Below are 144,179 nucleotides of genomic sequence, written 5' to 3'. Positions count from 1 at the left end.
CTTTAAACCAACAGAACTAAAAGCATCAAACAACCGTTAGTCATGTGAATACGGGAATAAAGAGCATCCGAGGAGTATTCAAACAAGCAAGATACAAACCGGCAAAGGCAATAAGAGACATATATGAAGCATCCAACCATTTATCATGTAAGGAAGCAAGAATTTCATTTGTCATTCAAAAGAAATCTGATCCTTATGGATGTGGCAGACTTCAAATGTTGAGTAGGATTAATATATACCTTTCGTGCTCCGCTCAAATTTCCTATTGTCTTGTCCAACAAAGTGTTAACTGCCATTCCATAAGGTAATGATCTAGTTTGCCCAGTAAAGGCTCTAATCATACGATTAACAATGAGCAAACACATGTTCGATCTTCTATTGGATATAATGCAGTGCATCAGCTAAAAATCCTCTTTAGTGATTTGAGTGTAGTTGCCACTCCTTGGGACCAACACTTGTGTGTAAATAATATGCAATAACCTATTGTGTAAACTCATTCTAGTGGTGTCGAAAATGAATTTAGTAATGGAATCATCCTCAAACACCAAACGACAGGCTCCTACAAAGTTACAAGTCTACAATGTATAGTTTTTTCCTCCTTTTGGTATTCCAAACATGTTATGGATCATATTCACATTAACCTCAAAAGACGTTGATCCAATGTTTGTTCTAAACCTTTTGTTCGACTTTCTCCCATTAAAAAGATTGTTTTCATTTGAATATAATGCTTTAACTACATATACTAGGATATCCATGTGAATTGTTATGAATTCCCACCAACTGAATTCTTTAAAGGTGGTTGTGTAAGGAAATTTAATTGATTCCAAGAACTGAGTGTCAAAATAGTGACCGAGTAATACCTCACAAGAGTCGAACCCATGTATGTATCTCTCATTTTCGCATGGATTAAAAAATAGCTGAATGACGGGATTTGACAAAGGAGGTTGGCTATTACTTGAGAGTTCTTTTCCTTTATCGAGGTTCTTGGTCTATGCCATTTGGGATAAGATCAAATAGGGTAAAAGCGGTTAAGCCAAATAGAGATAGATACAATCAATTGAAAGATCGACAAAACTTAGTTGAATGAAACGAGAGAAAGAAGATGTTGGGTTTGAAATACTATGGCACGCACCCAAGAAGAGGGTGAATTAGGAGATTTAAAACTTGATGATAGAACTTGAGATCTTTTTGTTCCAAATGAGGTTTTAATGATTTAAAACATAAAACATACAAAATAACAAATGCAAAGCTTAAAGAATATATAAAGCAAGAAAGATAAAAGGTACAGAGGATTTATAGTGGTTTGGCTTAAGCAAGCCTAATCCATTACTTTAGCTCCCACTAAGGATTTTAAACCAATTCACTAAAACCTCATGCTTGATCCAAGTAGGCCCTTTAGTCCAAAACTAGGAAATTACAAACCTCCTACTTATACACAAGTAGGTCCTCTAGTTTACAAGCTAAGAAATATAAGAAGTAATACAGAAAATAGATTCTAAGAGATGAAACTCTTAGATTACTAGATCTCTCAAAAATCACAAGGCTTGTAAAACAAGTGATACAAAATGAATGTAAAGCCTTTGAGAGAAAAATGAATAAAACAATGAAGCTCTTGAAGAATAAACACTTGTATGCTTGTAATGAACTCTCTTGCATTGCTTGAGTCATCCATCTATCTTTAATTTATTTATAATGCATCTCTAGCCCATTCAAAAGTATAGTCGTTGGAGAAGATAAACTAGCCGTTGGAAGCTATTAGAGACACAAACTATCGACAGAAGAAAATGGTTAGTTGACAAATTCAAGCCAATTACAAGATTTAGTTGATAGAATAAATGAGTTAGTCGATAGAATCACAATACAATATAAGACTTAGTCGACAAATTGAAGCATTTTTGTCGATAGAACCAATACATTTATTCTATTAGTCGACAAAATGAAGGCATTTAGTCGACATATCATGGCCACTTAGTCGACAAATGCTACAAATTTTCCTTTAACTTCATTTTTCAATATTTTGAGATTTAATTAAAATTTAATACTTTATTTTTCCAATCTCCTAAATCATAAACAACACATATATATTGGAAAATACTTGGACCAAACATCTTTGAAACTTGAGAACTAATATGAAAAACTCTGGGGAAATAATATGAGTTCATTTAATTTGGTGCATTAAGATAATAATCGTTAATAATTTTATCATCAAAATACAATTGTTTTTCATCATCAAAACTATATCAAAGGCAAAACATCATAAGAGAGTTCAAGAGCGAGAGGAAAAAAAAGGAAATGACGAGTGAGGCAACCTGACAGTCGCCCGTTCCTTTTAAGGCTGATAGAAACGATTGATAGCTTGTTTAGAGCAGTTGATAGATTGGGCTAAAACAATTGACTGTAAGCACCCCCACCTGGATATCCCAACCACCCGGTCTATCTGAATGAAAGCACTTACATAAGGGAAGAGAAATAAACACAAGATAAAAATACCCTGGCATGCATACATAAGAAAAATACAACAGCGGAAGCAAAACGATATACATGCATGCCCACAAGTACCCCGCTGGAACAGTGGTTAAGGAGTATATAAAAATATACAGACACCTGTGCCAACAAATAAAAGATACAAGGAACAACCCGGCACAGTCAAAAAATGAGAGACAGAACTCCTAACAAAACATCAGAGACAACGGGGGCAAGCTAAATGTACACCTACCGACACGGCTGGCTGCTAAGTGGAACGATCATCGCCCTCGGCCTTTGCTTTACCCTTACCTAGAATGATGGAAAGCAAGGTGAGTCACAAGACTCAGCAAGTTATAAGAAAAGGAAGGTTGTAAATTAAACAAAAGAGGAGATCACCCCCAACACAGTCCCGCACATACACACGAGTTATGTGACGCAACAATACAGTAATGCAGCATAATAAAAGCACATACCGGTCCTTGGGGCCCACATAAAACACCTGACACCTAAGTCCCATACCAACATGCCGCTGCCCTGAAAGGCAACATAGATCTCTAACAAACCTGTGCGCACTGTCCCGGGTTGGTACTCCCGTCACCTGTATCAATGTCAGTACTCCCGACACCCGAGCCATAGGCTCCCTCGGAACGGTACTCCCGTCCGAGAACTAAATAGTACCAGTAACCATGCAATGCACATAACAATGCAATGGCGTAGTGAGTATCAACGTGATACATGGCGCCCATACATCCAGGCATCAAGCCATGCTCTGCCCATATAGTAAACCACACGCGATGCATGTGCCCGTGCTGGATGCATCATAACCAAGCTAGGATGTCCGTGACCAAGCATAACCAAATCATGAAAACCCTAACATGCAGCCCGTACCAATGTGCACACCAAAACATGCAACAATAAATAAATGATACCAGTCATGCTATAATCACGTAACGGAAGAGCTAGTCAACAGTGTCTAGCACCGGTCAACGGTTAGTGACTAGAAGAAACCAGCCGATGGCCTAAGATAGACCGTACAACAGTCACTCCGTCACCGAACAGCCGATCCTAGCCCCCACTGCACAACCGCTCTAGCCTATAAACAACCAAAATCCATAATAATACCCGAACAGCTAAGAATCTAGCCCTGGGTGAGTACGGCATCATTCCCACAGGCATGGGGGTGGCACAAACCCCCGTAGGCAGCCAACGAATAAAATCTTCGAGACCAGTTTAATAAATTAAATTTTAAAACAAACCGTTTAAAATTTCATAATTTATTAACAGGAGAAACAAACGAAGAGAGGTCAAATAAATTGACAACGAAAGAATCGACGAGGAGGGTATAAAGAACTTGCCTTTACGAAGATATCCTTAGACTCGATTTGACCCAACACGGTAAAATTTATACAAACTGCATCATCCAAATTATTTGCCAAAATTAACAAATTTGGACTCTAAACGAAATTTCAACCGCACAAAATATTAATTACTAGCTTTTCTACATACCTGGAAAATTAATTCCTTGATTAAACTTGATTTAATCCTGAACTTCCTTCAAAATCTTCCAATTTTTCTCTTGCGTGCACACTTCTTTTCTTCCAAAATTTGTTGCTGATTCTGCTGCATTAAAAACGCCCGATTTGGGCTTTAAATTCGTGCAAAAAAGAGCGGAGGAGAAGGGGCCATGTGGCAGCGCGCGGGCTAGCCGCTGGGAGGCCACCACCTCAATCGAAACGACGTCGTTTCGACGCCCAGTGGCTGAAATAAATCAGCCAAAATTCTAGCCTCGCGCGCCTGCCCACCCGTGGAATCGAACCTGCGTCCGCCACCTAGCCACCTCGCGTGCGACCGCTCGCCACCTTCAACATATATATGCCTTGCGTTATATTTAAGGTGACATTTCACCCTTTTCTGGAATTCGCACCAGCACCCTCCAACTTCCATTATTCACACACACACCCCCTATAATATTTACACTAACGCCCAAAACTTCTAAAAATCCCACAATTTAATTTATTTCAATTTTTTTTCTTATTCCAAAGTTTTTCTAAAATAACATAATTAATTATCCTAATTTCTTATTTCCTTAAAATCACATAATTTATTTTTATTTATAACAACAAGTTATTTTAATATTTCTTTTAAATTAAATTACCCCGATAATAAGTAATTAAATTAAATTACAATTTACGGGTCGCTACATTGACAGTATAAGGGAATTGGTCACAATTTACCTTAGGTTCACAATATCAATTTAAGCCATGTTAAACGGACGACAGTCTCAAGAGATCGGTCGAACATTTTTTAGAAATAGTTGACAACATGATAATAACTGATCGATTGACTCTTCTTGGATTTTTGAAAAATTACAACATAGATCATCCAAAATTTTCAAACAAATACATGGGATACTAAATTTTTGCGACAAGGACCTATTAATAACAAATATCACACAAATATTATGTTAAAACACAATCATTCCAAGTTCACTTCTAAAATATTCAAATTTGACCTTATTTAGGGGTTTTGTGAATATATCGGCTATTTGATTATTTGTGTCAACAAATTCCAATTTGATGTCTCCTTTTTGTACATGATCTCAAATGAAATGATGTTTAACCTCAATGTGTTTGGTCTTTCCATGAAACACTAAATTTTTTTATTAAAGCAATTGCATTTGTATTGTCACATTTTATTAGAATATTTTGAAGTTTTATGTTATAGTCCTCTAGTTAATGTTTCATCCATAGGATTTGAGCACAACAACTTCTAGCTACTACATATTCAACCTTAGTTGAAGAGAGTGCAATGGTGTTTTGCTTCCTACTACACCATTACACTAGAGAATTTCCTAAAAATTGACACAAGCCACTAGTACTCTTCCTTTCCATTTTGCACCTATCATAATCAGCATTAAGTATAAGCCACAAGATCAAATTCATTTGATTTAGGATAGAACAATTCTAGATTAGATGATCATTTTAAATACCTAAAAATCCTCTTAATGGCCTTTAGATGAGATTCCTTAGGATTGGATTGAAATCTAGCACATAGGCAAATACTAAACATAATGTCCAGCCTACTAGCTGTCAAATATAGCAATGATCCACCATTTGGCTTATTTTCGTCCTTATCTATGTATGACAAGTTACTCATAGGAGTGGCTAATGATTTGCTATCTTGGATATTGAATTTCTTAAGATCATTTCAAACTCTCATTGCATTAGATTTGCAAATTCATCACATAAAGATTTATTTGTAAAACCAAATATAATATCATCTATATAGATTTGAACTAATAGAATATCCTTACCATGAGTCTTAATAAATAATGTTGTATCTATTTATCCTCTTTTAAATCCTTTTTCTAGAAGAAACTTGCTAAGTCTCTCATACCATGCCCTAAGGACTTGTTTTAGACCATATAATGTCTTAGTGAGTTTAAACACATGATCCTCATATTGAGGATTCTCAAAATTGGGAGGTTGTTCCACATATACCTCATCATTTATATAATCATTCCAAAAGACACTCCTTACATCTATTTGATAAAGCTTGACATTTTTATGACATGCAAATGTCAATAGTATTCTTATGGTTTTTAATCTAGCAACGGGAGCATAAGTTTCATCGTAGTCTATCCCCTCTTCTTGACTATACCGTTAAGCCATTAATCTAGTTTTGTTTCTTATAACAATCCCATTTTCATCCATTTTGTTTCGAAATACCTATTTGGTTCCTATGATTGGGTGTTCTTTAGGCCTTCACTACAAGAATTTCGAATTTTAGCGACAGAATATTTTCGTCGCTAAATCCAAATATCCGTCGCTAAATCAATTTAGCAACGGATTAGCGACGAACTTTTTTCGTCGCTGAAACAATTGGCGCTATATTTTTTTGCGACGGATCCGTCGCCAATTTAGAGACGGATTAGTGACAGAAAATTTCCTCTCACTAAATGTATTTTTTTTTAAATTTAGCGACATAAATTTTCGTGGCTATTTTTTTAAAAAATATTATTAAAAAAATTAAAATTTATTTTAGCGATGAAATATTTTTAAATTTTTTTTATAAAATATGTTTTTTTATTTTTAAAATATAAAATTAAAAATTAAAAAAATGTTAGCGATGGATATTCCGTCGCTAAAGCATATTTATAAATAAAAAATAATAATAATAATTAAAAAATAAAAAAATATTTACACTACAATATGACAAACATAAAATTATTAACAAAGAAGATAATTAATTAATACTTAAATATTTAAACTTTAAATATAATCAAAAATAGAATAAAATTAGAATAATAACAAATATTTCTAATAATTGACTGAAAATAAATAAAATATATAAATAAATAAAATAACACACAAAAAAAAAAAGAAAGAAGCATACAAAATATATGAACAGCAAAAAACATAATAAAATTTTTTTTAATGAAATAACATAAACAAAAACATATAAAAGAAATAAAAGAACATTTCTTTCACTGAAAAAACATATAAAAGAAATAAATAATTTCTTTCTTTTTTGCTTGGAAAGAAAGAAAAATAAAAAAAAATAAACTAATACTGAAAACACTTCAAATTTACTTAAATTTAACTGAGCTACAAACAAATTTTAAAAATAAAAATTAAAATAAATATCTAAAAAATAAAAATTAAAAATTAACCTGGGCGATGGCGAGGGGCAGCGAGCGAGGGCGACAGAGAGAGCAAGCGAGAGACGAGGGCAAGCAGCGAGAGGCGAGGGCGATGCAGCAAGAGAGAGCGATGGCGAGACAGCGAGGATGAGGGCGAGGCCGCGAGCGAGAACGAGATAGCGAGCGAGAGGGAGATCAAGCGAGGGCGAAGCAACGACAGAGAGTGAGAGCGAGAGAGTGATGGAGAGACAGCGAGGGCGAGGCGAGACCGAGCGAGGCAGTGAGCGAAAGCGAGGACGAGGGCAAGATGAGAGGGCGAGGGCGAGAAGCTAGAGAGACGAAGAGGGTTAGAGATTTGGGGAAGGGGGGACTTAGGGTTTTTGGGGGGGGAAGGGATGGGGAGAGGGGATTTGGTTAAGAAAGAGACGCGCAGTTTCCCGCTTCTTGGATTTTTTTTAATATTTATTAATTAAATAAAAAATAATATAATTTATAAAAATAATAGAAATAATTATTTAATTGATAAAAATAATGTAATTTAAATAAAATTTTATTATTAAATAATTTAAATAAAATCTTATTGTAATTATCTAAAAATTTAATTATATTATAAATCAAATAATTATAATAAATTAATTTGATATATTAAATTATTTATTAATAGTTTGTTATCTTAAAAAATTAATTTTTTTCTATAAATAAAAATTATATTAAACGAATTTCAAATTGTTGAATTTCATCTATAACTCAGAGACAAAATTAAAGAGTACAAATAATAAAGAGATATATTTATTTTTTTCTTAGTCAACATTAATGTTTTATACATAACACTTAAACTTTAAAAATAAAAATTAACCCCTATAATTTTTTTTATAATATAAGTATTAAGGGGGAAAACCATTCCATATTTTTTTCTGAAAATCATTCCGAACTTATCTTGATACTCTGTTATCCTTATCAACACATTTCACTTCCCTAGTTGTTTATTATGAATGACTTAATTGTATATTTAATTGTGTTACAATGTCTATATATTAGATAGTGACATATGATATTGTTATAAATATAAAACACAATGTCATCCATATATTATGGTTTTAAACTTTTTAGTTTAGCAAAAAATTCTCTTATTTATAAAGAAAAAGAAATTGACAAATAGCTCCTAGATACCTTCTTATATAATGTAATCCCTCAATATTGTTTTATTTTTATGATTTCTAAAATTTAAAATAAAGAAAATTTCAATAATATTATGATTTTTAAACTTTTTATTTATTTTTCAAATGTAGTGTTTGTTTAAATTTTGTACATATTTAATAAATATTATAAATAATTAATTATTATACATTTAATATATTTTGTATTTTATACACATGAAATATATTAATTGATAGAGTTAGAATTTAGCCATATTATGATTTTTAATATTAATATATTTATTTAAATTTTATAAATTAATTTTTTATATTCATCTCATGTTTAAATATATATTTAATTTTTTATAAAATTTAAATATTTATATATTTAAATATTCATCCCAAATTTAAATATTTATAAATTAATTGAATAAAAAATTTAAAAATTAAAGCGACGAATTTGGACGATCCGTCGCTAACTTTAATTTTTTTAATTTTTTTATTTAAATTAATTTTAATTTTAAATTTTATTTTAATTATTTAAATTAATATTAAAATTAATTTTTATTTTTAAATTTTGAGACGCAATTTATTTTCCGTCACTAAAATTAGTGACAGAAATAAATTTCATCTCTATATAATTTTTTTGTTTGTTTTTTTATTATTATTAAAATTTAGCGATGAAAAATTATTTCCATCTCTAAAATTCGCGACGAATTATTTTTTTCGTTAAAAAAATATTTTTTTTATTTTTTAGCGACAGAATTTTTTTCCGTCGCTAAAATCCGTTGCTAATTCTAAAAAAAAAAAAAATTAATTCATCGCAATTCCATAGCAAAATAGAGACGAAAATGTCTGTTGCTAAATCTCGTTTTTCTTGTAGTATATATTTGTACCCTTCAACCTTCCTCACAAAACACTAGCCATTGGAGATCAAAATGGCAAAAAGACAGAATATAGAAAAGTAGTCGTTAGTAATTTTTTGAACAGGAACTCTCAACAGTTTCTATAGGTAGTCTGATAGTTTATTTAGAATTTTTTAAGAACTAGCTGATAGTTTTAAAGAGACAGTCAACAATTTACTATTTTGATATTCAAAAACACTTAGCATTTTTTTTTAAGCTATTTTAAAATTTTGACCTAACACTTTGACAGCCATGAAAATTAGAAATTATTCAAAATAGTTTAAGTTGTCTAATCCCAAGATTCAAGTAATATTTATTAAAGTTTTGTGAAAATACTCACTATCAAAACATCATCTAAATCAAGCCAATAATATGGTCATATTATTGCGTACTACAACTTGGTAGATAAATATGAATGATACATTGTGTTATCAAGGGAGTGATTAACGTTTCACCTAAACCAAACAATGTAAGGTCGCTTGATCAACAATAAACAACAATCATCAACCTGTTTATCTTAATTGGATAAATGCATATCATGTATTATTTTTAAGGTGTCACTAAGTGATTCATTACCTAATTAGGCATATTCAAACATGCCAACAAGTGATCCAAGTGCTTCAAGGGAAAAAGAGAAGATAGATAATAAAAGATGAGTTTTATTTTCTAATTTTGTAATTAGAATATTATTTTCCTTGTAAAGTTTAGTTTTATTAATTTATTTGAATATTAAAGTAGGAGATGTGAGGATTTGGATTATTAATTCAATATTTAATTTTTTATATTACATTGTGACAAGGTTCAATATAGATCGAATATTATGCCAAACTTTGATTTAATCATTTTAATTGTAGTTAAGGGGGTAAAAGGAAAAATTCATAAAATAACGTTGGTGTAAATATAAAAAATTCTGAATTTCCAGGATATTAACATACCCACATAAGCGGAGACATTACAAAAGAGAGGATAGTTATGGTGAAAGGATTGTATTTGCACTAATTGAGCCCGTCTACACCCATTAATGCAATAACCCTTCTTTTTTATTCAATTTTCAAGGCTTTTTTTTTTTTTTCTATTGGGTTTACACTATAGGTTTTTTGTAACACCCCAATAATTTGGGGATAGTTAATAATTATTAATTTTGCATTTGGAGTAATTTTTTGATTTATTGGGATTGAATAATTTAGTGGATAGTTGATAATTATTAATTATTGTGTTTGTGGAGATTATTAAATAGTTGTGAATTTAAAGAAAATATTAAATTATTTGGAGATTTAAGGTTAATTAATTATTTTATTTAGGAGTATTTATGGAAATGGTAAAATAAATTAATTTAGTGAATTTCTGAAAATTATAAAGTGAAAGTGTAATAAAGGGTAAAGGAAGTTTGGGTGTGTGTAATTAATGGAAGTTAAGGGTGCTAAAATGTAAAAATTCAGAAGTGACTGAGAGTCGCTTTATATTTAATGTAATGCATTACATCTAAGATGGGGCAGTTGGATCAAGCGGTCGCGTGCGCGTATGCGAGGGATGTGGTCACGGGTTCGATCTGCGGGGGCGTACGAGCGCTGGGGGAAATTTTGCTGAATTTTGTCAAGCCACAAACGCCCGAAATGGCGTCGTTTCAGAAAAGCGGCGGGCAGCCAATTGCGCGGTGACGTGGCGCGCACTGGTGCGCCCGTGCTGCTGCTCCCATGCCTTCCGTTTTGCACAAATTTTAAGGCCAAATTGGCCATGTTTTTAGCCGATTTTTCTGTGGGAATGGGCTGCTATTTAAAGCTTCAATTGAAGCTTAATTGAAGATTAAAACAGGGAGCAGAATGGAGAGGAAATAGGCGCGAAGCAGCGAGGAAAAGGGAGAAAATAGAGGAGAAATTCAGGAAAATTGATTTTTTTCCGTGCAAGTGAAGATCTGAAGAGTGAGGTAGGTTAATCAGCTAGCATTAAGCATTTTCTACGGATTAAATTTTGTTTTAGGGTTGTATTTTATTTTATTTTAGTATTATTATTATTTTACAGTGCGTGGGCATTTAAGGTAAAAAATCTACAAAATAAGGCAAGCTCTCTTAACTTTCAAATTTTTAGTGATCTCGTATACCCGTAATAGTCTTGATTTTATATGGCTAAGTTATTTACATTACGCAGTTAGATTTAATTAATGTGAGTCACGATTTTATTAATCGCTATTAAACGTTTTACTTCGCAGTGGGAGTACGAGAAAGGCAAGAATCAATCGTGTAAAGGCAAGCTCCTAACCCTCTTCTCATGTTCTTTAATTCCCATCAGAGACTCCGTGGTTTGTTGTATTTTATCCCCTCCCTTACTCTAATTCGACACCTAACATTATTTATTGAGTTAGTATTCATTTATTTTAATTTAAATTAAATCACGAATTTCTAGAACTTTATTTGTTGTGAGTTTACGGGGATTTGTACCGCCCTCACTCCTTTCGGAATGATGCCGAACCTAGCTTGGGGACTAGGTTCCTAGATGTGCGAGTTAATTTATGGATTTCTCGAGTTTATTTATGGTTTGGTTAGGGCTATCGAGCAATAGGGCAATGGTCGGCTGTCAGGTGACGTTGGGGTAAACTATCGTACAGCCCTAATGTGGACCGTCGGGCTAACACTCCTAGTCACTGACCGTTGACCGATGCTGGACACTGTTGGTTAACTCTGTCAGTATGTGATTTATTGCATGATTTGATATGTTGTACTACCGTTCATGGTTTGATATGCACATGGGTACGGGTTGCATATGGGAATATTCATTTACTGAGTATGCTGGATATGGGCATTCTAACGTGGTTAGGTTGCATTTGGCACGGGCATATGCATCGCATGTGGTTTACTATGTCGGCGGAGCATGGCCTGATGCCTGGATGTATGGGCGTCAGTGTATTACGTTGATGCTCACTACGCCATTGCATTTTTATGTCAATTACATGGTTACCGACAGTTTACAGGTCTCAGACGTAAGGACCGTTCCGAGAGAGCCTATGGCTCAATTTTTCTACAGCTCGAGTGTCAGGAGGACCGACGCGAGCATTCGGGTGGCGGGAGCACCGACCCGGGACGGCGCGCACAAGTCTACTGGAGGTATTTGTTGCCTTCTAGGGCAGCAACATGTTGGTATCGGACTTGGGTGCTGTGTGTCTTATGCTTGCTGAGTCTCTCGACTCACTTTGCTTTCCATCATTCCAGGTAGTGGCAACGTGGGTCCGGGCAAGGGAGTCAGCGTCTAGCGGCAGAGTCGGTAAAGTGTACAAGCAGTTTCGTCAGTCCCCGTCAACTTTGATGTTTGAGTAGGATTTACTCTATTAGTTTTGACTATGCCAGGTCATTCCTCGTGTCTCATGTGTGTTGGCACATGAGTCTGTATTTATTTATGTATCTTGTGACCGCTGTGCTGGCGGTGTTCTTGTAGTGCATGCATGTATATAGCTTCGCTTTCGTTGTTTCAATTCTTGTGTATGTATGCTAGGGTAGTTCTTGTCTTGTGTTTCATTTTTTCTTCTTCCATAGGTGCTCCCGTTCGGGTAGTTTGGGATATCCAGGCGGGGGTGCTTACATTTTTACTTAATGAAAAATCTTGTGGTTTCCTAGATGGTCATTGTTGGAATACACGTATGACGGCGTAGGTAAATTTAAAAGTTTTACATACATCAGAGATGCATAGCAAAATATATAAATACAAACACCATACACAGTTTGGATATTTAAACATCACGATATTTCATCTCATGAAATACAATAAATGAATAGCATAAAAAAATATGAAGGATCAATATTATGGATCACAAGTGGACGATGACGAATCAGATGAAGGAAGTTGAGCAATAAGAGATGAAACAAGAGGAATATATCAGCTATTTGATTATTTGAGTCTACAAAATCCAACTTGATGTCTCCTTTTTGTACATGATCTCTAATGAAACAATGTTTAACCTCAATGTGTTTAGTTCTTGCATAAAATACTAGGGCTGTGTTCTCTTTGCTTTTCAATTTTCAATTTTGAGTTTTGAATTCATTTTCAGTTTTCTGTTTTGGTAGTCTGTTTTTAGAAAATTAAAAACGCGTTCTCTTTGTTATTTTGAAAAACAATTTTTCAAAATAGAAAATTAGAAAATACGTTCTTTTTAAAATTTTGAAAATATTTTTTAATAATATTTTATTCAATAAATTTGATTATTATATAAATTATAAATATTTAATGTTAGTATATTATTAAAAAAATATATACATTTTAAAGTTAATGAATTTTGTAATATTTTTTCCCATTACAATAATAAAATATGAATAAATAAATAAATAAATATGTTTTGAGTTTTACGTTTGTTTTAGATGAAAACACTCAAAACAATTTTTTATTGTTTTGAGTTTTCTTTACAATTTTTTGTTTGTTTTCAAAAATACATTTTTAAAAACAACAAAGAGAACGCGTTTTCATTATTTTAGAAAATTGAAAACTAAAAATGACTTGAAAACAGTAAAGAGAACGCAACCTAGATTTTTTGTTAGAGTTATTGCACTTATATTGTCACATTTTATTGGAATATTTTAAAGTCTTATGCCATAATCCTCTAGTTGGTGTTTCATCCATAAGAATTGTGCCCAACAACTTCCAGCTACAACATATTCAACTTCAATGGAAGAGAGTGAAACTGTGTTTTGCTTCTTACTAGACCATAACACTAAAGACTTTCCTAAAAATTGGGATGAACCATTAATACTCTTCCTAACTATTTTGTAACCATCATAATCGGCATTGATATAAGTAATAAGATCAAATTCATTTGATTTAGGATTGAATAATTCTAAATTTGATGATCCTTTTAGATATCTAAAAATTCACTTTACAGTCATAAGATGAGATTCCTTAGGATTAGATTGAAATCTAGCACATAGGCAAACACTAAACATAATGTTTGGCCTATTAGCTGTCAAATATAACAATGATCCAATCATACTTCTATATAACTTATTATCTATCATTTGGAGTGGCTAATGGTTTACTATCTTAAAATGTTGAATTTCTTAAGAAGATGTCTAATGTATTTTTGTTGAGATATATAGATTTCTTCATCCTTTTGCCTAATTTGTAATCCTAGAAAATATTTTAATTCTCTCATCATACTGATTTCAAATTTTCCTTGCATTAGATTTGTAAATTCATCACATAGGGCTTTATTTGTTGAACCAAATACAATGTCATCTACATAAATTTGAACTAATAGAATTTCCTTGCCATGAGATTTAATAAACAATGTTGTATCTATTTAACCTCTTTTGAATTCTTTTTCTACAAGAAATTTGCTAAGTCTTTCATACCTTGCTCTATGGACTTACTTTAAACCATACAAGGCCTTAGTAAGATTGAACACGTGGTCCTCGTATTGAGGATTTTCAAAACCAGGAGGTTGTTCTACTTATACCTCCTCATTTATATAACCATTCAAAAAGGCACTCTTTATATTCAATTGATAAAGCTTAAAATTCTTATGGCATGCAAATGTCAATAACATTCTTTTGCTTCTAGTTTTGCAATGGGGCTATAGGTTTCATTATATTCTATTCCTTTTTCTTAACTATACCATTAAGCTACTAATCTAGCCTTATTTCTTATAACAATTCCATTTTCATCCAGTTTTGTTCCTAAATACCCATTTGGTTCCTATGGTTGGGTGTTCTTTAGGTCTTGGAACTAATTGCCACACACCATTTCTTTCAAATTGATTTAGTTCTTCTTGCATAACAATAATCTATTTTTCATCACTTAAGGTTTCCTTCATGTTTTTAGGCTCTATTTGAGATAAGAAGGCAGCATATTGACATTCATTTCAAAGAGATAATCTTGTCATATTTCCTATAAAAGGATTTCCTATGATCTCATAATTTTCCAGATATTTTGTAACGGCCCGCCTCCCGGAGCCTCCTCGTGCACAAAGAGGATCCATGAGAGGGTCATTACTAAAATGATATTGAACAATAACACAACTACAACTCACACACAACCCTTATTAAAATCATAATCTTTCTTTAATATCACATCTCATAATCATCATTACATAGCTGATCACCGTGTGCCCATTTGGCTTACATAACATTTATCTAACTCAAAATTATAAAACATTACACAATGACACTCAGGACCTAGGTTCGGGAGAGCTCTGCACTTGCTATCGTGACTCAACGATCTGGACCCAATTTTGTCGAGCGCACCTACAAACTTAGGGCTCTCTTACTTGGAATGATGGAAAACAAATGTGAGTCACAAGACTCAGCAAGCTCATGAAAGAAAGGCTGAAGGGTACAGACAAGACTCTTCCCATAATACCCCATGCAATTCGTGCCAATGCAACGTCATGTCATGCCATGCCCAATACCTGCCTTATTTTCAAATACATAAACATATAATAAACTTCACATAAACGGTCATTGGGGCCCACATTAAACACACATTGGCACCCAAGTCCCACATACATACTTGTTGGCAGCCTTTTATAGGTTATCATTCAATTTCCCTTACACATCCATTTCCCTGTCACTATCATCTTATCTTGCCGTTGTCGTGGGACTCTAACCCCCGATCTTATCGTGGACCACGCCGTCGTGGGTCTCACCCCAAGGTCTTACTATGGCCACGTCCACCACCCATACTCAACACTTAAAATCGCACATTCTCACCATGCAGTGCAACAAATAAGAAATGCAACGGCTTTTGTAGCATCAACGTGATGACAAGGCCCCCATAAACTAAGCATCAGGCCATGCTACGCTCACATAGGAATTCACACATGCGATATGCTTTAAATGCATCGGCTCACCTAGAGTACCCAAGTTGGTTCTTAGACCAACCAGGTCATGCAAATGCTCACACATCCCGACACACATAAAGCATGTCCCCCAACTGAATGCAACCCAATCCCCTGCAGCACACACATCATGCTATGCACAAGTCAATGCGAGAATCTGGCAGTACTAGCTTTTCTGGCCCGTCTAGCGCTTATCGTAACTGCCGATGACTGGCGCCCATACATCCAGCCATCAACTGCCACAACCCACGATCGATAGTCAATGGCTTTATACCCTATACCCTTAGACACCCAAAGACGACATTAAACTTAATCACTTAAACTTATCATTTTGCACACTTAACCCATGTCAACATAGACTCCATTATGACATTCACGTTCTCATCACATTAAGCCATCTCCACATTCATAATAAATTATTAATATAACCCTATTAAACCATAATCAACTCTTCTAAGAACCTAATCCATCGGGTACGGCATCATTCCCAAAGAAAGTAGAGCGACACAAAGCTCCGTAATGATCGAAATGAACGACATCAAGATATCATTGCTTAACTCGATCCATTAACAATAACCTCATTAATAAAATATAAATCATATGGTGGTTGCCACGCAGATTATTATTATTAATACATAGAACCAAGTCACGGTGAGGGAGTGAATAAAATACTAGTAACTACGGAGACTTTTATGGGAAATAAAGAACACGAAGAGAGGGTTAGGAGCTTGCCTTTACTTAGCTGATTCTTAATCTTTTCGCACTCCCGCTGCAAAGTAAAACGTCTCACTGCGTATAATAATATCATAGCTTATATTAATTAAATCTAACTATTTTAAATTTATAATTTAAACATATAACGCTTCTACTAATTTTTACCCACGTATCTGATCACTTTCCATTCCGAAATAATTTCAAAATCCCTTTATTTTTCATTTATTTTTTTTATTTTCTTTCTTTTTCTTTTCTTTCTTTCATTCTCTTCTCTTTTCTTCTTCTTCTTCTCCCCCGCCTCTACTCCTGCGCGCCATGCTTCCTCTTTTCTTTTCCTTTCCTTTTTTTTCTCTTTTTCTTTTCTTTCTTCTTTCTTCTTCTTCTTCTTCCCACATCTTCTTCCCTGCGCACCAGCAGCCACCTACCGCGGCCAAGCTCCACCAGCCATCGCCGCTGCTTCCAACGCCGCCATTGTCGGCCACCCTAGACCGCACTGCACCACCCCGACCGCCGCGAGCCCGCTGCCCTGCTTTACTGCCGCTACTGCTTGCTCGCCTGCCATGGCTGAGCTTTACTCGGCTAACTTCCATGGCTACCGCTGTGCACGTCTCTCTCTCTCTCTCTTTCCCTTCCTCTCTCTCTCGGCTGAGCTTTCTCCCGAGCCCTCCCCTACTTCACCCATTTTTTATTTCAATTTACTATTTCAAACTTGGCTTCCAAGCCATTCACACGCACCACATATATATGTGCATATATATAATTAATTTTATTTTGTTTAAGTTAATTTGATTTACTCTATTATTATTATGATTATATTATTATCTCTATTATCATTGGCAATATATATATATATATGTATTTATATATTAATTCATTAATTTAAGTTAAGTTAACATATTTTACACATTTATTATTATTATCATCATCCTTATCTCTTTTATTAGCATTATTCTTACTATTATTATGATTTCTATTATTATTAGTATTATTTTTACTATTATTTGGTTACCTTAAATCCTCAAATATTCAATACGGACCCCAAATACCGAAATTTAATAATTATTATCATCTCCAAAATTTTGGGTATTACATATTTTCTTTCTCTTGGAAATGATGGTTCTCTCTCTTCATGAGCTACATTTTTTTCATTAAGCATATTATCATTTGATGGATTGGTTTCCTTGTGATCTAATGAGAGTTTTTCAAAAATTTTCCCTAATTGATATCACAATCTTTATTAGGTTTTGGAACTTCAACACTTACATCATCAATTATAACTTGAATTGATTCCTCTACTACAAGAGTTCTTTTGTTAAATACTCTATATGCTTTACTTTGAGTGGAATAACCTAAGAAAATTCCTTCATCACTCTTAACATCAACTTCACCTAGAGAATCTTTACCATTGTTAAGGAAAAAACATGCACTACCAAAAACATGAAAATATGAAATATTTGGTTTCCTTTATTTATATAACTCATAGGGGGTTTTCTTCAAGATGGGTCTTATGGAAACACTATTCAAGATATAATATGAAGTATTCATGGCTTCTTCCCAAAAATATTTTGGAAGATTTTTGTCACATAACATGGTCCTAGCCATTTCTTGTAAAGACCTATTCTTCCTTTCAACTACCCCATTTTGTTAACTTATTCTAGCACTAGAAAAATTATGTTCAATACCATTTTTCTCACAATAATGTTTGAATTGTTCATTTTCAAACTCTCCCCCATGATCACTTCTAATTTTTAAATGCATATGCCTTTTATCTTTTTGTACTCTTTTACAAAAGATTTCGAAAAATTTGAAAGTTTCACTTTTTGATGCAAGGAAAATTACCCAAGTGAACCTAGAATAGTCATCTACAATGACTAGCACATATTGTTTTCCACCTAGGCTTAGAGTCTTCATAGGTCTAAAGATATCTAAATGAAGTAGAGTTAGAGGCCTATAGGTTGATACTTCATTTTTTGGCTTAAATGAAACACTTATTTGTTTGTTTATCTTTCATACATGCACCACAAATGTCTCTTTCAAATTTTAGCATAGGAAATCCTTTAACTAGATCATGTTTGCATAATTTATTAATGACATTCATACTAGCATGTCCTAGTCTATTATGCCATAGCCAAGTGTTTTGAGTGATAATAGCTACTACGCAATTTTCAACACTTGACAAAGAAAAGTCCAAGTGTATGATATAGATATCTCCTATCCTATTACCTACTAATTTCATTTCATTTCATTTGAGACAAGACACTTGACATGAATTAGAATCAAAGCATACTTTATATCCTTTATCACACAATTTATTTATGCTAATTAGGTTGTGTTTTAAGACCTTCTATCAAGAAAACATTTTCTAACACAAAATTTGGAAAGCAAATACATCCAATGCCAAGAATCTTACCTTTAGAGTTGTCACCATAGACAATATTACCTCATTGCTTGTAAGTGATGTTATTGAAGAGCTGCTCATCCCTGGTTCTGTGCTTGGAGGACCTATTTTTGAAGAACCATTTGCTCCTTACATCATTTAAAACAAGAGAAACCTACCACAAAAGCAATCAAATTGCTCCCTTTAGTATCCAAACCTTCTTGGGTCCATTCTCGTTAGCATAAAGCACATCCTTAGGCACCTAAATTTGTTTAAACTTATGTGAATTATTCCTTATAAAACATTTGTTGATTGAATGTTCATGCCTTCCACAATAATGACATGTAATCTTATTTCTTGAAAATTTTGGTTTATGAAATGATTTCTTCAAATAAGAATTTTGGTGGGAAGCTTTTACAAAAATTGTTTTGTTTTGTTTGAATTGGAATGGATCAAAACCAATTTCTTATTTATCTCCAAAATTCTTTTGAACTCCTAAAATCATTTCTAACTTCTTTTTCCCTCTAACAAGCTTCCCTAAAGATTCTTTTAGGTCCAAATTTTAGATTTTCTTTATCATCTATCAAGTCATTTTTCTCATTAATCCAATATTTTTTTTCTTCTTTTATTGTACTTACTTCTTCCTTTAAAGATTTTAATTTTCTCTTTAAAACATTATTTTTCAAAATCACTCATCAAATCATTAAACGCAACATGTAATTCATCAAAAGTAAAATTTGAAATTGAAAGATTGGAATGGGAAGATACCTCATCTTTTTCTTTAGCCATGAGACATAGATTTTCCACTTGTGACTCATTACTTAAGGATAGATCATCCTCACTCCATGCGACCAGAGTTTTCTTATTTCCTTTTATTTCCTTCTTTTTCAACAATAAACACTCGATTCTTATGTGACCTAATTTCTTACATTCAAAATATCAAATTTTATTAGTAATGTTAGCTTCTTTTTTATCCTTATCTTTCCTGAGGTTCCTTCTTTGACTAAACCTACCCTTTTTCATAAACCTACTAAATCTCCTAACTAGTATTGCAAAATCATTATCATCACTATTTTGAGTTTCTTTTTCTTCTTTTTCAACTTTGAAAGCTATACCTCTCATTTTCTTTGAGTCATCTACATTATTCCTTTTCATCATGATTCCATGAGCCATAAGTGACCCTAACAAGTTGTCAAATGATAAGTTATCTAAATCTTTAGTTTGGGTTATAGTAGTGACTTTAGAATCCCAAACTCTAAGAAGACTTCTTAGAACCTTTCTTACTCTTTCACCATTTGTGTAGGTTTTTGATTAGTGGTTAATTTTGTAAAATTTTGTTATAATTATAACCCTCGTTTTGATTTTAAATTGATTTAATTGAATAAGTTATGTGTAATATATATATATAATATAATATATTTTAATAAACATGTAAATATAATATATATATATTATAACATAATATATATACTCAATGGAGTGCATTCATGGAGCATTTATATAATATATAAGTATATAATATACCATATAATATATCATATAAATATATACATAATATATGATTTAATAACACTTAATTGTTTGTTTGTAGGCATGAAGAATGTGGGCTTGGAGACTCAAATTGAATTAAATAATGAAGAATTAAAGTTCATGAAGAATTAAAGCCTATGAAGAATTAAAATCCATGAAGAATTAAGACTCAACTTGAGTAACCCATGGAAGATATCATTTGAAGAAAGCCCAAGCATTATTTTTAATCCTAATAAAGATCAAAAATACAATTATAGAAATTTATTTATTTTTATTTTTAAATATTTGTTTTGTGAGTGCTTTATTAGGTATGTTTTTTAGCTAAAATTCATTTAACTATTAGGTGGGTATTATAACTAAAATTCATTTAACTTTATGAGTGCTTTATTAGGTGTGTATTTTAGTTAAAATCCATTTAATATTAGGTGTGTATTATAGTTAAAATCCATTTAACTTTAAGTGTGTGAGTGTCCATTAGATATAATTATGTTTAGTTGGATAATTGAAATTGTGTGGTTTGTATTGCATCTTGTGGGTTATAAATAGCTTACTTGATTGCATTTGTAAGGGTGATTATTATTCTTGAATCAAAGTTTAATTGTTTTCTTAGAATTCTCTCTTCGAGAATTGTTTTTATTCTTTCTTATTTTCTCTATTATTTTCTCTTGTGATCTTATTTTCTTTCTTTATTCTCTTGAACTCTTATGTCATTTATTGTTACTTTATTATTCACCGCCTAAATGGCCGGTTAATTTTTGCTATTTTAATTCTTGTAATTTAAATTCTGTTATTTAAATTACGCCATTAAAATTTCTGTCAATTAACTTTCAAATGGAGATGAGTAGCTAAATTCAATCTTGGGTTAAAGCAAGAACATTATCCAATGCCAATGATTCCCAAAGAAAACTATGCTAAAAATGAGTGATATTAATTTAAATTTCAATATGGATGTGTAGTAATTATTGAGAAATCACTAGGTTTGGATTAGAGCGTAAGCCTAACTTAAAGCTTTCATGCCATGTATGGAAGTTACTAGAACTGGAAACGTTATCATACACAAACTTGGATGATTGATTTAGTTATTTTGTGTATTAATTGTAATTGAACTTATGGTAGTTGCTTAAATTAGAATCCCGCATATCATGTATGGGGATTGCTTAAACTAGAACTATCATTATCTCTAATTACATTTAATAACAAACTCTCATATCTGAAATTAAATTAATGTTGCTAATCTTTACTACTTAAATTTGGGAATCAACGGGTTGGCGCTGAAATTGTCTTAATCCAAGTACTATCTTATTTTATATTTTCATGTTCAGTATTTATTTCAATTTCTGCCTTATTTTATTTCATAGTATATATTGTCTAAAAAACCATAAAAAAAAACCTTGTTGCTAATTTGTCCAAATGCGTGTGCGTGTGTGTGACATTCTTTTTCTTTTGCCATAAATAAATTTCTCAGTGGACGACTTGTACTCATCCAGAAAATATAAATTTAAATTTAGACTACAACTGCACTTGTACACTGACGAGTATAAACCTCTCACCAAAATAAAGGAAAAAAATAAAAAAAAATTATTATGCTTTGTTTTGTATTTTAATTGCAGGGTGAGTGCAGCTAGTTTTACCAATGACAATATCATTAAACCTAGTGAACATCTCATTTATAGATTCATTTTCTTTCATGAAAAACAACTTATAGTCATGAATAAGTAAATTGATTTTTGTTTCTTTTACCTACTTGCTACCTTCATGAATTACCTCTAGTTTGTCCCAAATTTCTTTTTTCGTCTTGCATGTTGAGATTCGATTGAACTCCTTGGGACAAAGAGCACAGAATAAGATATTTACAGCTCTTGCATTTGTTTCCACATTCCTCTTGTCAGCTTCTGTCTGTTCTTCTATTTTCTCCATGTTGGGCAACTTTATCTCCTTCTTGACAAATTGCAAAAGATTAATATCCTACATAAGAAAACAAGACCTTTAAAAATAGTGGGAATTTAGCTCTGATACCAATTGATATAATAGTATAGCAATGACACCAACCCAAGAGGGGGTGCATTGGGTTATTTTATAATTTTATTTGAGATTGAAATCCTTTTCCTAAAAAATGAGAATTTAGAGAAAATAATGACAATTTGATAAAATGCTTGGCATAAAGATGAAACAAGAAAATAAAGCAATAGAAGAACACAAACGATATATAGTGGTTCAGCCAAATGGCCTAATCCACTCCCTTAACTCCTTACTAAAGAATTTGAAACTTCATTATTTCCTCTTACTTGATCACAAGTAGGCCCTTTAATCCCCAAGACTAGGAATTACAATCATCTTACAATTAATGTAGGTCCTCTAGCACTTTAACTAGGAATTACAAAAATATAATTGAATGAGATGATCTAAGAGGTAACCTCTTAGTTACAACTTCTCCTAAAAACAAATACAAGGCTTGAGAAAATAAATATAATGAAGCAACAAAGCCTTAATAAGAGAGAATACAAATTGATCACTTGAGCACTTGGACATTTTGTAATAAATTCTCTAACTCAATGAATGTTGCATCAAGTCTGAATTTATAGAGGAAGACACATGCATCCAAAAATATGGTCGGTGGTAGTTAGGGTGCATTAAATGTGCTCCAAAACTAGCTGTTGGACATTTTTACGACAAAAACGATCGACAAATTCAAAGAATCAGTCGACAGGTTAGTTTAAAAATTCAAAGAATGATCGACACTATACCAAAAATGGTTAACATTATGTGAAAAATAGTCGACACTTCCAGATACAGGAATTGTCGACAGCAAACTTTTGGGAAAATCTTTTTAACCAATCGAAAACCTTAGAAGGACGATCGACAGAAAGAGCAAGAGCATTTGACAAGTTATTAGAACCGGTCGACAGCCTCCTTTTGCATTTTGCTCCCACTTTCTCAAGCACTCAAAAACTAATTTGAAAAACATTTTTGGATAATTGAGACAAAATACTTTATTTTTCCAATCTCCATCAAACCTAATTTGACATCAATGATTTACATTTTGGCCAGGAGTTTGAAATTGATTTCCATTAAGACTTTAAAACCTAAAACATTTTCATAATTTGAATTAAGTTATAAATACAAAACCCATTGTTTTTCATCATCAAAATCAAACACAAAAGTGAAATATCAATCTCAGATATCATTATTGATGGTTCTTAGATTTGGCTTGGGATGACTTCATCACCCTCATTGGCCCTTATCCAGGACCATATGTTCAGTTTTCCCAGAGTTGGGCGACGTGATGAGTTAAAATGGTTGCCAACCCCGGATGGGATTTTTTCTTGCAAGGTTTATTAACATAGCACCCTTATGTCCCCTGGAATCAATTTGTATGGCACAGATCTGGTATTCCTTCACATTCATTTATTTTTTAGTTAGCGATTAGAAAGCGTATTTCTACTCTTAATCGTATTAACCTATATTTGCCTTTTTGAATTGATGTTTTCTTTATAGGGAGGCAGTGGAATGACATAGTCACCTTTCTTTGATTTCTCCTATTCTCGTTAAGTGATATCATTTTCTCTTCGTTTTAAGAAATTTGGATGGTCGTGGTGTAGATGGGAGACTAGTGGTTTATGGGTAGTGGCAATGTAGAGTGGTAAAGGTCCTTGGTAAGTTGGCAACTGTCTTGTTTTGTAGGCAATGGTGTACTTTTTATGAAGGGAGTGCAATAATCAATGCTTCCTAAAGCAAGAGAGATCCATGACCTAGTTTTCCCATTAGATTCTATGTGTTTTCTAGACACAATTATCCACCATTTCCTTTCTTCTTACATTATAGACCCAAGCTCTACAGCATTATTGGCAGCTTCTAGCTAGACAACTAATTTTATCCTTACTCCTCTATTTTGAACTGCTTAGTAACTAGGGGTTGGCATCACAAATGTTAGCTTTCACGTAAAACATTAGTTTGAAATACGAGTATGTTTTTGCACTCTAAGTTATATATCATTTGGTGAGAAATTAGGCATCTTCATCACAAATGCCAACATTTGCATCAAAATGCTTAGGGATATTTATGAGTTGAGGCTGCATAAAGTGTTCATTATCTTCTCAAAATATTTTTTTTTAGGCAAATAACTAGGTGTCTTCATCACAAATGTCAATATTCAGGTCAAAAGTCTTAAAATGTTTAGGGAGATGAGACATATGAAGTTGATAGTTGTCCTCTCTAAGTCTTTTTTTGGTGAGTAACTGGGTATTTTTATCATGAATGTCGACATTCGTTTCAAAAGTTTTATAAAGCATAGGGAGGTCAAACCTATGATGATGGGGAGTTTCAAATCAAAAGTAAAGCTTTATGAAGATTCCTTGGACATTTGTATATTATTTTTGTTAATAAGAATGTAAATATATTAGTAGTTTAGAATTTTTTTTATTTTTCATTGTGAGGCTCGGGGCTTGCCCTAGCATAAACTGTTGACACTTTGTGGTTTTTTTCAATAAAATACTTATTTATAGAAAAAAAATAAAACTTAATGGGTCACTATTACCTTTGATAAGTCTAATTTGATGTATTTTTTAGGCTTAAGTTATTTTCCAAATTTATTCAATTATTTTTAAAATAGGAGATAAAATTATGTGTTGTTACAATCAAGATTAGCGATGGTTTGCATCAATGCATTGCTTTTGGCAATGAGGAAGAAAGAGGGGGAATGATAAAAAGAATAAAGAGAAAAGAAAGTTCGTCATCGATGCTTGATTAGAAATGAGAGAATCTATTGTCGATGTTTTATCTAAAATACGAGAAAAGAAGAAGACTGGCATTGACGTCAACTGAAAACAACAAAGAAAAAAAGAGAGATTGAGGGGGAAAGACGAAAGAAGAGAAAAAAATAAGCATTCTCTATTGATGAGGATATCTTGATCATTACAAAATATTTAATTGTAGTTGACTAACTATTTTGTTATAGGTAAAAGCCCATTAAAAGATCAAAAAAGCCCAAAATAACTTTTTAAACTATAAGATGTAAACTTCCTTGTACGTCGAGGGGTCCCATGCAATGCGTGAATTAGATAACTCTGACATCCAAAAAAAAATTTGAGAGGATAAACGTCATTTATAAGAGATATACGTTATTTGAAAGAATCCTGATCTAATAGGGTTACGAAAAGTCAAGAACGACATTATTTGTGAGAATCCTAATACTAGCAATGTTAGGAAAAGTCAACATAGACGTTATCTGAAAGAATCATACTCCTAGCAAGGTTAAGAAAAGTCAAGATAGACGTTATCTATAAGAATTATAATCCTAGTAGGGTTAGGAAATCCTAGTAGGATTAGGAAAAGTCAAGATAGATGTTATCTGTAAGAATCCTAATCTTGGACTATTCCATCCTGTCGATCATTTTAGGCTAAGTTGTCAATTGACTTTTTAAGACAGTTAACCGGTTCGAATGCAGTTCTCGGTTGTGTGTTGTTGACCACCTCTACATCAAAACCTGTCGACCATTTTTTGTCACATGTCTCTTTAACGACTAGTTATGCAGGTTCCAACAACTCTATAATGGTTAGTTTCTTTTGATGGATTGGGACACACCTATAAATACAACCAAATGAAACTCTTGAGCAAACTAAGGAACTAGAAGAAAAATTATCTTGAGCATACATTTTTATTCATATTTGTGCTTTCATTTTTTTCTCAAAAAGGGTTTGATTATCATTTGTTTCAATTTATTCAAGCCTTGGTATTTTTGTTGAGAGACAGTTGTAAATGAGAAATTATCTCTCAGATTCTCTCCAATTGTAAATTTCTTATATTTCCTAGTAAGGTTACTAGAAGAGCTACTTGATAGTAAATGGTTGTAAATTCCTAGCAGTTTATACTAAAGAGCTTACTGGGTGTGGTATGAGATTTTAGTGAATTATTTCTGTTATACCCTACCTCTTGGAGAGAGAGCTCTCTCAGAGAGGAAGCCGTGAAGGCCAGTCGGTAGCTGTCGAGAGGCCCTCTCAGAGAGATCCTAGGAGGAGTCTCTTCGAAAGGATACTCTCTTGGACATGCCTCTCGGAGAAGCCTCTTGAAGAGGCGAATGAGATCGTTGCACACGTGTCCCAGTCAATCATCGAGACATGAACTTCTATAAAAGGCAAGAAACAACACAATTGGCGGGATTCAAACATCTGGTAACCTATCTCCATTCTCTCAAATTTTCCTTTCCGAAGTACTCACGTTTCTTTCCATGGCTTTTCCTCTTCCTGCATACTGACTTGATAGTCGGAAGGTCTTTACGGGAGATCGTTCTTGCAAGCCTTCTAACCCTTATCTCATGTTGTAGCTCTTCTGGAAGTCAAGATCAAGTCAGTTGTGTCTTTTCGAGAGAGCATATGTTATCTCCAAGGTCCTCGAAGCACCTTCTTGAAAGAGGCATCTTTCATTTCCTGAAGCCAATCCATTCCTTTTCAAGAGGTGTACCAGACTCTTTCTGAGAGCAATCCACAGAATCGGGCACCAAGCCAATCGATTCTCTCCAAGTGACCCAGCTCTCTTTGAGAGACTAGTCTCTTCGTGAGCCATCCTTCTTTCCGAGAGACTAGCTCTCTCCGAGAGGCCCCCTCTCTCCGAGAAACCCCTTGTCTACCAGGCTTTATCCGCCTTTTGCTAAATCCTTTCTCTTAGGAAGCCCTCTCTCTGAGAGAGCTCCTTCAGCGGCTATACTTTCGGACATCAATATCTCACACGGCTTCAGACAATAGTTTTCATCACCCTACGGAAGCTTCTATTATTGTATTTTTGAAAACAACAGTTTTAAATTCTTACTGAGGAGTTAAAGTAGTAGATTATGCTTGATTTAGCCGAATAACTATAAATTTTTTGTGTCGTTTATCTTTCTAGCTTTCTATTTCTTCAATCATTTGTTTTGACATTTCATATTTTTCATTTTATCTCATTAAAACCTCGTTCAAACAATAGTTTTTTTAAAATTTAAATTATTTTTTAAAATAACTCAATTCACCCGTTGTGTCATTACTCTTAAGTTGTAGGGTCATTACTATACTATTATTTCAATTCTTTATAAGAAAACAGCGACTACAATAAGTCTTTTTTAGTAGGGCATGACTTAGTCAATTTATAATTTTATATCTTCTTAAATTAAATCGGGGAAAATTCGGAGCGCCCCCTCAAAGTTCTAGAATACTAATATTTTTCAGAGGCCGAACGTTCTTGTTCATTCCCTTACCTTTGTCGCAGTGTGCATTTTGGAATTGCGACTTTAACTTGATCTTGGTCTTCTTTGATGACAAGTTTGTAGTCCATCAAACATGAACTCAGCCGACATTTACATAAAAGCCACTGCCCATTGGTTCGTTTGAGATAGGTTTGATTATATAAATTAATTTATTAAATTAACTTATTATTATTAAAATTTAGTAAATATTTTATTTAAGAATGATATATAACTAATTAAGAGTAATTTATTATATTATTTAGGCAAATGTTCCCTTTTTCTAAAGTTATGTTAAATTTTTTAGATTTCAATATATATATTTTCAATGCTTTATTTAAAAAACTGAAAATTCGTCATGAAAATAAGATTTAAACTTCAATTCTTTTTTATTTCTAATGGTCAAATATAGATAAAGCTGTGTCCAATTAAACTTCAATTCTTTTCATTTCAAATGGTCAAATGTACATAAAATTCAGTTAGAATTTTTTTATTATTTTTTTATTTTTAATGGTCACGTGTAGATAAAATTCAATTTCATTTCAAATGGTCAACGGGGAATAAAATTTAATTCTCTTGTTTCTAACGGTCAATTGGGATCAGCTGAATTAAGAATCAAGTAAAGTTCTGCAAGAACGTTAGTGGAATTGAAGACTTTCAAACACAACAACCTAGTATCCTATGTTACACAGAAATAAAAATGAAAACGGGACTGAAAACGGAAACGAACATTTTTTTAAAAAATAAGCAAAAATAGGGTCCGAAACAGAAATAAAAAATATTTTTAAAACGTTTCGAAAATGAAAAAATGACACCTATGAGATATTTCCGTGCAACATAGCTCGTATCTATTGAAGACTTATTGAGGCTACCCATCAACTATTATATAAAAATTATGTTTTTTATGTCATTTTTAATGATTTAATATTTTAATTTAATTAAACTTTATTATTTCACTAAAAATTTATAATTGAAACTCATTATCAGTTTAATAAATTCATCGTAGTCAAGCTCATTGCACTTCATCTCTCACCTCACTCGTCTCGCCTCTCATCAATCCCAAACGGGACCCAGATTGATTTTGTTGAACATAATATCTTGGATGTTTGGTAAAAATTATTAATACATAGCTACAATTTGTCACATATACGATAAAAAAGGTGATCATCATATATATGTGCGGATAGACCCCATAAAATTGGTCCAGAATTTTGCTTTTTTAAACTTGATTTGGTTTTATTTTTATTTTTTAGATCGAATTGATATCAGGTTAAGTTAGAATATATTATTGGGTTTAGCGATATAATCCAATCGGACTAGTGTAATATACATTTTGCTAAATTTAACTTTTCTATTTCTATTTTGATTAAATTTTTGGGGTATACGGTTGCTTCTTTTCAGAACTTATACTCAAATGAATTTTATAAATTTCATCATCTTGATGGGTTACAAATTCTAGATTACAAAATTTTGATATAATTTTATGGGTTTTAGAACTAAAATCCATTCTAAATTTAATTAAGTTGAATTGGTTTAATTTTATTTTACAACTAACTCAATATTAAGTTAAAAACTCTAAGACCTAAACATAATTAAATCTAATCTCAATTTATATAAAGTTTGTATTAGTGTGATGGTGTTTTGAGATGCTAAATGTTACTATTATGATAATTTTTTATATTTGTGATACTTTCTTATTTTTGAAAGTAAGATTGACTTAGTGGCCTATGCTTAGAGCCCCCAAAAAGAGGCCAAAAAATGGGAACACCATAGAAGCATCACACAAAAGATGTTGGAGAGAGAAAGAGTCGTCGTTGGAGACGCTAGAGAGAGAAAGAAGAGAGTCAAGAGACGACGACGAACGCCGATGGGAGTCGAGAGTGAGATGTGGTCGTTGGACAACATACAAGAGAGGGAGGGAGAGGGAGTAATATTTTTTTTCAAATGTATAGATATTTTATAAAATATTATTAATTGTTCTTGAATTTGATTTAATTATCAAAGATTATATTAGAGGATCGAGCCCTATCTTTACAAGTAGAGCAAGTTTAGATAAGTTGGAAATTGAAGACAATTATCAAATACACTCCACCTTAAACATAACTGAAAGTGATCGGCTCTTAACTTTCATTGCCCACATTCAATGTGTGTATACACACTCATCTTTAGACATAACTGATAGTGGATTCTAACTACCATTACCCACATTCAATGTGTATACACACTCAACTTCAGACACATTTGATTGTTATGGACTACTCCAAGTACCATCACTCACATTCTATGTGTGTATATTATTGGGATGTAAAAGCCAAATGAAATTTCACCTCAATTGGTCAACTGTTCACCTGAATTTTAGATATATATATATATATATATAAAAGAAAGAAGAAGACATTTATCCTTTCTGAAACTGTAAGTCTGTAACCATTTAGAAAATAGGACTTCAACAATATATATATACTCTTATTATTTTGAATTTATTATACAAATAAACAGAGGAATGCTGGTTGGGTTAGATGCGGGATGACCCCAAAACGAATCTCATGCACACTTCCAGAACCTGAGACAGAGATGGATCGGAACACGGCCCCCAAAGCCATGCATAGAGACACACGACATTAACTAACATTCAGCCTCTTCTCTTGCAGGAAAAAATATATATATATTTATATATTTATTCCATTATTATTAAGAGTTACAAATTTTTTATAAGATTCAATGAATATTCCAATAAATTTAAAATTTTGTTGAAGACAGAGAAAACACACTTGCACATGTATCCACAAGGTGTCCTTTATTTTGTTTAACATTTTGATGGTACATTAGACATACATACGAGATTATAAATCAAAATGACTTATTTAAGTTAATATTAATTGGTTGTGTTTCCCATTAGCTAGGCCTACACAACAACATTCACCGTAATACTAAAATTTGGTTAAAATTTAATGAGAGTGGATTAATATAATTATTAAACTATTTACATTAATTAAATTTAATGACATAAATAACAACACATACTGGATTGGAACAGTTAGCAAAGTGACTTTATGAAGATTTCTAGATTTAAGTAAATCAATCAGCAAGGAGCAACTCCATCATTGTGTACAAAAAAATTCTAACGTCTTGTTATATTTTTCTAACATTTCCCAATGCAAAGCTTCAAGAACCAAGCAAGCCTCATCTCATCTCATCTCATCATTGGCTTCAACACCACCACCGAACTTTTCTACCGGGTCGGACCAGTTCAGACATGAAGAAAGGCGGTGAGACCCGGACCGTATCGGCATCGGTGCATACAGTTGTGTATGCGTGTAACATATCATCAAAATAGAGACCTTTTCTGTTTTCTATGTTTATATATCTCTACCCTTCTAAAGGCAAAGCAATCTAAGGAGTTTACAAACCGGGAATTGAATTAATGTCGGAGAAATAATCCAGTGCGCCGGTGGCAGCCCAGAGCCGTTGATTGAACTCGTCCTGCAAATCGTGTGGCACAAAGGGGGCCCTGCAAAGCGGGCACGTCTTCTGATCGTGGTCCATCCAACGGTCCACGCAGCCCCGGTGGAAAATGTGCCGGCAGTTCCTCAACCACCGGATCTCTTCCCCGGCCTCGAACTCGTACAGGCAGACGGCGCAGCTTTCTGGCGGTTCTCCGCCGAGCTCCTCGAACTTCACCACCGGCAGGAGCTCCCGGATCAGGACGGCCGACACAGGCGGCTGCTCCGGCGCTCGGGTCGGACCTTCGTGGAACGAAACATCGGGTTCGAGGAAATCCGAGAGGCCAAGGAGGCGGAAGAGAGAGGAAATTAGGTTGCGGATGAAGCCCAGGAGAGAGAGCGTCTGGATGAAGAACTTAGGGAGGAAAACCTCTGAGTAACCCATCGGAAAACCCATAGAGAGAGAGAGAGAGAGAGAGAGAGGGGAATTCTAGACACACACACACATACAAGCTAGGCTCCTGAGAGGCCAGAGAAGGGACAGAAGGTGTTATATAATAGAATGGAAACTTGCCAAGTACGAAGTACAGTAGACTGCTAGAATAACCGCCTGTGACTTTAAGCTCATCAATCTACCAATGACAGAACATATATGGTCTTCATTTATTTATCTTTGTATCAATACGACTGAATTTTTTTTCCATAGTTTTCGCAAAATGTATTTCAATTCAAACTACAAAGTATGTTCTTAATTATTGAATATTCAAATGACTTATTTAATTTTATTACGTATTACATTACCCAAAAATTATAATAATAGTACAGGTTGTTAGATGGCCAGTTGGTTTGAAGCTTCAAACATGGTTCAGAGTTTTTCTAGAACATGACGGTGATTCACGTGCTTTTATCTCTTATTATAAATTCTTTCTTTATTATAGCATTGTTTAATAATGCGTATCAAGAATTTACTTTGCAATACAAAGTAGAACAAAGACAATGCATGCATCTGCATTACTTAATTAATTCTAAAACCGCAACAGCCAGCCACAGTGCCAGAAAATCCTCTGCACCTACTCATTCCAATCCACACAGATATATCTTAAATATGAAAAAGAATAAAAACGCATCATTTTTTTGTGTCTGTTTTTAATCCAAAAAAAAGATCTTGCTTTAAATGGTTCTTTTTAATTTGCTTAAATCATTGGCATGTAGGCATGCTTTGTTTAGAAATGTTGGAGAACGAGTTTGGACCCACCTGCAAATCCAAATTTAATCGAATCTTATCTGAGATCTGATAATTGATTACGCATTTGACCTAAATCTGGATCCTAACAAAGATGGCCCAAATTCTTTCCAAATCTGTATCTTTGTTCAACAAAATGTTTGGTTAAACCAACTTTCCATTATGCTTTATTAATTATGTTCTTTCAACGTTAGCTCCTCCAACTTGGTAGCTCTCTATATATATGTTTGCTGAGTGGGTACCTAAATGTTTTATTCAAGCAAAACGAAATTCTCCGCTTGGCATTGGCACTTTCAATTATGTATTGTTACTGTTGACGATTTGTAGGTTTCTCATGTGCTTATTACAGTTCAGTAATTACGCATTTGAAAACCACGCAAAAATATATTATATCGTTATAATCTCGAGTTATATATGTAAGAAAGATTTTATATATTGGGCGTGAAAAGGAAGGGAAAAGAGAAGGAAAATACAAAATAAAAAAAAGGAGAGAGAGAGAGAGAGAGAGAATGTGGAAGAAGAAAGGTAATAAGGTAGTGAAGCGTAGGACCCAAGTCCCCAGCACAACGAAAGGCCATGAGTGGAAAGAGGAGGGACAAGGAGAATCCTAAGGTGGGCATGGGAGTGGAAATGGGGGAGTGGAAGAGACAGGACAAACAAAGCGAGGGCGTCGGCGAATGCGAGCCCCTTGCCAACCAACAACCCATCATGGGCTCGGCTGTGGATCAAATGAGCATCAACCCCTCCCCCTCACCCTCCTCTCCCATTGCTCGCCCAACCCTAGACAGCCCATGCCCCCGTTGTCCCCCCCCCCTCCCGATCCATCCCGTCCTCTCTCCAAAAATATCACTAGATTTGTTTAAAATTCAGTTCGCTTGATCCGCCGAATTTTATTTATTAGCCCTACACCCCTCTCCTCTTTTTATTTGAGCATAGTCTAGATATATTAATTCCGAGTCCGTGACACCACTACTATTAATTGACAGTGGCTGTTATTTACTCTAAGCACTGAATCGCTTTGCCTGGACCCTACTGATTAAGGTAGGTTTGGTGGCCACACCTAATTCTTAATCCGTGAAGGCATCAGCTATTATGGTATGTGTTTGTTGAAAAATGAATGTGGGAGGGGTCCCTCCCAATTCCCGAATGCTTAACGCATACAAAGCGTTAAATCGCTGTCCTCTCACTCTCACGCATCGGCGCGCGGCACCCACAAAACTCCAAGGCATCACCTTATCTTCTCCCTGTGGCTTTCTGGTGGGTGCTTTGACTGTTGCTTTGGATTTCCATTTCAATCGGCTTTTACTCCTTTTGGGTGGTATTCATTTTCCCCTTTTGCTTCCAACATCTTCCCACTTTTTCAATCAATTATTTTTGATGCAACATCTACCTAAATTTTTCAATTTTCTTTTATCCAGATTTCTTAGACTGAATGAGAGCCTATTTGTCCCTAGGGTGAAAACTGAAAAGCGAAACGACAAGGTTTGTTATCAATAAAAGTCCTGCTTTATATATATATATATATATATATATTATTTGACTAAAATTAGAAAATAAAATAGATAAAAGTATCCCAATAAAAATATTTACAAATATAAACATTACACTTACCAAATAGATTAACTACATAAACAATTTTATTAGTGTTATCACTTGTACACAACAATATATTTATTTGCTAGAGAAAGTCGTTTTCAAACTCCAAAAATTTTGCAAGAAATAAAACAATCAGAGGGCATAGGCAATTCTCTGTGTAAACACTCTAATGTCTAAGTCAAATTTTATTAAAGTCACAAAAGAGATTGCAAAATTCCTATAAGTTAAAAGTGGCATACCACAAGAAATAAGACTTAACTATTAATTTATACATGAGTCGAGGGGTTAAATATTAGGAATGTTAATTTTCTGATTTTGTGGGATTGACATTAATCTTCAATTACACAATCATTGGAGGGAATTGTGGAGATATGTTTGTACATCTCTTTTGTAGCCTTGCAAGAGAATCTCTAAGAGACCCTAAGGACTCCCCTAGAGACCTAGACCTCATTCGCAGAGGTGTCTTACTTTTCTCGCTGAAGCCTTTTGAAAAGGTTTCCAAAAGATCTCGAAAGCGTTTTCTAGAGCCCATTGCACAAGGTTTTTTTCTTTTTGGGTTTCATGCCTTCTCTTTAGCAGGATGACTCTTTGGACTTTAGCATCTTTAATGGGCTTGGGCCTTATTGCTCATAAATGGCTCCCTACTCCTTTCTCAAGGTCTCTTAGAGGAAAGGGTATTCATGGTGATCCAACTTGTTTTTATTCAACTAACTGTTGTGAGGAGTAATTTGCTTAGGGTCAAAACTATCACACATGTTTTGTCTCTCTTTCTTCTGATGATTCGATAGCTCCAGTCTTCTAGAGGCTTCTTATTAAAGTCTAGATGGCTTTCACGACTTTTTGGTGCTTTATCTTCCGGGGCTTCCTGGTTCAAAAGGTGAAATCGCTCACCCGAGCGCCCCTCACACCCGGTCCAACAGAACATGGGATGAGATTAATTATGGTGATCCAGCCAGACGCAGTGGCTAGACCCGGGCTCACCGCGCACAAGGAGCCCCCTCTCACTTTGAAGAGAGGTACCCCACACTGCCGCTTGCAAGACTCGATCCTTAGTCTTGGTCCAAAATTCACCACGGAAGGCACTTTGTGTCGCCCTTCTTGACCAACTGGGCTGCCCATGTGGGCTTCTAGGGCCTTCCTCTACATAAAGGACCTTGCTACATTGTCCAAACGTGGATGACCGATTGGGAAATAATAAAAGAATTTAGGAAAACAAAGGGATGGATAAACATGACTTATGAGAAAATATAAAAGGAAGAGTTTATGAAAAATTAATATCACTTGAACATAGCTCTTTCGTACATGTCCCTATAACTTCTCAAACCCTCTTTTTCTCTTCAAAATAGAGCCAAACCCTACTATTCAAGGAGTCTCTAGCCGTGATTAAGCGTTGAAGAAGGTTTAAGAAGGCAAATTCCTCTCTACTCTTTCTTCTTCTTATAATATTTCTTGTTCTTAAGTTTAAATACGAGTTGAGGGTTTTACTATGTTTTATTATCTGAATTTGGGGATGTTTTTAACAGCCATGTGGGGTTTGTTCTTCCCCACTATTTCTAAAAAATGGTCACTACAAAAAAAATTATTTTTTAAGGTAGTTTTAAAAATCACCGCAAAATACGTTTTTTTGTGGCGATTTCTTTAACTTTTTGCGATGGTTTTTTAAAACTGTCGCTAAATTTATAAAATAATTTAATAATTAAAAATTAAAATTAAATTTTTCAAAACTGCTGCTACATTCAAAAAATAATTAAATAATAAAAAATAAAATTAAATAACATTTGCTATAGTTTTGAAAAATCGTTGCAAAATTCATTATAAAATTAAATTTTGCGACGGTTCTTAAGAAATCACGACTAAATTTAGAAAATAATTAAATAATAAAAAATAAAATTAAATAACATTTGCAGTGATTTTGAAAAACTGTCACAAAATTTATTAAAAAATTTAATTTTGCGACAGTTTTTGAGAAATTGTCGCTAAATTTAGAAAATAATTAAAAATTAAAATTAAATAACATTTGCAACGATTTTGAAAAATCGCTGCAAAATTCATTAAAAAATTAATTTAAAAAAATAAAAAGAAATTTAACAAAATTTTAATATATAAAATTTTAATAATTTTTAAAAAATATATAAAATCTTCTTTTTGTTTTTTAATCAATTGATTTATTTTTAATTTATTTCATTATTCTTTTAAAAAATAATCAATTAATTTATATTTTTTAATTTATATTAAAAATATAAAATATAATTCTAAAAAATAGTGGTTGGATTAGTATATAATTCATCTATGCGAATATATAGTAAGGAGGCATCGCAGGTCAAGTGGTTTTGCACACGTACGGGCATAAGGGAGGTCCCGAGTTTGAAATCGGGGAAAGGGAAGGATGCTGGAAAAAATTGATTTCTAGCATTGCCACGTGGCACGCGGACATGCGGTCACATGGCGTGCAGGGGTCAGGCGTGCATGTGCACACACGGGGCTAGGCGTGTGGCCTGGCCTCTGACATGGGTAGGGAAAATTTAAAATTTTTTGAATTTTTGCGACAGTTTTGAAACTGTTGCAAAAATTCAATATTTTTGGAATTTTTTCCGACGATTCCAAAATCGCCACTAAATATTTTAAAAATCGTTGTTAAATCACTTATTTTGCTGCGATTCTTAAACCATCGCAAAAAATATGATTTCGCAACAGTTACTCTAGCGGTTGCTGAAAATCGTCGCTAAATATTCTGCGACGGCTGATTTAGTAGAGTTTTCAAAACCGTCGTTAAATGCCATTTTTTTTGTAGTGAGTGATTTTGTTGGAGTTGTTGGCATGAAGGGCTTGTCTCTCCATCATGCCTTGCTACTGCCTTGAACACTCAATAAAATACCTTGTTTTGTCTGTGAGGCCCAACTGTGGCATGTTCCATCTTTTAGTGGTATTTTCTCACTGTGATGGTCATGATTGTGAAGTATGTATAATTTTAAGCTGAGCATGATACCCCCTATCATGGCATCTGTTAACTATGTGATATTTGTGCATCATGGGCATGTTGTTGTGTATGACCATTTAACTTCTCATTTCATGCGTTCTCATGGAGCACGGATAATTACTGTAGCATGAGCATTGAGTGTGGCCACCCTATGTGTTGCATATGCATTGGAAAGGTTGGGGATGATTATGCACGCTGCGGTTGTATACCGTCGGGATATATATATATCCCCCAATACCAATAGACACTAGCTTAACTAGGGTTACGCTTCTGTGGTGACAATTGAGGGGAGCACCCAGAGGTGACGACCTTGGGCGAGATTATATGTATGTATGGCTATAGCCGAGTATATGAGATAGGACCTATGATCCACATGATATCACAGCTTCTCTGGTTAAAGGTATCAGTTACAGGTTGGTATGTATTATGATGCATTTTGTACTGTTATGTGAGGCTATTGGCCAGTCATGTGCTTACTGGCTTTTATATGTGTTATGCATGACATTATCATTATGGGTGGGTGTGTGGTCCCTGTGTTATAATATATCATCCACATTTATATGCTTATCGGATATTGCCTATTGTACCTGTATCACATTATTATCTGTCATGTTTTTCCTTTCTGTTTCTTATACTTACTATGACACCCCGCTCCCACTTACGGGTGCCATTCATGAACAATCATCTGAATTGCTCATATACCCGACCATTTGTGAAGGCTGAACTATGTTTCGACATGAAACACCCTAGGTGGGAACTAGCCTTCGTCCTTCCCTTCCCTCAATCCCAGGATCAACTGTTGACTTGGGTTTTAACCATACCACACTTGGCGAATTTATTTCCATTAAATTTACCCAATCATTATTTTATTATTTTAATTCTTCTTCTTTCGAAGAATTTCACCGAGATTTATATAATTTAAAATTCCAAACATCCCATTTGTTTTCCCAAAATTCAAGAAAAAATTTCAAATTTCTATTTTCTAAAAATTTGACATTTATCTCCAAAAATGCTTGAAAAATTCATTTATTTTGAAAATTCATTCGAGGCCCAAAATCAATCAAGAAATGCCCCCAAAACTCTCAATTTTTTGAAATTTTTTTTTAAAAATTGGCCAGCGAGACTTGCTGGCGCGCCCAGGGCCCCGTGGTACGCTGGTCGCACACCTGCTTCCACCGTGGCCACCTAGTGGCCCTGCTGCTGCCTTCCACCACTTTACGCCCCATTTTTTTTTTCTTTTTCTTAGGCTTCTTAGCCCAAATTTTTCAGAATACAAATACAATAAATACTCACCAAAAATCACCCATATTTCCAACAAAAATCATTTTTTTCCAACACCCAAAATAACCACCCGGCATACATCCAAATGTTCCTTTTTCATTTCACAATAAGACTTATACACCCATGGTCTTAAGCTTTAACAAGTCATTACCAACAAAATAAATTATAACACAAAAATACATCTCAACCAAAATACATGGACTATACAACAAAATAGGCTTCTATAAGCCATACAAAGAGCTTGAATCGTCATTCTCATGCTATCCCATCTTTACCTTGACTTTCTCATGCCTTGACAACCTATATGTGAGGGTAAAACCTCATGAGCTATTAAGGTTAGTAAGGGTGCAATGACAATAAGCATAAACATGAACATAAAATGTGATGCCAATGCATCCAATGCAACAAAGTTAGGGCTTTCACATCCTCACAACCACCTTGGTTTGAGGCTTAATTCTACCCTACCCCACACAACCTCATGGCCATAGGTCCTTGAACACAAACAACATGTCAATACACATATAAAAGTTCATGAACCATACTTACAACCTTGCTAGCCACCATTCCATGGGGCTATCCCTTACCTTTTCCATTCCTTGAAGCTTCAAGAACATGCTTGTTTCAACCCTCTAGGCTTCTTGATTCTTCCTTTCTTCCTCTTTTTCTTCTTCAACTAAGAACTTGGCCAAAAAGCTTAGCCTTTTTCTCTACCTCCTTTTTTATAACCAAAATTCCTTTTATTCACTTATTTTATTTCCATGGCAAGAATAAATCCTAGCCCTAGGATTTTACTTAAGTTGGAAGAGTGCATCATAGCCCTCCAATTAAGCACAATCCATGTGCCCTTGCAAGACACAATCCCATCTATAACGACTCGTCTCCTGGAATTGCCGCTATCATAGAAGGTCCGTGAGAGGGTCGCCATAAAAAGGCACCCAAACAAAAATCCTAAAAAGAAAAACCCACTTCATTTCCATTTCAAAGGAAGCTTACATAATAATGAAATATTACATCAATCTTTTAAACGGGCACATCAACCCATACATAACAAAATAATAAGAAGGGCACAAAAATAAAGTACTTCAATTACAACTTTTAGCCCTTCACCCTCAAAACAACCCCCAATGACCATAAGCTTGGAGTGACTCTGTACACATAACTAACACCTGCTCAAGCTTGGCTAGACTCACCACCCTCATTTGCCTTCCCCTTGCCTTTACCTGGAATGATGCGAAGAAGCAATATGAGCCGCAAGGCTCAGCAAGTTCATGTAGCAATTAAAGGCATAATGAATGAATCAAGATAAGCATAACATGATATCTCAACCGCAACATAAGAAACTCTTTTACCATGAGGGACTAACATTGGAAACAAGACAATAAAATTAGGTTGAGAAATTTTCAACGTAGCTAATTATTGATCCTCATGCCCAATGCCATGCTCTATGTCAATGTATATGTAAACCCATGCAATATGCATAAATGATGTGGATCTCCATCCACACACGCTCTGGTTCAAACCAGGCGGCATTTCATATTCTTGTGGACTCACATCCACCCACATACTAGTTTAACACCAGGTGGCATTATGGGTCCAAAGCCCCCACAGCTAGGCATAAGCCCACTGGCATTATTAGGATATCCCTTGCTCACATGCACATTCAATGCCATACAAAAACAATTCAAAATGCACGCATGTATATCACTATGTGCTATGCACCCATAATATCGATCAATGAAGTAATGCATTCTCAAAATATTATTACCCCCATCCTAACTAAATATATTTCCATGATAGAGTTCCTTTATAACATACTTTGATACGCTTATTCCATCCCAAGTGTCCCCATGTATAAGCACCTCAACAACTCCCAAATGTTAGTTGAAAATGACTAGACTTGACTTGAAAACAATGTTATACCACTCAAATATTATCCAAATGATCTGAAAATTATACCAAAACAAATCCTATCAAGTCTAGTTTACAAAAATTCAAACGGTTCATCAATCGGATAACTACACAAAAAGTTATGGCCGAAATAGTATAGAGTGCGCAGTGTAGTCTACCACGGAAGTCTACTTTCGACACCCGGGAGTCGACTCTCGAGGAAAAGTTGACTGTCACATGCCTAGAGTCGACCTAGTCGAGAAACCTTCAAGTCGACCTAGCCGAGAAACCTTCATGCAAAGTCAACTTCTAACACCCTAGAGTCGACTGTTGAACCTCCAGAACCCAAAAATGACGAACAAAACACCCCCAAAACCCTTCAAACCCCTTCCAAACCTTCCAATACTCCAATAAACTCTAATTCCACCATAATCCCTCATCTCAAAGGGTGCTACAACCTCTATTTCAAGATCCAAATGAAACCAACAAAATCAAACAAAAGGTTTGAGAGATTGTTTTCCCTCTAAACTTAAATTCTTATTGGACCGAATAGATCTAAGTGAAGTAATGTTAAAGGTCTAGATGTTGAAACTTTATTTGTAAGTTTGAATGAAACACTAATTTGTTTACCTTTTACCACAAATGTGAGCTCTTTCAAATTTTAGCTTTGGCAAACCATTTACAAGGTCATGTTTCACTAACTTATTGATCAAGTTCATACTAATATGTCCTAATTTATTATGCCATAACCAAGTATTTTGAGAAGAGTTAGAAACTAAGCAATTTTCTATTCTAGATGACTCTAAAAATGTAAGATAAACATTTCATACTTTATTTCCTCTTAGTTTCATTTCTTTTTGACCTATAGCATATAACTTTGCAAGAATTAGCATCAAAGCAAACTTCATAATTCACATCACACAATTGACTTATACTAATCAACTTGTGTTTAAGGTCATCAACGAGAAACACTTTATCTAACACAAGATGTTTAAAAGAGATAGAACCCTTACCTATGATCTTACTTTGAGAGTTATCACCATAGTATACATTACCTCTTTCTTTGAAGATGACGTTATTAAGAAGCCCTTAATCTCTCGTCATGTGCCTTGAGCACCTACTATCAAGGAACCACTTGCTCCTTGAGTCACATGAAACCAAAGCCACCTACACGAAGAATAATTAACGTTATTCCCTTTGGTGCCGACATCATCTTGGGTCCATTTTGTTAGAAGATACTACATCCTTAGGAACCCAAACTTGTTTGAACTTTTGAGGATTATTTCTTTTGTAACACTTGTTGATTGATTGACCATTCTTACCACAATAATGGCATGTAATGCCTCTTTTTGAGAAATTTGGTTTGTAAGATGGTTTTCTTTGAATGAATCTTTGATTTGAAACTTTTATAAAAACTATTTTACTTGAACTTTCATTGAATGGATCAAATCCAATTCCTTGCTTATCACCAAAATTTCTTTGAGCACCAAGGATCATTTCTAATTTTTTCATTCCTTCAACTAGTTTTTATAGAGACTCCTTCATGTCTTTTTTTTCTTTAAGAAGATTTTCTTTTTCACAAATCCAAGTATTTCTTTTATTTTCTAAGACTTCTTTACCAAATATCAAGTTTTTAACCTTTATTTTTAACAAGCTAATTTTCTTCCTTAAATTAGTGTTTTTCATATTCATGTGCTCACATTCGCTTAGTAATTCATTAAATTCATCATGAAGTTCTTCAAATATAAATTTTGAAATTGAGTTTGAGGGTTGATAAGTTACCTCATCTTTAAACTTTGTCATGAAGTAAACGTTAGCCACCTCTTCATCTTGAGATTCATTGCTTGAAGACAATTCTCCCTCACTCCATATGGTTAATGCCTTCTTCTTTACATTCTTTTCCTTGCAATCATTCTTTTCAACTGGGGACATTCATTTCTCATGTGACCTAGCTTCTTACATTCAAAACATCGAATCTCATTAGAAGTATTAGCTTTTTTTTTTATCTTTGTCCTTTTAGAAATTTCTTCTTTGATTGAATCTACCATTTTTCATAAGTATTCTAACTAATAAGGCAAACTCATCGTCCTCACTATCTTGAGAATCTTTCTCTTCATTTTCAGCTTTAAATGCTACATTCTTATATTTCTTTGATTCAACAACATCATTTCTTTTCATCATTATTTCATGAGTCATTAATAAGCCTAATAGATTATCAAATTCAAGTTTGTCTAGATCTTTAGCCTCAGTTATGGCTGTGACCTTTGGATCCCATGACATAGGCAAACTTCTTAAAAATTTTATAATTTTTTCTCCATTAGTATACGTTTTTCCTTGAGCTTCTAAAGTAGAAATAATATCATTAAATCTAGTATACATATCTTTTATAGATTCATTTTCTTTCATTGTAAATAATTCATATTAATGAATAAGAAGATTTATTTTAGTTTCTTTTACCTAATTTGTACCTTTATGAGTTACCTTGAGCTTATCCCATATCTCTTTTGTTGTTTTTCATGTAGAGATCTGATTGAACTCTTCATGAGATAATGCATAGATTAGTGTATTCATTGCCTTGGCGTTGATTTCCATATTCCTCATTTCTTCATTTTTCCAAGTCTTTATATTGGTCAGTGTTATTTGCTTTTGGATAGCTTGCATTAAGCTTGAATCCTGTATAAGATAAATTTACATTATAGTCTTCCAATAATTATAGTTAGTACTATCAAAAAATGGAAGACGAGTGGTGCTTTGACCCTTGTTATGTGAAGTGCTAACAAAGTGTGCCATGAACGTAGCAATGGCATCAAAACCTAAGAGGGGGTGAATTGGGTTATTTTAAAATTTAAACATACGTTTACAAAAAAAAATCCTTGATTGAAAACGATGTAAGATAAATTGAAAATGAATATTAATATGAAATGCTAGATGAAGTGAGAAATAAATGCAATAACAAGAGACAATAATTTATAGTGGTTTGGCTTTCAAAGCCTAGTCCACTACCTTAGTTTCTCACTAAGGATTTTTCAAATGATTATAGTAAAAACCCCTACTTAACCAAGTAGGTCTTTTAGTCCAAGACTAGAAAGAGATACAACCCTCTTACACATGTAGGCCCTCTAACTTATTGGGTAAAATACAACACAGGAGACAATAGAATCTAAGAGTGAAAACTCTTAGTTATAAGTTCTTTCTACAAAAAGTAAGAGGCTTGAAATGAAAGTTAACACTTAGATACAAAGTCTAAAAAAGATAATAATAGAGAGAATGAAATTTAAACCTTGATGACAACTTGAATGGTCGGTAATTGGGTAATAAATGTTTTAAGAGAGCTTCAATGAATCTTCAACCACCTATTTATAGTTGATGGTGGAAAGATCCAAAAATCAAACTGTTGTGGGTGGTTGGCCGAGCATTTAATGCGTTAAAAAACTAGTTGTTATATCTTTATGCAAAAAAAATTGTCGACAGACAAATGAGTTAGTTGATAGATATAAAATACAAATTTGAGATATAGTTGACAGACACGAGCCATCTATCGACAAATTTGATAAAAACAATCTGTTAGTCGACCAAGCCATAAGCTTAGTCGACAAAACAAGGCAACTGGAAATTTTAAGCATCATAATAATCGACAGCAATATGACATAGTTGACAATTTAAAAGTAGAGAAGAAAAAAACTACATGTTGTTAGTCGACAGAGCCAAGGCCTTCTGTCAATAGAATCAATTCTTAAAAATGTGATAGTCGACAGAATTTTGAACTTAGTTGACAGATGCCATGAAAAAATTGAATACTTTGTTAACAGATTGAAAGAAAAGTTAGATATTTGATTCACAAACACTTGAAACCATTTCAAGATTACTTAGACTAATATATCTAAGATTTCAACCCATGGAATAATTTAATTTTGAAATCGCTTAACTTCATTTCTTTTGAATTCAAGTTGAGTTAAAAATGAATTTGATTTTCAATTCTACTAAGCATTAAATCCTTGATTTTCATATTGTCATTATCAAAACTCTTTAATCATAAGAAGAGTAAAATATCAAACCCCATGGCCTTTGACCTTTATTGAAGATCAAGTCTTACGTCCAAGGTGTAGAAGATCAAAGGATTTTCTTCGACGCTTTTCTTTCTTTCCCAACTAGGTGGATATGACTCTTATCCCAATGAAGTGGACTCCATGTTTGGGACAAACTCATTTTTTCTCGATCTCTATGATCTCCTTGATCAATCCTCTTTATTTCCCAAGGAATGAATTGTCAAAGATAGCCCCAGTTAAGTAAGTCTTGAATTTTTTCTCTTAATTGTTTACACTTCTCAGTATCATGTTGTGGTCTTTGTGGAAGTGATAATACTTCTTCTAATCTTGCTTATGCTCTAGGGTCTTCATTTGTTTGGTTTGTTTAGGTAATTCTTTCCTTCTATGGACATTAGTATTTCAGTTTGAGCTTTTAAAAGGGTGTACCTCATGGGGCGCCTTCGGGGGTTGGGCTAACCTTCTTGGTCAGGGCTCTCCCATTGTGAGGATCTGACTACCCTTTTGTTTTGATAGCTTTCTTGTCCTTGTGTTTCTTCTCTGATTGTTCGAATCTTCTAGCATGGTGTACCTCCTTAACACTAATGTATTTGGTAGCTCAATCAAAAACATCTAAGAAGCAAATGGGGAGATTCTTTACAAGTGATGCAAGTAGTCTAACCCCTTTTAATCCATTCTGAAAAGCTACCATGGCGATTGATTATCGAAATCATAGATTTTGAGTGCTTCTCCTTTAAACTGAGCAATAAAGATTTTGAGTGACTCACCGCTCTAATGTTGAATGTTCACTATTGTTATCATGTTTTTTCACACTAGTCAAAGAGGGATGAAATGAGTAAGGAAACTTAAGTTCAACTCTTCGAAGAAGTGAACAGACTAATTAAGCAAGTTTGAGTACTAATATCAAGCATTCCTATTGAGTGTCATGAGAATGCTTGGCACCACCTACAGTTCAAAGTGGACTAAACAAGCATTTGGGATGTGAAGAGCATGATATGATCAAAAGGGTCAGTTTGATTGCAAGGATGCAAAATCTTTTAAGAGAAGCTTTAACCATGATAGCTCAACTAAGGGGCTAAGAAGGACCCCTACCTTGAATTTCTTTCCATTCCTCCTCAAGCTCCATTTTCCTCTCCAAATGATGGAGACATCTTTGTTATGGAGTTTCGTCTTCTTGAGTTTGGGAAAACACTGAACCCTCAATCTTTGAGCTTTGTTGGTTGTGTCATTTTCCTTGGAAAAGGTGAATTCTATCCTTTTGTTGTCACTACTGCTCTTGGTGCCTGAGTTCAACTCTTTGCAAAAGGGTTATTTCTCCATGGAAGGGTGAAGATGTTCCTCAGAGTGGTGATCATTGTGTTGGGAAGGCATAATCTCAAGATTGGCTTTTCTCCTTCCTTATTGACTAAGGAAAGCATTCAACAACTCAAGCGAGGTGTTATACTTGTTTCTTGAGCTGTGCAATTTTTTCTGGGGGATGTTGGTTCCTTTATTGATCATAGGATGGCTGGTTAACTATAATATGAATCTAAGCCTTTGTGTGGCCCAAATTTTGATGCTTAAGACTTATGGTGCATGGTAGGTTATTGTTGATGAGGTATATTGTGCAAGAAACTAGGTAGTTACTCGGTGGATGTGTAGGTAACCACCAAAGTTGAGCATGTATAGACAAATATAGAAATTAACCCATGGTGGGTGCTGAAGTGATTAGGGTTGAAGGGCCAATCACTACTTGGTCCATGATATGCTTGTGCCCTTTTTGGAGTTTCTTTAGCTCCGAGGCAATCATGGAAATCTTTAGGCTCGAGCATGTCTAGTATTTGCATTTTCAGCAAGAAAGAAAGGTAAGGTCTAGTCTTATGTGGATTCTCAAATGCTCAAATCAATCAATATACTCGAGAATGATGCAATAAATGCATAATAAATGTTATACCCTATTCATTAGACACTGTGCCTTTAGGTGGTACATGTTGAGAGGATGACTAAGATGAGACCACGTGGACAATCGAGGTGTGATCTTTTGGATGGGCTAGGTAGACTAGTTATAGGCTTTTGTTGGTCTTGGGACACCCTTAGGCTAGTTGTTGCATGGGTTAAATATAGGCCTAGCTTCTTTTGGGTCTTCTCAATCTTAGGGCTCAACTCAAGATTGGACCATTTTAGGCCTTGTAATAGTGCCCATCATCACTTTGTACTACTTTATGTGATAGGATGATGTGTATGAATTAGTGGCGAGTAGATTCTTGGTAAAGTACTTAAGTGAATGCTTATAAAGTGATAGAGTGATGTGTATGAATTAGTGGTGAGTAGACTCTTGGTAAAATACTTAAGTGAATGTTTATAAAGACAAATATTGAATGGAATTGCTACATCCATTCTCATAGATGTATATATATAATGAAATAATATTATTATCTTTATATATATTAAAGTAAGATAGTCATTACATAAAGTTGATTCACACAGTTTCTCGTCTAAAGATTCGTGGAATTAATAAAATTTGCATTAAATCTGTCGGATTGTTCTTTGCCTCTAAAATTTGTATCAAATTTATATGAGTTTTCAAATGTTATTAATTAATCAGAAATAAATATTTTCTGTCATATCTTCTCATCAAATAATCCCTCAATCAATTAAAATTAAATATTATTTTTGAGAAATATGAATAGATAACTTAAACTATTAATTAAATCATAAAAAATCATCCATCTATATAAAGTCTTATCTTTTCTTTATATAATATATTAAATAAATTAGAATAGTTTGCAAATATTTTTTCCCTCCAAAAATTAATCTGCCAAATTGTTTTTTGCTATATTTTTAGAATTTTATTATCATTGTAGAAATTAAATTTTAAGATCAGAAATTAAAAATTTCAATGGAATTTTTAGTTAGCTTTGGAAAATCCATGCTTCCCCACATTTTTTAGTTTTAATTTATATTATATTTATTTTTTTAATTAAATATATAATATAATAAATAGTTTTATTTTGATAATTAATTAATCACTACTTTTAGTTTAATGCAAGACTACTGTATGAGTTTTTCAATACTAATTAAAATTTAAGATATCACATTTTCAAGACTATAGAAGAAAATTAATGCACAGTGAAATAAAAATAAGTCAAAATCTATATTTTTAAAGTTTTGTTATTATTGCAGAAATTAAATTTTAAGATCAGAAATTAAAAAATTTAAGAGAATTTTTAATTAGCATTGGAAAACCCTTGTTTCCTCATGTTTAGGAGCTTTAATTTATATTTATATTTATTATAAAATTATAAATAAATATATAATATAATAAATAGTTTTACCTTAATAATTAATTAATCACTATCTTTAATTTAATACAAGACTAATACATGAGTTTTTTAATGCTAATTAAGATTTAAGATATCACATTTTCAAGACTAATGCATGGGTTTTTCAATACTAATTAAGATTTAATATATCATATTTTCAAGACCATAGAAGAAAATTAATGCATTGTGAAAGAAAAATAAGTCAAAATCCATATTTTTAATGTTTTGTTATCATTACAGAAATTAATTTTCAAGACAAAATTTTCCAATACCAAATTTTACGATACAAAATTTTATCTTTAGGTCATTTGCTAATATTTTGAGTGTAGTTGAACTTAACAAATATGAATTGTTTGATAAGTATAAAGTTGATTATATAATTATTTATATTTTTATAACTTATAATTTTTTTTAATTTTATTAAAGATATAATTGGAAAGGTTATTGAGAAAGACAATACCAAGTGCCAACTTACTTAATATGTTAATTATTCTTTAACACATTGAATAAAGGTACATTGAATTAAGGGTGTTCTTTGTTAACACATTAACTAGTGAATAATTAATTAAACTTAAATTTTGATAAAATGCTGAGTATTAAAAAAATTATAATTATCAATCATGTTAAAGTTATTTAAAATAACGAATTTAATTTTTTATTTTTAATTTTATAAATCTATTTTAATTATATCTCCCATGCATCGGACGAGTTTAACGCTAGTTTGTGTAGAAAGTCTTTACATCTAATAATGTCTAAGCTAATTTGTGTAGAAAGTCTTTAGATCTAATAATGTTTAAGTTTTACATATAATTTATATAGTGTTGATATTGTGAACAAATAATACCAATAGGTGACTATATGAACATATTAGGTTATATAATAAGTATATATGAGGTTAATACTGACTTAATAAGGAATTTGCTACTATCATATTGAGAACTGAGAAGAGAATATCCATGATTATATATCTTGGACATTGAAAATAATCCAACTAATTAATTTGAAAAATATTTCTTAAATATTTATTTTTTACACAATAATACATCATAAATTTTATATATTTGATTTTTAAAATAATTTTATCATAAAAAAATCTTGGAAGAGACTTAGCATATAAATTTGGGAGCAATACTGATTGTACTGGCCTTATCCTATATATTTATTTTATTGTTAAAAATATCTTGAAAGAGATGCGCATATAATAAACCTTTAATCATTTATTATTAAAATAGTAAATTTTGTTAATGGTATGTTGCAATTAAGAATATAGATTAATTTAAAATAAAAAATATTTCACATTAGGTTTCACGTTACATGCCCTAGCCAATGTTTATATAAATCCTGGTCATTTTGTTTTTCTCAACCACTAAAGAATACAAAAAAAAGGGAGAAATTCATCCTTCATAAGATAGTCGAGAGGTGATAAAAGGAATTTCATTTGAATTTTGAAATATTTTACATTTGTAAACTCTATGTGAGTTGAGTTTATTCGATTCATATTTTTTGGATAAATTTTACATTTTTTTAGAATTTTATAGACTTTAATTTAATCATTGAGATAGAAAAATCTATAATAATAACACTAAAAGCACTTTTCCGAGATTAACACTTCATTATTTTTCTTCCGGATTGATGTTTATAATAATATTTTGTTTAGAAAAGCGATTATTTTAAACTAAAAAGTTGACAATAATGGTAATTAAGCCACCCGAACAACTCACCAATTTTCATATATTAAGAAGTGAAAAAACACACCAAAGTGGCTCTTAAATGTATAAATATTGCCGTCGTATTATTTGCATAATTAGCAAAAGCATGGTTAGAGCTTAGAAGTTAAGAACGGGCGCGTTTGATAGTCCAAATTTTTCAAGAAAAATGTAGTTTTTCCACTTATTTTTCAACTTTTGCATTATTTGATAGCATTTTTTTTCCAGGAAACTCATTTTCTTACTAATGGTCACATGAGACCATTTTCCTTCAAATCAAGAAAATCAAATTCCTTGAGGAAGAGGAGATGAAATTTTCCAGGCAATTGAAAAATGAAGCTGGGAGGCTGCTGGGACAAGCAGGCAGGCTGGGGGTTTGGCTTTTTGGGGTGGTTATTTAATAAATATAAATATATAAATAAGAATGAATATGTCAAAAATTTAATAATTAATAAATATAAATATATAAATATATGTATAAAAAGTGAATATGTTAAATTTGGGATGGTTATTTAATAAATATAAATATATAAATATATGTATAAAAGTGAATATGTCAAAAAATTAATAATTAATAAATATAAATATATAAATATATGTATAAAAAGTAAATATGTCAAAAATTTAATAATTAATAAATATAAATATATAAAAAGTGAATATGTCAAAAATTATATATAAATTATTTCTTTAGAAAACAAAAAAAAAAATAATTTTGTAGTTTCATTTTTTGAGAAAATAATTTAATTAATTTAAAATACGTTATTATTTTAATTTTTCTGTACAAGATTTAATATTTTTTAATACATTTTCACCATTGAATTTCATGAAAAATGTGTCATTTTCCATGAAAAATAATGCCTATCAAACACGAAATGCCAAGAAAATTATTCAATTCTGTGGAAAATATTACCAATCAAACATCAAAAGATGGAAAATAACATCATTTTCTAGGTAGAAAATTATACCAATCAAACAGTTTAAATTTCCAATTTCCAGGAATTCATTTTTCCTAGAATTTAATTCCCTGGAATTCATTTTCTTTCCACTCAAATTCCACCCTTGCAATCAAACGCACCCTTAGGGTTTTTTTGATCGACAACATTTTCATAGAAAATGATTATTTTATACTTAAATTCTAACTTTTATAGTGTTTGATTGCTTAATTTTTCAGGTAAATTAATTTCTCACTTGAGGGTCACATGACCCTCTTTTTTCACTTTTATTGGAAAATGAATTCTTAGGGGGAAGAGAAATTATTTTCTAGACATAGAAACCATTGATTTGTATTGAGAGAGGGGGAGAGGTAGCGACGAGAGGTCAATGGGAAACCATTGATTTCTGATAGAAATGGTTGAGAGTGAGGGCGAGCTAATTACAGCTAACGATGGAGTGAGTGAGAGAGAGAAAAGGCAAGCGAATAACGACCAGTGATGGAGTGACAGTGTGCGATCGAGGGGTGAACGACGATGGTGGTAGTGGCGGCCATTGACGACTACTGTGGCTATGGTGGCCAATGACAACGACAATGGCAGCAACGACTTTTCATCCTTCTTGTTGAGTGTATGTATATTTAATTTATTTTTTAAATATTTTGTGTATGTATATTTAATATTAATTATTTATATATATAATTATTTTTATAAGAAATAATAACAATCAAATGCCAAAAGTTGAAAAAATATAATAATTTTTAAGTAGAAAATTAAACCAATCAAACACCTTCAATTTTTATTTTTCTTGAAATTTAATTCTAAATAATTTAATTTTTTATAATTCATTTTTTTCATCTAAATTGGAATGATGGACATCCTTGCCAAAAAAAAAAAAAAAAAAAAAACACGCTTGAGGGCTTGTCTGTCTAGTTTCGCCAGTGGTGAAGGCAGCCCAATATGTTACAACGGCCCGTATGCAATCCAAGCCCAAGTACAGTGAAGAGAATAGAGCACCCTCTCACACACAACCCATCTAAAATGGTTTATCAGATATTTTATTTTTATTACTTTAAATTTTTAATAGGACTTATCATTAATTTTCATCCTTTACTTTCTTGAAAGAGATTAATTTCCAGATTTTTCTAGATTTATGGTAAAATTGATGTGATAATAATATTTTTATATCCCAAAGAAAGCCTTTGTTAAGTTTGGTAAAATTGAGAGTTCATTAATTAAGCTAACTCTTAACATTATTGTAAAAAATTATCTGAAAAAAATATGTCAATTTATTTTTATTTTAAAATTAAATAAGAAACATGAGAACCAAACCACAATGAAAATTAGATAATAAAATATTTATTTTTTATAAATATTTTTATTATTTATAATAATATCATAAATTATCACTGATAACGATATCATTAGTTATATAGTGTTTTTTCATTAGACGAGATTAAAAAAATTATGTATCATTATTATCTCATCTGTCTAATATCTCATCTAATGAAAATATAATATATAATTAATAAAATTATTATTAATTATAATTCATAAAATTACTTTTTTATTTAGGTATTTATCTTCTTTTTATTGTTATTAGCTTCACAGCGTAAAATTGACTAAAGAAGCCAAATTTGCATCACTCTGTCGTAAATTTAGTAAAATCGAATTAAAAAAAAAAAAACAAATTTAATCAACAAGCTTTAGAAATGAAGCTTTGTTCTAGGAAGTCTCAGATCCACCCCACCTCCAATGCTCCTCTCTCCCTCTCTCTGCAACAGATGATCAGATCTCTTCTCCAAAACCCTAGATTCGTTTTTCTTATCTAGTTCGCGGATTTTCCATCTCTTCATATTTATACACGCATACATACATCTACATATAGGCAGGATTGAAGATGTATATGGCATATGGATGGCCGCAGGTCATCCCTCTCGAATCGAGTCACTGTCCTGTGTCGGAGCAGATCATATATCTCAAGCTCGCCAATCGCCTCTTGCTAGTCGTCGCTCCGTCTCATCTCGAGCTCTGGAGCTCTTCTCTGGTCTCCTTCTGTCTGTATATTTGTACAATTGTGTGTGTATTTGTGCAACTGCAGTGTAATTAGGCATTGGTTCTTGGTTATGTTTGTTGCATTGTGATGAATTTGGATTTTATGTCGTTCGGCGTGTGAATTATTCGCTTTTCGCTTTTTTTTTCTTCTTTTTTTTATTAATGTTTCTGTTGATTTGATTCAGCACAAGGTGAGACTGGGGAAGTACAAGAGGGATTCGGATGCAATTCAGAGAGAAGGAGAGAATGTGCAGGCTGTCTGGAGTCCCGATACCAAATTGGTCGCCGTTCTTGTAAGCGCTGGATATGAGTTTTTTCCTTCTTTCTTTTCTCTTGTTGCATTTTGTTCTTAAGAATGCGCCTCAGATTCTAGTCCTTATGTGAATTGTGGTAATTATTCCAGGGCTGTTAGACACTTATACGAATTTTTTTCTTCCTTGCCAAACCTGCGCCAATACTAAATCTATTTTATCAGAGCCATCGAATTTCAACTTATTTTGCGAATATATGTGCATTCTCCACTGAAGAATTCAGTCCCTCCTCCATGGTCAGAATTGGATGCTAGTCTCTTAAAGCCAGATCTTTCTCAACATTTGATTCATGCTTCAAGCTTGTAATTGTGTTCATTCCTTTAAAAGTTGAAACAAACATATCCGGGCTTGGGGTTGTATTGCTAACACATAATGAAGCTCTATAATATGATGCAAAATTGAAAAGTGTTTGGATCTAGAAAATAAGTCCTTGATACTATGCTTGGCAAAAGAAAAAAATCCATACTTTATGTTCAGGTTTAAGATATTAAAATGTGGATATCCTTTGGTGTGTTGATATGTTGCACTACCATTACGGATCAAGTGGATGAGAACTAGCTTGACTGATCACTGCTGGTGGGGAGACTTTCTTTTATGGTACCCTAATTTGAACTTAGCACAGTTGTTGGTGGAACTTTTTGGAGGATTGAAAATTACTTGAAATGTCAAGTTCTAAACTGGAACATTGCTAGGAACGGATGCTACTAGCAATTCATTGTGTATTCTTTGGTCAATGCCATGGGCTTTGACCTTTCCTTATCTCAATGAATGTTAGATATTGGTTGCACCTATAACAGTCCCACCAAAATCTGTGACTAGTGGTTGTTAAGTAGTGCTTGTGATTGTGGATATTTTATGCACTTTCTAATCAAATTTATCCAATATTCAACTCAGAAAGAGTGTAACCATTACCATTCCTTGCATTGCTTGTGTTGTTTTGCAGACCTCTTGTTCCTATCTTCATATTTTTAAGGTCCAGTTCACTGAAAAAAGAATACAAATTGGAGGAAAGCAACCCTCTGGGCTATGTCTCGCAACCTTTTCTCTACTTCTCAGCGAGCAGGTGCCCTTTCCAACTAAGGAGCTGGCAACGTAAGTAAATATATAGTTTTCCAGTTGCTAATTGTAGCATGTATTCATAGTCTATTCTGATTTCACCTCTATGATATATTTGGCATTTTTAAGAAGTACTTCTTAATCATTAAAAAGAGAAAGGGCACTGTTGTGAATTTGCTGTTGCATCCAGATAGTTCATTTTAGGCACCTGCGGTTGGGAAAGGGAAGGGGGGAGGGGTTGCTACGGTTTCTCATATTCATTGAGTTCCATTGACTCCAGAGACCATTTTTTCCAGTTCTTAGCCTCCACCAACTATTCTATTTTAATCATTTAAACTTTAATTTCAGAAGAAGTCTTAATTCTTTTGTCAGGACTGAAACTATAGATTTTTGTGCAATTTGGTAGTGTTTATACATTTGTCTTTCAGGGGATTGTTGTGGGGTTATGATGGAGCCTATAAAATTCCTTTAGGGATCAAATCAATTTGGAAGACATTAAAATACAGGCTTTTAGGGGGTCAAATCCCTAAATTTCATCTATTTTCTGCAAGACTAGAGACAAAATCAATTCACTACTTATCTCTTTTTTGGTGCACCCATGGTGATGAGCCATTGGTGATAAATTAGTCCAATCCTTGGGGTTCAATCCTCCATAATAGGAGGATCATCCATAGATGACTAAAGTAGATGACTTGATCAATTTTATGAATTTCTCTCTATTGTATATTTCCTTAGCTTTATCCTTGCTGCCTTTATTGGTTCTTCATCGTTTTCAATGCCCACACCACATTATTGTTCAGTCTTCCAATGCACACGAGTTTGCTTTAGTCAGGGCTTTGTCTTATCAAGAACTTGAAATTAAGTTTACAAGGGGCTATGTGTAGCTAAGGATGACCATGATGGGTGGGTAAAGCTGATGAATGAATGTGGAGTGCGTTGGATGTGGATGGCTTAGAATAGTCTTTCTGTATTGATGTTTAGAGGGATGCACTATAGTTTTTTTTTTTTTTTTTGTCTTGTAGGTTTTATGGTGACAAAACACTTTTCAATTCCTTGGGGGCTGTGGCTCAGAGAGTTTTTTTTAATATCCTTTAAGACAGGATAATATTTTTGTTCAAATACATTTCAAATATTGCTAGAATATTTTGAGAATATTTTATAGCTCTTTTATATATTCCTTGTAATCTTTCCATACCCTTTTAGGTTTGTCAAAGAACTTATATATACCCACTGTATACCTTTTGCTAAACAATACAATATTCTTTTGCAATATTCTCTGATTTTTACAATTTTTGAGTCTATAGTTCCTTGAAGTAAACATGGATGAATCCTTATAGCAGTCATGATGAGGTTCTAACTAGGCATCCAGAATGCATGCATAACATTTTGACCCCAGAGTACCTTTCAGTCTGCCAGTTTGTGTCTATGGTTCCTTGGAGGTAACTGACAGATCTTAAGAGATCTGATTGATTTATCCCTAGAATTCTGGGTAGAATTCTATAGAATAAGAGAAACACCGAGAGGGAAAAAGAAGAATAGAGATGCGGAGAGGTTTCGAGAGAGAGAGAGAGGTATAGAATTAAGAGGGAAATTGTAAGAATGAATTTCAATTCAATATTTCAGATGCATTCAAATGCGGGCGGGCGTAGATTTATACCCTCACTCCGCTTACAGCAATTCCCGCTCAACAGAGCACATGCCTAACCAATTTCTGTTTTATTCCCTCCACCACTTGCATTCTACATTTACGTAATCACCCTTCTAAGCAACTGCTGGAACATAACAATACCCTCCCCTTGAGATATTTCTTGTCCTCAAGAAATGGTTAAGAGGCTGACTGCTTGTGGAAATTGCGTTAGAAGGTCCGGAAGATACTCCCATGTGCTATCTTCTTTGTGTTTGTTGGCCCATTGCACCAGCTCTTGTGGGATAGGTGCTCCCTGCCAATAAATCACCCGTTTTTCCAGAATGGCAGCTGGTTCAGGTGCTGCGTTGCATTCACTTGCGTTCATAGGGAGTTGAGGGTCCATCGGCTGCCCCTTATGGCTTTCTTCAAGAGTGACACATGGAAAACCGGATGTATCAGTGTGCCCTCAGGTAGTTGGAGTTTGTAGGCCAAGCTGCCAATTTTGCTTAGAATAGGGAAAGGGCCAAAATACCTTGGACTCAGTTTGGAGATGGGTCCTTTAGCTAGGGATTTTAAATGAGGCCCTTTCAATTTCAAGTAGACTTCTTCTCCTACTTCAAATTCCCTGTCACTCCTTCCTCGGTCAGCCAGCTGCTTTATGCAGTTTCGGGCCATGGCTAGGTCCTTTCTTAGCTGTTGGAGGACTAGTTGTCTCTGTTGTAAATGTTCATCCACTGCTGCTATGTTGGTAGATTCCGGTAATGCTGGTAATAGGGGTGGTCGATAGCCAAAAAGAGCCTCAAAAGGGGACATTTTGATGGTGCTGTGGTGGCTGGAATTATACCACCATTGCGCCACCGATAGCCATTTGTGCCAGCTTTTTGGATTCACAAAGCACAAACATCGAAGATAGGTCTCCAAACATTGGTTGACCCTTTCCGTTTGCCCATTTGTTTGAGGATAATAGGCAGTGGAGAGGTTCAACTTAGATCCTAAGGATTTCCACAAGGTTTGCCAGAGAAGACTGGTAAATATCTTGTCCCGATCAGATATTATGGTCTTGGGGACACCATGCAACTTCACCACCTGGTCTAATAAGATGCAGGCCACTTCTTGGGCAGTGTAGGGGTGAGTTAGGCTGAGGAAGTGGCTGAATTTTGTGAATCTGTCCACCACCACAAGGATGCAGTCTCTTCCTTCCGACTTGGGCAACCCCTCTATAAAATCCATCGATATACTCTCTCATGATTGGTTGGGTATGGGAAGTGGTTGTAATAATATTGGATAGGCTACTGTCTCATGTTTGCATTTCTTACATACATCACAAGCTAATACAAACTTCATGACTTCCTCTTTCAGTTTAGGCCAACAAAATAATTGTTTTACCTTGTGATAGGTATTCTGTACTCTCGAGTGTCCCCCCATGGGAGATTCATGCAAAGCCTGGAATATCCTCTTCTTCAACTCCTCACTGTTCCCTATTATGAGTCGACCTTTATACTTGATCAGCCCATTCTCGTAGGTATATCCCGGTTTACTCCCTGGCGTCACAATCAGTTGCTCTATAACACTCCTGAGCTGATCATCCCCTTCATAACTCCTCGTGATCTCCTCACACCAAGCAGGTATTACCACAGTAATAGCGGTTATCTAACCCTCCTCCATGCATTGAGACAGCGCATCTGCTGCGATGTTTTCCTTGCCCTTTCGGTACTAAATGACATAGTCTAGCCCCATAAGCTTGGTCATCCCTTTCTTTTGTAAATGAGTGTGGAGTTTTTGTTGCAATAGAAATTTCAAGCTTTTGTGGTCTGTTTTAATGATGAAACGCTTCCCTTCCAGGTAATGTCTCCACTTATCTACCACAAATAATACTGCCAGCAGCTCCTTTTCGTAAATGCTAAGGCCTGCATACCTGGGGCCTAGGGACTGACTTATAAAAGCAATAGGACGCCCTTCCTGCATAAGGACAGCCCCGATCCCCACTCCACTTGTGTCAGTTTCCACCACGAATGTTTTGTCAAAATCAGGGAGACTTAGCACCGGTGCTTCACTCATCGACCTCTTAAGCAGCTCAAACGCCTCTTCAGCCTCTTGATTCCATACTAAACTGTCTTTCTTAAGTAAAGACGTCAGGGGTATGCTGATTCCTCCATACCCCTTTACAAATCTTTGGTAGTAGCCCGTTAGGCCTAGAAATCCCCTCAAGGCCTTAAGGGAAGTAGGCTTTGGCCAATTATTCATTACTGCCACTTTGTTGGGGTCGGTGCTCACCCCCTGCCCCGATATGATATAACCCAAATACTCCACCTGATTCTAGGCGAAATCACACTTTGACCTCTTAATATACAACCCATTGAATTTGAGAATCTCAAGGGTAATCTGTAGGTGTTTTAGGTGAAGGTCAAAGGTGGGACTATACACCAAAATGTCATCAAAGAAAACGAGTATAAAATTCCGTAGGTGGGGTTCAAAAATTTGGTTCATGAGTGATTGGAATGTGGCTGGGGCGTTTGTTAGGCCGAATGGCATTACAAGAAATTCGTAGTGGCCATGATGGGTTCGAAAGGCGGTCTTATGTATATCAAGGGGGTTCATTCGGATTTGATGCTAGCCGGATCTTAGGTTAAGCTTAGTGAATATGGTGGCATGCTTCAATTCATCTAACAAGTTGTCAATGAGGGGAATTGGGAATTTGTCTTTGATGGTAGCTTCATTTAATTGGCGGTAATCAATTCAAAACCGCCATGTACCATCCTTTTTTTTAACTAGTAATACAGGTGAAGCAAAGGGGCTATGGCTTGGTCTTATGAAGGATTTTTGAAGCATTTCCCTAACCAGATCTTCTATTACTGTTTTTTGGTTAGGGGGGTATCGGTAGGCACGCACATTAATTGGCTCGGTGTTGGGTTTTAGGTGGATGGTGTGGTTTACAGGTCGGGATGGAGGTAGGCAATTCGGTTCAGCAAACAGATTCTCAAACTCAGTAAGTAGTATATTAAGAAGGTCAGTTTGGTGTACCTCTAGCTTAGTTTGAGGAAGGGCACTAACCGCCAACATGATCTCTCCTTCTGCCTCAGGTTCCTCAGTCGTTCTGTCAGTCACTTGGATTGAGAATAGCTGGGCTACTTGATTCATCTTCTGTTTTAATAGCTTCTGTAATCTCCTTCCTGTTATCATTTTGCAAACTCCCCATTCCTTGCTGCCCGTGAGTGTCATCGGTTTCCCTCCCCTCTCAAACTTCACCTCTATCCTGTTGAAATCGAAGCAAATTGGGCTGACCTGCTTCATCCAGTCCACCCCTAATACTACATCACAACCTCCCAATTTTAGAAGCCTCAAATCAACTTCAAACTCTTCTCCTTGCATCTCCCAACAGAATCCAGCGCATGCTGATTTGCTGATTACCTTACTGCCATTTGCTACCGTCACGGATAATGGCTAAGTCTGGATCAAGGGGCACTTCAGCTTTTTGGCTGTTACTTCATCTAAGAAATTGTGAGTGCTCCCACTGTCGATGAGGATCATCAACCTACTATCTTCTACTCTTCCCTCCACCTTTATAATTTTGCTATTTGTCAACCCCTTCAGGGCATGCAGGGAAATCTCTTCGTTTCCCTCCTTCTCTTCCCCTTGCGGTTGAAGTTCTTCCTCCTCTGCTTCTGCCATTTCCTCTTCTTCCCCTTCTAGGAGTAGGAGTTGCTTTCTACACTGGTGGCCTAGGAAATACTTCTCTCCACACTTGAAACAGAGGTTGGCTTGTCTCCTCTGCTCCATAGTCTTTTCATATTGGTTAGTAGGGGTAGGTAGGGCTAAATTCTTACCCCCCAACGTTCCTCTTCCAACCTCCCTGCCATAGTTCCTCCCTGGAGGTTGGCTTCCTTGCGCCATTCCTCTCGCCACAATCTGTTGTTTCTTCATTAGCGCCTCTACCGTCTGCTCTTGTAGCCTAGCGCTATCAGCCGCATGTTTCAGGGTTCTTGGCTGTAGCACCTTCACCATTGGCCTTAGCTCCTCGTTCAAGCCGCTTAAGAAGCTGGAAATGAAGTAAGCTTCCGTCTGGTAGGGGTTGTGATTGAGCATTAAGGCCTTGAGTTCCTCAAACCGCAATTGGTAGTCCAACACCGTTCCTACTTGTTTGAGTTTGTTAAACTCCTCTACCACATCGGATAGGCCTCGATCCCCAAACCTCTCGCACAGCTCCTCCGCAAATTCCTCCCACCGGCACTCTTCTCTGATTTTAGACCATCTCTGGTACCATGCGTCTCCTGCATCATTAAGATACGCTGCCGCCATCGTTACCTTCTGTCTCTCGGCTATCCCATACCACTCAAATGCTCGTTCACATCTTCTGGTCCACCAGTGTGGGTTGAGCCCATCGAACAATGGAATTTCCAACTGGGGTAGGGGCATACTTCATTGGTTGTGACTATCCTCGCCTCCTTCAGAGGTTCCTGGGGGCCTATGGTTCGTGCCCCGACCTTGCACCATCGACTCCACTCGCCTAGGCAGTATGGGCTCCATTCTCTCTCTTGGAGGGAACTCAGGCGAGAGATTCATCTGGTTTTGCCTTGCGAACATCACCATGAACGTCTGCATTGGTTCCCTTAGCTAGACTCCCAAGTCATCACGGATCTGCGCGACCGCTGCCTCTAATTTCCGATCAACTGCTAGAATGGCCTCATGATTCCAGTTAGATCCCAATTCCAATTGATCCACTCGGCCCTGGAGATCATTCACTGTGGATCCAAATTGTTGCACTTGCGTTTCCAGACTCTTCATTCTGGTATCGTCCACCATCGTCACCACAGCCCAAGAGTGGCTCTGATACTAAATTGACAGATCTTAAGAGATCTGATTGATTTATCCCTAGAATTCTAGGTAGAATTTTATAGAATAAGAGAAACATCGAGAGGGAAAGAGAAGAATAGAGACGCGGAGAGGTTCCGAGAGAGAGAGAGGTATAGAATTAAGAGGGAAATTGTAAGAATGAATTTCAATTCAATATTTTAGATGCATTCAAATGCGGGCGGGCGTAGATTTATACCCTCACTCTACTTACAGCAATTCCCGCTCAACAGAGCACATGCCCAACTAATTTCTGTTTTATTCCCTCCACCACTTGCATTCTACATTTACATGATCACCCTTCTAAGCAACTGCCGGAACATAACAGTAACATGGATGAATTGTAATATATGTAAGTCTATTGTTCCTTGAAGGAAACATGGCTGAAGATCAGGTCTCTGACTAGGCATCCAGAATGCAATCATAACATTTTGAGCCAATACTACCTTTCAGTTTGTGCTAGTTGGTCACCCCTAGAAATGTTATCCTGGCACAGAGGCCTTATGGGGTGTTGTCTATGTATTCTTTTGCAAAATTTCTAGATCCAACTTACGGGGTTTATAAAATAAGGAACTGGAAATGATCGACAGGTCCCTTACAATAGTGGAATTTGTCCATGAGAAAACTAGAATTGAAGTAAAAACTTTTGATTTGAACCCTCACATTCGTGTATACATTTATATCCATCTTATGTGAGATGTATGGTTCTGGGAACGAAGAAAAGAATTTCATATCCAACTGTTTAAGCCACCAAAGGTTTGGTACTTTTATGCTATGGGTATTTTACACTCCTGATGTCACAACTCAATATTCTTGTACACTGCATATGGCCTTTCCATTTTGGATTGAGCCTAATTCATATGCACTATCAAGGGTGGCACATACATTCCTTCTCATTTTCCTCTTGTAGCTCCCTTTCCTCTTTCTTCACTAGTCTCCTCTTTTATGTTTCCAAGATGGAGAGGTAGATTTTGAGAACCTTATGGGAAGTGCACTAGAGTAATTAACTTATTTATGTGTTTAAAAAAGAGTAAAATATAATGTCCTTGTCCTTTAATAAATAAATAGATAAGTTCTTTAAGGACAAAACTGTAATAAAAAGTGTCCTGCTCTGATAATTGTGGAATGGGAAGCTAGTGTTTTCTTATTATACAGTAACATGAATGCAACATCTTTTGAATATCGAGAATGATTGGAATCACTTTTGAAAATGACAAATTCAGGGTTGTCTAGGGCTGTTTATCTCTTTAGTTTTGAATTTTCTAGAATACTGTATGGCTCATGTAAGTTGCAGATGGAGCTTCTAAGCAAACTCAATACTACCAACAATGACAACAAAAATGACAAGGGGGGACTGGTTAATCACTACAGTTCACTGTTGTAGAATGAAAATCTACGCTCTTTTAGAACATGTATATTAATCCATAAATCACTCAGGTATCAGTGTAAACTGGTGATGCTGGTGAACCTGTGGATTAATTTACTGTTAGACCCATGGAGCACTGCCTATATTGAGGAAAACTAGAAACATGTGATGATGTATGTGGGATTGAAAATCATAAAACAACATGTACAGAATTTAACTATCAATATATAAACTGTAAAATTTGAGCAAGCTGAATTTGAAAAATGGGCAGACATGGGCCCTGCATTAGACATAGAACTTCCAGTTCTTTCCACATCCACTAAAAGTACCATTGCCTTGAACAGCTTCTTATTACATGTTTCATCCATATGAACCATATGCTCTGTACTAACATAACAACGGTTAGTGGGTTGTACTTCTCATGGAAAGGAGAAAATATCCAAAATTCCAGTTGTAATGTCTCTGGTTGGAAACCTATTGAAACTTTGTCATTATCCAGAAGACTTGATTCCAATATTCATTCAGCAGCAATTTTCAGGTGATTGTCTTTATGCTCTATCTGAACTCTATTGGTAGTTTAGTTTGTCAGTTAATGATATTATGCTTTCTTTAATTAGGTCATTGATTCTATTTTATATATATATATATATGTGTGTGTGTGTGTTTCTGTTTTCCTTGTAATGGCCAGGAGCAATATTATTTGTGATAGGAAACATGTGCTAATTGGACTGTCGAATGGATATTTGTTTTAATATATATACGCTTCTTTTTTCCTTGTAATGACCAGGAGCAATATTATTTGTGATAGCAAACACTTGCTAATTGGACTGTCTAATGGATCTTTATTCAGCCTTTCCTGGAAGGGTGAGGTAATTCAAATGTAAAGCATCATATTTGCTATACAGTATGGGCATTAAACTCTCTTTAGCATTTGTCTGAGTGGTAAATTTCTTGTTGTTTCACATCAAGAAAGAAAATAAAAACTTCCTTCTTATTGTCCAATGCAGTTCTATGGGGCCTTTGGACTTCACTTTCACCTGTACGATGGCAATGAAACTAACTTAGCATATTCTCAAGAGAATGGTCTTGGTGCTGATGGGGTTCAAGGAACTTTTATGTCCAGTCATTCTTTGTTCCAAAGGTCCGCCATTATACAGCTGGAGTTCTCTTTGCCTTTAAGGTTGCTATTTGTGATATTCTTAGATGGACAACTGGTCCTATGCTCTGTAAGTAAGAAAGGTTTAAAACAAGCCGAGTCTATTAAAGCTGAAAGGTTGTTAGGCTCCGGTGATGCTGCTTGTGCTTCTATAGCTTCAGAGCAACAAATCCTTGCTGTTGGGACAAAAAGAGGTGTGGTTGAGTTATATGATCTTGCAGAATCTGCATCACTTATTCGATCTGTATCTTTGAATGACTGGGGGTAAGCTTTTGCTTTATCAGTAAAGCTAAGAAATCTATGGCATCTCTTCATAATTATGGTTTTACTTTTTAGCACATATTGCTAATATTTGTATGGCATCAAAATATAAGTTAGCTCTATAAAGGTTCCAGAATAACCTTACTCTTCCTCTGCCTCTGGTTTAAATACTTGATTGTTTTGATTATTAAAGCACACCTACAGGCTACCTATACCTAATATTTTATAGTTCTTTGATGCCTGGGCACTTGGTTGCAGATTGAGACTTGATAATCAAAGTGATGGATTTATTATCTAATACTCGTCATGCACAAGTATCTAATTATGCTTTAGAATTCATGCTTCATTATCAGGGGGGAGACCAGAGAAAAATGGAAACAGTAAAGTTAGGTGGAGGACAGATATTTGTCATGAAAAAGACAAAAGTTTGATGGAGGATGGATTTGAAAACTAAAGGTATTACTTTTTTTGTAAATGGATTTTGTGGTAGTTGCTTCAGCCATGAAATGTTTCTTGGCTTATAGTTCAATATGGAAGATTGAGGAAGTTGTTTAACTAGAAGCAGACAAGGTGATCGTTTGCTTGGTTTTTGGAAATTGTTGTATATTGATTTTCAGAAGTGATTGCAAAATGTTTCATGGTAGGAGTGACTTTGAATGTTTTGTAAGAAAGAAAAACTGTGGAAGCAACAGGTTAGAGGTCACCATCTTGAATCCCCTTGACACTATCTGTCTCCTTGATCTGGTGGCATATATTGGGCCCTATTCCCTAGGGAATAGTCCCACCAAAGATAGGTTTATCCTTGGTCATCAAAACTAGGTTTTGGGGTGGGGTGGGGTGGGGGGTGTGGTAGGGGGAATGGTGTGAGGTGATTGTGCTTAATGGGTAAGGTTTGGTGTACATGGGGCAATTATGCCGTGTGATGTTGCAAATGGAAGTAGAGGTCACGAGTTTGAATCCCTTTGGCATTAGCTGTGGTTCTGGTATGGTGGGCTGCGGGCTCTTGATGATTAATTCCACAAATATTGGGGTCAACCCTGGTCATCAAAGACTAAAAAAGGTGGTAAGGGAAACAGTGGGGTCAATTGGGCTTGATGGATAAGGTTTTATCTTTTATGTCAGAAGATGTCACTTTTCTAGCCTCTAGGGCTGTGAATTTGATTATGGCATCTTGTGAGGAAAATATGGGGGTAGGGGACTAGGCAGTAAGGTGAGGCTGCTCAATGTTCATACAAAACCACAAATTTTTAAATTAGTTCTCAAAACTCAACTTGAAAGCCAAAAGAAGCTTGTAAAAAAAAGAACTTAACAGAATAATGATTTTCTATACTGAAACTTACTGGCTGGTTATCTATGGTTGGTATCATTTCAGCCACAAAGCACTGCAGAGCAGAGTGTTTCTCATAAATAAGTTTCTGGACTGTTTTGGCTGCCCGTGGCTGGTCCACACTTTCTGTTTACTGTGCTCATTCCTGATCTTTCTGTTGATACTGGAATTGCTAATTGCATGTTAGTTCAGAAAACATTTAGGTTGTGTGTCTCATCAAAGCCAGAACTTGTTGGATTTGTATGGAAAAACTTGTAACAGCAACTGAAAAGAGGCAAACAGGTATATGATATGAATTTATAGCTCGGAAAATCAGTTGAACATATTAGTGTATGATATGAGATTTAGGCCAATTTTTGTAATGTGGCTTTAAAATTAAGAATCGTATAATGTTGGATCGATCAACTAATTCTTTCCTAGTTTGTTTCTTAATGCTTTTCTGATATATTATAGGTTGTTTTGAAAACTTTGTTGGATATGCTTATGAATGGTTAATTTTGGGGTTAAATACGGCTGATCTCGTCATGTAGGTTTCTCTACAAATATATAATACTAGATGGGATAAATTTGAAATGCATTGTGAAAAATACAAGTACTGCTATACCAGTGGCACAAATATGGCATTGGGGACATGATTTCAACTATATATTTATTTTTGGGTGCTGGGTTCTCCTAATTATATGAGGACTGACTCTTCAAGAAATGAGAAGCGTTTGGCTAATTGCATTGCTTCTTGCCCAAAATGAAGCCATGAGACAAGTCTGAAGGAATGACCTTTTATCTCTAAATTTCCTTAGTTCCCACTCCCTTCTATGTTAGAATTCCAGTGGTTGTTAGTAAGTGAAGGGAAGTTTTGCTGAGGTAAAATCATGACAGAGTTTCTGTAGGTTTCCTGGCTAGAAGTTCTAAGACATTCTGTTCTTGACCAACCATTCTGCCATTTTTTTCGTTTTGTGTATTCCTTTATATGCTATGTTTTATATTTTATATTTTATCTTGGACATTTAATTGAAATCTAAATTGAAAGAAACTTGACTACCCAAATTTGGAGATGGATACTTGGCTAATATGAAATGTCGTGCAGATTGGAGCCACCTTATTGCCTATAACATAAGTTCAATATCTCATTAGTGATGTAGATCAAACTCTATTTGATAATTCATAATTATTGTGTAGCAAAAATTGGTGATCTCTTGGATGTTTGCTTACAAAATTTCAGATCTCGGGTCTATGAGATTCTTATCTATCACCTGGAAAGTAAAATCTTTTTGTCTTTGTGCAGAAATCATATTATTGATGAGGTCAGGGAATAACGTGTGTGTTTTAAATTGTGGTTTTCAATCTAAGGTTGTAGTCGCTCAGAAAAATCTAGATAATAATCTTGATGACCATTTCACATTGAATGGGTAAAATATATTGCTCATTTTGTGCAGATATTCAGCTGATGATACTGGTGCTGTCAGTTGTATTGCATGGACACCTGATAATTCTGCTTTGGCAGTAGGTTGGAAATTAAGAGGACTTACAGTTTGGTCTGTCTCTGGATGTCGTTTGATGTCCACTATTCGTCAAATTGGTTTAAATTCTGTTTCTTCTCCAGTGGTTAAGCCAAATCAGGATTGTAAATTTGAACCTATGATGGGTGGCACCTCTCTGATGCACTGGGATGAATATGGATATAAGCTTTATGCTGCTGAGGAACGATCTTCAGAAAGAATCATCGCATTTTCTTTTGGCAAATGTTGTCTCAGCAGAGGAATTTCGGGCACCACATATACCCGTCAAATTATTTATGGCGAAGATCGACTGCTTGTTGTGCAGTCTGAAGATACTGATGACCTTAAGATTTTGCATCTTCGCCTTCCAGTTATGTCTTTTCTTTAATCACGATTCTTGATTCTTTTCATTTTTATTTTGTACCAAGTGGACGTTATAACCAACTTTTGCTTTGATCTAGGTTTCTTATATATCCCAAAATTGGCCAGTTATGCATGTGGCAGCTAGCAAGGATGGGATGTACTTGGCTGTTGCTGGCCTTCATGGGTTAATCTTATATGATATACGATCGAAAAAGTGGCGAGTGTTTGGTGATATCACCCAGGAACAAAAGATTCAGTGTAACGGCTTGTTATGGATGGGAAAAATCATTGTTCTCTGCAACTACATCAGTTCTTCTAACATGTGAGCAGTATATGGATATCCTGTTTGTTGAATTCCATGGCCAATCCAAATTGCAAAAGATTTCGACAATTAATATTCATTGTATTGTTCTCAAAAGGCTGCATCCCTGCTGGTGGTCCAGGAGTTTATTTCACGTGCTTGTTTCTTTTAACAATTATAAAATGTCATGCATATATATATATACGTGTGATATACCTCCAGTAAATGTCATTCACATATATATATATATCATGTGATATACCTTTGTATTTCTTACTAGATGAGAAAGACATACTGACTAGAATTTCTCATTCCACTCTTTGGAATAAGTTAAAGCACTCTTATATTGATGTCAACATTTTGATTATGACCTAGGAATGTCTTTAAATGTTACTTGAGCAACAAGGAGAGGAATAATAAAGGTGTAATCAATATCAAGTTGTCCTGAAACCTAGTTCCCTTGACTTGCATAAGAACTAAAATCATTGTTGATTCACATCCGTCTTATTGGATATTGTGGAACTTGATCATATAAAACTGTTCAACCTATAGTTACCAAGAACGTGGTATGGGAACATGTATGGGGTGTGGTTGTATGCTACTTTTGTGGTACAGAGGAGGTAGGTTGTTGTGTCGGGCCATGGTACATTTTGTAGTTGTATTTGGGTCAAAATTAGTTACATTGATACTTTGCTATTATAGAAATTGGTTTGTTTTGTTTTGTTTAGAATTCTTTTCTATGTTCTTGTACAACTTATGCATTGATAATTTACCTGGCATTCTATAGAGTCATAGACTTTATTAAATTCTTATTTCATTCATGGGAAAACAGAAGGTTAAGAAACAAAAACTACGTTTGTATAATAATAAAAACTAAAATAGAAAATAAGGTAAGCAAATTTCTATTCTATAATTTTATTCTGACTTTAAGTTTCTTCTTAGTTTTGAAATGTTTTAATTGATTTCATCCGTGGCTTGGGATCCCAATTCTTGGGTATCTGGATTGCACTTTTTGCGATATAGGGTGTCAAAAGAATTGCAATCTAGAACCGACTACCTGGATTATGGTTCTGGGGGCAGGAATGAACCTGGTAACTATTGTTCAACTTCTGCCATTGGATTTCGGTGTATATCATAAAAAGGTGTTCAAAATTGATTTAATTTTCTGAATTAAAGTTTGGAACTGCATGTTTCATTGGAATGCTGCATGTCATTGGCACTGTTGAGACATTTTATTACTCACTATTACTTCTTCTGGGGAAAGATCCTTCTCTTTTACCAAGTTCTCTTATTCTTTTTGTTTTAGATTTGTAAGATATAGATAAATTGTAATGCATGTTAAGCTAAATCACAATTACATTCCGTACGAAGTATTTATGTCTTCTTGTTACTTCCTTGCCTAGCCGAAACATGACTCATTCAACTTTCTTCTTTGAGCTTTAGGTTATTTTTATTCTTATTTTTGATTTGCATTGACTGATTGCATATGGTACTGAAGGTGCACTTTGATCATTCCTGTTATTTCTTCAGTTATTTTGGTACAGATTCCTGTTTGAGGATAAGTTAGCACTGAATTAGTAATTTTGAAGATAAAAAATTAATCTGTTACAGGTATGAATTGCTTTTCTATCCGAGATATCACCTTGACCAGAGCTCATTACTTTTAAAGAAGCCATTGCTTGCAAAGCCACTGGTGATGGATGCATATCAAGACTATCTTCTTGTTGCTTATCGCCCGTTTGATGTCCATATATTCCATATGAAGTTATCTGGTGAACTAACACCTTCTAGTACTCCTGATTTACAGGTAAACTTTTATACTCTCTCTCTCCACTTTATTAGGGAAAACTGATGTTTTATAGTGCATGCTGCTGTCTTCTTTAGTTTTGATCTGCATTCAGAATGAGAGTTTTGTGATGAATAATTATTCTTTATAAGTTTTTAAGTGATAAAATGACAAACAGCTTTCTACAGTACGGGAGCTCTCAATCATGACTGCAAAGAGCCATCCTGCTACAATGCATTTTATCCCTGACCAGCTTTTGAGAGAGCAAGTCTCTGAAAATAATGTCTTATTGCCATCTGATTTGCTAGGGAGAGAGCCTGTAAGGTAAAAATTTATCCTTCAAGAAGATCTATATAATCTTTATCTGCATCACAAATCTACAAAACAACTAATAGATGTTCCTTTATTTAGATGTTTGATATTGAGGGCAAATGGGGAGCTTTCACTGCTTGACTTGGATGATGGGCGGGAAAGAAAGTTGACCGACTCTGTTGAATTGTTTTGGGTTACCTGTGGTCAGTCAGAGGGGAAAACAAATTTGATTGAAGATGTTTCATGGTTAGATTATGGCCACCGGGGAATGCAGGTAGTAGTTTTTCTTTGGCAAATACATTCATTTCTACTGCACTTCTAGTTTACTCTTCTGATTCATTATTTACAGGTTTGGTATCCATCTCCAGGTGTTGACCCTTTTAAGCAGGAAGATTTCTTGCAGGTAATTATGCATATGGCATAAATAAACTTCAATTTTGGGTTAAATCAGATTCTGGCAACTATATAAAGAGGCAACTTGTGCATTTTGTGTTTTTGTTGTATGCACATGCCTTTATCATCTTTCATGTTGACATTTTGTTCTCTTTGGAAATCCATCAATAGGCTTCAGCAGAAGTAGAAAAAGGATTCATTTGGTAGGTCTAATTTTTACCTGCTGTCCTTTTTATGACTCACAATTGCCTTAATAAGATACCATCTTTGGTGATGGTTTCACTTCTTCAAGACTATACAAGATTTTAATATCTTCAATGTAAATTGGTACTTTGCTTCTGATGCAATATTATTCTTTTGCATTTTAGCTGTCCAGGATTCCCTCGGACAATCTTAAGTTGCCAAGTGGACTTGATTAAACAAATACATATTGTTTTACCCTTTTAGAGTTGAATTATATTCCCTGTATTTTGTTTGTTGACCTGATTAACTGGTTTATGCAATCCAAGATGGAGTAATGTGACATTAATTTTCAGCTGGATCCTGAATTGGAATTTGACCGTGAGGTATACCCACTTGGTCTTCTTCCAAATGCTGGAGTTGTGGTTGGCGTTTCCCAGAGGATGTCCTTTTCATCTCGCACAGAGTTTCCATGTTTTGAGCCATCTCCACAAGCTCAAACCATATTGCATTGCCTACTCAGGCATCTTATTCAGGTATCACTTGGTTTCATTCCTAGTATTTATCCAGAAGTAAGTTGTTGTCATGACCCTAGTTTCCTGGGGTTTTAGCAGAGAATTGGGGCGAATTTTAGGAAAATTAGGGCAGAATGTGAGAAAGAGGGGAAAACAGAAAGAGGCGGAAGAAACAGGGAGATCGAGAGAGAGAATAGAGGGAGAATTAGAAGGAATTGGAAGGGAGAAAGAGAAGCTAAGGGGGAGAAAAGACAGGTCCGAGAGGGAAAGAGAGTTTGGAGAGAGAAAAATCAGAAATTCAATTGATATTCTGGATAATCCCCATTACAACAGCCTAGTAGCTTTATATAGCTACTACAATAGCTTAACAGAAAATACAAGATAACTACCTTAACAACTCAATAGAATTAACTCCTCCTCCTGAGGGATAATTTGCTATACTCAGCCCCATCGTAAGCTCTTATACATCCTAGGCTCCTGACATCCCCCCCCCCCCCCCCTTAAATATTTCTTGTCCTCAAGAAATGCAAGACTTGCCAAGACAACCCTCAGGAAGATGGAGTGGTAGTGCGGTAAACCGCTTTGGGACATGACAACCTTCAAATCTTAGCTCTTTTCCTTCTCTTCCACAGCTTGGTTGGAGTAATCTTGAAAAACTTTTGTAAGCCTAACAAATTGTCAATATCTCTCATGTACTCTTAGGCTGGAACAAAACCAGAAGCAGCCACTCTCTAGTTGTCGTAGTTAGCAGCTGAAACTTGCCAACCGCTATTCACACAAATTTCCCTCATCACCTCTCCTTCAATTTTGGCTGTTTGGAGTCCAGAGGAATGCCTAACTGCATCCGTGGTTTTCTGTAACAGTTCATCACCATCTAGTACAAGTAAGGATGTTAACACATGCATACTTAGTGGCAGTTAATGGCTTCTGAATAGGCCAACTGCCATCTTTTGGTGTAAAAATATTTGCAATAACCCTTAGATGCAACAATGGAGAGTTGTGGACTCACCTTGGATACTCGACAAAAGGAGCTATTGCGACACCAATCCCAGTCGTCGGTCCATTCTTCAATACAATAGATAGAAATTCGAATTGGCCCACTGGAATAAGAATTGACAAAGCAGTAGGAGCTTTGTTCTCTACCACAACACTTTTGGCTTCTTTAGCTATTTCCCTTAGCTAAATTTTTTTTAGAGATTTATTTGTTGAAGCCATGCTCTCTTGCATCTCCAAAATAGTATTTTGCTTTACTAGCAAAAAACACCATGACCTTCCTTGAGAAATTGAATTGTCCAACTCTTGCAAAACCTTGTTCCCAACCGTAAAGCTTGCTTCAGTTCTTTTCCGTAGCTGTCCTCCAATTACATGTTATCCCCATACTTCCTTATCCAATCCACACACTTTCACAACATTAGAAGATATCTCTATTGAGGGTGAACTCCTGCAGCTTAAAGAAGTGATTTCTCTTTTGAAACTTTGAATTTGTTCCTCCAGGAGAGAATTCCTGTACAAATAAGAACAAACAAGAGACCTCCTCGTAGCCCCCTCCTGGACCAAAAGCAAAGGAGCCATAGGCATACGAACAATATTTTGAGGATGATAGGTAGCCCATAACATTCTGCTACCAAAGACCTAAGAAATAAGGGCAAAATAGGGATATTGAAATGGGAGAAGGCCAATTGGTGCATGTTCAGACAACAAATTCAGTTAAGGGATAGAATGGGAAGAGCGAAGAAAGGGGGCATGTGAGGGCAACATATTCCTATAAATAGAGAAGCAAATAGAGTAGAAGGCAGGGAATATTTTGGTGAATATAGAGGGAGAGCGTGGATCTCTCGAATGTCCAATTTTCTTTCATTTTGTTAATTTTCAGCCTTGTAATTCCTTTCGATTATCAGTAATACAAGTAATTCAAGCTAAACTATTATCAGTATCCTATCGTTTGGTATTAGAGCTTGATCCATGAGGGTGTCTGTATTGAAGAGGGTGGGCGAGCTAGAGGGGAGGTTGGAGACTTACTGACAGCAAATAGAAGGGAGGATGGATGGTCTACAGGCGGGAATGGACTTGCTTAAGACCAAGTTTCAGAGGATGCAAGGAATCGAGAAGAGTTTAGCGACAATGCTTAAATAGTTTAACTTGTTGGCGAAGAAGTAGGGAGAGCAAGAGAGGGGGCGAAAGGTGAAACGGGGAGAGGAGAACGTACTAGCGGACCTGTCCCTTACCATGGGTGGCTCGCTAGCACAAGGGGACGTAGCCGCAAGGTTGGAATGGAGGACAAAGCTCCCTGGAGGCAAGACGGTAGAAGTCGGCAGCTGGAGATGCCGATCTTTGAAGGGGGCGACCCTGATGGGTGGGTTTTTAGGGCTAAGAGATACTACACCGTCAACCAGTTGACGGAGACTGAGAAATTAGACTCGGCGGCTCTCTGTTTCAATGGGCTTGCACTTGCCTGGTTTTAATGGGAACAAAGGCAACATAGTTGGGAGGAGTTGAAGATCCATCTACATAGACAATTCTGGTCTTCGCAGGAGGGATCAATGGAGGAGAGGCTCTTGGCCTTCAGGCAGGATGACTTCATGCAGGAATACTGCCTCCTCTTTGAGACTTTGGCGGCCATGATGGGCGAAGTTTCAGAGGCCATACTAGAGGGCCTCTTTGTTAATGGGTTGAAGCTAGAAATCAAGGCAGAAGTTAGGGTGTTTCAGCCATCGGGTCTAACGCAAATTATGGAGATAGCTTAGCGAATTGAAGATAAGATTCGCATACTCCAAGCCCAAGTTGGTCCTTGACCACTTGGGAACCCTACAACAGTTCCGTGTTTTTCACCTTGAGGACAAGGTGAGTTCTGTGAAAGGAGTATTGATAGGCAGCCCATAACATTCTGCTACCAAAGACCTAAGAAATAAGGGCAGAATAGGGATATTGAAATGGGAGAAGGCCAATTGGTGCATGTGCAGACAACAAATTCAGTGAAGGGGTAGAATGGAAAGAGTGAAGAGGGGGGCATGTGAGGGCAATAGATTCCTATAAATAGAGTAGAAGGCAAGGAATATTTTGGTGAATATAGAGGGAGAGCGTGGACTTCTCGAATGTCTAATTTTCTTTCATTTTGTTAATTTCCAGCCTTGTAATTCCTTTCAATCATTAGTAATACAAGTAATTCAAGCTAGACTATTATCAGTATCCTATCAGAGGACCTCTTTTACCATAACCATTCCTTCCAAGGTCCCAATCTAGGACATTAGCCAGTCCCTCAGACAATTGACTCGGCACTTGGGATGATGTAAATAAGCTTTGCTTCCTCTGCCAGGCCGCCTAACAGTTTCTTGTTTCCTTCTTGGAACCTCTCGCTAGGCACATCATTAGTCTTGACAACTGTAACTAGTTCTTTCACATCACTGCTTGTCAATTGTTCATTGCAAAAGATCAAATGAATTTCAACTTCAAAAGATCCAAATGTTTTTATCTCTGTCTTTGAAAGTTCTCCATTATCTACTTTCAATTTTGGGAATTGATTGGCTGAATTAGTCACCTCTTGATCCAAACTTCCGATAATATCATCTTTATGAACTTCTTTTTCAAAGGAATCAGATTGTTCCTTTGGATCTGCTGTCCAAACAACCTGAACGTTATAGTTTCCCTCGGAGAATGCATTTCACTGCCAGTATCATCTCTGATATTGTAGTCATTCTCCTTGTCAATACTGCCTAAATCATAATACTTCTTCTGCTCAAAATTTAAGGTAAGCAATGAATCAATTTCCCATAATCTTGATTTTCCCTTAGATTGCTTCATTTTAAAGAACTTCTGAGACTGTAATGCTTCATTAACAACGTCCTTCCTAATACCGTTTTCTTCCTTAGACATTCCAAAGTCCTTTTTCGTTAGAACAATTACACTTCTTTGAGTTAAACTTTGAGATTAGACAATGGAGTTTTGATTCCATGAACTGTTCTTGGAATTTTGATTCCATGGGTAAATAAGGTATGAAGCTCCAATCGAAACAAGATCTGATCCATTTTTTCGAGGAGGGTAAGGATTTCCACCAATCACAAGATTTGGTTGCTTCCTTATACTAATTGGATCAACATATTCTCCAAAAAACAAGCATGTAGTCTAACCTGATATTATCACGAAATTTCGTATTTGATTTGGATCTCTCAGATCTGGCTGGTCATTGGTGGGCTTCTGATGATAGTTTAGCTTGTATTACTGAGAATAGAAGGGAATTACAACGCTGGAATTAACAAAATCAAAGAAGAATGGACATTTGAGAGGTCCACGCTCTCCCACAATATTCACCAAAAAACAATTCCCCTCTTTATTCTATTTGCTTCCCTATTTATAGGTTGCTCCTCTAATTCTCCTCAACAGAATCTGTTTGCCCGCACATGCCCCCCATGATTGCTTTTCCCATTCTACCCCTTAATCGAATTTGTGGCTTGCACATGCATCCAATGGCCTTTTCAATCCCTATTCTGCCCTTGTTTCTTACGTTTTTGGTAGCGAAATTTATGGGTTGCCTATCAATACTCCCCCCACGGAACTCACCTCAAGGTGAAAAGCAGGGAATTGTTGCTAGAGCATGTTGTAGGGTTTCTAGGTGGCTTGTAAAGGTGGCAACCCCTTCCACTGTATGAGTACATCCAGGCCTTGTAGGTTATTACCAGTCCCCGGTCTTACTCCAAGTATTGCGTCTAGTTCTACTGGCATCTCTAGTTCCTTACTGAGTTGGCTAGGTATATTAGTGAGCTGGCTAGGTATATTAGGACACATGGAAGACTAGATGAATGTTGCAAGTCATGGGCAGGCAAGCTTGTAAGCGACTTGTCCAATCTTTTTCTCAATAGCAAATGGATCGTAAAACTGTGTTGCCAATTTTTCATTAGGACAGGAAGCCAGCGACCTGCGGTAATAAGGTTGGATTTTCAAGTAGACTAGGTCACCAATGTCAAACTGAACATCCCTCAGTCTTAAATGAGCCCCCTTTTTTGTTCGAGCCTCTGCTCGCAGCAATTAAACCTTTAGTTCCTCCAACACCTGGTCCCTTTCCACTAGTTGTTGCTCCACTACTGATAATGTTTACCCCCTTTCGAATCTCAATAACATTGGGGGTTCGTGCCCATAAACACTTGAAATGGAGTGATCTTGGACGCCGTATGGTAAGATGTATTATACCACAACTTTGCCTATGGAAACCAATTGAACCAAGCCTTTGGTTTTATAGACGCAAAACATCGTAGGTACGTTTCCAGCGTTCGATTAAGTACCTCCGACTACCCGTCCGATTGGGGGTGGTAAGCTGTACTTCGACAAAGCTTAGTACCTTGGAGGCGGAATAACTCTTTCCAAAAGTGGCTCATGAAGACCTTGTCCTTGTCGGACACAATGGACCAGGGCACCCCATGTAGGCGTATCACTTCTTTCACGAAAAGTGTAGCCACATTGCTAGCATTAAAGGGATGCTTGAGTCCTATAAAGTGGCCATACTTGCTCAATCTGTCCACCACGACCAATATTGTATTCATATTACTGGACCTAGGCAAACCTTCAATAAAATCCATAGCCATATCTTCTCACACCCGATCTAGAATTGGAAGTGGCTGCGAAAGGCCACCCGGCGACAAGGCTTGATATTTATGCTGTTGGCAAATGGCACATTGACTAACGTAGTGGTGAATATCCCTCTTCATTCCGACCCAATACACATTGATTGCTATTCTCTTGTATATCTTTAGGAACCCCTGAATGTTCACCTGAGCTCCCGTCGTGTCCCTCTTGGAGCAATATAGGGATCAAAGTGGTGTCACAAGTTGCGATCGAGATGCCCAATTTAATTTCTTTTTATCTTGTTGTCATTTGTATTTCATTTACTGTTGCCATTTCTTGCTCTTTGTAATTTTGAATTTCAATTCTTAGCTATAATTCTGTTATCAGATTGTTAGCCTAGGGGGGCCCATGGGTGAGGGCTAGAATAGGACAAAAGCAGTTGTTATAACCGCCTGTAGGGAATGATCTACTGCGGCAACCCCTTGCTAAGAGTGTTTATACTCTCCCAAGGCACTCTTGGAGAGGATTATCGATTACCTTGAAGAACAATCTGAATTCTCTCTTAGTTTCTCTCATTACTTTTCTCTCCCTCTACTCTTTCTCTTCTTACTGTTTTCTAAATTCCCTTCAATCTTTCTCGGTTACTATATCTGATTCTCATTGAATCAGAAAAATAATTATTGTCATTGTGTAGCAATGACAAGTGGATCCTTGAGGTAAATATAATCTGTCCTTGAACAGGAGTTGGTTACTGGCCCACTGATAGTCAAGTTTGGCTGAGGGATCACGTCGGATTTCTTGTATTATTTTTTGTAATCCTAAGTTCGCCTAAACTTCCTTAGCCAGTTGTTCTAGCTGAATTACTCTAGGAACTATCATAGCCAAGAGGGCAGTTGAGTGGCTGACCTTAGAAAGGGCATCCGTTGCCTTGTTCTCCAACCCCGCCGATATTGGATTTCGAATTGGTAGCCCATCAACTTCGGCAGCCATTTCTGATGTTCTGGACTTACTAACCTTTGCTCAATAAAAAATTTTAAGCTCTTATGATTTGTGCGTATTATACACTTCCGGCCCCAACAAATAGTGTCTTTGTTTTTGGACAGCAAATACTATTGCCATCAGCTCGCATTCATACACAAACTTGTTGCGGCCACTAGGGTTGAGGGCATGATAATAAACGGCAATCATACACAGACTTGTTGCGGCCATTAGGGTTGAAGGTGTGACTGTAAAAGGCAATGGGGTGATGCTCTTGCATTAATACAACCCCCAAACCTGATATGAAAGCATCCGTTTCCACCACAAAGGGCTTAGTGAAATCAGGTAATGCTAGCACCGGTAAAGATACCATAGCATCCTTCAATTTCTGGAAAGCCTTCTCGACTGATTCATCCCAACCAAAGCTGTTTTTACGTAGTTTTTCTGTAAGAGGCCAAGACAACTTCCTATAATCTTCTATAATACCCTGTAAGCCCCAAAAACCTCCGTAATTCCTTTATCGATATAGGACTTGGCCAATTGAGCATTGCCTTAACCTTGGATTGATCGACAACCACACCCTTATGAGATATGACATGGCCAAGATACTCCACCTCTCGCTGTCTAAATTGGCATTTCTTTCTATTTGCATATAGTCGGTTTTTAGCCAACACTCTTAAGACCCATCGCAAATGCTGCTCATGTTTCTCCATGTCACAACTAAACACCAAAATATCACCCAAAAAAAAAAAAAAAAAAAAAACCCAACACGAATTGCCTCAATTGACCTTTGAATATCTCGTTCATTAGGGACTAGAAGGTTGTCAGGGCATTGGTCAGGCCGAAGGGCATTGTCACATTCCTAGGGTTGTGATTGGAATTAGGGAGATAAACTGGATGATAGAATTAAAGGAGGGAGAGAGAAATCAAAAGAGAGATTAGAGAGGAAACGAGAGGGAGAGAGAATTAGGGAGATAAGAATCCACTTCATTCATCAACATGCCTTTCTCTATATATTAGGGCCTATTTATAGGCTATTCAACAGTAAATGAAATCTAGAAAATAGCACCCTTGTGCTCCTAACAACTCACAAAATACCTCCTACTAACTACTACAACCTTATTACAATAATACCCTTCTAACTACCCTTGAGTTGTGACATTCCCCTCCCCTTGAACGATTTCTTGTCCCTAAGAAACTTATTACAACCAAGCCATTGTTTTTTCATCCAATGCCCATCTTCACCCATTGGTTTCTTCTTGGCTTTTCCTTCTTCTTATCTTGTTTTTCCCTTTTCTTATGCTTTCTCTTTTCTTTATTCTCAGTAGCAACAACGTTATGTCTTGTTGCTTCACCAATGGAAACACGAATAAGCAGAACAACAAGGGTCTCGGTCCCTTCAACAAAGAATCTCTTCCCTTTCTTCCTTTCATCTTGTTTTGCTTTATCTTTCTGCGTCCTCCGTTACTCCAGATTAGAAACATACTGCTGGAAGGTTTTAGTGTAATCAATTTCATGCAAGCATCTTCCCTTAACCTCTTACCAATCTTGAACTGCTCTCCATTAGTTATCCACTTCGATTAAGGCACAAGTTTCCTCCCAGTTGATTGATTCCTCAGTTGGAGTTACCTGATCCATAGAAGGTAATTCAAAAACTCCTTCCATTCCTATTCTTTCAAGAGAAATAGATTTAAGATCTCCACAATCTAAGGCGGTTGTGGTTGTTTCCATTCCAAGATATTTGGCTCCCGGATTGCCAGCGAACATCTTAGCTTCATCGTCAACAGTTATCTCCTCTAACGGTGTCATATTGAGGGTTTTAGCATCTAGATTCTTAGTACCAGTGGGGTTGCTTGAGATGCTACTACTCGTTGGACTCCATCCCCTAATTCTTCAATCCCTTCTTCTACTTCCTTTTCTTCCTCATCAGCTTCTTGATCAGCTTCCAAGGACAACTTCGGAAACTTATTCTGGTACTCAAATTCAACAACCTTAGATTCACAAAAGGCTAGATCTGAATTTTCGCTCCTGATTGCACCTGCCTTCTCGCCTCAACCACATGTAGCGAAGTTCCCAAAATCAAAGTGATTCAAGGATCACCCGAGTCTCACCCACTCACTGAAGTGGTAGCCACAACAGCGCACCCAGATTTGAATCTCAGTGCCTTTGATCTAAGTCCTCTCCTTGGATCGCATGAATCGCTTGGCCTTGCTTGTTGCCAAAACTCACCACACTAGCCAGCAACCTAGGGTTGGTTGCTCTTGAAGAATCACTTCGGATTGCTTAGATAGCAGTCGCTTACGAATGTGCTTCCCAATTCGCAATTGGCTGCTCTAGATCCACCTCCTTTGTTGATCGATTCCTATGCAGCCGATAAAATCTGCTGGAATCTAGTCAGAAATAACTTGGAACTTGCCTCCCTCAGCTTCTAGAGAACCAAGTAGATCCACTTCGCTAGGATCACTTTTGATCAACAATTCGTTGATGTTCCACAATCACATAAGAGATTGTTTCTTGCCGTCGCCTTCCTCAAAATCCAAATTCAGCTGTACTAAGCTCGCCTCAATCAACTGCACATGACTGCGTATGTTTGCAGTCACCATCGAAATCGCCTTCCGATTTTGGAACACAATTTACTAGAATTCACAGTCGGAATCAACTCCTAACTCCGCCTTCAAGATTCGTTTCTGATTCCAAAACCCCCTGCGCCACTCTGATTTGATTTCAAATACAAATCGAAATTAACTGTTGGGCGATAGATCTGAATCAGCCCCCTAATATCGACTGCTAAAATTGCTTAGATCTACAGAATCAATGTTCTGAAAGAGTCTCCTAAAATTGACCGACTCTAATCACCTCATGAAGTTGATCACTCCGCTTCAATTCGCCCGGGCCTGTGTCCACTTTGTATCCAATCACCGACCTTGATTTGTCCGAATTCACCTAAAATTTGGAATCGTCTTGGTTTTGTTCGAACTCAAATCGGAACGTTGCATGCTTTATTTCGACTAACAATGGAGGAATGACCTTTGCTTGCTATTACTCAATCGGTCCTGTGTCGGCACTTGATCACCTTCGTTGTGGCTTCCTAAGCATTGGAAATCGCCTGGCTAACTGCTACGAACTTCTGAATCACGGCCAGAGCTATCAAAATTACTCGACAGAGAGAACTGCCAAGAACGAACGACTCTGATACCATTTGTCACATTCCTAGGGTTACCTAGGGTTGTGATTGGAATTAGGGAGAGAAACTAGATGATAGAATTAAAGGAGGGAGAGAGAAATCAAAAGAGAGATTAGAGAGGAAACGAGAGGGAGAGAGAATTAGGGAGATAAGAATCCACTTTATTCAACAACATGCCTTTCTCTACATATTAGGGCTTATTTATAGGTTATTCAACAATAAATGAAATCTAGAAAATAGCACCCATGTGCTCTTAACCAGTGTTATTAAAGGCCCAAGGCCCACTAAGGTGCATAAAGGTCTTGGAGCTTGAGGCGCAAGGCAAGGCGAGATTGGTGGAACTAGGCGCAAGTTAATAAAAAAAATAAAATAAAAATATGTGTCCTAGTTGAAGAAAAATATATAAAGTATGTCCTAACTTTTAATAATATTTTAACAAGCATGTTATAAAAAAAATAAACAATTCAACATATGTTAAGTACTACTACTAACTAAGAGAAATATTAAAACAAGTTACATACCTGTAAATTCCAACACAATAAATCGAATCATATTTTAGCAACCAAACTATAAGTATCACAGAAGTTAAAAAAAAATTGTAAGAAAAGTCTTCAACTAAAATTAGATTAAATCCAAAAGAGGTTTGTAGATCTTAAATCCTAATTAAGATTAGATAATCTAAAAATCATCTTCATCGTCAACATCAAGATCTAACATTTCCATATTCCCATCATCAGAAACATCATCTCTAATATCCTCTTCTTCCACATCATATCTCTCTTTCTCTTCACCTTCATCAGGTTCAATTAGAGCATTTGAAGTAGTAGCCCTTCTTCTAGTCTTTGTCAAATTTGGAGTTGGAGCATTTGATCTAGTTGCATAGTGAGCTTCTTCAACACCGGAAGCTCTAGAAACATCAGTCCATGTCAAATCATCGCCCTCATGTACAAGTTCATTGTCTGAATCATCAAGTTCGTCAATTGCCCCGAGCAACCATTCATTACTTTCATCAATTTCATCCAAGGAAATGGGATTTATTGACTTGCGTAAATTGAAGCGACATCTCAAAGCTTTATTATACTTCACAAATATCAAATCATTAAGACGTTGTTGCTCCAATTGGTTTCTCATTTTGTTATGAAGCTTCCATAATAATTAAATTAGAATTAGTAAGTTAAAAGATATAAGAAATCATCTAGTTAATATTTCTAATAAGATTGAAATGCTTACATGCTCAAAGATACTCCAATTTCTTTCACATCTTGAAAAGCTACAAGTGAGACTACAAATCTTCATGGCAAACTTTTGCAAATTAGGGGTTCCAGTATCAAATTGAGACCATCATTCAACTGAGAAAAACACATACAAATTAGCAATTAAAAATATAGATTATTGATCTAAATTAGATAATTTAGAAAACCATGTTACCTGGTGCTAATTGATTCCTTCCTCTAATACATATTTGTTTGCCAAATAACCCTTCAGAATTCTTATAAAAGCTTAACTCCTTCGAAAGTTTATCTTGTACTTCTACAGTGGGTGCCTCTCTATGCAAGCATACAACCCTTCAATAACCTCGTTGTCTTGTCTAATACTTTCATTTGAGTAAAAAAATGCCGGATTCAAATAATATCTAGCTGCATGTAAAGGACGATGCAACTGAACATTCCATCTCTCATCAATGATTTCAAATATTTTCTGGTATTTGCTCTCATCATCAAAAGATTTTGCAATGGCTTCTTTTACCCTATCCATGGCCTCATAAATATAAGGCATAGCAGGTTTATCCTCATTATCCACCACTCTAAGCACCTTGACAAGAGGCCTAGACACCTTGAGAGCAAAAAGAATATTTTTCCAAAATGATTCCTGGAACACTGTTTGAGCTGCTTGCTTACCTCGCGTATCCTTTGCAAATCTAGAGTTAGTCCACTATTCTAAAGTGAACATCTTTTTCAAATTAGCTTTTTGTTTATGAAATCTTGAAAGGGTGAGGAAAGCTGTGGCAAACCTTGTTTTCCCAGGTCTTAGCATCTCTCTTTTTTGTGTAAATGATCTCATCATATTTAATACTTGTGTAGATTGCAAAGCTATATAAGTACCCATTGATTAAACATGCATTTTGAAATGTGCTCTTAAGTCTAGGAATTTTAAACATGTCCTCCAACATCAAGTCCAAACAATGGGCAACACATGGCGTCCAATACAAATTCTTGTGCTTAGCCATTAAGAACTCTCCTACAAGACATTAATTCAAGGAAAAAAATAGCCATTAATTTCAATAAAAGTTAAAAGAAAAAAATAAATTAGTTAAAGTAAAACTTACCAACTAGAACATTAGCTAAAGCATTATTAGTTACAACTTGAACGACATTTGCTTCTCCTATCTTCTCCACAAATAGGTCAAGCAATTGGTAAAGTTTCATTCCATCTTTAGCATAGGAAGATGTATCAATAGATTCAATAAACACACTCTCCTTTGGACTATTTACCAAAAAGTTGAGCAAAGAGCTATCTCGCTTATCCTTCCAACCATCACACATGATTGTATATCCATATCTTGCCCATTCCTCCCTATGACTCTTCATAATTTCTTTTGTGTGTTCCACCTCCTTCTTAAGATAAGGTACTCTAACCTCATGAAAACTTGGGGGTTTCATTCCTGGACTAGCTCGCCCAACAACCTCCATCATTGGCTTAAAACTAGGGTAATTGACTACATTGAATGGTATACCAGCTTCATACATCCATCTACTAAACTAAACACATGCATTCTCTCTCAACTCTTTGTTGACATGACTTTCTATTGTAGTTTGTTTTCCTTTTGCATCCTTTTGATTACTCACTTTAGGTTTAGTAGATAAAAACAAATCAAGAGGCTTTTTTGCTGTTGCCTTTGTCTTTTTGTTGCATAGATGACGCTTGTCCTTGCATAGGTCTATTACCATGGCTTTGGAAGGCCCCTATGTCCATTTAATCTACATCATCTCCTAGTGTGTCAATATCATCAAAATCTGGCATATCATCAAAGTCATTCTTCCCTTTCTTTTTTGACATATACTCTATAATTTCGTCTCTAACATGAGGAGGACATTTTGAACAAATTTCAACATTAACCTCCAGCAAGGTGTTGTTTGGCTCGGTATACACCTCCTTTAGTTAATTTCCCACAAAAATTACATTTGAAAGTGTTAAGATCTTTGAGATTTACCAAATTATGATATTTCCATGCTGGATCTTTTCTTCTACCAACAGAACTACTATTAGGATTAGGATCAATAGTGTTGGATGACATTTTAAATTTTTGATTCCTGCAAGATTCACAACATGTCAACAACAATACCACTCTAAAGACCATCTTAAGAAAAAAAAAAAAAATTTCGCAAAGGGTCATTCATCATTGTAGCTCATGCTGCTGAGTGTTGACCACTGTTTTATTTATGAACAATATTGAACTACTAAGGCCTAAGGGTCATTGTAGCCATGCTGCTGAGTGCTGTTGACCACTATTCTATTTACAGAACAGTAATGAACTGTTAGGAGTAATAAAATAACTCCTCCAAGAACAAACAAATATCCAACAACAATAAGAAATCAATTGCTGCTGGCTTGCTACCCTTTGTGTTGAAACTTGTAACTCGAAACTAGAAAATAAATAAAAAGAGGAGACAACAATGAACAAACATACCTGGAAACCATTTGTTGTTTCCTTTGTTTGCTGTTTCCTGTTGCTACCTAAAGCTAGGTCATCCGTTTGAAGAAGGAAGAGGAGAGCCGAGAAGGTAGATGATGCAGTAGTTGTGTTGTCTGTTCGAAGAAGAGAGAGGAGAGTCGAGAAGGGAGACAAGTTATGGAGCTACGTTGTTCGTTTAAAGAGGGCGAGGAGAGTCGAGAAGGGTGTTGTCCGTTTGAAGAGGGAGAGAGGAGTTGAGAAGGGAAGGGCGGAAGGGTGTGTTGTCGCAGCTGTCCGTTTGAAGAGGGAGAGGAGAGCCGAGAAGGGTGGTTGTGCTATCTGTAATGGGAGAGGAGAGTCGAGCGAGAAGGGAGGGTTGTGCCGTTGCAACTGTTTGTTGAAGAGGGAGAGGAGAGTTGAGAAGGGAGAGGAGTCTTGGTCGTCTTGTAGCTGTGTCGTGATTGCTGTTCGAGGGAGAGAATAGCCGAGAATAGCCAAGAAGGGAGAGGAGAGTTGTTGGACGTGACAACTCTACATACTTGACTTTTGGGGATTTCTTATACCTTAAGTCTCTTTGTTTTAGTTTTTCAGAATATCTTGATTTCTTTTATTTAGATATATAATTTGAATTAGGATTAGATTTGATTAAAATATAGCAAGAAATCAATTCCAATTTAGTATTTTCTTAAAATCTGAAAAGTAATACTAAAATTAAACTAAAACAAACTAGGCGCAGCCTTGGCACGCCTAAGCCCAAGGCTATGCCTAAGGGCCTGGGTGGATCTCGCCTGCTTGGTTTGTTTCTATGCGCCAGGTTTGCGCTTGGTATCAAGGCGTGCCTTTAATAGCACTGCTCCTAACAACTCACGGAATACCTTCTACTAACTAATACAACCTTATTACAATAATACCTTTCTAACTATCCTTGAGTTGTGACATGCATGACCAAGAACTTGTAATGCCCCTTGTGTGTACGAAATGCAGTCTTTAGCACATCGTCCTCCTTAACTCGAATCTGATGGCATCTGGCCTTCAAGTCCAACTTTGAAAACATAGTAGCCCCATAAAGCTCATCTAACAATTCATCGTTCATCGGGATGGGAAATTTGTTGGGTACCGTTTCCTTATTCAAGGCTTGGTAGTCTACACAAAATCTCCATCCCCTATCCTTCTTCACTAACAAAATAGGGCTGGAAAAAGGACTTGTACTAGGTCTAATAATTCCCACAGCAAGCATTTCCTGCTCTAATTTCTCAATTTCATTTTTCTGTATATAGGGGTAGTGATAGGGCCTTACACTTACCGGAGCTGAACCCGACTACAAGTTGATGGCATGGTCTCGTTCTCTTTTTGGAGGCAGCCCGCCTGGTTCATAAAAACCCCACTAAATTTGGACAGCACTTGCTGAATACCTCCTAGTATTGCGGCTGTTGGCCCCCCAAATTCTGGCAACAAACTCCCAAGTTCAAGAAGCACACCCTCTCCGCTACCCTTGAACGCTTTTAGGGTGACTAGGGTTTTACTTAAATTTGGATCCCCTTGTAGTGTAACCATCATTCGTCCCACATGGAATTTCATAGTTTAAGGACCTCCAATCAACTTGCACCTTGTTCAACGTCGCTAACCATTTCATCCCCAAGATGACATCCAAGCTGCTCATCTCCAAGGGAAGAAAATCCTCAATTACATCTAGGTTCTGAAGAGAAAGAAGCACACCTTTACATATTCTGACGCCATGCACAACCAATCTTGTTCCCATAATCACCCCGTTGTCGGTAGTCTTTGACCTCGATAGCCCCAATTTGTGTACTAACTCAGCAGCCATGAAATTATGGGTTGCCTCGGTATCCATGAGAACCATTACCTCCTGGCCAACAATTTGCTCCCGCACCTTCATAGTTTGGGGTGGGGTGAGTCCCATCACTAAATTCATTGACAGCTTGATTACCTCTCCATTAGCCTTCGAAGCTTCCCATTCACGACTTCCTTTGGCCTCTTCTTTTTCCCCCACCATTTCCTTCTCTTCATCATAAATCACCATAACCTATAGCTCCTTATTTTTGCACCGATGCCCAATGGAATACTTCTCATCACACCTAAAGCACAACTCCTTCTCTCTTGGCTTTCAATTTGGCTTCGCTCAGCCTTTTGAAGGGTGGAACAACTGCTCCTACAGTGGCTGGAGGCCTTGGTCCGTAAGGAGTGGCTGACTTGGTGATGGGGTTCATGTTTGAAACGAAGGGTATGCGGGTTGACAAGTGGGTCAGATTAGGGACGATTTTACCTCTACTTGGTCTAGGACCAACTTGGGCTTGGTGTATGTGATTCTTGTCTTTAATTCGCTGGGCTATCTCCATGATTTGCGTTAGACCCAATGACTATAACACCTTAACTTCTGCCTTGATGTTCAGCTTTAACTCGTTAACAAAGAGGCCCTTCGCCCACCGGGGTCGCCAAAATCTCAAAGAGGAGGCGGTATTCCTGCATGGAGTCGTCTTGCCTGAGGGCTAAGAGCCTCTCCTCCATTGATCCCTTCTGCAAAGACCAGAATTGGTTACATAGGTGGATCTTCAGCTCCTCCCAACTTCGAAATCCCCTTCTTACCAAGCCAGGGCTCCTCCTTCGAAACACAGTGTTGTTGTTTCAATTTTCTCCGACTCTGTCAATTGATTCACTTCGAAATACCTTTCTACTCGAAACAACCACTCATCTGGATTGTCTCCGTTGAAGGTTGGCATCTCCAACCTTCTGTTACAGACTTCCCACCTCCAATTTCCGTCGCCCATTTCCCCTTTTTCTCTACTGCTGCTCTCAACACCATGGGAAATCCTAGAATTCAAAGTGGATTTTGGCATGGGTTGCTCCAGTGTTCCCTTGCACTTCCCCTCCCTTTTTTGTTCCTCCCATTTCAATTTCATGAGGCTGAATTGCTCCATCATGATTGCCATATTCTTCTCCAAGCTCTACATTTATTGCATCTCCGATTTCAGCGAGTCCATCCCACTGTGCAATCTGTCCAATCGCCCCTCCAAGTCTCGTACTCACTCAGTGAGGCTTACCATGGGGATTGATTTTCTGCTCTAATACCAAATGGTGGGCTTCTGATGATAGTCTAGCTTGTATTACTGAGAATAGAAGGGAATTACAATGCTGGGAATTAACAAAATCAAAGAAAAATGGACATTTGAGAGGTCCAAGCTCTCCCACAATATTCACCAAAAAAATATTCCCCTCTCTATTCTATTTGTTTTCCTATTTATAGGTTGTTAGCTCCCCCAGTCCTCCTCAACGGAATCTGTTTGCTTGGACATGCCCCCCATGATTGCTCTTCCCATTCTACCCCTTAACCGAATTTGTGGCTTGCACATGCGCCTAATGGCCTTTTCAATCCCTATTCTGCCCTTGTTTCTTTCATCTTTGGTAGTGGAATTTTGTGGGCTGTCTATCAGTCATCTCCTCGTGCATGTGAGAGAACGCGTGATTCAGCTTCCAATCTATCACCTTGTCAATGGCTCCTACTCACGTCTGCACGTCTGACATGGCTGCTGTCACTTGCTGAAGCTGCGCCTCCATCTGCGTCATTCTTGTTCCATCCACCATTGCTTCCTACATCCGATTAACTGTCGAAGGCCAAGGTTCAAAGCTCTACTTCGCTTCACTGTCTCAATAGCAGAAATTCACTAGAGTCCACTGCAGTAGCCGATTATTGGTTGCTATGAATTCGCCCGTTATGTCCGTCGACTCTAATGCAACAAATAGAATTCACCAGTCTGCTTCGCCGTTCAATTTTCGAATGAAACTTATCGGATTTCACAGCCTAGAATCGCCTGTAGCTCAGCTTACTAAATCACTTCCTAAATCGCCTCTAGCTCATTTTCAAGAATTGCTTGCTCGATTGCGATCTGTCTCAACTACCTTCAAGTCGACTCAGAATGCTCTGACAATTCAATCTCAATCGCAGTTGATTGTGGTCACCAGAATTCCACTGCTGATTCTGCCTTCTCACGGCGTACTGTAATCGCCTAGGGTTACAGAATCTCTTGAATCTGCTTCGCCTTCCTAGATCGACTGTAAAAACTGTCTGGAATCTCCATTCAGTTATGTTCAGTCTTTAATTTCAACAGCCAAGACCAATTGATCTTGCTGGAATGCTTGAATTCGCTGACTCTGCTTGCTGTCAAGTTCGCCTTACTAACGCACACTGGAATAGCCTCAGAAAACAGCTGCGAATCAACCTGCTGTTCTGCTTCTATGAGTTGTCAGACTTCCAATTGGAGTCGCCTTGTCTGCTTGCCCACATTTTCTGATAATTGGAACTGCTATAGGAATCGCCAGAAACACCATCGGAGCCGCCTAGCCAAGACGCCTTCAAAAGCTGAACAGGAATTTCTGATCAGCTGCTCTGTTACAACAACAGGAAAGTCGCCTTTGAATCAGCTCCATTAATTTGCCGTTATCACCCGTAGCAACCGTGAATCAGTTGCTAAAAATTCCAGATTCTCAGCTGAGAATTCCTTTGTTGGAATCACTGAAACTGATTTCACCTGCAAAATTTGAACACGGACTGCCAGAATTCACAACCGAGGAATGGTCGGCTCTGTTCACCTTCAAATCGAATCAAAATCATAGCCAAGGATTGACTGCTCTGATACGAATAAAAAACAGAAGCCTAGGATGGAAGAGACGATAGGCAGGTAGGGATAGAGTTGAAACTGCTCTGATACCATATGAATAAAATAATGTGAAAGTATATGTCAGAAATGAGGTGTATAATGACTTACGTACATGCATTTGTCATGTACTAAGGGTAATTAGAAGGGCAATAATGTAATTAGTTATATTAGTTTGTTAGAGATATTTGAGTGTTTGTTAGGAGCACATGGGTGCTGTTAGAAATTAGTTAGGGAGCTAGCTAAGGCCTATAAAAAGGCCCATTGTAAGAAGAGAGGGTATGCTTGAATTGATAATTGAAATCTAATTCTCTCTCTACAATTTCTTTACAATCTCCCCCTCCTTTATCTACTCTGCTCTCCCTCATTTTCTCTCTAATTTCTCCCCCATTCTTCAATTTTCCCTCTAATACATTCTGCTCTTAACCTTAATTCAATCGGATCTTTCCGATTGTCCATTTCAGTCCATCTTGAACCCTAGGTTCATGACAATTGGTATCAGAGCGGTCGTTCTTCGGTTGTGGTTCGTGCAATTTTGGTAGTTGATTCTCGGCGGAATTGATTGAGCAGAGCAGCTGGTCGTTTCTGGAAGCTAATCGTAGGTCGGCGAATTTCGAAAGTATAGCAGGCCAGCGATTAGCGAAAGCTAGATTTGGAGTTGCGAGCTGGTTTCAAAAGTCGCGCATCTGGTCTAGTGAATTCAATAGCAGTGTCGGGGGTGAGTTAGGTTGCTGGTCCATAGCGATCGGTTCCAGTGAGTAGGTAGAACAAGAGGAGGAAGACATGGTTCTCTCAATTCTGATTAGAGCGAGGCAGGAAGTTAGGCTAGGAAGTTGGTCGAACAGCAATTTAAGGCATCGAAAAGGAGCAGATTAGAGTGATCGGAGTCTACCGCGATCGTAACTCGATTCCCAGGACTTGTCGATCAAGGAGAACTTAAGGAGGCGGTAGTCCTCCAGCCGTGGTTGGTGATTGGGTGAGAAGGAGGAGTTGGCGGGGAGGCGATCGTGAATCCATAGCGATCGCAAGCAGAGCCGATCTCGACCATCCAAGCAAACTTAAGGAGTGACGTCGGAACCGGTGATTCTCAGCTAGTCGGTTAGGATTGTAGTGAGTAAGGAGTCCATCGAAGGTGGTGCCGTGGACAGCCAGAGGGTTGCGACTGTCCAAGGCGAGCGTGAGTTGTCGAGGGTGAAGCGGATGGCCCAGACCGGAAGACCAGTCCGCCCATATCGATAAGCTTCCTGTAGGGGCGGCTGTGGTGTTGCAGTTTTGATCGAGAATTCCAACCAGATTTCTGTGGGGCGTTGCTGCCTTGTTTGGCACTGTGTGTGCTACGGTTGTGGTTGCCTTCCAACCTATGCTGGTGATTTTGGAATCCGAAGGTGATCTAGTGGCAGATTGGAGCAGGTGAGCATCTCTTAGATTAAATTCTGAAGGAGAGTTAGTGGCCTCAGCCATTGGACAGTGATTGGGGTGTGGGTCGCAGCTGTTGTAAGTCTTGATTGATGGCAGCGATTGCAATAATTCTCAAGCTGTCAGTAAAGGAAACAAGAGGTAGATTTTGGCTGACTTGGGTCAAAGTGGAAAGGCAAAGAGGAGTGGGTGCCCGACTCTTGAGTTGCAATTGAGGCGAGTCTAGGAACTGCTACAACATGCAAAACAAAAGCATGTATATAACTCCCATTCCTTGGCCGTCGAAGTATGTTGTTGGTGAAAATTCAATCATGGGTAGTAGTGCATATCTGAGACCATTGGAGTCTCAGTTGCAGCAGAAGAATTCTTCTTTTTCAGTTGGAAGGGAGCATCAATGGCAGCCAAAGAACGCTGCATTTTCAGTGGGGTGTCCTACTCATGAAGTTAGGAGAGGCTGTGAGCAAAGGGAAACAAAGGCAGCCAAGGGGAGCAGTGCATACATGGAGCAAATGAGCCCTAAATTGCAGCAAAAGAATGCTTCATTTTCAGCTGGAATGGAGCTTCAATGGCAGCCAAAGAAGGCTGCACTTTCAGTTGGCAGCAACAAGGAACATAAGAAGGGGATCAGCCAATTGGACAAAGGAACTAGCAGTGGGTTTGATGAAGAGTGCAAGGAATTTGGTCAAATGTTCCGCGAGAAGTTGCAAGAGTTTGCAATGATACTATCTAAGGAGTATCATTACAATTTTCCTGCTGAATACTTTGATGACTATCATGGAAATTTCAACAAAGAGGAGTTTCTTAAAATGGAGAAGCCGAAGGAAGAAAAAAGTGAGGAAAAGGAATTGGAGGAAGGCAATCAATCAATTGACAACCTCTCAAGCACTCTTACTAGTGCTAAGACACTTGGTCAGGTGTCAATCATTGAGCAATCGTTGGCTAGAAGTGAAGTTGCAGCATCTCCTGATGTTAATGCTCACAAACAGCCTTGGTATGAGTATTCAAGGAAAGAATACAAACCTCCATTGCTGCATTTTGAGGCTGCTGTTGATATTTCTGCAGCAAAACATGGCTGTGGGATGAATGGATTGACTTCAAATATTCCAAAGAGTACTGGGACGTCTTTTACCACATCATTCTCTACTCAATCTGGTGCTGCATTACCTGTTTTTCATCATGCAGGAACCATTCAAGGAGTTCAACAGCCTGCTGGGAGTTTTTCTAGTGGATGTTTAGCCTCAAATAATCTCCCTATTGCTCTTTCTCAGATATCTAATGGCAGCTCACGTGATCATTCAAGGGGGCAGGATACATTCGCTGAAGAAAGAGATGCTGATTTCGCTTTCAGCCAAGGGAATTTTTCTATGAGTTATGATCATGAAAGTAGTCCTCTCGACCAGCACCAAATTCAAAGGGGTGAGGAATTTTGGAGGCCGGTTGTAGCTAGAAAAAAAACTAAGGGAGGTAGTTGAAGAAGTTGTAGGTTTTGCCAAAGAGGATGTAGCTAGAACAAAACTAAGGGAGGTAGCTGAAGAAGTTGAAGGTTTTGCTGAAGAAAACAAAACTATCGCTGCTGTGTTGGTTTTTGCTCCTACTAGAAAATCCAAGTTGCTGTCTAACACATGGAAGGATGATTTGTTGGCTGAAATTGAAGTTGCACCAGCTCCTAAGGTTAATGCTCACAAGCAGCCTTGGTATGAGTGTCCAAGGCAAATCTGCAATCTTCCATTGCTGCATTTCGAGGATGCTGATGATATCTTTCAATTTGCAGCTGTGGTGCACCATGGAGGTGTAGGAACAACTGCTGCTAGTATTGAACTTGAACTCTATCAACTTGCTCCTATTGAAGTTCTAGGCCGAATTATGACAGGAATTGATCTTGGATACTTGAGAACGAGGAAGAAGAAAAGGCCTAGAAGGACAAGAAAAGAAAGAAAGAAAAATCAGATAGAGAAGGCGGGCATTGGATAAAGAAGCAATGACTAGGTGGTAATAAGTTTCTTGGGGACAAGAAACATTTCAAGGAGGGGAAATTGTCATGTACTAAGGGTAATTAGAAGGGCAATAATGTAATTAGTTATATTAGTTTGTTAGGAGATATTTGAGTGTTTGTTAGGAGCACATGGGTGCTGTTAGAAATTAGTTAGGGAGCTAGCTAAGGCCTATAAAAAGGCCCATTGTAAGAAGAGAGGGTATGCTTGAATTGATAATTGAAATTTGATTCTCTCTCTACAATTTCTCTACAATCTCCCCCTCATTTCTCTATTCTGCTCTCCCTCATTTTCTCTCTAATTTCTTCCCCATTCTTCTTCAATTTTCCCTCTAATACATTCTGCTCTTAACCTTAATTCAGTCGGATCTTTCCGATTGTCCATTTCAGTCCGTCTTGAACCCTAGGTTCATGACAGCATTCTATTCCTGTATGAGGAAACAGAATAAAATAGGAAACTAACCATGCAGGAATAGGAAACTATCCATATAGGAATAAAATCTATAAAATTAGGCAATAATATTGCAGCCCTAACTTATCATAATATACAGCTAATTACACCCTAACATACGCTACTAGCACATAATGATCTCATCTAGGTATTTCTTCTACCTAACCCTTGAATCTTCCTAAAATTTTGTCTCTAACTCATCTCCTAACCTCACCTGTGGTGCATATGTGCTAAAAATATTCATAGTCTCTTCTCCTAGAACAACTTTAGCTGCAATAATCCCCTGGCCCATTCTCTTTACATTTACTACCATCCTTTAAAGTCTTATCCTTATTAATCTCCACGTAGTTCATTTTTTTCCTTCCTTGAGTACCAAAGTTTATATCTAGATTTTGTTAACATTTTCGCTCTCTCTCCTACCCATCTCCCTTTTGGAGGCACATCATATTAAGTTTTCTCCCAATCATCACGTTCGCCATTAATAGATTTTTCTCAATCTCAATATTTCCATGATCCAATCCTTAAATCTATGATCTTGGACTGACTTTTTTACTCATATCTCTGTATGAAAATGCGAGAATCTTGCAATTTAACACCATATCCCGACGCTAACTCAATGATCCTTGCTCATTCAAGCGCAGTGCAGCACACCACTAAGAGGGTTATGCCCCAATGATTTGCTCATTTGTCTAAAATTCATGTTGTTTAAGCTGACAAGTTTTATGTTAGTTGTCAGCTACCCAATGCAACTCTCTTCCTTTATCCGGGCTTGAAACTGGTTGTAAATAGGCGGAGTTCAACATAATGATTCATTCGCTCATGCTGTTTACTCTTTTTATTTCTACTTTTTTCCTTCCAAAGATTCCCACTCTTACATCTTATTTGTGTTTTCTAGAGGGACAAGAGCGAGGAAGCCTTGCGTTTGGCACAATTATCAGCGGAGAAGCCTCACTTTTCCCATAGCCTGGAGTGGCTTCTTTTCACAGTATTTGACGCTGAAATTTCCTGGTAATTCAAACTTTTTTTTCAAACCTTGTGACTTCCATGTACTTCTCAACTATTTGAAGATTTAATGGACAAAATGGCTATGCTGGTATGATAGTACTGGAGTTACATGAGAATGAGGCTTAAATGAATGGGGGCTTTACTGAACTTTTTTCTTTTCTTTTATTTTTTTATTTTTTTTGCAATACTTAAAATTTTTTGTAGGGGTGGCAATGGGGCGGGGGAGCCTCCCCATCTTTGACCTCACACCCTGGACCCTTGGCCCATTCCCTGGGAGGGCAGCAAAACTAGACCCCAACCCTGACTCCAACGGGAACAAGGATCCCTGTTCCAAAAAACAAAAAAAAAAAAATTCAAATTTTTTATATCGAATATTTTACAATAAAAATAATAAGAAATTACGAACCATAAAACATTCGTAATCTAAAAGCAAGCAAATTTTGATTGCCGTTCCAGTACTGAACTACAAGAATAAATTGTGCTTTAACTGCATAAAATAGTTCAGAGTACCCACCCATCCCTATAAGTCAATCTAAGTTATCTAACCCTAATTGACGGTGATGAAAACACACACGTACACACACAATATTTTTTAAAATAAAAAATATAATTTTATTATATATACTATATAAATATAATTTTAGATTTGTATATATATACTATATAAGGCTTGGCTGGGATTAATAATCCAATCCTCTCCTGGCCCCCAGAAAAAGTTATTGGATATTTGCCCCACCCTGCCCCAACCCCCAGTCAAAAGCTGTTGACCCTGCCCCAAGCCCCCTTGGGATTGGTTCTCTTTACCATCCCTAATTTTCTGCATTTTTGAAATATAAATTCCAATTTTGAATGAAGGGATATTTTTTTCCCCCCAGGAGGGGGGGGGGGGGGGGGGGGTGTTATATCTGATGCCCTTGTTAGTAGGCCTGATTGGCATTATTAGACCTGCTGACACTTTCTGTTCTCCATATGCCTTAACCATGGATTAAATTTTCATGTTTCAGTTTTTGATTGGTTTTAACTACAATATTACAGGCAGAGTGCAAATAAAAACCAGATCTCAGTCCCAAAGCATGCTACCAACAAGTCTCTGTTGGAGAAAACCTGTGGTTTAATTAAAAACTTCCCTGAGTACTTTGATGTCGTTGTTAGTGTTGCAAGAAAAACTGATGGTCGGCACTGGGCAGATTTGTTTTTGGCTGCTGGAAGATCAACAGAGTATGTATCTCTCTTCATGTATTATCTTGATTTATCTGTATTACTGGTACTTATTTATGAATATAGGTATAACATGGATAAATCCTTGTGCCATTGTTAGACAAAAGAAATGTTTGACATTGCTACTTCAAGGAAATGGAATGCAACAAAATATACACTGATCCAGAGTGTTAGATTAACTAGTTCTTTCAAAGTGATTAATATCATGAAATCATTTAGAGTAACTGGATCATAGCTGAAGGATGGAAATTCTTTTTTCTTTCAACATGATTGATACTTCAACTGTAGGGGCAATGTTTGCAATTTGTCAATAAGATTGTTTCCTTTTCTGTTTCTCTCTGGAGACTGTAACTTCATTTGGGTCTGTCTGGGATCTGTATTAGATTGTTGTCATGTTGTGTGTGTGTGAAGTAGTAATACTATGGGAGCCATAGCCCCCCCTCCCCCAAAGAAAGAAAAAGCTGAGGTTTTCAAAACCAAAATGCAGGTTCAAGTTCAAGAGCAGCCAGTTATGCAAATAATCTAGAGTTTAGCTCTGGACCATCTCTTCAGCTGGTTGTATCAGATCCTACTTTCCCTCAACAAAATTCTGGATCCATGGTTTTATGCATGAATCCTTTTCTTTATTTTTAGATGATTGGTATGTGAATGCAGTGGTTTGGTTCAATTTGGCAATTCATGTCTGGAGTACGTCATTAGATTGACTTAAAAATTGAAATTTTGACTTGCTCCTTGCCTAAAAAAAGAGAGAAAAAAAAAAAAAAAAGGTGAAGAGATTGAAAGTTAAATTCAAATATTATAATCAGCAAACCTCTTTTTTACTCTTATTTAACCCAAAGTTACTTGCCTACTTATTAACCAAAGCAGATGGCAAGATATCTTTTGCTTGCACTTTATTGGGAAACGATATCTTCAATATCACTTGCTTTTAGTCTGTTTTGTGTCTCTCTTGCCCATCTTGCTTGTTTATTCTCCATGCCTCCACGAGGCTGTAGGGAGTACCTGGTAGCTTTTTGAACAGCATAATGACATAAACTCTTGCTATAATCTTACTGAGTACTGCAAAATAAAGGTCCTTCCTTATTCTCTTTCAAGAAACAAATGATTAGGTTTCTAAAATATATACAAGTAGGTCTTACCCAACAACCACTTAGAAATAGTGGCTATCTTGAATATTTTCTATTGGGCACCATTGGCTTGGCCTATAAAATTAAGCTGAATCAATTAAATTGTTTGTGACAAGATTTTTCCACGGGGCTTGCCTAGTGATGTAGAAGCTTAGCTGTTAGCGTGAGAAGATGCCTCGAGTCTCAAGAGTAATCCTTTGTGCAAATAACCCAAGTTTAAGTTTCTATTGGCTCCATGCTATTAGCACCTTGTTACTGGGATCTAGCATCAACCTAAGATTCTGGACAGCTGCTCAGTACTCTGTTTCATGGCCTTGATTAGTGTTTTGATTTATCTCATGGGATTGTGAATTCTGACATTGCTGATTTGAACCTTTTTTTTTCTTTTGAAACTTAATTCTTATACAAGTCCTAACGTCTATGTTCTCTAGGTTGTTTGAGGAATGCTTCCAGCGGAGATGGTACCGGACAGCAGCTTGCTACATACTTGTAAGTACTACTCACTTTTACTGATTATGTTTTAGCATCATTTCATTAGAGGTTCTTCACAGAATTTTGTTAGATTTTCTCTTTTTTTTTTTCCCCAAGTAAAAAAACAAAGAATTTATACTGTGGGGTACTGTAAAGTTGGTCTTTCCAGAATTGTATCTCAAGTATATTTACACCTTCATCATAACATTAATCTTGGTAAACTAATTAATAGATGTGGCCTGCTTATTCAGACCTGTGTAACTTTGATCTAGTACAACCTTTACGAGCACCCCATGAGGGGGAAGGGGAAGACTCCTTGAACGGCGGTCCTTCTTGTAGAACAATTGATACACCAGACCTCTTTACCTCCCCTGCTAACAACCAACCGAAAGAGGTTTAAATGATTCCCAATCAAGAAATTTGAAAAGTGCAATTAATTGGTGACATAAATCTCTTTTCAATGTGTGTCACTAGATCATGAGCACAAAAGAGAGTTAAATAGTAAATGCCATTTTTATGTAAAAACATGGATTCTCATTTGGTTTGGAACTTTTTTTTTTTATTGTTTCCAGACAAAAATTTGGAAATGCACTTTGGTAAATTGTTTCTGGACACTGTTTCCAGGAAAACTTTTTTTGGCGAAATATTAAGTTTTAGGAACCAGGAAACAGTTGTTTTTAAAGTTCAAAACTCTTTCCATATGAAAATGAAAATGATGTGACAGGAAAGTCTTTCAAGTTTTCATTGTTTCATTTGTGCGCAAATGAAAATGGAAACCGGAAATAACAATTCTGAAAATGGAACTAACAGGTCAACTCTAGAATAATGCCATGGTTATAATGTAAATGTGAGAAACATGCTCATTACAATTTTCTTCATGATAAGCTGATTTCCTGAAAAATCTTGTATTTACTGGAGAAATTTCAAGCTGCTCATCCATGATTCAAATGCTTATCCTTTTGTATTTTTTCGTTTCTTATCTCCTTTTGATGCCACAGGTGATTGCTAAACTAGAGGGTCCTGCTGTTAGTCAATACTGTGCTTTACGGTTATTACAGGTAAACAGTATGTGTTTAATTAAAGCTTCCCTAATATATACCTGACAAGAAGTTTGAAAATTGTGTAGGCAACGCTTGATGAATCTTTATATGAGCTTGCTGGGGAGCTGGTATGTGTTTTGACATAGCTTTATGCTTATTTGGTTAGATGGTTGGCACCATTACTGTTTTTATCAAAAGCTGATCATTTTTCTTTAATCCTAGGTGAGATTTCTGCTCAGATCTGGAAGGGAGTATGAACCTTCAGCTACAGACTCAGACAAACTATCGCCCAGATTCTTAGGGTATTTTCTTGTTCCATCTAATTACAGGAGGCAATCTTTTGACTCTAAAAGGTAATGTTTTCTTCCACTAACTAATCTGCATGCCATTTAAAGCCTTCAATTTCTTTCTGCACTTCAAAGGCTACTAATTAGACATTTAAATTTTTTCTCTCTGGGAGCAGCACCTCATTCAAAGAGCAGAATGCACATGTTACTTCTGTTAAGAATATCCTGGAAACCCATGCTAGCCATTTAATGTCGGGAAAAGAATTATCCAAGCTTGTTGCATTTGTGAAGGGCACTCAATTTGATCTAGTGGTATAAGAAGGTTGCATATTGGTATATTATAAACATATGCCTCTGCTTGCTATCTTATTGTCCTTCACTTCTAATCTTACTGCAGGAATATCTTGAAAGAGAGAGGTATGGAAGTGCTCGCCTGGAGAATTTTGCTTCAGGGCTTGAATTGATCGGGCAAAAGGTATCTTTGATTTCTATTCTTGAAGTACTGATTTTATTCAAAGGTTTTGAGTTACTTTAGGGTGGGGGTGGATGGCAAAATTTTTGGGGCCTGTTCAGTTGTAGAAAACAGTTCTTTTTCTAATCTCCAGTTAAAATCTCTATTTCCAGTTTTATTTTCCTGTAGAAGTATCAGAGAATGCATTCTTTTAATAAAAAATTGAAGAGTTTTCTGACTATAAAATTGCAACTTCTCTCTCTCTCTAAATGGATTCTTGAGAATGAAATAGCATTATTGAGAGAAAGGAATACACATGAGACATTGAAATGTCAAACCGTGTTTAACCGTATCTTTTTTGTTTAAAAAATCATTAAACCTCAACATGGAGAAGCATGTTCCAATTCAGAAAGCAAGGGAAATGATTCTTCAATTTATAAAGGAAAACTCTTGAGAACTATTTTAAATTGTTTTCTGGATTCTAGTATAAATCCTGATAACTATTAAACAAGGTTCTCCAGTTTTCTCTTTAGAAAAATAGTGCATTTAATGATGAGGTCCCAATTTCTTTCTCTATTAGAAAAATTGTTGAGAAACAATCTTAGTGTCTTTAAGATGCTAGTTTTTCTTAGCAGTGACCTATGAGAGTTTTACTGATTCTCTTTGGTTGTTTCCTGTGAAATCATCAGTTCTCTTAACCTTGCAGTTTGATTATTGGTAGTTGTTTATAACATTGCCTTTACCATGCTGATGGGAGGAAAACAAGCCCTAGCTATAGAGAAAACTTGAAAGATGGGCAAATTGAGGTTGAAAACTACAAAAAAGGTTGTCTTTTGGGTTTCAAATCTGGGTAAAAGAAAGATTTCTCTTCCTGTATTGGAATTCTTGTAGAATCTGAAAAGTTCCCTGATTACATCAAAAGAACATCTTTTATTGTCATCAACCCCCTAATTAAGAAAAATTCTAGCACTTAAAAACCCTTAGAAGCTCAACGACCAGAAACACTGATAAGAGTAACTTAAAAAGACAAAAGGTCTCTGAAACAAAACTGAACAGTGCTGCAGCAGTAAACTGATTTTATTTTATAATTTAATTTGCTCCTAAATCAATTACTCTGGGGTGGAGAAGACTTGGCTTTGATGAGAATACTTCGATGTATTGATCTTAAATGATAGGATCAGTTTTTTGCAACTCCTCTTTAGATATCCAAGTGCTTTCTGTTCGAAGTTTGTCCAACCACTTGACAAGAGATCAACGATAGAGATTGCATTGACGAGAATGAGGCTCTTTCATATGAAGCACCTTTTCAATAACTTCTCTTGACTTCTTTGGCAACTGATTAACCCATTCCTTGGTGGTAGACTCATCGTTCCCTTCAAATCCAAAGAAATCAAATAAGTTTGCAACATTAAAACATAGAGCTGGTTCAAAGATTATTTGAAAGCTCTACCATATAATAAACATTGGAGGTAATCTTCCCCAAAATCTTGCACGATCCAATTTTCTAGACTTGACCTTATGACAAGTTCCTTCAGTAAACTTCTCTTCTAAGATGCACTAAAATTTGATCATCATCTCCTATGTTGATTTGCCCCTTCCTTGTAGAGTTCGGTGCTTGCTTAATTGGAAGCACATACCTCTACGTGAATCCTCCAAAATGATTAACAAAAGCCTTTTTGTTTCACTACCTCAAGCTTCTTACACAAGATGTTATGTCATACTTGATGAGACTTTTGACCACAAACAACTTCAAAGGTAGTCTTCTTAGTAGTTTGGCTCGTTGAATTGTTATAAGCAAATTTAGCATAAAGAAGAATGGTGTCTCGCAGCTTCACATGTTTCCAACAAGGCATCTCAACAAATTGCCAAGACTCTACTATTCATCATTATAGTTTGCCCATCTGTTTGTGGATGACAAGTGCTTGAACATTGCAATTGAGTTCCAATTTCCTCCACAAAGAGTGGCAAAATTCTCCCATAAATTCCCATGTCCATTTGACACCATAGTAGTAGGAATACCATATAAACATATTATTTCTTTGGAAAACAATTCAACCACATGGTCTGTGTCAATAGTCCTTGGAAAAGGAATGAAGTGAGTCATTTTGGAAAATTGATCAACTAGCACAACGATAGAATCATGCCCTCTAATAGTTTTAGACAATCCAACTGTAAAATCCACTAAGATGAATCCAATGGTAACTAGCCAGTGGTAAACTCTTGTATATAACCTAGTACTTTTAGGCATGGCCTTTTGCAATCTCTCAAGACCCTGGTTCATCTTCTGCCAATAGTAACATACAATCACCATTGCAAAAGTTTTATCTTGCCCAACATGTCTTCCCAAACCACTTCCATGAAGCTCTTGAATGATTTGTTCATGCAAAGAACTTCTAATGTACATAATGAGTTACCTTGAAATAAGTATCCATCTTGCACAAAAAAAGGATTGGATTTCATGGGGTGTGTATGCAAACTTCTTATCACATGGCTGAAATAGGGATATGCTTGGAATTGAATTTTTAGCTCCTCAAAGCCAATGACTTGGGCATGTAAAGCATAGTTCTCAAAGGCTAAAGGTGTAAGAGTTCTTGGAGCCTAGGCACGCCTTTTGGATGCAAGGTGCACATTTATTGGATAGCTTATTGGGTGTTTTTATTTTTTTCTCAAATTTCTTTTAATTTTTTTCCTAGTCATTTCTGGTTAGATTTTAACAAGTTCATAAAAAAAAAAATGACATAGAAAAGGCATGCACCTCACTTCTTAGGTTGAGTGAGGCATGAACCTTACAGCCTAGGTGTGTGCCCCATTGAGGGAGGCACCCTCAGTTGAGCCTTGAGCGCAGGCATCCTTTTGACAAATATGATGAAAGGTAGCCAACAAGAAACCTCATATGCCAAATGCATTGGCCACTCTATTAGACTCCCCTTTCTTATGCTTTGAAGTAAATAGAATTGTTGTAATAAAGCACTTCACCCTGCATGTGTTGGATTATTTATTTATTTATTTTTTTTTTTTGGGGGGGGGGGGGGTGGGTGGGGTGTGGGGGGAATTCAAATATCAAAGTGCCTCATGATTTGAATACGTCTTAAAATCTCGATATAATGAACAATGTTGCTGATTATGAACAGTATGAGCCAGAGCATAGAACTCTAGGTCATAGGTATCAATGCTTTGCAGCAGACAACTCGCTGAAAAAAGCAACAAGTTTTCCCACTTGGCTAAGAATAGCTCCTATCCCCATGTTGGATGCATTACAATCCACCACAAAGAGCATGTTAAAATCTGGTAGTATTAGAATCAGTGTTGTTAAAAGGCCCAAGGCGCAAGGCGAAACGCCTGCTTGGTAGGTGCAAGGCGCATGCTGACTAAGAAGAAAAAAAAATATACTTCTTAATTGAATAATAAGTCATAAAATAGATCCTAATCACATATCAACATTTATGTTATCAAAAATTCAAGAATTCAACATATATTAAATAAATCACAACATAAACATACTTCATGACATACTTGTAAATTTTAGCAATTAAATCCCACCATATTTCAACAAGTCAGAAAAAGGAATCGACATTTAAACACCACAAATAAAAAACAAAATTAGTATTTAACATAGATAATTAAAAGACAATAAAATAGTACAAAAAATGTCATTAAACTTAAGCAAAACCCACCAAAAAATGTTAGTTTTAAGACTTTAAATCAATAGTCAACTTAAAAGAAAAAGTTAAACGATCAACGTTAAACCATTAATAGGTCCTAAATGGCTAAATTTTAATTAGGATTAACTAGATATACATAATAAACTAGAAATCATCCTCATCATCAAGATCAAATTTATCCATATTTTCATCATCAGAAGTATCATCTCCAATATCTTCTTCTACATCATCTCCCTCTCCATCTTCTTCTTCCTCGTTAAGATCCATTGGAGCATTTGAAGTTGATGCCTTGTCCCCCTCCCCCTTGTCAAATTTGAAGTTGAAGTCGCTTTTGATCTAGTTGAGTGATTAGCTTCTTCAACACCAGATGCCATAGCAACATCAGCCTATGTCAAATCATGATCTTTTGATCAGTTATAGTTGTTGTGTTGTGTGAGAGAAGTGAGTGCTGCGTAAGAGAGTTGGAGCCTTGGAGGTGTAGTCTCTTGGCCTTCTAGAAATCAGATGAGTTGGAGCATGATATTTTTGAGTTTTGTTGACTTTTTAATATTGTATTTTATTATTTTCTTTCTCTTTAAGTTTTAACAGAAAAATGTTTAAAAAATAAAACATGCTGAAAAATCAGCTGCGCCTGATGGATGTGTGCCTAAGGGAGGTGCGCCTAAATAGCCTAGGCATACCTGGCTGGATCTCGCCTCGCTTGGGCATGGCAAGGCGAGATGGTTGCGCCTTGAGGGACCTTGCGCCTAGTCGCGCCTTTAACAATATTGATTAGAATAAGTGTTTGGGCCATGGTTTTCATGATATGTTTGAAGGCCTCTTTTGTTGTATTTGTCCGTGTGAACCCTTTGCCTTTCAAGCATTCCTTGAATAGGACTCATGATAGCACTGAAGTTGCAAATTAACCTCTAGTAAATATAAACCAAACCATGAAAGCAATGGACATCTCCAAAGGACCAAGGTGTATGCCACTCAATTATGGTTTTAACTTTGTTGGGATCTAGCTTCAAACCTTTAGCTGATACAATAAAATCCAAGAATAGAACATGATCACACAAAAAAGAGCACTTCTTTAAGTTAGCAACTTAGCATAGAGCTTCTCACATCTAAGAACCTCAACAACTTGTTTAACATAATGTAGATGCTCATTCTTGTCACGGCTATTAACTATATTTCATCAAAATGCAACAATGATGAAATAACCTAGGAAAGGCCTTAATACCTTAGCCATCTTGCGCATGTTCTTCCATTCATCCCTATTGTTGAGATGGATTTGATGGTAATTTTAAGTCGGTCTTAATGTTGGTTTACGGGAATATTGCAAGAAAGAGGTCCTTTAAAGCTTCCCATTCAGAATTAGGATACTTCCTAAATCAGACTTAAGAAACTTTTCTAAACTTCTTCATATGTATTTTTATGTATCTTTCTTTTTGAAATTAGATTAGTTTCCTTATAGTTAGTTTCCTTATGTTGTAATCTTTTTCTTTATAAGAGGATGTAACCGTGTACATGCTTATTATTGAAGCGAATCATTATGATTTCCTACATGGTATCAAAGCCACTAACATCCTCCCATTCATCCTAAAACCCTAGAGTGCCTTCATTGCACTTCTACTTCTTTCCGAAGCCTCCAGTGCTTCGTCTCTGTTCAGCCATCGTTTACCAACTCCAATATTCTCTTTGCTCAACAGTTTTTTTCCTAAATCATGTCTGAAATATCTGAAGCAACCCCTACGATGACTATTGCTTAATCAAATCCAATCGATCAACAATCAATAGGAGCAGGAAATCTTCCTGGGATGCACCTTTCCTATAGATGGTAGAAATTACTTGCAGTGGGCTTAGCTTGTGAGGACGTTCCTTAAAGGCTGAGGGAAGCTAGGTCACCTAACCGGACCCTCTCCAAAGGATTCAAATCCCATCTTCATAGGATGGGATACTGAAAACTCATTGATCATGTCTTGGCTATAGAGTACCATGTAGTCGGAGGTGAGTAGAAACTTTATGTTTTTGATTTCAGCTAGGAATATTTAGGAGATTGTGAGGCAAACCTATTCAAAGGTTTAAGATGCCTCAGTAATTTGAGGTTAAAACTAAGATCAGTGGGACAAGACAAGGAGTTTCCACTGTAATAGAGTATTACAATAAGATGAAGGGGTTGTGGCTAGAACTAAACCACTATCAAGACATCAAAATGGTTTGCATACTCTACTTTCCACTCTGAATGTTCGACTGTGTGCGCTTTGTTCACATCCCCAAAATTCACTGAGACAAACTTGATCAGTGTTCTAAAAATCGGCCTAGGCAGTTGCTTAGGCACCGACGAGGCACCAGGTGGTCGCTGGCTGCTGCGAATTTGGCCTAGTTAGCCCTTTAGGCGCCGATCCGATTAATCGGCCGCCACTGGGGCATAGGTAGCGCCTAGTCGCCTGGGACGCCTAATTTTTTACCTACCTCTCAGCGGTCTCCCTCTTCTCTAGCCCAAGGTCGCCGCTGCCTGAATGTCGCCGCCTCAACGCTGTCGGTACCTCATCGCTACCTCCAACTCCATCGCGACCTCAAGGTAGGGGAGATAGAGCTTGAGTCAACGAAGATGCGTGGGCAAGGATGGAGCTTGATGGCGGCTATGGCGTAGAGGCAATGAAGCTCACCTGCTGGCAGCTCATGAGCTCAAGCGGGAGGGTCACTAGGTGGTGGTCTTCGGGCGCTACAATCGGATCTGCGGCATTTGGGTATACGTCCCCCAAGTTGACCTAGCCATCCCAGTTTATATATATATATATATAAGTTTCTATATAAAGTTTATATATTTATAAATGTTTATATAAATATATATAAAAATTTCTGATTTATATATATATAAATTTTATTTATCTTTTTAACTTTGATTTATTTAAAAATAACATAAAATTACATTAAAAATTAAAAAAAAAGAAAAGAAAAAATAGCAGTTCGCCTAGGCCCCCGCCTAGGCATCCTAGGCGCTAGGCCCTAGTCTGGCGCCCGACTAGTGCCTAGTGCCTTTTAGAACACTAAACTTGATCCACGCGCTCTTAGGTGTATCTTCCTAGGTTATTCACCAACCCAAAAAGGTTACAAGTGCTATCACCCGCCCTCTAGGAAGTTTTATGTCTCCAAAGATGTCTCCTTTCTCGAATCTCAGCTCTTCTTTAGCTCTCCTCAGCTTGGTCCTTAGGGGGAGACTAGAGAATATGAGGACCAAGGCTCCTTGGATGCATTTCCTGATTTAACACTAGCACCAAGAAGCTCACATGACTTACCTGACTCTCGGCTTCTACTCCTCTGCCTTCAGCATGTACTGAGCAAGCAGTCCCAAGGTTACCATCCCCAGTTAGGTTTAAGGGCTCTCCTTATGTGTTCAAAAGGAGGCACCCCATTGTGAAGTCTCAGCCTGCATCAGCATCAGACCCAAGTATGGAATTTGCACAATCATCAGATTCACCTCCTCCTAGCCCTATTTCTAATGATCTAGACTTACCAATTGCTATGAGGAAAAGGGTTAGAAGCTATACATTGCATCCTTTGACCAATTACCTGTCCTACCATCGTCTCTCCCAAAACCACAAAAGCTTCCTAACCTCATTTGATTCTATTGTTATTCCTAAGTCAGTAGAAGAGGCCCTAAAAGACCAAAAATTGTAGCAAGTCATGCTAGAGGAAATGAATGCTTTACAAACGAATCAGACGTGGGAGTTGGTGCCTAGACCTAAGGGATTCGCTCTAGTTGGCTGTAGGTGGATATTTAATTTGAAGTATAAAGTTGATGAAACATTGGAGAGGTATAAAGCTAGGCCAGTGGCCAAGGGCTATACTCAGTCTTATGGCATAGATTATCTTGAGACTTTTGCCCCCGTGGCAAAAATGACCACTGTACGGATTCTCATATCCCTAGCAGCTCATTTTGGGTGGAAGATGCAACAACTAGATGTAAAGAATGCCTTCTTACACGAGGATTTAGAGAAGGATGTATTCATGGAATTACCCTCTAGTTTTCAGGAAAGAGAAGTAGGTACAATGTGCAAGCTTAAAAAGGCCTTGTATGGGCTCAAATAGTCCATCGAGCATGGTTTGGTAGATTTTCTAAGGCAATGAAGTCCATGGGATACTATCAAAGTAGAGGGGATCACACTCTCTTCTTCAAGCATTCAAGTGAAAAGGTTACAACTCTCTTAGTATATGTTGATAATATAGTGGTGATCGAAAATGATGATGAAGAACAACAGATCCTCAAAGGAAAATTAGCCAAGGAATTTAGATCAAAGACCTTGGGGTGCTCAAATACTTTTTGGGAATATAGGTTGCTTACTCTAAGGCTGGAATCTACCTATCTCAGTGTAAGTATATACTTGACTTGTTGGCTGAAATAGGGATGACAGGAGGGAAAGGCAGTAGATAGAGGAAGGTTCCAAAGACTTGTTGGCAGGCTGATTTATCTCTCGCATAGTTGTGGATCCTAACTTGAAGGGGAAGGCAGTAGATAGAGGAAGGTTCCAAAGACTTGTTGGCAGGCTGATTTATCTCTCGCATACTAGGCCTGACATTGCTTTTGTTGTCAGCCTAGTAAGTAGGTTCATGCATAGCCCAACCGAGGAGCACATGCAAGCTGTAAGGAAGATCCTGAACTACTTAAAAGTCACACTAGGTAAAGGCATTTTATTTAAAGCAGGGACTGAACTAAATGTGCAAGGATTCACTTATTCAGATTATGATGGTTCCATAGTTGATAGAAGATCCACCACTAGATATTGTGTGTTTTTTTGGGGGAAATCTTGTGTCTTGGAAGTGTGAAAAGCAAAGTGTTGTGACAAGATCTAGTGCGGAGGTAGAATTTAAGGCCATGGCCCTTGGGTTGTGTGTGAACTGTTGTGACTACGAATTATTTTAGAAGACTTGAAGATCAAGATGTAAGGTACTATTGACCTATTTTGTGACAATCAATCAACTATTAATATTGTTCACAATCCTATTTAGCATGACATGACTAAGTATATAGAGATAAACCGACATTTTATAAAGGAAAAGTTGGATGTTGGTCTAATTCGGATTTCCTATGTATCATCTGGAAATCAAGTGACTGATGTGTTGACTAAAGGGCTGGCTAGAAAGAGATTTGAAGTTCTAATAAGCAAGTTGGGAATGATAGACATTCATTCATCAGGTTGAGGGAGAGTGTTGGTTCACAAGAATATTGCAAGAAATAGATCCTTTGAAGCTTCCAATTCTGAATTAGGATACTTCCTAAATCAAACTTAGGAAACTTTCCTAAACTTGTTCATATGTATCTTTATGTATATTTCTTTTTGCAATTAGATTAGTTTCCTTATGTTGTAATTTTTTCCTCTATTAAGAGGATGTAATCGTGTACATGCTTATTATGGAAGCGACTCATTCTGATTCCCTACACTTAAAGAATGTCACTAATTGTGACAAGCACCTTAACAAGCTGGTCCAACATTTCATCTAAATTATGTATCATAAGAACCTCAACAAGCTGGTCTAACATTTCATCTAGCCTTGGAATGAGGAATTTGTATTTAATTGTGATTTTATTGATATCTCAATTGTCCACATGCATTCTCCATGATCCGTCATTCTTTGGAGTAAGTAATGCATGCATAACTCAAGACTCTTACTCTGTCGCACCAACCCTCTAGTAATTAGGTCTTCCACTTAGCAGTGCATTTCAACCCTATGCTTTGGTGGCATGTGATACGGAATTTGGTTTGGTAAGGCAGCCGGAAGCCCTTGGAATTAGATCAATTGCATGTTGAATGTCTCTCATTGGTGGCAACCCTATGAGAAAACAATTACGAGAGAAAAACTAAGAGATTAGTCTCTTAGTGTGTTATTTATAATAGGCACAATGGACTTAATAACTTATAGGTTTAGCCTATGGACTTAGCCTAATTACATATAGTTATAACAAATAAATAAATAAAAACACTAACAACAATATGCAATATATCTAATTGTACTAATAATTCTAATACTCCCCCTCAAGCTGGAGCATAGATATCATATGCACTAAGCTTGTTATAGATATATTCTATCCGATGACCGTTTAGAGACTTAGTGAAGACATCAACAAGTTGATCACTGGAGTTAACAAACTCTGTAACAATAACACCTTCAACCAGCTTTTCTCTAATAAAGTGACAGTCGATTTCAATATGTTTAGTTCGCTCATGGAACACTGGATTGGAAGCAATGTGCAAGGCAACTTGATTATCACAAACAAGCTTCATAGGGGACACTTCACAAAACGATCAGAAGGAGAGCTGACCCAATCTGCATCTGCATAACAACAAATATCTGTGTGCCCCTTATCCTTATAGAGTAGCTCTTTACCTGGTGCTTGTTTGATATATCTCAGAATCTGAATAATAGTGTCTCAGTGAGAATCACATGGAGAATTGGGAAACTGACTCACCACACTCACAGTAAAAGCAATGTCGGGACAAGTGACTATGAGATAGTTTAGTTTGCCTACCAATCTTCTATACCTTCCAGGATCTGAGTAAAACTCCCCCTGTCCCGACAAGAGTTTGACATTTGGGTCCATTAGGGTGTCAATTGGTTTGCAATTCATTATATTTCTTCTAAGATGTCAAGTGCATGCTTCCTCTGAGAGATTGAGATCTCATCTCTTGATTGAGCAACTTCAATACCCAAGAAATACCAGAGTTTGCTTAGGTCTTTAGTCTAAAAGCGTTGATGGAGATGTTCCTTCAGATTTTGTATACCAACCTGATCGTTCCTTGTGATAACAATGCCATCTACATAAACAACGAGATAGATACATAAAGAAGAAGAATATCGATAGAAAACTGAATGATCAGCTTTACTTCGAGTGAGACCAAATGCTTGAACCACAGTGCTGAACCTGCCGAACCACGCTCGTGGAGATTGTTTCAGGCCATAGAGAGACTTTTTGAGTTTGCAGACTACATTGGACTCCCCCTAAGCAACAAAACTAGGTGGTTGCTCCATATAAACCTTCTCTTGCAAATCATCGTGAAGAAAGGCATTCTTAATGTCCAATTGATAGAGCGGCAAATGATGCGTGGCCGCCATAAAGAGAAATAGGCAAACATAGGCCATTTTAGCAACTGGAGAGGGTATTACTGTAATCTAGCCCATAGATCTGTGTAAAGTCTTTGGCAGCCAAACGGGTTTTAAGACGTTCCACCTATTCGTTGGGGCCCACTTTAGGGGTGAATACCCACCGACAACCAACGAGAGTCTTTTCTGGCGGCAAAGGCACCAAATCCCAAGTGCTAATAGAATGCAAAGCACCCATCTCATCTAACATAGCCTGACGCTAACCAGGATGGGACATGGCTTCACCTGTGGTTTTAGGAATATAAAAAGAAGAAAGGCTCGAAACAAAAGCACTGTAAGCAGGTGACAAACGGTCATAACACCAAAAATTATAAAGAGGATGTGGATTGCGAGTAGAGCGTGTACCTTTGCGGAGTGCAATAAGAAGGCTGTCGGGTTGGGGATCCATGGCAGGAGTGACCATTGACGGAGAGAGTGAGTTAGGAGAGTCGCACTCAAGAGGAATGCCGATGCCAGGAGCAGGATGAGGACGGTGATGATAAGTGAGAAGTGGAGGACTCGGGAAGTGTGGATCAAAAGATGGAAGTGAAGGGTCCACCGAGGAGGAGATAGACGGATCTGATAAGGGCAATGAAAGAGAAGGAATAAGCAATACCTGGTCAAGACGTTGTGAATCAGGCTGAACAACCGAGAAGAAGGATTGTTGTTCAAAGAATGTGACATCAGCAGATATAAGATAGCGGTTCAACTCAGGAGAGTAACACTTATAGCCTTTTTGCAACCAGGAGTAACTGAGGAAAATACACTTGAGGGATTTAACAACAAGTTTATCCTATCTTGGTGAAAAGGAATGCATAAAACAAATACATCCAAATACACGAAGGGAAACATATAAAGGGGCTGGGAGGGGAACAAAAGAGAGTGAGGAATGTTGTTATTTAACATTGAAGATGGCATGAGATTGATCAGATAACACGTAGTAAGAACAGCATCTCCCCAGAATTTGGTGGGAAGATTGGCATGTAAAAGTAGTATTCGTGCAGTTTCAATGAGATGGCGATTTTTACGCTCGACAACACCATTTTGTTGAGGTGTATAAGGATAAGAAGATTGAGGCAGAATGCCACGAGTAGTCATAAAAGTAATAAATTGAGAAGTAAAGTATTTAGGGGCATTATCACTACGTAAAACACATATAGAAACTCCAAACTGTGTTTTTATTTCAGCAATGAATGTTTGAAAAACAAAAAACAACTCAGACCGACTCTTTATGAGAAACAACCAAGTGCAACGAGAAAAGTCATCAATGAAAGTAACAAAATATGAGAAACCAAGAGTAGAAGTGACATGACTGGGCCCCCATACATCAGAGTGCACAAGAGAAAATGGAGCCTCAACCCTATTATTGACACGACTGGAAAAAGAACTACATGCATGTTTACCATGTTGACATGACTCACAATAAAAAATAGACAGCGATGACAAACTAGGAACTAATTTCTTCAATTTGGAGAGGCTGAGATGACCAAGATGAGAGTGGAGAAGATATGGGGAAGTAGCACTAGTGCAAGCCATCGGCACAACAAGATGATAATGACCCTGTGACTCACGCCCGATGCCAATCGTTCGCCCTGTACCCTGATCTTGTACACAAACAAAGGTAGGAGTGAAACTGACTGAGCAGTTAAGGATTTTAATAAGTTGGCTAACTGAAATTAAATTGAAAGGACTGTCAAGGACATATAAAATCGAATTTAAAGATAAATACGAAGTGGGTGTGGTTTAGCCTATCCCTTTAACTGCAGTTTTGGTGCCATTAGCTAGGGTAACTATAGGTAGGTATCAGAATACTACAGGTATCAGAATAAGTAAGTGAAGAGAAAAGAAGTTCATTACCACACATATGATTAGTGGCACCAGAATCTATAATCCAAGGACCAAGAGATGGGCTTTTAGCAACGCAAGCAACGGGATTACCAGGATGAGACTGCTGGGTGGCCTGAAACTTCAAAAAAACATCATACTCAGCTGCAGACATAGGTATCAACTGTGAACCCGGTGCAAATTGGGCAGAACTAGGATCACTCTGGAATGCATGAGCTGTACTGGGAGATGATGTAGGCGGAGCAGCGGGCCAACCATGTTTCTTCCAACACCTGTCCTCAAGATGACCCAGTTTCTTACAAAAGGTACACTATAGACGTGTCCAATTATTATTACAACCTCTATCTTCTCCTGAGTGAGAAGCCTGAGACACAAGGGCTGAAGATTCGACTGGAGGAACAACATGAGAAGAAGATGACATACCATGTGCACCAACAGAAATTGCAGTCACTGAGGTTAGACATAGCAAGGATTTGACACCGGGAATAGGCTTAGGGAAGGGAGGCAAGCTGATTTGGAGAAGTAGGGAGAAAATGTCCGATGGACGCGCCTTCACGAGCCATTGCGTGGGGGCGGACGACTGTGCGTGGTGGTGGCGCGTGGGGGCGAGTGGGAGCTCCGGCGGTTGCGATTTTCTAGTGGCAACTTGGCCTGAAGGCAGCGAACCCTAGGGTGGGGTCGGTTCCAGCAAATGACGGTCGGATAGTGATGTTCTGGCGTAAATAATGACCGTGAAGGAAAACTAGGGTTTTTTTTTTTTTGCGTGAATAGTGATGGTGAAGAAAGAAAACTAGGGTTTTTAGGCCGCTAAAAAAAGATATACAGCGGTGGCTAGGGTTTTTCTCACCAGTGGCTCTAATACCATGTGAGAAAATAATTATGAGAGAAAAATCTAAGAGATTTGTCTCTTAGTGTATTATTTATAATGGGCACAACGGGCCTAATAATCTATCGGCTTAGCCTATGAACTTAGCCTAATTATACATAGTTATAACAAAAAAATAAATAAATAAAAACACTAACAACAATATGCAATATATTTAATTATACTAATAATTCTAATAAACCCTTTAGGCAAGTCTCCACTCATAATGTCTGCAAACTCATCAAGCAACATCTTAACTTGCAGTGGATATGAAACTTCTTCCACCTCTCATTTTCTACAATTCTTCCAGCCAGTGGATGAACTCCTAATAACTCCTTAGTCCTGTTCTCAACGTAGTTAGGATTGAGAAATAACTAGACTTGTCCCCTTTAATAGCTTCATAGGTCCCTCCATCATAGGCTGCAATGTAAGTTTCCTATTACCCATGCTAAAAGTGCAAGTGTTTGGCTCGGTATGATGTTTCATATCACAATCAAATAAATAGGGACATTTGAATAAAATATGACAAGCATCCATTGGTAAAATATCACACCATATCTCATATTTGTGGACATCACTCATATTAAATTGAACCAAACATCTTGAAGTGACCAGTATATATATCATCATTCTTTTGTATCCATGAGATTTTGATACAATACTCTCTAAACTATCATTATCAATAATGACATCACAAACCTTTCCTCCACAAGTTACCTTGGTGTGAAATATGCCATGCATATCTGATCTTCCTGTTCTACCACCTTAGGAGTAGATAAAACCTGCCATACAACAAGACTTTCACCTTGGATAGGTAATAAGTCAATTTCTTCCTCCCCATCTTCAATATATTCATCATAAAGAGGTTCTTCAGTCTTCATTCTCAGCTTCAGTTTCAGTCTATTAACTTGACATTTAACAAGAATAAGAGTCATGGCCCTACTTATGACAATTGGAACAAGGAAGGTAGATTGTGTAAAGTTGCTGCTAGCACTGAAGCTGCACAACACGAGTTCCTTCCCCTTTTTGTTGTGACTTGAACCCCCCACAACTCTAGAGGCTGACCTTCCAAAACTTCTGCTTGTTTAGACCTTTCTTGGATGGGGCATTTTTCTGAATCTTGGACAGCAGCTGGAACCTTGGGACTTGACACAACAGTCCCTCAAATTACTAAAGGATGCCTAGCGCCATAACAAGCTACCTGTTTTTTGGCTCACAGAGCATGTTGATATGCATATTCAAGATTGGAAAATTGCATAATGCCCATCTGATCTCAAGTAGCAATTTCAAACCTGATAAATGGTGAGCTGTAAGTTGTTTATCCATTTCATTGAGTTCAACATGAGTCGACAAATTATAGAACTTGCGATTTTACTCCTCAACACTTAATTCATGTTGCCAAATTATGGACTTGTATAGATTCATTTGGTAATCAGTTGGGAGAAATTCTTCCTCAACTTTCCTTTCATCAATTCCCATGTACGAATCTTCTGTTCACCTCCTGCAACCTTTTTCTACCATTGAGCTCAATTCCTTTTAATTTCAGCTTCAAAACAGCAACTTCTCTCTCTCTAGTCATGGTCTCTACTGAAAAAAAAAAAAAAAAAAAAGTCTCTATATTAGACTCGCAATCAAGAAAGTGAAAGTTTTTTTGTCTGCATTTTAACATGAAAATCTGGAATTTTAATCTTAACTCCTTCAGATTAAGTGGACTTGCTATGGGACTATGAAATGAATTAACATCCTCATATTCATCTTCATCCTCATTAACTCTTTCTGGTAGGCCTAATGGCCTGCGGTTTCCTTCCATACGGACCATACCTCTATATGAGCTTCCGCACGATCTTTACCCAAGTTTTACTTCTCTTACACAAGTTGCTTCATCAACCTTCACATTTGTTGGATATCTACAGCTTGGTTTATCCTTGGAACTCTTGCTCATCTTGTCATCAGAAAATAGATAGTTTGTCAGCTCTGATACCAAATTCAATGGGGAGAAAACTAAACCCTAGCTATAGAGGTCAATAGAAAACTTGAAAGAGAGGGAAATCAAGCTCAAGAACTACAACTGAAGGTTGCCTTCTGGGTGTTTTGAACCAGGGTAAAAGAAAGAACTATTTTCCTTTCATGAAATTCTCAGAAAATTTGAACAGTTCGCTCATGACATCAACAGAAAACCTTGTGTAGTCATAAAATCTTACAATCATAGCCCTTAAAACCCATATTATCTCAACATCCAAACTGAACTAATAAAAATTACTTAAAATGACATAAAAGTCCCTGAAATAAAAACTGAATAGTGCCGCAAGTAAACTGATTTTATTTTATTTCCTCCTGCATCACATGCCCTTACTGTGCATTTTCTATACAATGTCCTTTTAGTTTACCATTTGGTTTTATAATTTTAAGCCTGGATATTGCTGGCTGCCTCTTGTGATTTTAGTTCTTCCCAAAATGTAAAAGGTTGTTTCTCTTGCTTCATTGATCTTGGCCCACTGTTGACCTGTCATGGATTTCAGATATGACTCATTTGACATTTCCTTTCCACCTTCCTTCTTCTGCGTCTTCATCATGCTTGCCTAAAACTTTGGTAACTGTAAATCACCTTTAGAATTTATTTTTATGGGTGTTGTTTATTAGTATCTTTGTGATAGACTTCGTTCTGAAGATGGCAACCATGTAATACTGAACTTTTTGATACTTTAATTTCTTAACTAGTATACCAATGGCACTTTTCAAATTTCCTATTCATGTCTTAACTAGCAACAACAAGAACATAATGAAGATGGCTTGAAATCTGCATCAGGGAATAGAATCTTTTGAGCTTGAATTTACGTGTAAGGACCTAAGAATTTACTTGTGCATGTGTATTGCACAGACTGAAAATAGGTTTTAGTGCTCAAAGAGGCCTGAACTCTCAATTGCAGAAATTGAAGAGAAACAAACAAGAAGAGAATAGAAGAAATAACTAGGGTGAAAAAAGGGAGAGACTTGCTCAAAAGAAATGCTAAGAACTGGATAGAAAATTACATATATTCTTATGACAAAAGGAGGCTACAACACTTGGGGGAAGAAAATACAATTACATATGAGCTCTTCAAAGTACAGGTTAATCCCCAAATATGAGAACATTATCTTTTGAGGCATGTGATATTTTCAGAAAAACTTCTGGAATGTTTAGGAAGTAAAAGTCGAATATCATTTACCAGGCATTCCATTTTTTATATTTCGATGATTGACATTTTTTGTGGGGTACATTTACAGCTCCAAATGGGTACACTGCAAAGCCGGTTGGATGCAGAATTCCTTTTGGCTCATATGTGCTCTGTCAAGTTCAAAGAGTGGATAGTTGTCCTGGCCACTCTTTTAAGGCGATCTGAGGTATAGTTATCACGGAAATATGTGTAGAAGGAACAGTTAAAAGTGATGTTACCCTCGCTTTAGTATTTTTTGTTGAATATGAAGTAGATAGTCTCTGTTGACCTATGCTTTTGATGCTACACAGGTTCTTTTTGATTTATTTCAGCATGATATGCGGCTGTGGAAAGCATATAGCATGACCTTACAGGTGCATTTTCTTTTAAAGATTAATTAGTTACAGAAAATATATATCTAGATTAATTAGAAAATATATTTTATATATGTTTAGATGTAGATGCCTCATTTTTCCTTTCTTTGATGTATACCTTTCAGTCGCATCCAGCCTTTGCTGAATATCAGGATTTGCTTGAATCTTTAGAAGAGAAACTTTCATTTTCTGCTAGTTTGCAAGAGAAATGATTACATTCTCTGAACCTTGGTCTGTTTGACAATGGATTGACTGCATAATGATGTGGCCTGTTTCAATGAGGCATCTCCTTGGGGAATCAAAGAATATCAGATGAAAATGAATGTGAGCCATTGTATTCTGCATAGCACAGCTGAAGAGCAGACAAGGAAATCATGTCAGGTGCGTCTAGGATGCCACCAATCATCAACCACATCTCTGGTCTCTGAATGGTACTCGGAGATAATGTTCTTTGTAGATAAGGCAGTTGAAATTAGCAGTGGAAGTTTTACCTACTCTTTCCAATTAGTCAGTTCTCTCTCACCGGTAGCATTTTCCCCTCCATGTAGCAGCAACAGAAGATTGTCCAAATAATCCATTCATGCAGTTTATCAATACATGATTTGTGCAGACATTGTTTGCTTGTTGAAATATCATTTGTAATTATACTATCGGCTGGAGCATGGATCTAGTTGTCTTATACGCCATTTTTACACAATAACATGTCCAAATTTTTGCAACGTAGTCTTCCTCTATTCAACAATATTCAGGCAGGTTAGTCTTTACTATCTATTTATTCCAGTTCCTACACTATGAGCCAAAGAATATAAAATGACGCTTTCATGGTTTCATTTATAGCTTTCCTTTTATTGTGTTTGGAACCTTTATAATTACCGTACAGGGTTAGTGTAGAGCCCCAACTACAGAAAAATAGAAAAAGGAATGTCCATATACAAGAGCAATTCTGGTCCAAGATGACCTTCCAAATCCTCCTTTTTTGTAATGGATGAGTTGAATCATCACCAGTTGAAGCTAATAGACTCAAAGTGCAGGTTGTCTGCCAAACCAGATGAACAGATGGCTGCAACATCATGCCTCATCTCCTTTGGGCCACAAACAAGAACACCAACCCTTGGTTCCTTGAGCTGCAACAGAATTCCTGCAACACCAACTCAGTGAGGACTACTGGATTGTACAGCAAGAGAAGAATCACGAGAGGTAAGAAAAATTGTCCTGAGTTTTATCATGCATGGCACTGAGAAAGCCTGGTGTGGCAATGAAGAATATTACTTACTCTTTAGCTCAGGCCTTCCATTATAGTTCACCTTGATAGATTTACTAAGAGACTGCTGGGGTTGGCTTTCCAACTCCCTGTCATTACCGAACCTCAAGTTTGAAGACTCTACTGGGGCTGCACCACCTTCATTGTTCCGAATCTGTTTAGCTTCCATGGCATTTTGCTTCTTGTTCCAAAGAAAAGCTGCGGTAGCAGCCATTGCAATGGTAATGCACATGAGCAACATACTCAAAGTAGCCTGTGAAGAGTGTGGGTATATCTTGTAAGTGTTGTGATCGATGGGGTAAATATAGTATCGCGTGAGGATCCCCATGATGAGGAGGAAGATGACGAAGGATGACGATATGATTGCAGCGAGCCAGAGCCAGCCATTCTGGCCTAAAGTAGGAGATATTGGTGCATCTGTGGCAGCCGGCTTGAACCAGATTGTTTGAAGGGTCTTTGGCTTCTCTGGTGGTGGTTCTCTCTCTCTTGTCACATAGGCTTCAACTTGCAGCTCCAACTTGGAGAGTTCTGAGGGATTGCCAGCTATTGGAGTAAGAAGCTCGAGCATGGTGAGGTCTGATGAATACTTGAATGCGCTGATCAGGAGGATCCGTGGAGTCTTTCTCTTCAGAGTCGTGCTCGCAAAGATGAGCTCTCGAATGATGGAGATGAACGGGGCAATGCCGCTGCCACCACTCACCATTACTAGCACGCCATGGCTGCAACAGAATCACACCTCAAATCAACCCCAAAAACCATATAAGAGAAACAACAATATATTGTGCAATACCCTAGAAAATGCGTTGAAACCGGTCCATAGGGTCCTTCAACAGAGACATTGAGGTGGTCCACAGGAGATGGTGGGGAGAGCATCTGATAGAGTTTCTTGGTCCAGCTCCCCTCATTCTTGATGATGACACTCAGCCTGTCTGGGTCAAGATTACTGCTGGAGCTAATGGTGAACGGATGCCATTGCAGTTTGGAAATGCTGGGCACATTTATGAAGATCATGCTTGTTGGACTATAACTCAAAGCTGCAACAGTATTAATATTAATAGAATCGAAGTCAAACTTACAAAGATCTTTAAAACTGTTATAACAATTACGTGCATTAGTACAACTTGTGTCTTCTTCACCTGGGCTCTTGGAGAAGTTGAGCTCCAGAGTTTGACAAGGCAAGATACGAGCTGCGAGCAAAGCAACACCTTGTCTCGATTGTAGGAACCTCAAGTATCTATCCACCAAGAAAAGGTAGAAACCAGGGAGAATAGTGAAGGAGTAAGAGAAACCAAGATGGAAAATGTAGAAGACCATGAAGAGGATGTAGAGGTAATGCGTGTAGAAGAAGAGCTCGAACATCTTCTGCCTTATGGATGGGTAGGTTGTCACCCACAACAACAAACCACATAGCAAAGAAACTTCACCGGCCACGTTGGATACACTGATGCTGCTCCATTCTAGCATCTGCATTTCAGTAACAGCAAATCATGCATCTGTCACCTTCTCAAATAGTTGCCAATGAGGATTTTTTTTTTTTTTTCACCTAATTGAATTAGAAGGCACTATACTACATTTTCCTCTTAAAATAATGCAATTCAATCTGAGAATTCAGACAGAATACCGCCTTGCCTTTTCCCTTTATATAATAATAATAATAATGAGGATGATGGAAGTGTCATATTTGACAGCTAAAATGACATGCGGGGAATTGGGTGGAGATGACATTCGCTGTTTCTGCATGAACTTGCATTGCATAATGATGAACGTGACCCTGCAGTACAGAATTGATTGATCTTTAATTGATAACCCCCCTCCCTACACACACATCCTCTTGTGAGTGGACCTGGCACTGCTGGGTGGGTGCATGGCTAGCAAACACGATTTTCGATGGAATACGTAAAAAGACGAGCCTCCACCAGTTAGTGCAGTGGCTTTATTGATTGTATGGCTCAAATATATATATATATATATATATATATGAAGTCTTAAATTTGAATTTAGTATTTATTAATAGATTAAGTGATAATATTTTTTTATAACTCTTATTATATTTTTTTGGGTATCTTAAATAGCTAAAGTACAAAATCCCGTCGAATTAAAATATAGTGGTGTTATATTCTTGATTATTCGGATTTATAAAAAAAAAAGAAAAAGAAAAATAAAAGGAAAGCCTCCCAATTCCAGTGGCAACACCCCACCCCACCCATTGTTGTATGGTTCACGTCCAAGATTGATCCATCGTATCGTATGGTTCCCCACACCCAGTGTCGCCACCGATAATATTGTCACGTTCCACGGTGATTGAAGTTGAAGACAGAAAAAAAAGACAAAACTTAAAAATGTGAGCCGGTAATGATATTCTCATTGAATTGTCATAAGCTTTACTTTTATAGTTGTACGATTGTCTACTCTTATCGGTGGAATTAATAAATTTATTATTTTCCTTTCTATTCTCTCATATACCTTTTACTTTCTTTGAATTTTAAGCCCCTCTTACTATTTATATTATAATTAACTAACACTTATTTATTATAAGAAATCATACTGATATTTACCGAATCGAGTGCGTGCAAGCAAAGGAGTGTTAGTCATCCGCAACTATAATAATGAGATATATATTTACTGAAGCGAGTGCGTACAAATAAAGGAATGTTAACCATCCACAACTATAATGAAAGGGAGAGGGAAAGGGGAAAGAGGATTAATATATTCTAAATATATTAATTCTAACTAGTGCACCCAAGTTTTTCTTTGGTAAAATATATATTTGCACTTTTTTTAATTTAAATATTTAAGTATTTTATTGTTTCAAATACACTGCTAAATATATAATTTTAAGTCAATTATATTTTTAAATTTTTTATTATTTCAGAGTACAATTAAATTGAAATTACATAGTTTAGATATATTTTTAAAATAATAAAAAAATTAAATATTTAAATAAAAAAATTACAAATACAAATACAAATATTAAAATATAAATTTCGCGTTTTTCTTTCATTGGATGTATTTTTCCACGAGAAGATGACAAAGGGGGTTGCCTACTTTATTGACTTTCATCATCCTTAGCCATTCATGAGAGGTTCCAATTTCACCGTACTATATATCCCATTTCAAAGATGACAGGCGACTTTCGTTTGCTAGAGACACGTTTATACCAGAAACCGATCATTAAAGTCTACTTAATTAAAGTTTTTAATACTTCTAACTGATGAACCAAATAATGAATCTCCAAAGTTTTTATAATTACAATATTTTTATTGTCTAGTTAAGGATTAGAAATCTAAGTAACACTCATTGTTTTGGTCATATCAATGACCAAGTATATATAGTCCCCACTTTTCTTTTTACTAGAACTTGAATTAAAGCTGGAGCATACAGAAAAAAATAATAATAATAATAAACAACGAAGACTGATTAGATAAAGAAAGAACATAGAACCAACAAAACTATGTAAACTCCAGAGTTACCTCTAAATACGAGTGGGAGATGGAAAACCCACACTAACAAAAAAATGGATGACTCATTTGAACATTTATAAGACCATTTGCCAAAAATCGATCGGTGACAACCCTGACAATTTAGTCTCTTTGTTTGCCAAATCTAAACTAATTAGGTCGAGAAGCTAATCTTGCTTTATATAAGGTCATTCGATTTGGTGGAGAACAGAGACTAGAGGCCTAAAATTAAGCAAATAAGGAAGAAAAGAGTTGAAAAGATTAATTACGACTAAACTTTACTCTACATTATTCCATATATATATATATATAGGAAATTAATTAAATATCACTACAAATAATTCATTAGGTATGAATATAGCTTCCACTTATATATATAGGTGCAGAAACAAAGTTTAGATTTTATATATATGAATAACATAAGATGAAGCAAGAAAGGTGAGATATGGAGTGGTGTGGTACCTTGGAGAAGCGGTTGGTAACGACCCAATAGATGATGTACAAGATGCCATGAAAGGTGAAGAGAAACATGGTAATATGGCCAAGCCATATATGGTACTTAATGCTGGCTTCTGAGGTTAGTCCAAAGAGAGGCAACAGGGATGACCCTCGAGTCACCGGGAAGAAGAGAAATGCAAGGCAGACGTTCCCAACAAGCCCTAGAATTAGCCCCGCCATATCCAGTTTAGCCTCCCATCTGCCAAAATTAATTAAACCACCATTCATTAATTCCTAGCATGATTCAAGAAAAGGGATTTTATTTTCGAGCCTCTTTTCCGTATTGTGGTGAAGGGATTTTTTTTTATTATTATATATATATATATATTATAACAAATTAAAGTGCCAATTTATACATTTTTATTAGTGCCTGGAAGCCTTTTCTTACATTTTATCGCCAGTTTCGACAGCTCGGTGGGCAGCCTCGGAGAAGAAGAGATGCATGTAAGCTGAAAAACACCAAACCAAGAGGGCAATGAACATGGTGAAGATTGCTAGCTCTATCCCGGAAACAATCCCTAGCCCTTTGATGACCATTGGTCGTTTCCACGCTCCAAATTGAGTACTATTTCTGCCATATGTGTTACTCAAAAAGTTAACAATTAAACATTCAGAGAGAGAGAGTGAAGAAGAAGATGAAGAAGAGAAAAGTTCAGTAACATAAAATGAATCAAAAGGATTAATTTGTCTTCAAACCTTTCCATGTGCTTGTTGTAACTGGCTTTCTTCCCCAGATGAAGATACACAGAGCCCAGAACAGCAATGAGTAAAATTGGGAATGTGTATATTAGAATTCTCACACCTGCATACATGAATTGCATAAGTTTTAGAATTAATGTATTGCATAACATATATAACGATAGGTCATCATACGCATAAGCACAACGAATCCAGAAGTGAGAAAAATGAACAGCAAACTGTGGTTGTGTAAGTACCTGTCCAGCCAAAGTAAGTTGAATTGGTTTTGGCCCTAATCTTCATATACCAAGTTCTGTATATTCTGGCACCAGTCACAACCCACATCATCATATATCCAAGAGAGATCCCCACAATCAACCCCATGATCGCGGAGCGGATGAGCTTGACTCCTCCATAGCCATGGGGAGAGGCTAATCTTTTCACGGCCATTGCCTGCATCTCTCTCAGAAAGCTTGGAGGAAGGTAAGACTCAGTTACCTGGTGTCTTATAGAAGTAGAGAGGTACAAATTCGGTATAATTATCAAGTGATAAAACCCACGACTGTCATCCTCCCTGGTTTAATCATTTTGTTTGAACGTACTTTATTTTCTGTGTTACTTTATTGACCATGGCTCCACAAATGATAACGTCACCAGAATTTCGGCCTCAGTGTGTGGGTCCATCCCTTTCACAGACCTCTCTAGCTCTCTGGTCTTAATTTTTTTCCACTTTCTTTTAATTTATTTTTGTAAATTGACATATTCATGCTACTTCACAAAAGGCATAAGTGAAGCTTGAAACCCAATATTCATGATTAATTCTTTTGCCTGATCTAAAATATTAATTAGAATTAACCCAAAACTCTCGTTAAAAATATTCCCCGTAGAGGGCTGGATATTTCATGTAAGCAATTAATTAGGATTCATTTTACTGTGTTAAATTTTCCATTGTTGTAGATATATGTATATAGTGCCACTCTTTCGATATTGTAACATATATAAATTGTAATTCAAAACTGAATTTGTTATTCGTGTGTGACAGTCCAAGCACCGTAAGAGTTTGTCACCCCTCCTGCCCTTCAATTTACACGTGATCAAATTCAGAAATGAAGATTAATGAAGAACTAAAAGCTATATATACGCAACACAACAATAACTAATAATTTGGCCCACTTCATCACTCTCTACCACACCCTACGTTTGTTCCCCTTCTGTTTCTTATTTATTGGGAATCAGTGACACTTGTTTCCAGTACTTAATAACATTTACTAATTCAATTAAACTACCAACTGAAGCTGATAGACTTAAAATGAAGATTATCCGCCAACCCAGATGAACATATCCTGGCAACCTCGTGCCTCAGCTTCTTGGGGCCACAAACAAGAACTCCAATGCTTGCCTCCTTGTGCTCAAACATAATTCCTGCAACAAATTTAATTCAAACAAGCAAAACTTTATTCATTAACCAACCGAAATGCTTTAATTTTCATGGTTTAAAGAGAAAGAATTAAACTCTCTCTCTCTCTCTCTCTCTCTCGATATATATATATATATATATATCTTACTCTTTAGGTCAGGCCTTTCACCATAGTGCACTGTCGTGGATTGAGAAAGTGACAGTTGAGGGAGGCTCTCCATCTCCCTATCTGCATTGAAGAACCACGAGCTCGGCGACCCGGCTGGGGTAGGCCCTTCCAGGCTCTTAATCTGGTTAGCTTCCCTCATATTCTGCTTCTTGTTCCAGTAGAAAGCTGCAGAGGCCGTGGTGGCTATGGAGAAGCATATGAGCGCCATGTTCAAAGCCGATCTTGAGGCCATTGAGTAGATATGGTTGGTGTTGTGATCAATTGGGTAGATGTGATAGCGAGTGATGGTACCCATCAAGATGAGAAAGATGATGAATGAAGATGATATGATTGCAGCAAGCCAGAGCCAGCTGCTGGGTCCTAGGGTTGGAGAGATGGGTAAATCCGAGGGTTTTGGCTTGAACCAAACAGATCTAATTGAAGGCTTTGAATTATAGTTACTGTGATCAAGTGTGGGCTCTTTCTCTCTTGTCACATAGGCATCAATTTGGATGTCAAAGTTGTTGGAGAGTTGATAGTTGGTGGAGATGGGGAGGATGAGGTCCAGAATGGTGAGGTCTGAAGAGTTCTTGAATGCAGCTATGAGTTGAAGCTTTGGGGTCTTGTGTTTCAGCGTCTCGCTCATGAAGATGAACTCTCTGATCATGGAGATGAATGGGGTTATGCCACTCCCTCCACTCACCATCACTAGGGTTTCATGCCTGCACAAACCATATATGTATATATATATATATATTCTTCAGTTATCACTATATATATATATCGATACAAAAGAACAAGACAAACTTTTCATTAAAAAGAGGAGAATGATTTGTAAAATGAGATTTGATGAATGTATCCAAAATTAAGCCCCAATGTATTAATAGTTATTTAGTGATAGATATGAGTCTGTTTGAGGTAGAAGTTAAGCGAGAATAGCGTACAATTCCATTATCTGTACCTTAGAAGAAAATCAGTGGAAACAGGTCCATAAGGCCCTTCAATGGAGACATCAAGATGATCAAGAGAAGATGACGAAACCATGTGGTTCAGCTTCTTGGTCCAACTCCCTTCTCCTTTAATGATCACACTAAGCTTCTCAGGCTCCAGATTACTGCTTGAACTGATTGTGAATGGATGCCACTGCAGCTTGGAGATGCTTGGCACATTCATGAACATGCTGCTTGTTGGACTATAACTTAACCCTTTAATTAAAAACATTAAATAAGAGTACTTATATGCTTGTGGACTGATCAGAATTAAACTCATAATGCATGTTATATAGATGATTAATTTTGAGCTTTATTGAATTTTTACCTGGACTCTTGGAGAAGTTGAGCTCGACTATTTCACATGGCAGAACCCTAGCCGAAACCAGGCGAACCCCTTGTCGTGACTGCAGGAATCGCAGGAAGCGATCTAGCAGGAAGAGGTAGAAACCGGGGAGCATAATGCAGGCGTAAGAGATGCCAACATGGAAGATGTAGAAGACGATAAAGAGAATATAGAGGTGATGAGTGTAGAAGAAGAGCTCAAACATCCTCCTCCTTATGCCATGGAAGCTTGTAACCCACATGAGCAATCCTGCTATCAGAGACAGCTCTCCACCCACATTTGATACCTCTGTTTTACTCCATTTTAGCATCTACTCACCCCAAACAAATTCAATGTTAAAATTGACAGACTTTTTTTTTCTTTTCTTTTTAGCTTATTAGGTGACTTGTTTTTATGAAGTGCATAAGTTTATTCATGAGTACTCAAATCGGCATTGTTTCAATAATTATATTATTTGGCAAGTTTAATTTTTTTTTTCTTTTTTTCGGAGAACCCATGTCACTACTTTTTCAAATATGCACATAATAGTCTCCAGAGCATATATCAAATAGTTGAATCACGATAAGTTAGGATTCGAATCGTAAGTCGTGAGTTCGATATCGAAATTGAGGACACTGGCGGCAAGGGATCGTGCAAGGGTGATAATTCCAAATATGTATAGAATATTTTTTTTTTTTAGACACACTTGTTAAATAAATGTATAAATTTTTTTATAAATTGAAATAATTCATGAGTCACAAGTAAATCAATACACAAAAATCTTTGTATATTCACACGATAGCCTACAATCATTTATTTTTTAAAAAGAAAATGTCACTTAATTCTCACCATAGCTATGTAGAAGAAAACTAGAAATTAGGTAGTATATCTACAACTATTGTGATGGAATCTAAAATGTATTGAAGTTAAAGTGTATAAATTTATGCATAAATAACATTCCCGAAATATATATATATATATATATATATATATTGATGGATATGAATGCGTGAAGGCAAGTGTGTTACCATCGGTGAAAAATCCCCACTATGTACAGATTAGTTTCTGGAGACAAAAATAGACAGGCACCCGTTGACTAAGAAAAAAAAAAAAAACAACCCTTGTGGGCTCCTTGCATAAATATTACTACCATATTAGTCTCTATCACTTTCCCATCTTTCAACCCTAGTGGGTACAGCTCCAATTATATATTGACCAACCGCCTAATCATCAATGTCCAAGCGAGAAAAGGAAAACCAACCAAGTCATGCACGCCTTATATATGGCCGATGGTAAGCATATATGTATGTATGTATGTATGTATAGAAGGTCAGGATAATCAAGAGAATTAAGTCTTGTACCTGGGAGGATTGGTCGGTGACAATCCAATAGATAATTTGACACACACCATGGGCAGTGAAGAGGGTCATTAGAATGTGACCGATCCATATGTGATACTTGACACTTGCCTCCGAGGTGAGGCCGAAAAATGGCAGCACTGATGAGCCTCGAGTCACCGGATAGAATAGAAAGCACAAGCATATGTTCCCAACCAGCCCTAACCTTAGAGCCGCACTCCCCAGCTTGGCTTCCCACCTACGTACACCAGTCGTATCACCATAACAAAAATAAATTCTAAATGGTGTTTGTAAAAACTACTCAAAATATGAAAGGCCTAGTTAAAATTTATCCAATTCTTTTCCATTTAATTAATAGCACTAATAGTAAATGCCCAGAAAAAAAAACACCTTTTATTCAGGTATTCGTTGATGAAAGTAATATTCAAACAAAATTTCTTCATAGAAAACTCATGCAAAATTAATTATTTTGAATCATTATACATAAAATTACCCAATACCCAACTCCTTAATTTCCAGAATGCCATTGTTAGTAGCCGTAATGCATGAATTATGTATGCTATAGAAGAAGCATGCAGAGAGAGAGGTAAATTAATTTCTTACACGCTTGGCAAATAATAATAATAATTAATTTCTTACACTTTCTCGCCAACCTTTGCGGCAGATTGTGGGTTGATACTGGCGAAAGCAATGCGCAAGTAAGTGGAGAAAGACCAAACCAGCAGAGCCAGGAACATAGCCAAGAAAGCCACCTCTATACGTGACACAATCCCCAACCCTTTGATCATCTCTGGCCGCTTCCATATTCCTAGTCTTTGCTTCAACTCTCTGCTATATATATTAATTATTGTTGATTCATATGCAAATGAAGTCAAAATCTTCAAATTAATATATATATATATATATTGAGACGTAAAAGAAGGGGAAATCATTTCCATAATCATAAGTAATTAAACTAAAAGCAATTTTTTAACTAGAGTTTTTTTTTATTATTAATTATCATTGTTTATGAATTCACATCTAAAAAATTATTTTACTCAAAGTTGATGGGTTGTTAGCCTTTTCCATCTCGAATCACCGGCGGTTATAGTAAATACCAGTAAAAGAAACGTCGGAAAAGATTTATTAAAACTGCCAGTAAAAAAAAAAAAACGGGGGGGAGGGGGGGGGGGGGGGGGGGGGGGGGGATGGTAGAAAGAGAAATTCATGTACCGTCCCATGTTGATAGAGCCATATCTCTTTCCCAAGTGAACGTAGACGCAGGCCAAGACAGCAAGAAGTAGGATTGGAAATGGGTATAGCAAAATTGTTACCCCTGTCATAATAATAATATATATGTTTAGGATAAAAAAAAACAATGATATTTAGAAAAAAAAAAAAAAAAAGGAAACCTTTTAACCAAATATTTTGTATACCACCTCGAACTAAATATACAGAGAAAGAGATTGAGAAAAGAAACCAATGTCAAGCATTTTTGAAGATACGAACTATATATATATGTATATGTATATAGATGAATTGAAACCTTGGGGTCCGAAGAAGGTAGAATTGGCGTCTACTCGTAACTTGGGCAGCCATTTCTGTCTGAAAACTTTAGTTGGAGTCATCACCAAGATCATGATATGCCCTAAAAGAATCACCACCACCACCGCCATTGTTGCCGCTCGTAGAGCATTACTTGCTCCCAGCTCATGAGAAGAAGGCGTTGATCTCTTCACCATCGTCACCCTCGCATCCATCTCTCTCTCTCTCTCTCTCCAGTATTATTAATTGCTTCTTGAGAGAATGAGATGATCTGCCAAGGCATGAACCCCATATATAGGGAGAACATATATGAATAGAACTTTGAAAACTATATATGTACGAAATGAATATATGTACGGTGATGAATAAACACGAAGAGAGAGAGAGAGAGAGAGAGAGAGAGAGAGAGAGGCAAACTTGTAAAATAGCGCTATGAAATGAAAGGAAGAGCATGATTCATTCAGTGGCTGGCTGCATAACATATATATTTTTTAATAATATTGCGGCAAGTTGGGCGTTCTAAGTTCAAACTGAGTAAAGAAACGCGAACATTTAGAGTCAACCATTTATACTTTTGACTTTGGATATGTGGGTAGATCAACCCCCACTAATCATGCATGGATCATGCATTTGGTAAGGATGATGCCATTTATAAAATTTATATCATTATTCTCCTCCTTATTATTATTTTTATTTGCTAGCATTCAATACATAACCATCCACGAAGGAGCCGAACCCCTAAGATATAAAACCTTTGTCGTTGCACCAAGTTCGACCTCTGGCTAGAGAAAAACATGCTATAACTATAGATTACATGAGCAAAACAAATAACAAGCAAAAATCCAATAAAAAACAAACACAAGACTAAAATATACACCAACAAGCCCACCAAAAACGCTAGACAAGATACCAAAACCTAGCAATACATGAGATTAAAGTAGGCCAAACCCAATTGCTACTACCTAATTGCCACGAACTTGTTGCTGGTACACCAAGCAACCAAAAGAACAACCAGAGCAGAGAGAGCTTCACTATCACCAATGCAACCTAGATCCCACAACCAATCACCATCCTCGTCACCACCTCAGAGCAGAGACCATTGTCGTCAGCTAGCTTCAAACTAGCCTTGAAAACACTACTTTACGCCTACTCTCATGAATCATTCATTGTCTCTTCTTGACGATCTATCCTTACACATACTCAGTTAAACAGGACCAGGTGCTCCCAAGGTCAAATAAGAATCTTGTTGTCAAGATATAATAATAAATTTATATTTATAATGTTGGGAACTGATAACACAAACCTTAGAGTATTTCAAATACTTCTCAATCCCAGACTCACGATAACCCAAAGACAGGAAGCTAAAAACCATTCATACATAAATAAAATGAAACAGAAACGAAAAGCGAAAGAAGACAAAGAATTTTATCGTGATTCACTCAAAATAGGGCTACGTCCACGTTGAGCTCCGATAAGAGAGTTCATTGCACTAAGGATAGAATCAAAGGATACACCCACATAAACCCTCTCAATCTCTCTGTACAAACAGTGGTTTGAGAAACAAAACTTGCCCAATAATCACTTAATACAGATTAAAAGGCAAAACCTATCGAACCATATAACTTAGCAAAGCTATACAAACATTTATAGAGAATGGAAAAACCAGAGAAGCAAACTAGAAACCCTAAGTCGAGGACGAAGGCTCTCCTTCTTCTCAAACCTTTTCCTCTTTCCTTTGATTTTGTCTCTTTCGTCTTAAACGTCTGACTGGTCCATATCCCGAGGGGAAAATAAATAGCGATGATGGAGGGTTAGGATCACGGCTCATAAAGTACAGATGAAGGGTTGGGATCAGATCGTGCAAGCACGATGATTATTCCAATAGAAATGGCAGACGGGTAAGATAAAAGGCAACCGGGTGCCACCAGGGAGCAGTTGATGGTTGCCATCCAGCAACTGCCAAATGGCAGCATGTGGTTTCTACACGTGGCCCGCCAATCAGCTTACTCCAATGACACTGTTTGGAGCTTCATGGCCAACATATGAGAAAGTCATTAGTTTTTAAGAGACCTCTAAAATAAAATATAGTTAAAATGGCACTGAGTGTCTCTTGCACAACCCTTCGATGATCAAGTCAGCTCAATTGAAAATTAAAAGAGTATGCAATGAGTTCTTGTAGAATTTTAGCATACTTGAAAAAAAGATATCACATTTTATATATAGGGGATTAGATAGTAAGTGGTAAAGTCTCCACATCTTTTAGAAGTGAAATTGTCAACATCTATTCCACCATTCAAGGCAAAGTCCTTAGAGGTTAGTTGGCATGCTTCAACTGAGACAATATTTGAAAGGCCTTCCAGAGACTTATCACTCTCCCAGAGAGTCTTTCCTTAACGCCTAGATGAGAGTTACTGAATGGATCTCCAAAAGACCTAATCAAGAGGGTCTCCTAGCCCTTCGTGGCTTCCTCTTAATTTTATCCTTTAGACTTCTTTGGATTTGTTTATTCTTAGGCCTAATCTTTTTGCAAATGGGTCTTGATCCAAGACACATTAATTATTGTCCTCCATTTTTTCTTCCAAGAGGCTCGGAGGAAATAGTACTTTTCTCAATCAACTAGCTCTTTGGGAGATTGCTCACTTTCTTGGGGCTCTCATTTATTTATTATTACTTTGTCTCATAATGTTGTAACTTAACTTAAGTGAACATTCCCTCATTAGAACATTTCCATTTTACATTTAATCATATGGTCCTAATTCTTTAACAGTTTGTCTTTTGGGCTTCCATAATCCCCCTATATATAAAAGGACATTCCTTGATCATTTGCTCATTTCTCATCCTACCAAATTTCCTTCTATAATTTCGAGAGATTTATCTTCTACTCTTCCAGAGACCTTCTAAAACACTCACCCGGAGACCTCTCTTCCACTTTTCCAAAAACCTCGTCTATTTGGTATGTTATTCTTTCCATATAGCTAGGACCAAACAGGTCAAAAGGTTTATCCCTACCCAAGAAGCTAGCATTTTTTTAGTGAAGAGTAGCAGATTGTTTGAGAGGGACATTGAGAGAATAAATGAGAACTTTTCTTTTCCTTTTGACTTCGAAATGAGAGTGCCTAGTTGAAAGAAGACTTATATAGCTCGTGTTAAGGAGAATTGTATAGGTGTTCATGAGACATTCGTTATAATTGGTCTTCACTTCTGTAACACCCAGTAATCTAAGTGTTAAGAGAATGAGAAAGGAAGTGAGAAAATTTCAAAAATGCCCTTGAGAATGTGAAAGATTTTGAGAATGATGGTGCCCTATGAGAGAGGGGCATTTTGGTAATATGGATAGTGAAGTCCAATAAAGGGTATTTTGGTAAATTGAAATAGTTCCTATGTGAATTAGGTGAGTAAGTGAATTAAATCCCACTTTTGTATTTATGTGGAGATATATGGGATTAATAATTCACAAAGAATATTTTGGTAATTTTGGAATTAATTCCATAGAGGAATTTAATTATGAAAAATAGGAAAAATGGAGAATATGCAATTATTTGAGAAAATAATTAATTTTCCCTAAAATGGTGAATTAATGTGGTAATGCCACATGGAGGGAGGAGATTAGAACTTGGAAGCCAAGGTTGGTGTCTTGTAGTGACACATGGCATTTTGTGGTCCAAGTTAAATGGAGAGATTAAATTAAATGCAAAGGAAATTCTAATTAGTCTTTTAAGCATTTAATGAAGAGAATAATTATAGTGAATTAAATAAATCCAAAGGAAAATGAAAAATTAGTCACCCATTAATGATGAAAAATTGTGGAATTTATTAAATGGGAAAGAAATGTTTTATCTCTCTCAAAGTAGTCTCTCATGTGATGGTTGAAAATAGTCTCATTTAAATAAATGAGAAAAATGGCTAATTTTGGGAAATTCCAAGACTTGATCTAAAGGTGGATATTTGGTTTTAAAATTGGAAATGGATCCAATGGCTAAGAATGAGTCTTGGAAGTGGGCAAGGATTGCCAAATGGGATTCAAGAATCCAAAGAGAATGAATGAATGGTAGAGATTGTTTGGTTTAAGGAAATCAAAGGCTAGGATTAAATCCTAGGAAAGTGCTTGGATTGTGCTTGTTCCAAGGGTGAGATCTTCTCTTGAAAGGTAAGTGAATAAAATCCAATGGATGAGATTAATCAAGGCAAAAGCACATGGATTGTGCTTTCTTGTGTGGTTAGGATTTTCTCTCAAAAAGCAAAAGGGAAATCAAGGTCTTGAAATTGAGATTTCAAGACAAGAGAAGTATAAAAAGGAAAATAGAGCTTTTGTCTCAAATTTTTGCCATTTGAAGAGCCTTGAAGAAGAAAGGAAAATAAAGAAGAAAGAAAGAAAGAAGGAAGAAGAAGATGAAGGAATCAAGGCAAGTTATATTTCTTCTCTTTATTTTTGGTGTTCTTGTATGCAAAGTAAGTGACATGTTGGAATGTCATCTTAGATAGGAGAAGATGATGGTGGGAGCTCTCTTGAAAAGAGGATTTGAAGCTTCAAAGAAAAGAATGAGGTAAGGGATGGCCCCATGGGAGGGTGGCCTTGCAATGTATAATAAGTATGGTTCATAAATGTATATGTTGCATTTGGCATGTTCTTTTATGTTCATGAGACTTATGCTCATAGGTTAGTTTGGGAACATGGTTGAAATGGTAGGTTGATGCCTCTAACCTTGGTGGGTTGTGAGGGCAAAGAGACTTAGCCACATTTGCATACATTTGGCATCATATAATCTTGTTATGTTCATATTTATTTTGCATTGCACACTTATTGAGCTTAATAGCTCATGAGGTTTTTACCCTCACATATAGGTTGTGGAAGCATGGGAAAAATCAAGACAAGGTGGAATGGCTTGTGGAAGCATGGAAATGAAGATTCAAATGTGTTGTATGGCTTAGGGTAGCCTATTTTGTGGCATTTGATTTATGTAATATAATGTATTTGGTTGGTAATGGCATGTTAAGTCTAAGATCATGTATGCATTTTATATTTGGCAATGTTTGACTTTATTGTGAGATGACATATTGGCTTATGGCATGTTGAAGCCTAAGTTATAGTGAAAGTCTCGATTTTGGTGTGTGTTGAGGGAGGCACCAAAGAAGTAAATAATGTGGTTTTTGGTTGAAAAATGGAAATTTTTGATGCATGTATAAGGGGCAAGAAATCTGGAAATTATGGGCTTAAAAGCCCAAGGAAAAAAAAAGGGAAAAAATTGGTAGAGGCAACAGTAGCAGTGCCGGGGCCCGCATGTGGCCCGCAGGGGGCCACAGTGGGTAGCAACCAGCAGCAGGCACGCGGGTGAGCGGGTGCGGGTGTGGTCGTGCGTGGCAGGCGCAGCCAGCGCACAAAGGGGCCTTGGGAGCGCCAGCAGGCCCCGCTGGCCAATTTTTTTTCAAAATTTGGATTTTTTGGGGGGAATTTGGGGCATTTCTTAATTGATTTTGGGCCCGGAGGAATTTTCAAAATAAAAGGATTTTTCGGACATTTTTGGAGATAAATGCCGAAATTTGAAAACATAAAAATTTTTAAGTTATTCCTCCAAAGTTGGTGATCAATCAATGTATGGATTGAAATGGTGGATTTTTTGAGCCCGGTGAAATCCTTGGATGGAAAAAGAATTAAAGATAAATAAGAAAATGGCAGTTGGGCATCTTCATGAGTTTTCTTTTCAACCAAATGCGGTGTGGTTGAAGCCCAATTCTGCTAGTGAATCCTAGGGATTGAGGGAAGGGAAGACGAGCCTAGTTCCTACCTAGGGTGTTTCGTCTTGAAACATGGTCCACCTTTCACCAAAGGTCGAGCGAGGTGGACAATTATTCGGGTAATTGTTCACGAGTAACACCCGTAAGTAGGAGCGGGGCGTTACAACTTCCCCATTCCTAAATTTGGCATGAGTTTTCTAAGGATGAACCACTTAGTAACAACCTAACTCCACCCTAATGGTTGGGCACGGTTAGTGGGTTTTTTCATCTAGTGCCACTTAAGGAACATGGTGTCTTACCCCAAATTGTTTAGTTGTTTCTAAAAAATTCAAGAGGTAAACTAACAAGCTTGTTTCTTGACCCTCCAATGAGTGCCAAGACTAAACAAACTCTTCGTTGACCTTTCGAACAAGATTGTCAACTTTGTGTCTAGGTGGTTCATAGTTAAGCTGTAGCATCTCAAAATTTAGAGATGGGTAATAATTATTAATTTCATTATTTGAGGATATTTTAGAATATTTGGAGATTTTAGAAAAAAATATTTATTTATAATGTTTTGAGAAAATGGAAATTAAGGTAATTAATTAAATTATTTAGGAATATTTATGAAAATAATGATGAAATTAAATTGGTGAATTTTTTGAAATATTCAGGGTATAAGTGTAATAAAGAAAAATGAGTTCGGGGTGTATGTGCAGAATTTTGAAAATTCTGGGGCACTAGTGTAATTTTTGAAAGTGGAGCAAGGGTTCCCTTAAATATTATTGTGTGCGTGCGCGTGTGCTGGGTGAGGTCACGGGATTGACCCGCAGTCGTGTGCACGCATAGTGGAGGTTTTGCTGGAATTTTTCCAGCCTATGGACGCCGAAACAGCGTCGTTTCGATCAGGCAGTGGCCTTCCCTAGTGCTGGTTACAGCGGTCGCCACATGGCCCTCTCCCAGCCCTTTATTTTGCTAATTTAAAGGCCGATTCGACCTTCTTTGAGGAAGCGAGCAGAGGAGAAAATAAGGAAGAAGAAGGGAGGCTCGGGCAGTGCGAGAAGAGAAAAGAAAAAGAAGATTGGCGGAAAAATTATAGAGTTTGGGATTATTTTGTGATTAAAGTGACCAAGTAAGTGAGTAAAATTAGTATAAATATTATATATTTAAATTATAGATTTTATACAATTAAATTATATAGTTTATGTGGTTAGATTTAAGTAATTTAAGCCATGGTTCTATTAATCGCAACAAAACATTTTACTTCGCGAAGGGAGTGTTAAAAGATCAAGAATCGGCCAAATAAAGGTAAGTTCCTAACCCTCTTCTCATGTTCTTTATTTCTCGTGAAAGTCTCTGTGGTTTCTCATATTTTATTCCTTCCCTCACCGTGACTCGGTTCCACGCATTAATAATGCAAATCCGCGTGGCAACCATCATATGTCTTATATGTGATTAATGGGGCTATTGGTAATGAATTAAGTGAAGTAAGTGATGTCTTGACGTTATTCATTTCGTCTGTCACGGGGCTTCGTATCGCCCCACTTTCTTTGGGAATGATGTCGTACCCGTTGGGCTAGGTTCTTAGAAGGGTTGATTATGGTTTAATGGGGTTATGTTAGTAATTTATTATGGATGTGGAGATGGTTTCCTGTGAATGAGAAGAGATGAGAACGTGGTTGACATAATGGTGTCTATGTTGTCATGGATTAAATGTGCGAAATGATAAGCTTAAGTGACTAAGTTTAATGTCGTCTATGGGTGTCTAAGGGTATGGGGTACAAAACCACTGACTGTCGATCGTGGGTCGTGGCAATTGATGGCTGGATGTATGGGCATCAGTCATCGGCTGTTACGATAAGTGTTAGACAGGCCAGAAGAATTCGTACTTGCTAGATTCCCTGCCTTGGCTTGTGCATATCATGATGTGTGTACTGCATAGGGACTGAGTTGCATTCATTTGGGGAGCACGCCTTGTGTGTGATGGGATGTGTGAGCATTTGCATGACCCGGTTGGTTTAAGAGCCAACTTGGGTACTCTAGATGAGCGAGTGCATTTAGAGCATAGCGCATGTGTGAATTCCTATGTGGATGTAGCATGTCCTGATGCTTGGTTTATGGGGGCCTTATCATCACATTTATGCTGCAGAAGCCATTACATTTCCTATTTGTAGCATTGCATGGTGAGAATGTGCAGTTTTAAGTGATGAGTATGGGTGATGGGTAGTGTCCACCACGGAACGTAGGTCGTGGAAGTGGCCCACAGAAAGACCTTGGGGGAGACCCACGGCAACAGTAAGACCTTAGGGCGAGACCCACGGCAACAGAAAGACCTTGGGGTGAGACCCACGACAACAGTAAGACCTTAGGGTGAGACCCACGGCATTAGATTATGTTGAGAGTGACAGGAAGGGACGTGTAAGGGAAATGGTATAGCAGTCTATAAAAGGCTGTTAACAGGTTTGTATGTTGCACTTGGGTGCCAGTGTGTGTTTTTGTGGGCCCCAAGGACCGTTTATGTGAAGTTTATTATAGGCTTATGCATTTAGAAATAAGGAAGGTATTGGGCATGTCATGATATGACATTGCATTGGCATGAATTGCATGGGGTGTTATGGGAAGAGTTTTATCTTTAACTTACGGCCTCTCTTTCTAGAGCTTGCTGAATCTTGTGACTCACATTTGCTTTCCATCATTCTAGGTAAGAGTATCCTGAGATCGCAGATGCATCCGAGAGAGTTAGGTCCACATTGTTAAGTCATGATAGTAGGTGTAGAGTTCTCTCGAAACTAGATCCTATGTGTCGTGCGTATGGGTCAGAGTAATACTCTCATGTTCATGAGTTAAGTGTATGTTGTGTAAGCACAGGTGGGCTCATGTTGTGAATGCTTATGTAAGAATGATCATGAAATACTATGTGATAAAAGGTATGGTTCAATAAGGATTGTGAATGTGTTTTGGCTTGTGTTATTGATCGGTATCACTTAAGTAATGACCATCTCATGGATCCTCTTTGTGCACGAGGGCTCTGGGAGGAGGGCAGTTACATAAGCCCTTACTAAGCTAAAATACTCTATTTCAGTGGTGTTGGGATGAAAAGTGAGAGGTCTAGACAAATAAGCTCCCCAAGCACAAGATAGCCCATGAAATATATAGGCCTTGTTGTCTTGGACCTTTATCACCAAATTGACTTGATAGGCCTATTTAGTATAAGCTTTTCGAGAAAAGGAAATGTTGCTTGCTTGAGTTTTTCCCTCTGAGATGACATGTATAACTTGGTGTGTGGGCTCAATATCTGGAGGAATGGTTATTTTTTCTTTTTTTCTTTTACACTTATCTGCCCCATCTTACCTTTCGAGCCTTTCATCTCCTCTCTAGTTGTTCCTTTCTTATCTTTCCTCAATGTGCACATATCTCCTTAATCTCCCTTCCCCAATAAAGGATTTAATTTGGTTCATCAACTCACGGCATTGATCTATGGAATAACCATGAGTCCTATGAAATCTATAGTACATATCTTTGTTATTACCCAAAGGCTAATCAACTTTCTTTGGGAGTTAATAGGATAACAGATCACGGTTTAGTGAATTGGGTATAGTTATTGAATTGTAACCTAGAAGGATCAGCTAACTTTCTAAATTTTTTGTTCCTCTTACTGGTTCCCTCCTCGAATTCCCTTTCTCTCATCTTTTTATCTCTTTCTTCATTTCCTCCAACCATTCCCATTACCTCAACCTAGAGGATATACTTATCCCTCGAATAAATAAATCCGCTAGGGTCATTAGCTAGTCAAGTGCGAGGGACTCTTGTAAAGGAGTTGACTGAGTCCCTTAAAGCATGGCAGCAACACCCATTCCAACCTGCAAGTTCCCATAAACATATTATCAAAGAGTTTTATTACTACTCTGTTAGATGCTAAGGAGATAGGTAGCATCTTTCTTTCTTTAATTATTGATGGTGAAGGCCTTGATGAACTCTCTTTTTAGTTATTTGAAAAAAGAGATTGACCCCTCAACTAAGCCGTTAAACTAGGCACGAACGTGGTTAGCCAAAGTTAGAAGGAAGGTGCAACACATGATGGCATATTCCCAACCATGCAAGAGTATAAAAGACTCATAATTTTGTATATAGTAATGGGATCCCATTTCCCTGAACTTTTACAAGAGATTTCTCCATAATTTTCAAAGTAGAAGGATTTTTCTCATTTGCTGGCCTTCTTGAGCTAGCACCAACTACCTAGGTTGCATGAAAATGAAAATGGCATATAGATATAATATGAAACAGAAATAGGGAAGTGGCATTTTTAAAAAAAAGTAAGAAACAAAAATATTGTGAGGAAATGCATAAATAAAAAAATATATATAGGACAGTTTTTGTAAATACAATTTTTAATATAGAAAATTATAAAAAAATAGTTATTCAATCAAAAAATAAATATAAATTTCATAATACATTCAAACAAATATAAACATAAGTTCTATCATCCACGAACTATGATTTACAAATTAAAAAAATAATAAATTTAAAAAATAATCAAACATAATACAAACAATAAATGTAAAATTTTACTTGTAAAAATAAACAGTAAATTTAAAAATTTTAAGTTAGAGACAAAAAAAGTTGTCTCTAACATATATAACATCTTCGTGGATGGAAATATGTTTCCAAATCAAAAATGCGTTTTTGATATTTTTCTAATATAATGAATTGGCCCCAAAATGTTTTCAAAATTGTAGAAATGACCAATTTTTTTTTTTTTTTTGGGTTTAAAAATGGAAATATTTCGAAAACACCAAAACACCTTGAGTTTAGGGTTTAGGGTTTCTGTGCATTATAGTCAATTGCTTTTGTTTTAAAATTTTCTTTATCATTTTCTTCATATATTCCATCTATCTGGCACTAAATACTAAGAGAGTGTCAATTTCTTATGCCTCCCTTAGCTAGTCTATAGGAGGAACCTTGCCTTCTATGCCGGTTGTACTCTCTATTATGTTTAGGTATTTATCCTTCCAAAAGAATTCTTTGTCTACATGACACATGATGCCTTCCTTTTTCTAAGACAGAGCTAGCTCTAGGAGAGTCTCTCAAAAATCATCTAATCAATGAGCCTTTAGGAGAGGCAAGTCTCTTCTTATTCTTGAGAGAGTAATAGGGGAAACAAGAAGTTTTAAAAAGTTTGTGATAGGAAGGCATGAGATATGATACTCTACAGTAATCTTGCCCTTTCCCAAAAAGCTTAGACGTATTCCTCATGTTGTTTACGGGAAGCTTCATAATGGGTGAGAAGCACAGTGGGAGAATCCAACCCGGAGACCTTTAGGAGACTAATATGAAAGGCTCTCCTGGTTTCTTTGAGTGCTTCTAAGAAACTGAGTCCTTGAGAGACTAGTTGGAAGGGTCGCTTTGGGTTTTTGAGGATTTTCGGGACATTGAACTTTTAGGTCCTTCTTGACTCTGTTGATTTGTGATAGATCTTGTTCGGGCCATTGTTATTTTTTTTTGGATTTTTTATCAGGATTTTCACAAATGACTCCAATTGTGTTGTCAAGATATAATAATAAATTTATAGTTGTGAAAGAATTTTCATTCTTTGGGAGACCTAAAAGAAGAAAGACAATCAGAAGGCATGGGGTGTCTCTTGCACAAGCCCTTTAATGATTAAGTCAACTCAATTAGAAACTAAAAGAGTATGAAGTAAATTTCTATAGAGTTTTTGTCATGCTTAAAAACGAAAATCACCCCTTTTTTTATAGGAGTATTAGATAGCGGTGACAAAGTTTCCACATCTTTAGGAATTGAAATTGTCAATATATATTCCATCATTCAAAGCAAAGACCTCAGAGATTAGTTGGCATACTTTGATCGAGATAATGTTTGGAGGGTTTCTAAGAGACTTATCACTCTCCTAGATAGTTTTCCTTAATGCTCAGATGAGAGTTATCGAGTGGGTCTCCAAGAGACTTAGTTGAGAAAGTCTCCTAACTCTTCGTGGTTTCCTTTTTTATCCTTTGAACTTATTTGGCCTTGTTTGTTTTTGGGTATAATTTTTTTTTTTTTTTTTGTGCAAATGGGTCGTAATCCAAGACACATCAAAGGGAAACCACAACTAAGGATTTGTTAATGAAAAAAATAGAAAGCGTAGTGGAGTAATGAGACCATGGGGGGTGAGCAACTACCATTAACAAGGGAGAAGGAAAAATAGTAGTGTGCTTCAACAAGGACCAAGAGCTGACAAGGGAAAAAGACAACAAATAAGGTATCGGATTGAGGCTACAAAAACCAGGAGATTAGTTGGACTCCCTGATGGCAAGACCAAATGAACATCAATGACAATGACGGAAAAAGCTAGAGACGAGCTACAGAGCAAAGCCTTTATTCTCTAAGAAAACCTAGCTAGAGAGAAAGTGTTGTGGGATATCCTAAGAAATCTCAAAAATCACAAAATCCCTGAAAATTTCCTAAGTATTTTGCATATTTCTAGATAGCCCCTGAGAGTCTCCCAGGCAATGTCTCCCAAAGTCTCCGAAAAGTTTTCAGGATGGTTGAGCCTTAGCATTACATAGCCTGAAAACATACTCTCTTTCGGGCCCAATTCACCCGGTGGTTTTGAAGAGTCTTCAGACCCACTTGGAGGAACTCATCAGAGCACTCTCACCCTGAAGACCCTCCAGGCCTTCTGGCCTCACCCGATGCATCTCCCCGAAGAGTTTGAGGACTCTCACAAAGTGTCTATAAACACTCGCCTAATCTAAGGCAAACAGATCTTTTCGGGTACTCTTTTCCCATACCTCTATATCTTCTAGACACTCTCTAGACCTGAAGACTTAAGACTTTAACCCCTACAAGACTCATCAAGAACCAACTCCCTTGAAAACTTACCTTAGACATACTACATATACTCATTCATACTTGCATCTGCACTTCATTTTCTAGACATCAGTGTCTGACTTGGGCATCGAAAGGTCCGCATAGGGAAAATCCCTGTGTGCCTTCTAATTGCTTTTCTGTTGTAGATACTAGAGAACAACTCCCCTGAAGACTTGAAAGACAATCACCGGAAGACCTTTCAAACCAATTTGGAGACTCCAACGACCCTCCAAGACCCCAAAGCCTCAGCCCCCTTTTGGTTGAATCTCTGTTCTCATTGATCCTTGTTAGTCATTTGTATTCTCTCAAGAACTCTACTCTATTTGTTTTTAACATAAATAAATTTAATTATTATATTTAAGAAACAATAGAGAGACTCTCCCAAAATTGAAAATGTTACTTCTATATAATTTATATTATTGCATGGTATAATAATTATGGTAATGTGATTTCTTTAGGAGATTTTTTTAATTTAAAAAAAATGTATTCAAGTTATGTTTGAAGAGTAATTTTTTTAAATTTTAATAATTTAAATAACATTTTTGTTGGCAATATGTTTCATAAAGATATCTTCTACAGGTAGGTAAGGAACATGTTTTATGTCCCCCAATACAAACAATTTTAGGATATATTAATGCTACTCACTAGTAGTCATGCCTTTGCAGCCTTCTTCTCTCGTGGACACCTATGTTGTATAGAAACGAAAAGGGAAAACGTTTTCGATAAAAAATGAAAACGTAGAAATAAATATTTTTTAAAAAAATAAATATAAATAGAGTCTAACACAAAAATAAGAAACATTTTAAAAATATTTCAAAAATAAAAAAACAACTGTTATGAGGTGTTTTTGTACGACATAGACACTAGCCAACTAACCAATTGGTTGAGGATAAAGATGAAGCGCCAGGTGGACCCATTACCTGGAATCATGGGATCATTTTTTCACTAGTTTCAACCATTTCATAATGGTAGCCTCCACATTCCTAATAATAATTATTGCACTTAATTAATTACTTTTTAGACACATAAGCTCATCGACATAAAAATTATTTTAAACCTTTTTTTAATAGATGCAGAGACTATTTAATAATTAAAAAATATAGTGTTTAGTTTTTAAATTATAAAAAATTAAAATTTAGTATCTTAATTATTAAAATTTATTATTTTAAATTTTTATCATAGAGAATAAATAGAACCATTATTTAAGCTACATAGAAGATCACATTATATAAAAAAAATTACATGAGCAACACATATCAAATTTGACTTAATACATAAATATAATATTTGATTTCTTACCAATTAAAAATTTTGATATTTGGTTCTTAGTGTGAAAAAAAAACAAATTTGATAAAAAAAAAATACTTGAATTTCATAAAAATACCTACAAATTTCATTAAAAATATTTTAAAATATTTCAAAAAAACCTAAATTTCATAAAAAAAAAACCCCTAAAAATTTCATAAAAAGACTTAAAAATATTCAAAAAAAGATCTAAATTTCATAAAAAAAGTCTACAAATTTCATAAAAAAGACTTGAACATAAAACATATAAAATAAATTTATTTTTTACGTCTTTGTAATGACATTTTTAAGTCTTTTTATGAAATTTGAGTATTTTTTAAATATTTTTATGTATTTTTTTATGAAATTTCGGTCTTTTTTTGAATAGTTTAAGGCCTTTTATAATTTTTTAGGTCTTTTTATGAAATTTAACTATTTTTTGAATAATTTTTGGTCATTTTTATGAAATTTAGGTTTTTCTTTTTATCAAATTTGGTATTTATTTTCATATCAGGGATTAAATTTTATTTTTTAATTATTGAGAAAGTAAATATCATATTTATATATAAAGTTTAATATGATGTGTTTTGTTAATGCGACTTTTTATTTTGCATGTGAAATAACATTTTACGTGTCATAGATAATGATTCTATTTAATCTTAGTTGTAGTAAATAGTTAAAATAATAATTTTTTAAAAATTAAGATATTAAATTTTTATATTTTATAATTTAAAAACTAAACGTTATATATATATATATATATATTTATTATTGAAGGGACTCTGAACATTTCAATGAGTGAAACATTCATTATTCATGACATGAGATATGGGGCATTTATAAGAATAGAAAGGCATAATCTTTACCAGTGAGGTGATAATTTAAGTGGTGAATGAGAATGATGTGTGGTCTTTGAATGAGCCACACATTAATCTGCGCATCACTCTACAAATACAATTTTCTTTTATTTCAATTCATATTCCGCTAGTGAAAATCCGGTACCAATAATAATGGAATGAAAGACGTCACCGATAGGATGGAATGGATGAGAGAGTTCCAGGTGTTGGTGAAAATTGCAAATTCACATTGGCTACATTAAATAATTAATATTGCTTAACATTATTTTTAATTTTTCATTATGAAAATTGCCAGAAAAGAACTATTATAAGCGAAACCAACCTTTTGGAGAATTATAAGTGAAGTGAACAGTGGGCTAGGCTCATGTTAACACGTGGCATGTGAATAATTTTTGGGTGTAATCAAATTTAAAGTCAAAATATATGACTTAAAACTTATAAATGTGCATCTAAATAATTTAAATTCAAAACTTAACCATTAATGTAGCATTTGTTAAAATAGTAAGATAAAATTATATCTAAGATAAAGTTTGAATATTTTTCATATCAAGATATGAAATGATCAAAATAAATTTGAAAAATATTTTAATATTTTTATTAAATTATTTATTAATTTTTTAAAAATATATTAAAGGATATATGTATAATTTTTTTCTTATTTATAAAATTCAAGATATATTTATCTGAAGAGAAGAGAAGAGAGATAAATATATCTAAAAAAATATTAGATAAAAAGTTACATAAATTATTTCGTTTAAATAAATTTAATAAATATATTAAAAAATAAAATTTTAAAATATTTTTTATATATATTTTTTTTTAATTTATACTTGGTGCAGGAAATGACAGGTACGGCTTGGCTGACATAAGGATAAGGGAGTAACGGAGACCACTGAAAGTGGAGGATGCAGAGGGACATGGGACAAGGATTGAATGTATCAGATACAAACAACTTTCCCCTCTTTAAAAAGTTAAAAGGTGGAGACGGACAAGGACTCCTCCATAATAAAAGGAACGGGAATAGCGATCATATTGTGTTATGGTCCACAAATCATCGGTTCCTCTTCTGTCCTTTGCCATTCATTCCTTCACATTCTACACAAGACAACATTTGTGTTTTCTTAGCATTTTTTTTTTTTAATTTACCCGTGGTGTTTGAACTTTATCCGATTAATCTTCAAAAATGGATGACCTTTCCCCCAAATGCATCTCCCGAGTAAATTAATCTAGATTCAGACATAATATATACACATTCAGTTCTGAGCATTCAGTATAATTTATACGGGACTTGTCTTTTAATTTTATTGTTATTTTTTAGTTAAATGCTATATTCTAAAAATAATTTTACCTTCTAAGTCATCGCACTAATTCAAACTCTGATACTTTTTATAAAATTTTAAATATTTTATCACTGCGCCATGAATGTGAGGATAACATTTTTCTTTTTTCCTTTTAAGTGTTTGGTTATGCGAGTGGAGGATGAAAAAAAAATCCTAATTCAAATAGACGCTACATAAATTATAATGGTTTTATACAAAATATAATTATAAATAAAATAATTTACGAGTGTAATTAAATCTACCTAAAAAAATAAAGATTTATTAGTTAACATCTCTGTCGTTGTGACAAATACTTGAAATCCATCGCCTTGCCAATTATAAAAGTGTAAAATCTTATCATTGTTGCAAATATTTTCAACCACGATCCACAAAGCGTTACAGTAACCACATAGCCAGAAAGAAAGAAAAAAGCGTACGGTATCCACGGAGTCTTACCATCTGTATTCCTGTATGAGCTAGTGTTGGAATGGCAATGGAAGGGTTGATATATAGGAATTTTACATTTGGGACTCCTCAAACTACTATAAAATATGGTGTTTCATCCCTCCTTCAATTCATATCTATCATTTATAATTTAACTAATATTTTAAATTATTTTTAATCTAAAAGTTAATGAGAATAAACAAAAAAAAAAACTTAACTGTTAGTACCTTTATATATCTAAAGATCCGTGAATTATTAAAAATATGATATTTTGTCCCTCGTCTAATTCATATTTATTATTTATCATTAAACTAATATTTTTAGTCTAAAAGTAAACTTAGAATAAACAAAAAAAAAAAAAAATTTAACAATGACACCTAACGTGACACCACTTAAAATTACAAGAATATCCCTGCACGTTAATAGTCTCGCTCGCCTCGTGGATTGCTTGAGAGACTGACATATGGCAAGTCAATTCGGAGTGGAATTCGAAAAATTCGGGCCGGATCGCAAGACCCGTTCCAACTTGACTGGAGTCCTTGGGAGTCGTGCACGCCATCTCGAGTTTGTCTCGAGTACCCCATAACGGACCTGCCTATAAAAAGCAACGGTCCCCACTAGGTATGAAAAAAAAAAGCTCCCCAGCTCTTACATTTATTACTACTTGCATTTACTCTACTAATTTGAGCGTCGGAGTCCACCCTAGGAGACCCTAACCCCGTCACTCAATTGTCTTGCAGGTTTTATCACCGAGGTCCGACATTCCCACATATCCAAGGTTCTATTCCTGAGGTCCATTTGCAGAGGTGGCATGTGGTGGTCAGTCCCAAAAACCATCATCATTTGGAGCTCATCGCGAGGCCGACGTCCATAATTGCCAACCTCTTCTTTCCCTGCCTCGCACTTCGGGCTTTCATTTCTTACCTCGGAACTCGATCTTTCCACAAGTGTCAACGATTTTCACTCCTTGCTATAACTAATTACATGGCTCCCTGAAGAGACGTGACCCGTAACCAGGCTAGTGCCAATCTAGAGGCCTCAACGCAAAGGGAGAATCTACCGCCTCTGGCTAATATCCAATGCCAAGGGACCGACTTACCAGGCTAGAAAATTAGGTCCAACAGTTAACTAAGTTGTTGACTGGCTATCTACACTAGAATGAACAACGTCGTCCACGTGTGCCCTCTCAGCGGGAGGAGCACTAGTCCCCTCCTCTTACTTGGAAGCCTCGTTAATCTTCTAGTTAGGCTAGGAAATCCATCATTCTAAGGTGGCCGGATTTACTTCTTCCCCCTCACGAGAAGGAGGTACCTCGCAGGAAGTGTGGTTGCATTTTCTAAAGAGGCAAGTCTAGGAACTCAAGAAGGGAAATGAAGAGTTACCCTACTTCGGTTCTAACCAACCCCTGAGTAAGAGCATCATGGCAGAGGTTCCTCTGAAAAAGTTTCATATCCCATCCATCAAGCTCTATGACGGAAGCATAGACCCCTATGATCATGTAGAGCTTTTCTCCTCTCATATGCTAGTACAATCGGGGTCAGATACGATGTGGTGCTGGGCCTTTTTGGCTACTCTGGGAGGTCATGCCCGGACGTGGTACTCTTACCTTCCCCATCGTTCCATCAACAGTTGGGGAGAGTTAAAGACATGTTTCCTAGCTTATTATGCTCTCCTGAAGAGGCACCGAAAGTCTTCTATGGCTTTGGTTAATGTTAAGCAAAACCAAATGAGTCTCTAAAGGATTTTGTGGTCAGGTTTAATGAGGAAGCTTTGAGCATCGACAAGTTCGATTAGCGAATTGCAATGGTGGCCTTCTACAATGGTTTAAGGGCTAGGCCGCTTGCTCAGCCCTTGGCAAAGACCCCACCTCATACCTTCACAGAAATCCTTGCCCGGGCTAATAAGTACA

General features: G+C 36.5%; 4 protein-coding genes and 1 non-coding gene across 10 annotated transcripts; 1 reads left to right on the top strand and 4 right to left on the bottom strand.

The window, feature by feature from the left end:
• Positions 1-30,780: 30,780 nt before the first annotated feature.
• LOC127802318 (brassinosteroid-responsive RING protein 1-like) lies at positions 30,781-31,786 on the bottom strand. The gene has a single exon (XM_052338052.1). The coding sequence runs from the start codon at positions 31,690-31,692 to the stop codon at positions 31,195-31,197; it is 498 nt and encodes a 165-aa protein (XP_052194012.1). The 5' UTR covers positions 31,693-31,786; the 3' UTR covers positions 30,781-31,194.
• A 20,135-nt stretch (positions 31,787-51,921) lies between these two features.
• LOC127801965 (uncharacterized) lies at positions 51,922-114,898 on the top strand. 5 transcript variants are annotated; one of them, XM_052337538.1, is made up of 24 exons: positions 51,922-52,249; positions 52,443-52,550; positions 53,512-53,660; positions 61,872-62,003; positions 62,253-62,334; positions 62,473-62,885; positions 65,643-66,075; positions 66,167-66,390; positions 67,981-68,176; positions 68,334-68,479; positions 68,567-68,741; positions 68,817-68,870; positions 69,397-69,576; positions 92,366-92,478; positions 93,511-93,693; positions 95,252-95,309; positions 96,290-96,349; positions 96,418-96,459; positions 96,554-96,684; positions 96,795-96,930; positions 97,016-97,093; positions 113,828-113,944; positions 114,069-114,131; positions 114,257-114,898. In XM_052337538.1, the coding sequence occupies exons 1-24, from the start codon at positions 52,103-52,105 to the stop codon at positions 114,341-114,343; spliced, it is 3,507 nt and encodes a 1,168-aa protein (XP_052193498.1). In that variant the 5' UTR covers positions 51,922-52,102; the 3' UTR covers positions 114,344-114,898. The 5 variants fall into 5 exon arrangements, with proteins under 5 accessions (XP_052193498.1, XP_052193500.1, XP_052193499.1 ...); XM_052337540.1 differs by lacking the exon at positions 69,397-69,576; XM_052337539.1 differs by lacking the exon at positions 61,872-62,003 and having other exon boundaries at positions 51,923-52,249.
• LOC127802925 (small nucleolar RNA snoR35) lies at positions 90,131-90,211 on the bottom strand. Its single transcript, XR_008023375.1, has one exon. It is a non-coding gene; the product is annotated as a small nucleolar RNA snoR35 (small nucleolar RNA).
• A 37-nt stretch (positions 114,899-114,935) lies between the features above and the next one.
• LOC127801966 (ferric reduction oxidase 2-like) lies at positions 114,936-120,570 on the bottom strand. The gene is made up of 8 exons (XM_052337544.1): positions 120,284-120,570; positions 120,045-120,150; positions 119,737-119,919; positions 119,313-119,547; positions 116,529-116,856; positions 116,183-116,426; positions 115,405-116,111; positions 114,936-115,269 (listed from the first exon to the last, which is right to left on the bottom strand). Exons 1-8 carry the CDS (start codon positions 120,483-120,485, stop codon positions 115,130-115,132), a joined length of 2,145 nt encoding a protein of 714 aa, XP_052193504.1. The 5' UTR covers positions 120,486-120,570; the 3' UTR covers positions 114,936-115,129.
• Positions 120,571-120,968: 398 nt separating this feature from the next.
• On the bottom strand, positions 120,969-126,153 carry LOC127801964 (ferric reduction oxidase 2-like). Of its 2 annotated transcripts, none has more exons than XM_052337536.1 (8): positions 125,789-126,153; positions 125,476-125,578; positions 124,903-125,094; positions 124,267-124,501; positions 122,909-123,236; positions 122,553-122,796; positions 121,592-122,313; positions 120,969-121,448 (listed from the first exon to the last, which is right to left on the bottom strand). In XM_052337536.1, the coding sequence occupies exons 1-8, from the start codon at positions 126,000-126,002 to the stop codon at positions 121,309-121,311; spliced, it is 2,178 nt and encodes a 725-aa protein (XP_052193496.1). In that variant the 5' UTR covers positions 126,003-126,153; the 3' UTR covers positions 120,969-121,308. The 2 variants fall into 2 exon arrangements, with proteins under 2 accessions (XP_052193496.1, XP_052193497.1); XM_052337537.1 differs by having other exon boundaries at positions 120,970-121,448; positions 124,903-125,091.
• Positions 126,154-144,179: the final 18,026 nt, after the last annotated feature.

The sequence above is a fragment of the Diospyros lotus genome, chromosome 5 (genome assembly GCF_014633365.1).
Source record: "Diospyros lotus cultivar Yz01 chromosome 5, ASM1463336v1, whole genome shotgun sequence".
In the NCBI taxonomy this organism is placed as follows: Eukaryota; Viridiplantae; Streptophyta; class Magnoliopsida; order Ericales; family Ebenaceae; genus Diospyros; species Diospyros lotus.
The sequence above is the reverse complement of the archived record's forward strand: the minus strand, read 5'-3'. Positions and strand labels throughout refer to the sequence as shown.

What these genes read in the sequence shown, in the direction of transcription:
- LOC127802318 (XM_052338052.1), bottom strand. Translation starts at nt 31,692, where the DNA reads ATGGGTTTTCCGATGGGTTACTCAGAGGTTTTCCTCCCTAAGTTCTTC.
- LOC127801965 (XM_052337538.1), top strand. Translation starts at nt 52,103, where the DNA reads ATGTATATGGCATATGGATGGCCGCAGGTCATCCCTCTCGAATCGAGT. An exon ending in TACATCAGTTCTTCTAACAT is followed by an intron (nt 66,391 to 67,980) that starts GTGAGCAGTATA and finishes AATCTGTTACAG; the next exon opens with GTATGAATTGCTTTTCTATC. An exon ending in CAATCTTTTGACTCTAAAAG is followed by an intron (nt 96,685 to 96,794) that starts GTAATGTTTTCT and finishes CTCTGGGAGCAG; the next exon opens with CACCTCATTCAAAGAGCAGA.
- LOC127801966 (XM_052337544.1), bottom strand. Translation starts at nt 120,485, where the DNA reads ATGCAGGCAATGGCCGTGAAAAGATTAGCCTCTCCCCATGGCTATGGA. An exon ending in TTACCAACCGCTTCTCCAAG is followed by an intron (nt 116,857 to 119,312) that starts GTACCACACCAC and finishes ACTGAAATGCAG; the next exon opens with ATGCTAGAATGGAGCAGCAT. An exon ending in TGGAAGGCCTGAGCTAAAGA is followed by an intron (nt 115,270 to 115,404) that starts GTAAGTAATATT and finishes TTGGTGTTGCAG; the next exon opens with GAATTCTGTTGCAGCTCAAG.
- LOC127801964 (XM_052337536.1), bottom strand. Translation starts at nt 126,002, where the DNA reads ATGGATGCGAGGGTGACGATGGTGAAGAGATCAACGCCTTCTTCTCAT. An exon ending in GGCTCTATCAACATGGGACG is followed by an intron (nt 125,095 to 125,475) that starts GTACATGAATTT and finishes TAATATATATAG; the next exon opens with CAGAGAGTTGAAGCAAAGAC. An exon ending in TCACCGACCAATCCTCCCAG is followed by an intron (nt 123,237 to 124,266) that starts GTACAAGACTTA and finishes TGGGGTGAGTAG; the next exon opens with ATGCTAAAATGGAGTAAAAC.